Source organism: Electrona antarctica, assembly GCF_951216825.1.
Source record: "Electrona antarctica genome assembly, chromosome: 12".
Taxonomy (NCBI): Eukaryota; Metazoa; Chordata; class Actinopteri; order Myctophiformes; family Myctophidae; genus Electrona; species Electrona antarctica.
Genome location: NC_136793.1, coordinates 22,600,303 through 22,708,306, shown reverse-complemented (window position 1 = coordinate 22,708,306; position 108,004 = coordinate 22,600,303). Strand labels below are relative to the sequence as shown.

Here is a 108,004-nt window from a genome sequence, read left to right as displayed (position 1 = left end):
AGCTGGGGCTGCTGCTGGGGGGGTCTAACATCAGCTCACGTAGACCAGGAAGAGTGCAGTGTCAACAATGCATGGAGTGTTGCTGTCACATCATCTAGAACAGATGTGAACAAAAAACAAAAAACAATTGCGCGATTGAATAGGAGTTCTAGCGTTAGACCCCTCCAGCCCCAGCTTCATCTCCAGCTGCAGCCCCAGCTCCCCTATATCTTAATTTTTTTTATATATATTTTTTTGGTCAATATACATAATCAACTTACTTTTGTAAAAAAAGGTTTAGGGAGAAATTCCCCTTTAAGATCATACTACAGTATCACACAAACATAAAAAGTAGATCCACAAGCTCAAAACGTGTAAATTAGAATTCTGAAAAGTAACAGTATACAGTACAGAGATGATATGTATTAAACACGCACGCATGCACTTGCAAGCATATGCACAGGTACACACACATGCACGCATGCACGCATGCACGCACGCACGTGCGCACGCGCACACACACACACACACACACACACACACACACACACACACACACACACACACACACACACACACACACACACACACAAACACACACACACACACACACACACACACAGAGAACACACATACACAGAAGAACACACGCACACGCGCACGCACACACACACACACTGACACACACACAGACACAGAACACATACTGGTACACATGCACACCTGCGATTGAGCAAAACATTTGTTTTTCTTTGTATTTTTTGCACAGCGAAACAAAACAAAGCTCCAAATTCAACTCATATCAGGAGCCAGGTTTCCTTGGTAACTCCAGCTTCCTTTGCAGCAGATCGAGGTTAAGATGAGCGCTATGTTCCACAGTCGCCTCACATGTTCTATCCTAGGGCTCTGATCACACAGCGCTGTTTCATTCAATTCAATAATAATAATAACGAAGATTTGTATTTATCCCCAAGGGGGAAATCAGCCAGTAATGTGAAAGATGAAACAAAAGCCATGCTCTCTGCCTGTCCTTATTCAGCCACTGCATCACTCCAATGGCCGCAAATAACACGTTGTCATTGGCTGCTACAGTTTATAGTTAGGTTGCATTATTCATGATCATAGAGAAACAAACTCATGTACGCACGCATGCACACACACAGTCGCGCACACACACACACACACACACACACACACACACACACACACACACACACACACACACACACACACACACACACACACACACACACACACACACACGCACACGCACAAACTGTGTTTTAATGAGAAGGCTCAACACTGGTGCTAGGAACTCTAATCCTTTATTCATGACTAACCCCATTACACAAGCAGATGTGTCCTAATGTGAAATATCTGTTGTTGCTTCATTATCAGCATCGAATATGGCATCCTGGCAGTGAGGTATCGGCGCGCCGTGGAGCAGGGAGTGTGTTTTTGCCACGACACTTGTTGCTCTGAGATTTACAGCAGTGGTTCCCAAACTTTTTTCTTTTTCAAGGACCACCAAAACGATACTCATTAGCCTGCGGACCCCCCATTTGAAAATACATGCCAAGGACCCCCATAAGAGAAGGTTTTTACGGCTCTATAGGGCCCCCGGTTTGACCTGGATTAGGCTACGGCCCCCTATTTAATGGCATTTATATCTCTGGGACCCCAATACATATTGTAAAATTAAACTTAATTTAACTCTGAGAGTGTACAAATGGAACCAAATGGAACCACTGATTTACAGTACTCTCCAATGTAAACAACGTAAGTGCCTTCACCCATAATAACAAAGGGTATTGTTATTCTTTCATTCCTAGACATAACACACCAAAATAAATCCTGCACATAAAAACGCAGCAAGTATAGCTGGCATAAAGCGGAGGGGCGGAAAATTGGCAATGACAATAGAGCCGTGATTTAAGAAGATGTCATCGAGTTGGCCCAGCAAAGCGAGCAGCTTCCCCCTAGAGCCAAACAGCTGCATGGCCCAGAATTCAATCTCTATTAACCACCTGTACATTATAAATGAATCTGTGATGGCTTCTGGTGACCTATTTACAGCGAGAACAACCATGGGAGAGATATAGCAGAGCAACTACATCAGGCTATTATCTCCTCATGATTCCAAATAGGCATCACCTCCCATCCAATGCATCTACCGCTGTCTCACAGCATGTGAGGAACTTGTCCCTCACAGCCAATCAAATTGTCAATGCATGCTGAAGTCATTCTGATACAACAGTGCAATAATACAGTAAGTCACACACACACACACACACACACACACACACACACACACACACACACACACACACACACAGTCACACACACACACACACAGCACACACACAGCACACACAGCACACACACACAGCACACACACACAGCACATGTACAAGCTCTCTCTCTCTCTCTGCGCACGCACGCACGCACGCACGCACGCACGCACGCACGCACGCACGCACGCACGCACGCACGCACGCACGCACGCACGCACGCACGCACGCACGCATAAACTATAGTTTCTGCGGGCTTAATCTCAGGTGTCCAACTCTTACTCATTACGCCCAGTGTTTCATAGAAGAAAGCAGAGCCTTGATTGAATTAGCATAAACCATTAATTACCTGCTGTCAGCGTGTGTACTATGTGTGTGTTCTTGTGTTCTTGTGTGCGCGTGCGTGTGTGTGTGTGTGTGTGTGTGTGTGTGTGTGTGTGTGTGTGTGTGTGTGTGTGTGTGTGTGTGTGTGTTGAAGTAATCTAATCAGTTCTGATTAATGATGATATAGAGGCTGGTGGTGGGTTCATGGGACTGTGTGTGTGTGTGTGTGTGTGTGTGTGTGTGTGTGTGTGTGTGTGTGTGTGTGTGTGTGTGTGTGTGTGTGTGTGTGTGTGTGTGTGTGTGTGTGTGTGTGTGTGTGTGTGAGTCAGTCTGTGAGGTGCAGTTCTGATTTATCTCGATGGCCGAGTGGCCAACGTGCTGTGCTCGATAAGCATAGCGGTTTGGCAGGTGTTTTTAAAGGGTGCCAATGGGCTGTCTCTATTGAGCCAGGCCTCCTACACTCTGAGGTGAGTGACTGCTGCTCTCGCCCACTCATCAGTAGCCACAGGGCTACTAAACACACACACACACACACACACACACACACACACACACACACACACACACACACACGATTTGTGGCATAAGACTGATCTGCATGGAGCTCTATACAAGTGCGCAGATGTGTGCATTTGTGTTTGTGTGCGTGCATTTGTGTTTGTGTGTGCGTGCGTGCGTGCGTGCGTGCGTGCGTGCGTGCGTGCGTGCGTGCGTGCGTGTGTGTGTGCGCATGCGCATGTAACAGCTTTCCAAAGCAGAATGCTGGTTGCGTGTGTAGCGGTGTCATCGCCAAGGAGACAAGAGCAAGCTGCCAGAAAGCAGGAAGAGTGTGCATACTGCAGAGTTACTCAAAGTGGGGTTTGGGGACCCCCAGGGGTCATTAGGGAGTTCCAGCCGGTCTCCAGCCAAAATAGATAACATATCATCAAAATCAGCTCAACCACTTTAACCCTACTGCATCATACACATCGATCTATAAGCTCATAGTTGTATTTCACTCTGCATATATTTAGCCCCGACCACTGCGTGTTTTCAGAGCGAGCTCTTATTATGAAGACCGAAAACTCTCAGGCCGTGAACTGGAAGTAAAAACGGATGTAAAGTAAGCCGCAATCCTATTTTTCTTTTTTTTACAATTTCTTTATCCCACGATTTTGTAACCCATTTTTCACCCCCTGTGTCAATTATCTAATGTGATGGCTGGCCAGGGGGAGGCAGTTTAGAGACCACAATTACTGCATGTTTTTGTGAGGGTACCTACCCTAGGGGACACAGGGAGAACATGCAAACTCCACACAGAAAGGCCCTTTTGCCAACCCCACCTCGGGTATGGGCACTGATGACGCAGAGGAGATGACGCCCCCAGCACCCACAGCGTCCCCAGTGGGAATCGAACCCAGGACCTTCTAGCTGTGAGGTGACAGCACTACCAACTGTGCCACCGTGCCCCCGCAATCCTATTTTAACAACAAAAATCTTGTATGGGGAGCCCTGGCACAATATTTTCAGACAGGGTTCTGTGGTCAAATACGTACATTAATTTGGGGGTCCTTGACATACAAAGGTTTGAGAACCATTGGCATCCTGCAGTGGTTCTCAAACTGTGGGTCGGGACACCCAGGGTCAAACATTGGCCAAATTGTCAAATAATATAAGAAAGGGCTCGGGCTGCCCTAGCGGTCCGGGGACCTAGGATGCTAAACAGACACCATGTCGCAGGTTCAACTCCCGATCCCGACGACCTTTGCTGTGTGTCACTCATCTCTCTCCCCCCATTTCCTGTCAACTTAGTGTACACTAAATATCTTTAAAAAAAAAAAAAAAAAAAAATGTAATGCCTCAACTTCTACAATTCCAAATGCTTGTCAGGGTGAGGAGTCCCGGGTCCCAAGTTCAAATATGATGACTTTGGGGGGTCACTCATGGCCTGAAAAGCTGCAGTGTGGCATACTGTACCTCTGCTTTCAGTCTCTCAATCTCTGTGTCCTGGTCCTCTAGCTGCGTGCGGAGCTGATTGGCTGCCACCTTCTCTGTCTCCACTATCTGGACGAGGTGGATGTACTTCTGCATCAACACCTCGCGCTCAATGATGATGTCAGAATAACTGAAGAAATAAATAGAGAAGAGTACCCAAAGAATTTAACTACAAAAGAATACCATCGCAAAATCAATATACAGTACGTGGTTTGTTCTTGTCCTGAGTACAAATACCTTGTAGTAGTGAACTAGCTGTGAGCTATACAGTTAGATTAATAGACTAGCTCTAGTCCATTCTCAGAGTTTCTGCCTTAAATTACCACTCTGGATTAGACTGTGTGTCCAGGACTGGAAGACCCTTTTTGTTTGCTCAATCAACAATTACTTTACTACTTTACTGTGTCATCTTGGTTAATGTTATGTTATGTTTCTTAGATTAGATTTTTCTCTACCACAAATATTAAGAATGTGATTCAGATTGCATTTAGACAGATGCTAGGTTCATTGTTACCTGGTATCCAAGCTTCTTTGTGGTACTACTGTGTGTGTGTGTGTGTGTGTGTGTGTGTGTGTGTGTGTGTGTGTGTGTGTGTGTGTGTGTGTGTGTGTGTGTGTGTGTGTGTGTGTGTGTGTGTGTGTGTGTGTGTGTGTCTCCGGCACCGGTCGATGCCAAATTGTCCACACACACTCCCTGGATGCCAATGATTGACCTCTGCCCCAACTTTTCCAGAACGGCCTGTTATAGCACCACCAGGAGGCCGACTTTTGAAAAACACAGATATTACTCCTCCAGATTCTGTCCAAAAATCCTGCAAATCGTTACACACTATCTCTATAGTCATGTGTTCAAGACGGATCTGTCCGATATTTCATATTCCATCCTAATTGGCTAAGATTGGCTTTCAAAGTTTGCAGGATTGGCCCGTTTTGAACAAAAAGCCTCAAATCATGAACGCAGCGTGCAATTTACGTGAAATCCTTCACAGACTTTCCTACTAGCCTGAGGAATATATCCCACCCTTTTCACATTGACCTGTTATAGAGCCACCAACAGGTGGATTTTTGCAAAACACATTTTTGGAACAAAATGCCTCAAATTTCCATCCAAGGAGTAAGAAGAACTGGCACTTGTACTGTAAATCACTAGTCTGTATACATTTTAAATTGTACTTGTAACAAAGCTTGATTTGATTCATTTAGATGTCATGTTTAAAAGAAAAGCACAAAAAAAAAAACTTCAAGGAGGAAACACAATAAAAGTCAAAGATGTATTTCTATTATGGTCCTTGGTCTTGGCCAAACAAAACATCAAAACACAACAGGCAAGCTGAAGTATACCTGGCCTGCTGTATAGCCTCCACCCATTCATCACACTCGTTCTCCTCCTCTGTCCGTAGCTCCAGAGGCTTCTGCCCGTCATGCCCGAACACGATGAGGAAGTAGTGCTGCAGAAGAAACAAAATGGAGTTGACAAAACTGTCTTTCTTAATCAATATTTACTCAGGATTATTGTTGCAACCATGCAGCTGAGCTTAGTATAAGCCACTCTCAGTCAGTCCGTCCGTCCGTCCATCCGTCCGTCCATCCAAAATCAAGCTACACTGGATGTAGGGTAAGTGATTTTCATTAGTTAAAATATGTGTTCAATATTAATTTCTGATAGTATTCATTGTTGAGTGTTTGTGCAGTAACAGTAACAAATAAAGATTTGGGGAGACATGGAGACCCATGTCTCCCCAAATCTTTATTAAACAGAAAATGCATTTTCAGATCGGGATACCAATTTTATCCAATCAGGATAGAGAACTCAGATACAGATTAAACAAGTGAAATTGGAAGTTATGACGCACACAAATAAATGAGCAAACAAAATTGGAACTAGAACAGTGTAGAAGCCATTTAACTGTTTTTTCTATGTAATTATTAGGATTTCTGTTTATTATTTAGTCTATTCGGTTTTGATATAATTATTTAGATAATTGAATTTAATTGATTAGTTCACTGAATTATTGGCTGATTGACACCAAGGGCACCAGGCCTATTGACAGAGCAGAGAGAGCATATCAAGGCTGGGGTGATTGGGAATGGTTATGCACCTGGGTGGAAATACAGCTTTTACCAGGCCAGCCAGGAGAATGCCACAGAGAGAAGCTGTTTGTTCTGTAACGCACTTTAATGGCGAAGTAAATATGCAAACAAACAACATTCAACTTGTGGACAATGGTTTCTTCTTGCCTGCGTAGTGCGTACAGCCCAAGTCTGGGTGCATCAGTGAGTTTTGTCTGTTTGTTTGAAAACTGACAGAGCCACTACAAAAGTAAAAGCCTATTCCATTGAACTTGAAACAAGAGGCCAGGAACTGGACATTCTGGTGAAACAAGAAGAAAAATAATTGGAAAAGGCCAAAGGATGGAGAATTGGAATCTGCAAGGAATGCAACGACAAGACGACAAACTAAACTGAACAACAATTGGACGTGCAGCACGAAGACAGCAACAGCACAAAGCCTCAGCAATAGGAGTCAGCTGGTATGTAGCAAACAAACATCGAATTTAAAAGGCTGTACAGGAAAACGGCAATAACTATTGTCACTGCTACCTTTTTTTTGTTTGGTGACACGTTTGATGGCAATTTCTGCACTGCCGTCCATTGTTTTATTATTGATGTGTTTGTCACTGCTGGACTTTTATTTGTGACACACTTGTTTTCGCACTGCCTTTATTATTTTGGGCATTTTCAATATTGCACCTGAACCAGACGCTGAACTATCAACAGCGCGGCTGCGCTTCTTTGAAGTTTATGTATGCACTGCACTTTATCGTGTGATAAAAGGGACATTGCAAATATGTTTGACAAAGACATGCAGCAGGATGACTTTCGCCAACTTTCATGGTGGGATCTGGATGATGAACTTGAACGTAAGCTACAATCTAAAGAAAGGAGCCAGTGGTGGGACAGTGATGAACTTCTTGAGCTCAGTCAGAAGGACCGAGCACTTGCTTCCTCAAATGGTGGTGCAGCTCCAAGCCAGATAAAGGGTCTGAAGGAGCACAGAGAAATTACTTTTGTCCCAAATGATGATGTGAAGGAAGGAAAGGCAACATCAGAATGGATGGAGAGGGATGCACACTCTTCCCCTCCCCCTACTGGATGGAGAGGGATGCACACTCTTCCCCTCCCCCTACTGGATGGAGAGGGATGCACACTCCTCCCCTCCCCCTACTGGATGGAGAGGGATGCACACTCTTCCCCTCCCCCTACTGGATGGAGAGGGATGTACACTCCTCCCCTCCCCCTACTGGATGGAGAGGGATGCACACTCCTCCCCTCCCCCTACTGGATGGAGAGGGATGCACACTCCTCCCCTCCCCCTACTGGATGGAGAGGGATGCACACTCCTCCCCTCCCCCTACTGGATGGAGAGGGATGCACACTCCTCCCCTCCCCCTACTGGATGGAGAGGGATGCACACTCCTCCCCTCCCCCTACTGGATGGAGAGGGATGCACACTCCTCCCCTCCCCCTACTGGATGGAGAGGGATGCACACTCCTCCCCTCCCCCGACTCACCAAGTGTGTTTGTGCTGCAACAGGAGCAGTCACTTATTGGAAAAGTGCACACAGTTTGAAGAAACATTGAATGAGGAAAAGATTGACTTCATAAAGGAGAAGGTCATCTGTGTAGGCTGCCTTAGGGGGGGACACATCAAGAGCTGTCAGGAGCAGAACAGTTACAATGTGTGTGGCCAAAATCACCCAGCAGTTCTTCACATGGAACACCAGGATACAGGAACATCCTCAGAACAAATGACATCATGTGGTCATATTGGGGCCGGTAGTGACTCTGAGGACAATTGTGTGATTGTACCAGTCCAGGTTAGTATGTCCAAAAAAGATGACAAAATATTACAAGCTCATGTATCTTTGTATCCTGCTGGTAGTTCTGGTACAGTCTGCACAGATGGGCCCCATGCAATGAGAACCAGTGAGGGGTGGGTTCTTAGTGGGCCACCTCAAGGTGGAACTGACGACAGGAGCAAGAGGGGCTGTTCCACCATTACCACCAAGCAGCACGACTTCATGGAGGAGACTTCAGAGGAGCAAGCTGACATGTTGAAACAACGTGTCACCCTGAAGAGACAGTTTAAAAAAGAATACACATCTTTTCTCCAGAAGACCAGTACACTGGAAGGGCCTGTCAGTCAACAAGCTCCATAATTTGCTATTGAGGGCACCAGAGAGAACAGACTCTCTGGTGAACAAACAGGCTGTTTGTTCTGTAACGCACTTTAATGGCGAAGTAAATATGCAAACAAAAAATAATTCAACTTGTGGACAATGGTTTATTCTTGCCTGCGTACAGCCCAAGTCTGGGTGCATCAGTGAGTTTTGTCTGTTTGTTTGAAAACTGACAGAGCCACTACAAACAGTATAAAAACGAAGCTGATTAATGGGTGCTCTCTCCTGAAATGTTGTCACCTACTGTACCTACTGTAGTGTCGTGATCCCCCCCCCCCTCCCCCTAAAACATAATCATCAGGTACTATGATTATACTAGGAGGAAGACATTTCAGGAAGAAAACAAAAATACACAGGGAAGACATTATTTGGATATTCTAACCACACCTGGGGGTCTATTAACTCCATAGACACATAAAACAGAAACACACACACACACACACACACACACACACACACACACACACACACACACACACACACACACACACACACACACACACACACACACACACAGCTATTTTATGTGTTTATGTGTCTTGCTTGTCAATCCCTTCCTCCATTATTAATACCATCAATTAAACCCTCTTCCTAGTCCCCCCTCCCTGATCCCCCCCTCCCTGATCCCCCCTCCATGACCCCCCCCCCCCCCCTCTCACATTAATTTCTTCTTCATCTCTCCTATTATTCTGACGAGTATCTGCCTTTAACCTACTTCCCCAGAGCCGACACAGACACATCCAGTGCACGCATGCCACGCACGCACGCACGCACGCACGCACGCACGCACGCACGCACGCACGCACGCACGCACGCACGCACGCACGCACGCACGCACGCACGCACGCAGGCAGGCATTATGTGAAAACGATAGAGGCTTTGCCTTTTATTCAAGCGGTCATGTCCTGGGGCGCTGGGTTACCAGAAGAGCTCCTATTCTTAGTGAGAGAAGGGAGAGCAGAACTGCACTGTACATGGACTCCCCCCCCCGCTCCTCCTCTTCATCCACCCACCGCTTTCCTCCTCTCTCCCTCCCTCTCTCTTTTTTCACTTCACCTCTCCGCCCACTCTTCTGCCCCTGTTCTCCCCGAGCCATCCTCACTTATCTTCTCGTCAAACCTCCTTTCTCCAGCTTCCCTCGTCCCTTCATACTGTATGTTCATTTCTGTCCACCCATCCACCCCCCTGAGATGCTCACCACCACCACCACAACTACTGTACCTCCAGAGTAATGGTAAGGATTCAGTTGACCGAACTCTAGATCTGCTATGTTCGCTGCAAAACACAGCGCACAACCAAGTATAAATCAGGCATAACTGAACCCAGAGGAGGCATTTCCCCTAGGAGTGGGGATGGGCTGCAGAGACCACCACACGATCACCAAGGTTACAGAACCACCCCCACCCCATACAGTTACACACACACACACACACACACACACACACACACACACACACACACACACACACACACACACTATGCTGGCTCCAACCTCATCCCTCACTGCAGCTTTGTGTGCGCCTTGTCGTTTTGATTCACTGAAGGGCCACATTTCATTACGTCCACAATAATCTAGCACTCATTGACACATAGAGAGAGAGAGAGAGAGAGAGATAAAAGAGAGAGAGAGAGAGAGAGAGAGAGAGAGATAAAAGAGAGCAGGAGAGAGAAATAAATTATTGTGAGAGAGGGAGATGTTACATAACATTTCTTAACGGAGTACATATTTCGAAACCATGTCACCACCTAACAAGATAATATTTCCATGGCAACACACTATCAGGTTCCTGTGCCACTGATTTTCTATTTAAGCCTTGATTGATTTATCCTGCCATTCCACGCATCACAAGGCGTATATAGGCCTACAGTACATAGAGGAGGAGGAGGATTTGGGGAATGCATAGAAATATTTAAAATTACATTGCATGGCACTGATGGGCATTCCATGCAATACATGGTAAATGGTGCATTTATACAGCACCTTTATCCATCCATGTAATGATGACAGCATTATAACACAGCAGTCCACCAACCGCCATCATGGTTTGTTGGGTGTCTAGTTTTGCCGCTGAGAACAAATGTATTAAGAGCTCTACACTGTTCCAGAGTGCTACTTCAATGTTCTCTCTCTCTCTGTGTAAACATGTTACCTCCCCTAGAACACAGCACCATTCAGCACTGCTGTCTCGCTCACTCTTCAAATGAGCTCGACTGTCCTCTATGTCCCCCAGGGCCCTTCAGTCTAGTGTAAGAAATTTCATTTAGAGTGTCGAGAGAGTGAAGAAAGACAGACACACACACACACACACACACGCACACATGCATGCAGTCGCACACGCGCGCACACGCAGTTTATAGTGTGAGTGTCCATCTGTTACCAGCTAATCTCCGGCACCGTTAACCCGGTCGATGCCAAATTTTGCACACACACTCCCTGGATGCCAACGATGAACCTCTGCCCCAAATTTTCCAGAACGGCCTGTTATAGCTCCACCAGGAGGCCGACTTTTGAAAAACACATTTTTGGATATTACATATTCTGTCCAAAAATCCCGCAAATCGTTATACAGTATCTCTATAGTCATGTGTTCAAGACGGATCTGTCCGATATTTCATATTCCATCCAGAACAACATTGGTTTTCAAAGTTTGCAGGATTGGCCCGTTTTGAACAAAAAGCCTCAAATCATGAAGGCAGTGTGCAATTTACGTGAAATCTTTCACAGACTTTCCTACTAGGCTGAGGAATATATCCCACCCTTTTCACATTGGCCTGTTAAAGCGCCACCAACAGGTGGATTTTTGCAATACACATTTTTGGCACAAAATGCCTTAAGCCATCCAATTGCCATCCAAGGTGTAAGAAGAAATGGCACCCTTTTCACATTGGCTTATTATAGCGCCACCCGGAGGCAACAACCTGACCTGCCCTGGTGGAGACCTGTGCCCCGAGGGGCACTTTTTCTAGTTCTAGTTTATTTTGCTAGCTTTAGTTATAATAATCATTTATTCTCCTGTTTTCTACATGAATATAACCATATTATAACAATATAAAATTAAATGGGAGTTAAATGCTGCAAACGTCGTTGAAGTGGGACTCATAAAATGTCCCTGGGACTCATCTAAAAGACCATCCCTGCATGCATACCAGGACTCATTACATTGAAAACCTATTTACATCACTGCACACACACACACACACACACACACACACACACACACACACACACACAGACAGACAGACAGACAGACAGACAGACAGACAGACAGACAGACAGACAGACAGACAGACAGACAGACAGACAGACAGACAGACAGACAGACAGACAGACAGACAGTTATAAGAACTCTTCGTCTCTGGTGGATGCGTGCACGCGACCTCGCCCTCAGGGCGTCTGTACACTCCTGATGAAGCTATAGTCAAAGTCTATTATACTGCCTCTACTATGATGTTGGATCACTGTTTTGTAGCAGAGATTAACGGGGCCATAGTCGCATCTGCACATTTCAGTAATAAGATAGGCCTATTGAAAATATAAACCCCCACCACCACTATCAATATAAACAGAGAGTTTATTGAATTACGGTGTGGGGCCACTAATATAAATGGAACTGGAATAGCTAAGCCAGTCACAGTCTGTCAGGAATAGTGGCATTGTAGTGTTTTGAACCTGTGCTGTAATTATGCAATTTCAGGAGCCAGGGTGAAAATCATGTCATCCAACAGATTCATCGGGTCTATGAGCATCTAATCTGTAGGAAGGAGAGATAATGAAACCAGTCCAACACTCCCCACTGACAGGTGCCGCCCCAGCTCGCCTGCTTCCCTCCCCTGAACATGAACACGGGACAATTGTGTTCGCACAGACGCCCGACAAAGCCATATGCACCACGGTGGATTCGAACCCACAACCTCTGTGGTGGTGGGCAGGAACTTTACTACTGCGTCACCCGAGTGCTAGCTGTGTAGTACCTTTTGTGTTGAGCAAAGAAACTTGACTGATACAGAGCACAAGCTGGAGTGATAAACGTAATATATAATATGCCAATCAGGCAGAGATAAAGAACAATGGGCTGTCCACACCAAAGCATGATGACTATTAGTATAAATACAATTAACTATCTGCAGAGATAGAAACTGAAGTGATACAAGTGACAGTTGAGATACTTTACATAATAACCAGTGCACTCTGTTAATGGTACATCAGCTAATGTGGCAATCAACAGCCCACACCCGGTTGTCTTTTCCATTGCTCTCCATGCTGTTCGCTTCCTCCTAAAAACACACACACACACACACACACACACACACACACACACACACACACACACACACACAAACTGTGGGACCGCCACATACACGCTCATAAGCACACAAACAAACCCATTAATGCAGGCCATAAACACACATACAGTAAGATATGCAAAAACACATATTTACATGTGATTATTGCGACTGTAGGTCGCAGATTACAATGAAAACCTGCAGAACCTGTCAGTCAGTCCGTCCAACATGCCACCATACAGTATATGGCTGTCAGCCTGTCACGCCTCGTGTCTCCATATATGAAGATCACGACACTGACCTCTTTAATTGTCTCCATATATGAAGATCACAACACTGACCTCATCAAACCCTGGATAGCCATACATGGAGAAGACTGGATCATCACCTAGATCTGCATATATAGAGCCAGCCAGCAACACTACATCTGACCTCAAACTTCAAACCCTTAGATCTCTTATGTAGCTGACCTTGTCTGACATTCCATATGTTGATCTTACCACACCCGTCCTTCCTCTTCGATGTCTCCCTTTTGACTGATACCTGTTGTGACGGCCCTGCCCCCTCTGCCTCTGCTCAGTAGGCTATCTGGCAGCCTGGGTGATTAGGGCAGAGTGGAGCAGGCCGTCAGGCCAACTGTGTACACCTGAGTGGGGTGTGGTTTGGGATAGTATAAGGAGGCCTCTCCTTCCATGCTCTCAACACACTCCATACATCCATACATGACTGATTACTGACATTGTCACATCTAATACCAGTTTATTTGATTATTGCCTAACTTATTTTAATTTAGAATAATAAATATATAATATAAAAGGTTTGCCTTGTGTGTGGACTCCCTTTTTGTCATGTATTGCCCTAGAATGCATGACAAATGGGGGCTCGTCCGTAAGGTCAGTTTGTTTGATTGTAAAACAAAATTAGTTTTTTGATTGAAATTGGTTAGTACTTGTCACACACAAGTTGGTTTTGAATTCCTCTTAGGAGCTGGAATCAGAGCAGCCTTTTGGCCCCAGAGGTAAGTGTTGGGACTTGCGCGTTACAGGGGTAGGTTGGGGTATGGTTTTTGTGAACAAACCCCTAAGAGACTGGTGCCGGTAGGGTATCCGTTTTTTGTTCTGTTCTTTATTTTACCCTTAGTGTGGTTTTTGTGTGGCGGCGGATTCTGAGGGTCACAATTTGTGGCTGGAGGGGAGAAATCCTCATGCTCAGTGGCCGACCGTAGGATTAAGTTACGTAGGTAGTATATAGGATCATTAGGTAGATTAGGGTGGAGGTTTTTTTTTGTTGCTTAAACTGCCTTACTGCCCCACACTTGCCTTGTACCTCATAGCCCCAACACTATATTTTTGGTAATCTGCATAATAATACAAATTACTGCCATTGTACAAAGGGTTAAGTCACCGTCTGTTGAAACGAGATTTTATTCAGTACCCAAGCATGTGTAGAGAATGAAGAGTATCATACAGGCTAACCTGGAGGATTCTGGGGGTGCTGGTGAATGGGGGAATAAGAGTGGTGCAAGCTTTATGACTGGGTTGTGTATTTTGAACATGGCTATGCAATTTGAAGTGTCTGAAAAACGTCTTCCATAGGTTTAAAACCAGACTGGTGAGCATTTGGGGAATTCGGGGAGTTGGGAACATATGAATAAAATGTTCAATGACAAAATGGCCCAAACAATGCTTTTCAGGTTGCATGTGTTGTGGGTGACCCAGGCGGTGCTTTTCAGGTTGCATGTGTTGTGGGTGACTCAGGTGGTGCTTTTCAGGTTGCATGCGCTGTGGGTTGGTTCAGTTTGTCATTTGGCTGTTGTGTGTTGCCTTGGATTGGCAAAAAGCACACTTTGTTGGTGTGTGCCTCCTTTGATGTCCTGTTGAGGGCAAGGAGGGCAAGGAGGTCCACGGACTAAGCCTGGCATAAGGCTTAAGTCCAAATTCATTTGGATGTTCCATGAATTATTTGGGTCCTAGATCCTGAATTCGAGATACATGGTGGCTTGCCTATTGGATTTAAGTTGCTTCAGTCACTGAAAATGTCAAACCCAGTCATGGAAACCACTTGCACTGACTCTTACACTCATTTTTCAGTAGTATACTGACATGTTTTGTGATCTCTTCAACACCTAATCAGAGGCCGATGCAATGGTTTTTTTGTAGCTACAATTTGGATGTTCAACATATTAAAGGTTACCCTAGAATTATGTGTTAACCTGTTTCGCTTACATACTGTATCCAGGTTGCTGAGGCTGGGGGCAGGATGGTGTGGCAAATTGGGGAGGCAGGTATTTATGGTTATAGCATACATGGTGCATATTTGTTTGGTAAGCCTTGTTGCACAATGTACATATTAAAACAGGAAAAATATAAGGGTCTATGCAAAGGCTAGTGGCCTACATGTCCAAACATGTGCAGGTGTTGGACTGTACATTTAAAGATTTAGACCATTTTTTACCAAATAAAATTTGGTGGAAATGTAAGGGGGAGCCAAGAATGGCTTTATACATGAAAATATACCAATGATGCAGCCTGCAAGATGTCAATGAGAACCTACCAACTGCAGCATACAACCATATGTTGATCTGACCTCATCAAACCCTGTACACTCAAGACACGCTCCATATATGGCCAGTACATAATTCATTCCATATGTTGATCTGACCCCCCCATGCCAAAGCGGCAGTGCTCGCCCAGCAGTCTGCCGTCACCCAGGCGGATATGTTGATCTGACACCCCCATTCCAAAGCACCAGCCTAGGCGGATGCGTGCTTCTCGGTGGATGCACGATTCTCGCCATCAGGGCGTCTTACTGGTATATATGTAAACAGTTACAGGCAGTGCTCTGTGACAGCACAACACAGTGATCCGGGATTACCTTACAGTGGGAGGATAGAGGCTCCCCTCCTCCACTCTTTACTAAAGGTGGGATGTTTTCTTGTATACATTAAAACGCACGCACGCACGCACGCACGCAGTTGGCATTATAGCTATGGACCAGAGCTAGTAAAGAGTATAGTGGGAAGTTACCCTCTCAAGGAACCCTGATCTATTCTACACAATACTACATGGTAAAGTAAGAAATGGTGACATTAGTGCAGGCAGGCCTTAAGCAGATATCTGCACAAAATGTTGCAATGAATATTGTATTGAACTTAAATATGTGTAGTGCATCTCATGTCTCTGTAGGTTAAGAATATAATTCATCAATATTTAAAAAGTACTGGAACTGTTTGTTAAACCTCACAAAAACTATGCCTAAACCTAACCTTAACCTAACCCTAACCTCACAAAAACTATGCCTAAACCTAACCTTAACCTAACCCTAACCTCACAAAAGCTATGCCTAAACCGAACCTTAACCCAGCCCTAATCTAAAAAATCACACCCGTGTGAACTGAGTGGTGTAAGGTCTTATATAGACTGATCAGCTGTGGTCTGACGTAATGTCTGACGTAATGAAATCACACCGTGTGAACTGGGTGACCATAGCAACCATGCTCATTTTTTGGTACGAACAGACAGACAGACAGACAGACAGACAGACAGGCAGACACGTAAACTAACAAAGCCAGTTGTAGGAGTGGTTTACACCACTCAAAAAAACTACAGAATTTTCCAGGTAGTTGGAAAAATAATGGTAGCAGCTGGATTTTAATCAGTCAAAGTCGAGGGAGTAGACCACTAGAAGCAAGGCAGCTGGCACAATTGTGTTTTGTTTGTATTAGAAGGTGAATACCATCCGCCCGAGCGGGTGGTACCTGCATAAATAAATGGCTTTTACCTGAATAAATAAATGCCTTGATACTCTTAATGGATACATATGCGGCTTAATAATATACATCCATGATCCTTGATCCTTGCGCGCAGCGCCTACATCGTCTTTTGCAGTCAAATGAAGTTTGTCCTTTTGCAGTTGCCGTTGAAAATGCCGGCCCAGCGATGCTCGGAACATGAGTCATGAAGTGGCTCATGAATTATTCATAGATTTGGAAATGGTCGCCTACGAATACAATATTCGCAGCCGGGTGAGTGTCTAAACGGAAGTACTTGAATTTGACAGAAGTGCCACCCAAGAAAGTTACATTGAGGCTTTACATAACTGTTTATATTCCCTGTGCATGAAACCTGTATGGTACATACAACATACAACGGAGATGTCCCTCTCCATAGACACGCTCTGCATTACAGTAGGTCACAACCTGCAGGCATTTCTCCTCAGAGATAAGACAAGGTTGGGAACAAGGCTACCGTTTACCTTGAATGTCTTCATCATCATGTAAAGGAGAATGATTTAGTGAAATGAGGGCATCAATTTGTCAGCCTCACCATGAGGCTGACAAATTGATGCTGTGGCAGTGGCACAAGTGAATGTGTCACACACCATGCAACATGGAGCATGACACAGGCACAATGGAGGGGATGCACAGCACACTCAAAATTAGTTACAGTATTAGAAAATCCCTTGCGTCATGTGTTTTGGGTCACGGTTTTGGTTCAGTTTCTTTTCCCATCATCTGCCTCGTCATCCTTTTTTCAAATGAAAAACAAATCTTAAGTCACTGACCACTGAGGAGAAGGCACTGTCACAAAAAAGCATCACTTTACAGCTATAAAACTCAGGTTAATTTTGTTTGTTTTCATGTAATGCACAACAATTTTAGTTGAATTGTTGTACAAATAATTGCGATGAATAATTTAATTGTGTTTTTTGAGATTCAAAATTCAAATGATGACATATGACAAATACTGTACTTAAAATATACAAAGACATTACTGATATTAACTGGTACCAAAAATCTAAATAATGAGGGATTGTTGGGGAAGCCCTGCAACCGTGAGCTTCAGGAGGGCATAAGTTGTATAATGGCAACAACAGCACAAGCATAGCGCCAGTACTCCAGGGCAGTTGTTGTTAAAGTAATGTCTCTCTAAGCATGATGATGTCAGTGGTCCATCTGAGATGAACCCGACCCCTATTTATTTTGGGGACCCCATGGCCTTTCCTCTAGTGCCACCCTTAGGCCAAAATATAAGATGTCAAAACTCAAAACATTACGCTACATTAGCAGTATTGATACTTTTACTTAAGTAAGAAATGTGAGTACCTTTTCCAAAAGTAATATGCATATACACATATCTACAGTATTCTTGTCAATGCACCTGTTTCCCAATCCCTATCCATGGTTTTGTTATGAAATGTCTTCCTGAAATGTGTGTGTGTGTGTGTGTGTGTGTGTGTGTGTGTGTGTGTGTGTGTGTGTGTGTGTGTGTGTGTGTGTGTGTGTGTATGTGTGTGTGTGTGTGTGTGTGTGTGTGTGTGTGTGCGCAATCTGTGTATGCACAAGTGTGTCATATTAAATGCATTACCGTTCCATATCAGTACCTGTGGGTCATGCCGGGGGGGGGGGGGGGTCATCTCTATGATAAATAACAACATCTAAGAAGGTGGATGGCCCCAGAGCTTCTGTCAATGAAGGGCCTCCCCTAAAACACCAGCGAGGGCAGAATGCGATGTTCGATATATTGATTGGTGTGTTTGTATGTGTGTGTGTGTGTGTGTGCGTGCATGAGCTTAATGCATTATTCTGACCCCAGGCACTACCCAACCTGAGGCGGTACTGTGTGGACTCAGAGCACCAAGTGTTACAAGTAGGAAGGATTTTTAAATTGGTTTAAAGTTTTCTGCTGTGTACGAAATAAACCAAAAGCACAGTGTAACCTTCTCCCATGATGTGCTCATATCACCAACTCTCATTTGAAGAATCGCCCCTCGAGAAATCATTTCAACATTAGAGCCATAATTGCCTTAAGATTTGATTCAACTGTTGACAAGAAATGGATCCCTGAAGGTGATGCATCCCTTTTAAAGTTGCACTTCATCTTATGTAGCATCGAGGCAGAGAGATACTGTAGATGCATGGACACTCCATGGCATCACTGCAAATGGTGCGAATTTTCTGATCTGACATTATTACATTTCATAATGATCATGACACTTTGCATAAACAATGGGGGGAAATGGAAAGCAGCCCAGGGTGTAATGAATTAGTCCCTGATGTTCACTATTACTGAGGGCGACGTGTAAATGCAACATTCTGAGGAACTACTGGAACTTCCAAATGAAAGCTAATTTCTAATTATGACACACACTTGCATGTGCAGTTGTGCACAATGCACATTCAAAGGTTGCGCTAGGATTTTAAACCAGCAGCCATAAAAAGGCCATATCCATTTTCAAAGCATGAACGACAAGCAGGTGCAGAAATGTAGCCTAACAGTTACGGATTGTTTTTGATCGAAAACTATTTGAACAAAAAGGGAGAGACGGCGAGATCCGGTCCCTTCCTGCAAAAAGAAGTAATATAAAGAATAGACTAACAAGATGAAGCTATCTTGCACAAGCGTATTAATAACATTAAATTGGTGCATTTTGTGTGCTTGGCTGTGTGTCTGCTGTGTGTGTGTGTGTGTGTGTGTGTGTGTGTGTGTGTGTGTGTGTGTGTGTGTGTGTGTGTGTGTGTGTGTGTGTGTGATTTCTTAGAACGCATTGTCTTCAAAACGGGCAATCAAATGGTACTCAGTGACAACACAACCTTGCAGTGTGGCTAGAGATGGGACACTGTTATGTAGTGTCTTTAGGCATCTCTATTTGCTGTTTCATCTTCAAATGTGTCCATCGTTATTGATTTGTGGTAGGACAACTTGACATTGCACAAATTGCATTTGACCTCGTTTTCATTACATTTTTCATAGCAGTTCCCCATGGTACTTCTCATATGTGCCAATCTCCATCTAGCTGTGTATTGCCCTCTCCTGTGAAAGTGCCTGTGTTAGTGTGTGTGTGTGTGTGTGTGTGTGTGTGTGTGTGTGTGTGTGTGTGTGTGTGTGTGTGTGTGAGTGAGTGAGTGAGTGAGTGAGTGAGTGAGAGAGAGAGAGAGAGAGAGAGAGAGAGAGAGAGAGAGAGAGAGAGAGAGAGAGAGAGAGAGAGAGAGAGAGAGAGAGAGAGATACAGGTATACCGGTATTTGAAATGTGTCTCATTTGCAGTAGTAATAATTAATTGTCGTGGTTCCTTTTTTTTTTACCTGCCTTGGCTTCCATAGGGAATTATATTTTCTGTCTTTTGCCATAAAAAACTAAAAAGAAAGTGCCAATTACCGGCCAAACGTGATCGCTGGTGCACATGCATATACACATTCACCAGGAAGTCAGATCTGACACGCAAAACTTGTTCTTGCAGTGGCTGCAACCAGGAAGGAGAATGCTTCCCTGTCTACAATCAAGCATACTTTATCAACCAGAAGATTCAACCCATAAGCCCAATTTATATTTAGTTGTACGATGGAGTCCCATGCGTCAGGTCTCTCTGGGGAAAAATGTATATATTTCCTTTTAATACATAACATAACTACATCCACTGAAACTGGTGGGCTCTTTGCACAACGGGTGATCCAGGCTGTGAACACCTTTGAACATTGTTTGTGGTTCATGGCCTTTGCAGAATTATGCCATTTATAGGCTACTTGGATTAATGATGGACACTTCAGGGGAGGGAGGGGTTGTGCCTGATAACCATACACAGATAAATATGTAGGCCTTTTACATACATACATACATACATACATACATATACATACATACATACATACATACATACATACATACATACATACATACATACATACATACATACATACATACATACATACATACATACATAGTATCAATTGTATGTATGAAACAATTCAGACCAATGTAAAGGCTCTCCATGTTATTTGAAGGGTTTTGTGTATTTTTATTGAGTACAAGAGTGTGAGAGAAACAGAAAGACACACACACACACACACACACACACACACACACACACACACGCACGCACGCACGCACGCACACACACACACACACACACACACAAAGTGTGAGAGAGTGAGAGAAAAAAGCAGTGCTCAGTGTTGTGTGTGGGTGCACTGTGGATCAACGTGGGGGTGTGATACTGCAGGTTGTCAGCAGACTCAATCTACTGCATAAAGCAATGCCGAAGAGCAGGAGCTAGACTGAGGGAGAGTGTTTATTTAGCCCCATGAACCCTAGTGTCCATGTTCTGGGAATGCCATAATAGGCAAACATTCAGCGAAAATATGCAAACAATCAGCTAACATTGTAGCAGAACTTCAAGCTCACAAGGCAAAGATTGGCTAATTTTGGCAAAGGCATTTGGTGCAGAGGAGAAAAAAAGGAGAGGACAGAGTACAGACCACTGTTGAACCCCGGTTAACTAAGGATATAAGGATTACGTAGTTGACTCCGAGTGTAGACGTTTGGTTACATTTTTCTACACTCTGAATTAAATATAGATACATAATACACTTCTCGTCTCCTCTCTCCTACACACTTGCCACTCATCTATCTGCACAGGGAATTGAACCAGGAGCTAGCAGGCGCTCTGGAATTCTCCTTGATTCATTTTTTATTGCAGTCTCACATGCACGCACACATTTCCACACAAGGCCTCAACGAGCAACCCCAAGTGTTGTTGCATTGCATTGTGGTTAATCTTCCAGACCGTATGGCCATCCAAGTTACACGGTTACATGGTAAAAACACAAGCTTTTAGCTGAGAGCGGATTAAAAATAACCCCTAATTAAACAGCACAGCTGGAAAGAGAGAGAGAGAGAGAGAGAGAGAGAGAGAGAGAGAGAGAGAGAGAGAGCGCGAGAGAGAGAGAGAGAGAGAGAAGGAGAGGAAAACAAAGGGATTCGCCTTCCATTCATATCATCATGCTTAATGCATAATTCAAAAGGCTTTACATGTCAGAAAACCTACAAGTGATGGAGCCCATAGACCACTGGATTCAGATGAATGAACAGGAATGGTTAATGAGTAAGAGTTACCCAACCTTTGGTGAGACTGAAAAAGAACAGACTGAGAACTACATGCCAAAATATGACTCGTATTTATGCTAGTGGTGCAGAGTAATATCTTCCACAAAGTCTATATGGGCTCAGTGGACCATACGTTCACTAGTGGTCCACAGATCACCTCCCAAAACCCACAAGAAGTTCATTTATGGTCTCCTGAAGGTTCTGCTCCATTGTTTCTGCATGGATGATATCCACCCATGTTACTCCTTCTTCCTTCCATACCATTAACTTGTAGATTATAATTCTTCTCAACACATAGTTGTCTACATGATAATGTTAAGACTTTATGGTTGATGATACACTTACACTAAGCAAGCAATTTGTGAGCAAAGTTCTCACACAGACATCAAAGTGAAACACATGCATGGTCAGAAATGTAGACCTAATGTTTCCATGGCAACACAATACACCATATAGGCTACTACAACTGCACCTCTCTGACCCTTTTCTCTCCAAATGAATCTTCTTTACACACTCAAACATCAATATAGCCTACAAACTAGACTATTAGACTTTTTAATCTAATCCATAATTATGCCATTGCATTTGTGATAAAAGGGGACAGCTGTGCACATATTCAACAGGTCTGTACTTGCAAGGCCCATTATGATGAATTGAAAATGGTGGACCCTCTTGTAAACAAGTGTAATACTTTATGGTCTCGTCCACTCACAGTTGACAGTTTTTGTATTGAGTTGTACTTGAAATGTACTGTAATACTGCAAACTGTTATAATCAATCAATTCTGATTCAATAAATAAATAATTAATAAATACAGCTTTGAATATGAACAAGTGTGACATTGTCAGGAAATCGCTGGGATAGGAGAAGAGGGAGTGTTATAAAGACTAAGAGCATGGGTGGGGGTTCTCTGCTGAACTGTTAACAACATCGTGGACTTTATTTTAAAAGTCCTGTTTATATGGAAGCGCTCCCTCGCCAGCCAGCCAGCCAGCCATTTATTCTCACCTGTTTATCCAGCGGTTCCTTCCCCGCAGTGGACATCTTGGGCGCAGGGACGCGCTCGCAGGTGCATCCCTCCAACAGGTAAATCCCGGCGGGGCGCGCACTCTGTTCGTTCTCGAAGTAGAACAGCACATTCTGGTACAGTGCGAAAAACTTGTCGTGCCAGCGGCTGTTCTCCGCAGTCTTCTTGCTCAGGTACCCGCGCTTGGTCCCCTCTTTACGCGCAACTACCGACAGGAACAGCGCGTGTCCTTCATTGTATCGCACACTCTTCTGCATGTTTGCTGGTTTATTTATTTTCTTTTATCTCGTTTTCTAATTCTCTTTAAGAACGGAGATGTTCTCGTTTGGTAGTTTTCACATGAAGCTCATGCTTATCGCCGGGATGCGTGCAAACTTTTCCCTTTGAATGTTCAGCAGCAAAGTGGAGATGCGATGCGGGCGGCGCACGGAAAAGTTGCCCCGCCGATGGAAGCAGCACTCCTCCGGGGAAACTCATTCTAAAAAATGCCCGTCTGCCTGTCCATCGAGGACTATAAAATCCATGTTCTCTGCGTTTCTATTATGAATAAATAAATATGTAGATTGAGAAAGAGAGGTAGGATAATCACCGTATTTTGCTGTGAGGCGAGAACTCTCAACCGAGCAGACAGTGAGCGAATCCCAGTCAGAGATAAACTGTGCCTGTGTAATCTGCTTTGACACTGGTTAACTCTCTCTGCGGAGATGCTCGGTGGCTGGCTGGGCAGGGCAGCGCTGGAGTTGGCGGAATTAAAGGCGGAGCGTGAGTTTAGAGTTGAGGGAGTGTGTGTGTGTGTGTGTGTGTGTGTGTGTGTGTGTGTGTGTGTGTGTGCGCGCGCGCGCGCACAGACAGAGAAAGAGGCAGAAGGGAGAAAGAGTCAGATAAGTGGGCCTGAGAATTTACTTGATAAATTGTATTTGTTAAATTTAAATACAATACATGGATAGTAGGCCTGCCTACAGATTACTGCCTAATCCAGTAGTTTTCAACCCTTTTCATATCAAGGCCAATTATTTATTTGGCATTTTAGCGACAGACCACCATTTGATGAGATTTAGCCTTGCATAACCAAAACTAAATAATATCTTGTTATCGTTGGATAAGATTTTGTCCACATTCCATGCTGTATTGATGTGGTACAGTAGTGGTACCAACTTTCCATAATTTAGCTGGGAACCACCTGGAACCCTCTCAAGGACCACTGGTGGTCCCCGGACCACTAGTTGAGAACCACTGGCCTAATCTATCAGGATATCACAATAAAGCCACAACAAATTATTTCCATTGCCTTCCTGTAGACTTGGTTGGAAGGCATGGAGTATGAGACACTGAGAGACACCCCCCCCCCCCCCCCCTAACTATTAAGGCCAATTCAAAATCGTATTCCATCCTAGGCCTACTTTAACCTGCTTCTTAATTGGGGAATTTCAGGTTGTAACTGCTAGGCAACACATTAGCCCTCATATTTAGCTATGTTATTAAAGTTTTTATAAAATTAAAATGACCAGAAAAAGAATTTGGGCAAAAATCATGCAAATTCTTATAAACCAAGGTATATAGAACATATCGTCTCTATCGGGTGGAAACAGAACTGTTACATTTCAGGAGTCAAATTCAAAAGTAGCAATACTAGGAGATCTACATTTATCTACGCGTTTCAAGCTTGCGCCCTCTGCTGCTTGTAATGCTTTGGTGTGATGCTGTAGTATGTTAGAATATGGAGATAGGAGGTTTCTGCCCGACAACAATAGAGGGTATGTGCGTGACATCATCATCATACCTGGATGTTCTGCGGGAACACCTACTGAGTGGCAAAAAACTACTTTCTGGCCTTGAAAGCACATAGATCCAAACAGAAAAGTCCTATTTGTTGCATTAAATTATGTTAAACAATGTTAAACTCACTTTGCCACTCGGTTCACTTGCACTATGCATGCGCATACCCAGATTTTACGTACTGTCACATAACCAACCACTTACATTTTGGAGCTCCTTGGCGAATAATTATTTTCTAAGTACTTTCCTGACATTAATAGGGCTGAATCTTCCTAGTTTGTTTAATAGGGACTGCATTATTAATAAGCTTGCATCAACCATACATAATAGTCTAATGAATGGATACAAAATACTACAACATTTAAAGGGGAATTTCTCCCTAAACCTTTTTTTTACAAAAGTAAGTTGATAATTATGTATATTGACCAAAAACAAATATTAAAAAATAAATAAAGATTTAGGGGAGCTGGGGCTGCAGCTAGAGATGAAGCTGGGGCTGGAGGGGTCTAACGCTAGAACTCCTATTCAATCACGCAATTGTTTTTTGTTCTTCCTGGTCTACGTGAGCTGATGTTAGACCCCCCCAGCAGCAGCCCCAGCTCCAGCCCCAGCCCTCCTATATCTTTATTTAGTTTTTGGTCAATATACATAATTATCAACTTACTTTTGTAAAAAAAGATTTAGGGAGAAATTCCCCTTTAAGGTGAACTAAAACCTTGCATATAAGACTGGTGATGAAACAATGACCATCAAAGAGGACAAGAAAGGGAATCTAATTGGTATTTTTTTAATTAAATTATTACTCTGTCGAACATGCACAGATAAGACTGGTAGACAAAATCCTGATAAGATGGCATAAAAAACTGTTGGCAATGAAACTACACACACACACACACACACACACACACACACACACACACACACACACACACACACACACACACACACACACACACACACACACACACACACACACACACACACACACACACACACACACACACACACACACACACACACACACACACACACACACACACACACACACACACACACACACCAATACCAACGCTTCTGTAATAGTCGTTTTCCTTCGGACTGCATCATTCTTGTGAGAGTGTCATTTTTGGACGGGTGTGTGAGTTTGACTGTATCCAGTTCATCAGTGACTTTCTGTCATTGATGTTCCATAGATCAGATAGGGCAGTTTTAATCTTCCTAGAGAGAGAGAGAGAGAGAGAGAGCAAGAGAGAGAGAGAGAGAGAGAGAGAGAGAGAGAGAGAGAGACACACACACACACGATATGTGAGAAACAGTCCATCTGGTGACAGAGACAGATTTCCCAGTAAATGTACCGGTATTGGACCAAAGCAAGTTGCAAGCCCAAATATATTGAAAGAAGTTCTGTGAGATTTCTCTGAGATAACGGCATTTTCAATGTTCCACCAGCAGCCCAGCTCTACTGTGTGACCACAGAACGGACTCTCTCCAACACAAGACAAACATTTCATATGGGAAGGATTACACGGATTGACAGGAAAGAGGTGAATGTGCGTGTGTACACATGCACTGACAGACATTTCATATGAGGAGGATTATTTAGAGAGAGAGATAGAGAGAGAGAGAGAGAAAAGAGTGCACTCAGCTTCCAACAGGCTGTCTGGAATAGAGTAAGATACGGCACACAATAAAAGAGAACTGTCTTTAGAGCGTATCTCATGCTAAAATGCAAATAGACTAAGATGAGTTATGTTTTCACTTGTTCAGTCTTAAGTCAAAACAGCTTGGTTTATTGTTCATCCCACGTACAGAGGTAGATAGAACAGTTTATCAATCAGGCTGAACAGAGTAACAGTCTTTGTCATCGTCGGTTCCATGAATACTAACCAATTTGGTGGGTTATAAAATTGGACGAAGAATTTAATGTTGGTTATACTCAGCACCGGAGGGCTTTAGGACAAAAGTATCATACAAGTCAGATGCTATTCTAGAGTAATATAAATTCAAATCGAGGTGACACATTTTCTTAAATGTGAAATTTGAACTTCTGGCGACGTGCAGCAGTTGTGTACTTAATGAGCCTGCCTGATACTAACTCTCTCCCTACGCCTACGTAATCCTCATCAAATAAAATGCCTGTTGATGTGCATGCATGCACACACTTCGATTGTAAACGAACAAAATGTACTTTCATCCATTAACCATACAGCTACAAATACTTGTAAGTCTACAAGCTTGACGAAGTATATAGGGCTTAAGTGAATAAAGGGGTAGAAACAGAAGGCACTGTTATGCAAGTTATGTATCCTGGAATTGTGTTATTTTATAACGGTAGCTCTGGGCTTGACCAACATGCTGAAGCTCATTATAATTAAGAAGACCTGCTGCAGGAAGGTGGAAATGACACAGGCCATGTCAGTCAATGGAGAAAGAAAAAAAGGGAAGATGCAGATGCCATCTCAGAGCAAGCTGTTTACATGAGAAATGGTTCATTCATGTATTCATCAAAAATGAAGGAAGAATTGGACAGTGACAACTATTGTAGGGCTGCATGTAATTAAATTGTAAGAACTGTGATTTTAACATACACAATAGACTTTTGGTTGTTTAGCTGTGGAGTGTCGCTGAAAGGCCGACCAGACAAACGCTGCCACCAATGAGACCAGAGTTCAGCACCACGGCCAGCACCTGATCGAAGGGAGGTACAGAACAGTATGCATGTCCCTCCGTGATGGATCTGATAGGCAAGTGCTGACAGCTGCCTTGGGCTATGAATACTACTGCTGTGGTCTAACTCAGTCTCTGCTGGCTCAGTCTCTATGGTCGACAACGCATTGCTGGGCGGTAATCGATAAACACCAATTGGTTATGAAATTTCATTACTGGACAACACCCCAGGACGGGAAGAACCTTTGCATGTGAATGCCTTTCCACCTCCCCACTACTGTACAATTTCCCTTAATAAATTGACTTTTGGCAGCTTGAACTCTTCGCTTGTTGTTGGTATCGATCAGTCCTCACATAACAAAGAAACAAACGTTTACACTCAACATTTATCTTTTTGCAATTCAAATCCTATAATTTGATATTAATCACAATATTTTCAATGCAAGATTTTCCCCTTTCTATCCATATCCATATGCATCCATCCATATGCATGCATCCATCCATATCCCCTTGTGGGAGTAGTTGCCATTTACAAATTAATTGGACATTAAAACATTGAGATATGGGCCAGGTTAGATAAATGGAAAGCATATTGATCACATGGTCATGGCATCCCTGGTTCTATTCTGATCTGTGTTTCATAACCCCCCCCCCCCCCCCCCCCCCCCTCCAGCTATTCTATGAAGCGAGACATTACTAAAAAGATCACACCCGTGTGAAGTAAGTGGTGCAACTCCGTGTGGCGGTTCCCGGGGGGTCCCCGGAACTCCAGACCCACAGGAACGTGCCCAGGGTGCCAGCCCGGTTCCGGCGAGCGCCCCGCGTCCGAAACGGTCGAGAAATGACAGAGTTACCGTGTGGGGGTCCCGGGGGTCCGAGGTACATCCAGACGCCCAGGGGGGCGGGCAGGTTCCGGCGAGCCGCCCCACGTCCAAAAAGGTTGAGAAATGACAGAGTTACCGTGTGGGGGTCCCCAGGGGGTCCCTCTATTGTACTGTACTGTCACACCCACAATCATCATATATACAGTTAATATGTGTGTGTGTGTGTGTGTTAGGCTGCGCAACAGTGACACTTGGTTGTGAAAACAAACCAAACGCTATTTTCGTGCTCGGACCCAGCCAGGGACACAGCCAGGGACAGACACACATAGCTCCTTAATGAAGTGGTTGCACCACTTAAAAAGAAGAATGGCATACTATTTCAAACCAACACATACTGTAAAATAGAATCTTACTACTAGTCGAATGTGTCCTAATAAAGGAGACACCTCAATAGTCAGAGTGAAAACAGGGCACTTGTATCTCTGATAGTACTGTATAACATAATTAGAAATGAGTAATGACTAATTAGGCTATAAATATGCCCTAAGACAAGGGATTACAACAGCATTACAATAATACACTAATATGATGTGTGAAGTTGTCTAGGTGATGGCATTTGTGTATATTCTCAGAAGCTGTGTGGTCCTAAAACATGCACAAACATTGCATCTTAACAGGGGTAGAACCCTGCTTCAATAATATGTCGTATTGTTAATTTACTGTGTGTTCCCTTTTATTAGATCAGTCAGATGCAGCGTGCTTTAACCCATTTAGACCTGAGGACGATTCTACAAATGTCTTCTAAAATCCTGAAAACATGTTTCTATGTCAGTGGTTCTCAAAGTTTTTCATGTCAAGGACCCCAAAAACTATATGTAATTGGCCGCCGGCCCGACCCCATCTGAAAATATGTTGTTCCAGGGCCCCCCCAAAAGCAAAGATTTGAGTTGATTTCGCTCTGAAAGAATATATATTCAAAGATTTGCGCCACATTTTCACGATTTTTCAAAAATAGCAGACCTACAAGCTCAGACCTGAGCTTGTAGATCTGCTATTTTTCAATAGCTAAAGTTTAAAGTAATGATTAAAACACCAAAAGGGGTTCCCGCCCAGAATGGGTTAATAATCAAGTCCCACTCCTATATCATTCCTAGTATATTGATCTAGGTTTGTGGTTATTAACAAGTCTCTCTCAACGCCAGAAGACCATAGTTCTTTCATGTGTTAAGTCATCAATAGACAAATATTTGGTGGCTCAACTGACTTTTTACCCAGTTGGTTATCTGGGGATATTGGTACATTTTCTGTCTCAGAAGTGTTGGCCTGAAGTTCATTGGACTGAGCCACTACATGTTGTGTCTTTGTGACATTACATAAATGAGACTGCTGAGTGTGGTGTGATGTGGTGTAAAAACTGAGGTGTACATTGTTAAAAATACAAACAGATCAAAGCCACTGAAATTCATTAAAAGAGTTCGAGTTCAGCATACACTCTCAGGGTTTCCGTTAGCCGGTAAATATCGACTATTGACCGATTACAATTTGAATTGGCCAATGAATAAAATATTCACAGGCCACGTTGGCCGGCTGCCTTGCTCCAATGCTCCACAGTGTAGGCTCCACTGTTATGGTTTGTCATGCTTTCAAGTTTGGTCTGGTTTGAATAGATGAGATCTTAGCAACACTGAAAGCACTAACTCTCATTGGTCGTGTCATGAGTAAATGAGCCAATGAGCTGGTGAGTGCATTCTCAGACACCAGGTTCGCACAGCAGCTCACAGCCACAGGCAGTATCACAGCAACGAGAGTAGAGAGCAGAGTGGGAGGAGTAGTACAGCAGAATTAGCTCAATGTCTCAAATAAATCACAACGTCATTATTATTTATTCCCCAACCTTAAAATACGGAACAAAGTGTGTCCCGTATCAGTTCATTATGAGCCGTGTTTCCAAATACGGGGCGATTCCATATTTTACGGGACGGGTGGACACTGGTAACCTAGTCTGTGCTACAATGGTTGGGTGGTGTGTATGTGGGTATTGTGTGTGTGCGTTTGTTGGCTTATACTAACCTCCTGGCATCCACTATATTCTCCAGCTCTCGGGACTTGCGTGCGGCAGTGTATAGTACATTGTTGGGAATATCAGCCAGTCGTGCGACATTCAGGCCATAACTCCGTCCTGCTGCTCCCTCAGTTAGCTGGTAGAGGAAGGTGATGAACTCAGGTTCAACGTCACCGTCTGATGGACACATGGACACTTCAGAACACACACAGAACCACAGTAGCACAGTGGTTCTCCCTTAAGGGTCCATTTGGTTCCATTTGTACACCCTCAGGCCCCACTCACACATAGACGTGAAGCATACGACCGCCCCACACACACACACATTCATTTCCCCGCTCCCCTGCAGCATGTTGCACGCTTCAAAACCACGTGACTTCCATAGAAAATTCTTTGAAACGGCGCGTTGTTTCACGTCTATGTGTGAGTGGGGCCTCAGAGTTACACACCCGTGAGGGGCCATTTGGAACGCCCTCAAGAAACCATCCCTGGACACCAATTTTCCAATGAGCTAACATGGACCCCAAGTCACTGACTATGTACCAAAATGGAACAGAGCATCATTGGTAACACCTGAGAAGGAAGTAAGGAAGATGCCCGATTTATTTCCGATATGGCCGCTGTGCATAGAGCCTATTGCTCTAACAGTGAACTAACAGTTCAGCACTATCTGAAATGCATACTGTGCATTCTCTTGTACGGTGTTTTCCTTGAACTGCACTATGCAAGCACTGTTGAGGTTGTATATTTTGTCAATTATTGATGGTGTTGCATGTAAAGGCTTTTACCCTTTTGAGTACTTTTTCTTGCCCTGTAAGCTATCTTAACTGCTGTGCTGCGTTTGGTAACTGCATTTCCCAACAGGATAAATATAGGTATTATCTTCTGGTAAGACCACAATGACCAACCCAATTATCCTGATGTGCCTCGTTTTAACCTGATGCCATGGCAGAAAATTGAATCAAAGTAATGACGCTCATGAATTGAGCTGACATTTACCGACACAGAGGATGTAATGTAAAAAAGAAAGAAGCGGGTGGGCTTAAGAGAAGTCATTGATGTTACCAAGTCAGAGCCACAACCACTCAAATCTGTCATTGAAATGAAATAATCTTTGCTATATAATGTATATATTTTTCTTATTTCATGAAAAACAAAACATATATATAAAGTTTCTAAAGTGATTTTCATGCAAGATGAGACAGACAAATTGATCACATAGTTTCAATAAAGACAATAGATATCTACTTGTGTATGCATGCACAAATCCTTTCACACACACACACTACCTTCAGTGTCCGTGGCGATGCTAGGTTCATTGAGTAGGAAGGCCATGTGATAGTTGCCCACGTTTTCTGGATACATGCGCTCCAATTCACATAGTGGTGGGTAATGTGTTACAAACAGGGTCAGAGACTTGACCTGGGGAAAAAGTGAGACTTTTTAAATCTAGTCCAGGCATTTTATGCAAAGATTTACACATCATCTGGCAATCAAAAGATACAATCTTAAAAAGATGAAGAGGAACGTTCAATAAGAAAAAGATAACGAAGATAAATGAAAAGACAAATACCAACTGTGTGGCGTACAGTTGGAGGCCATCGATATTGTCCTTTTCTTTTTGCTGAGGTTTGCGTGATCTGCGCAAAACCCCTTTTGGTGTTTTAAACATTATGTTATAATTTAGCTATTGAAAAATAGCAGATCTACAAGCTCATAGCGCGCCACCGAGTGGCGCGCTACGAGCTTGTAGGTCTGCTATTTTTGAAAAATCGTGAAAATATTTATTTCAGAAAACTGGAGGATTTAGAAGGATTTTTGAAAAATGTTGAGGTCAGGCCTAAATTGGTCAAATAATAAGGGACAATATCGGTGGCACCCAACTGTATGTGATTACAATGTTTTGGTGTTGTACAGTAGGCGTGTATGAAATGGCATATAGCAATGGGGGAAAGGCTTTGATAAAGGATGAAAGATGCTGATCAGTGATCAATGCCTTGTATCACTTATGTATGTTTGTTGTACAGGTTCAGAATGGGAAATCTGTCTGGGAATGTAAATGACAGCGAACCGACAAATGTCCAAATTTACATAATAAATAGCAACCAGCTGATCAGTCAGTTTAAGAAAGTAGTACTGTATAAAGTAAAGAATTTCAAGAAATTGCAAAGTGTGGTTGCAGGACCTTAGGAATGCATGGGGTGAAACTTTCATAATTTCTGGTGCCGCCTACGCACAGCCGTGATAGTGGATAGGACAATGCGTTGATGATAGGGTGATAGCGTTGTCCCGATCCGATCACTTGGAAATGATGTGATCGGCCCCGATCACGTCATTTCAAAATTATCAGAATAAGATCGGGAGCAAAAGAAACATCCCTAGTGTCAATATTAAATTAATATCATGATATTAGACTGGCTATTATCTGTGATTTTGGATATTGTACTATTGTGATCAGGACACCCTAGTTCATGATAGGTGTTTTTTGTTTTTGTTTTGTGGCTCCATTATGGATCTCGGACTTAATGTGGCCAGAGTGGGACATCAGTAGTCTATGACGTATGACTCAATGATAACATGAACATCTCAATGATAACAACTCAATGAAAACACCTCAATGAACATGGACACCTCAATGATAAGATCGCAAATACAGTTGTAACATAGGTCCGTTTCACTAAGAATCGAGGATTTAAGTGGTTAAGAAGTGCTGTCATTGTACCTGGTAAATGTTTTTAACAAATGATTAATCAGTGTTCTGTACAGGTTTGTAGGCTACAAGCTGGCAACTATTTAGGCCCATTTTATTTTTCAGCTATTCGTAAATGTCCGCAGCTAAATAACAATTTTGGGGTCCTTGACATTAAATATTTTGAAAAATCACTAATTTAACAGACAACAGTTCCTGCTAGTCAATAAAATTACCCTAACCACTGAGAGTGAGAGCACACCCAGAGTCTGCTAGTTTCTTTAGTATTTCCTTGCCATTGTCAAAATAGTTTGTTTGGGGGGAAATATTGGGACTACATATCAAGTGTCTTTAATCTTGACTTCTTGAGCCAACTTGTGATTTGGCACTATAATAAAACTATATTACTAATTCACACACACACACACACACACACACACACACACACACACACACACACACACACACACACACACACACACACACACACACACACACACACACACACACACACACACACACACACACACACACACACACACACAGTGAAGGGAGGCTAACTGCCTCCTAGCTAATAGTCTGATTAGCTGCTAATGGTTGTTAATGGCCATAACCCCCCAGGGCTCTAGTCTATTCCACTGTACGAGACCCATGGACAGCGCCGCTACCAATGAACCTGGCTGTAATGAAACAAATCCAGTGTCAGACATTGGCCAGGTTCAGTGGCCAGCCTAGTGCCCAAGCTAAAGACCCGGACATCCAGACACATCCAGCGAAGAAAGCCACCTCCCAGGGTTTTGTATCATCCTTTTTTCACTAGCTATTATTGTCATTACTATTATTATTATTATTATTATGATCATTATTACTACAATTTTTATTATTATTACCACCACTATATATATGGCATATATATGCCATTGGAGCAGTGGACACCAGACAACCTGCCCAGCATGGAAAACACACGGTCAGTGGCCAAACACGCATACACTCGGATTGCACTGCGACACACGCGTGGCACGGAGAAACAACAACAGGACCACGTGGCTTTAGTCTCGAAAATTCTAGTAAAATAGAAAACGTTTCCAGATGAGCTACAAGGGAAGCCTCTCCTGTGTGATCAGCTGATAAAGCACACGACATCATATAGACTTTTCTCAAAAACACGGGTGGTGCATTGCTAAAGTGCCTGCCGAGTGCCGACCACTGACCACCGTGGAGGTTATAGGTTCAAATCCACCGTTCAGATCCATCGTGGTGCATCCGGCTTTGTCAGGCATCTACACAAACACAATTGGCTCGTGTTCAGGGGAGGGAAGGTGATAATTGTTACTGCGTGTAATCCTGTGGGCGGCACCTGTCAGCAGGGACTCAGGGAGTGTTGGGTGGGAGAAGTAGGACGAAAAAAGGCGGTGCGCATTGTTTTTAAAATGGACAGTGTGAACATGAGCAATTTCAGGATGTCTGCATAGGTTCAGATAACGTATGATGAATGAAATTAATAATAATAATTAACAGATGAATCGGTTATGAAAATAAGCATTAGTGGCTGCCATAAATGTATACATGGAGCATCCTGCAGGGGAGGTTAGTGGAACAGAAGAAGAAGATGAGAAACTAGAAAAAGTGCCCCTCGGGCCACCAGGCCAGGTCAGGTTGTGGCCTCCTGGTGGCGCTATAATAGGCCAATGTGAAAAGGGTGCCATTTCTTATTACGCCTTTGATGGCAATTGGATGATTTGAGGCATTTTGTTCCAAAAATGTGTTTTGCAAAAATCCACCTGTTGGTGGCGCTATAACAGGACAATGTGAAAAGGGTGGGTATATATTCTTCAGCCTAGTAGGAAAGTGTGTGAAAGATTGCACATAAATTGCCCACTGCGTTCATGATTAAAGGCTTTTTGTTCAAAACGGGCCAATCCTGCAAACTTTGAAAGCCAATGTTAGCCAATTACGATGGAATATGAAATATCGGACAGATCCGTCTTAAACACATGACTATAGAGATACTGTGTAACGATTTGTGGGATTTTCTGACAAAATCTGGAAGAGTAATAACAAAAAATGTGTTTTACAAAAGTTGGCCTCCTGGTGGCGCTAGAAAAGGCAGAAGTAAAAATGCAGGTCAAAGGTTTGTCCTTGGCCTCTAGGGAGTGTGCATGCAACGTTTCACGCAGATCGGTGCAGTTATAGATAGAAATTGTGAAAAGCTGCCTCATGGTGGTGCTATAACAACAATACATTTGGGGCAGAGGTTCATCGTTAGCATCTAGGGAGTGTGTGTTTGGCATCGACTGGGTTAACGGTGCCGGAGATTAGCTGTTAACGGACGGACGGACGGACACACACACGGATGGAGGGCAAAACATACTCTCTCCCCATGCCTTCGGCCTGGTGGAGACAACCAGGCAGGGACTCATGGAGACATAATATCACTCAACCCTCTTTAACCAGGAGTCTATAAATACATGACGACACAAGTATGCATGCATGCGCGCACACACACCCCAACAGGATGAAATGAGCAGCGCTCCTCTCCAAAACTTTAACTATGCATACCGAGCACACAACCCAGTTTATCCGTCAGAATGCTTTCTCCGTAGAGTCGTGTTCCTAAAATAAGTGATCTACAAGCTAACAACACTTCACATTGCAAGGCATTGTTGGCTTGTACATCTGTTCATTTTCGGCACGTGATTCCCTCCAAGCATACGATTACGACAGTACCCCAGCTCTCCCCATTATTTCCACTGAAAACGCTTAATCTTTCACATGATTTAGTACACTTGCCGACTGTTTCACAATGCACTCGTTTCAGGACTCTCCCGGTGAGATCACTTGAATGTATGTTTGATTGGTCCTGTAATTGCATGCTACAAAAGGACACAAACGCACACTCACACAGGCTTGCGCACACAGGCTGCACCACTTGATATAAATCTTAGCGCTTTAGGCAGAATCTTTTATGAAATTTTTTAAAAAATCCTCCTAATTTGTTTACATGCCAAGTGGCTGGTTAAGGTACTACATTACTACACGAGAACAACTGAAGTGGGTTTGGAAAGGAGAGCTCCATTATTTCATAATGCCACGGAACACTTCTGCGTTCAGGAAGCCAGACCCTGCCCACCACGGTTCACACGGTTGGTGTTGCCCTTTCTAGCGATAGGTTGTGTTTATGGATGATCACTGGAGGAGAAGGTGGCTCATGTCTCTTTAACTACCACTGCGCTTCACTGAAGCTATGTGGAACGTCTGACCAAATAGTTCAGGTAGTCACAACATCTCGAAGGCATATAGAACACCCACATTTAGTTCTTTGAACTCGCCCACCCAAACCTCTGAATGATATCATATTGTAGTTTTGGACAAGCCTAAATGAACACATTTAGTCTGTTCTGGTGTAGTATGCAATGGCTTGAGTTTCATCATATACCAGCCAAAGAGGAAATCTACATGCCATTGGCGGTTGGCGGATGTTAAAATTGTTCCCGGCTGTTGTAGTCCATTTGAAAAGCATGCCAGACCACCGGCATGGCCCTATAATACATACATACAATACTACAGCCTGGCCCTGACTAAAACAAAGTCTTCTTCCTCTCATTGCCTACAGAAGCTTATTCAACTACTCTCTGATGTTTTTCGTTTCAGCCTCCCTTTCTCTCTCTGCATCCCATGCTGTCAAGGCTGCCTGGCCATTGAATTCACTGAGTGGTTTATGAAACTCATCTAGGTGAGTGTTGAGTATAGGGAAAGGATCTGTTACTATAACAACTGAGTCAAAGGAAGGGTAGGGATTTCTGCATTTTGACACAAACAGGTGAGGATGATGATGATGATGGTGATAATGTGAGGTAGGGGTTGATAGGAGGAGCATAATTCCAGCAGGCATTTCTGTATGGAGGGCAGTCATTGACCGCAAAGCACAACTTCTCCCACCCAGCTCTTTGGAGCTCCGTTTCCTTCAATATGCAAGGCTTCTCGAGGCACTCTGACAAATCAATGCAGTTATACAACAGGTGGTTAGCGGGCCTCCGCCTCCTGCCAAGTGCCAACTACAGTTCCCAGTTGTATTAGCTGTTACTGAGCTGCTTACATTGTCCAAGGAAAATTACATAAGCATGCAATACTCTTTGATATGGAACTGGCAAATCATGAAAGGTGGGAAGTGTTTTTTCAAACACAAAATGTTTATTCTTCTATATTTGGACTGGTAGTAACTGAGAGCCGTTTTGATTATGTAAAGTTTTCACAAATTACTTGTACAGATCAAGCAAATACCACAATCTAAAGGATGTTGCATGTATGCTGTAATTGTACGTACGGGATAATATAGACGGTAGCTGTGCTGGTCATTATTGTCTCCACCAGGCCGAAGGCATGGGGAGAGAGTATGTTTTGCACTCCGTCCGTCCGTCCGTCCGTCCGCGTGTCCGTCCGTCCGGCTGTGACCAGCTAATCTCCGGCACCGTTAACCCGGTCGATGCCAAATTTTGCACACACACTCCCTGGATGCCAACGATGAACCTCTGCCCCAAAATGTCCAGAACGGCCTGTTATAGCGCCACCAGGAGGCCGCTTTGTGCAAAACAAGTTTTTGGACAGTACACCTACAGATTTTGTCCAAACATCACGCAAATTGGTACACAGTCTCTCTAGGGCAAGGGTTTTCAACTGATTATGAACCAGGGACCACCACCCTGACTGAGAATCAACCTGGGGACCACCACCCTGACTGAGAATCAACCTGGGGACCACTACCCTGACTGAGAATTAACCTGGGGACCATTGTTGTGTTGGGAGGGGGGATATGGGTGTGGTGTGGGGGAAAGAAATTAACCTTCCATATTAAACTCATGTTGCTGTTCATTGTAACTTACTCTATGAGTAAGCAGACACTTGCGATTGATTATGGGCACATTTCCTTATAATGGTGACTCAACCAGGCAAACCGGTACGGTTTTCCTTGAGATTCTAACTCACCTTTCTGTGGAAGTTCTTGACATCCGACTTCCCAGTAACTGACAACATCGACGCGTCATCGTTTGTCACCAGATCATTTACTGCATTGTTTCTTAACTTGTGGTCAATGCAATAAATCTTCACTTTCCTACATTACTAAATGCATGGTCAGGGACCACATGCAACACCTTCACGGACCACCAGTGGTCCATGGACCACCTGTTGAAAACCCATGCTCTAGAGCCATTCAACGAAAGGGGTCTTTCAGATTTCTCGGACTCCATCCTGATTGGCTAAGATTGGCTTCCAAAGTTCGCAGGAGTGCTCAGTTTCAAACAAAATGCTGCAAATCATGAACACATTGTGTGATTTCCGTGAAATTGTGCACGCACATTCCCACTAGGCAGAGGAAGAAATGCCACATGAACATTTTCAACTCAGCCTCATGGTGGCGCTATAACTGGCTGAAAAGTGTTTTTACCTCTAACTGCACGGCTCTGTGGATAACTTTGTATGCCAACTCCCTAGAGGCCAAGGAAAAACCTTTTCCTGGAATTTTTCACATCCGCTCTTTATAGCGCCACCAGGAGGCCGACATATGTCAAACACATTTTCTAATATTACTCCTTCAGATTTTATCCAAATTTCACGCAAATCGGTACACATGCTCTCCATAGTCATGTGATCAAGACGGGTTTGTTTGATTTCTCATAATCCACCCTCATTGGCTACGATTGGCTTCTAAACTTTTCAGGAGTAGCCCGCTTTGTACCCATTTTGTACAAATCGCCACAACTACTCAACGCAGCGTCCAATTGTGGTGAAACTGTGCATGCATATTCCCACTAGGCTTTGGAAGAAATGCCACTTGACCGTTTTCAAATCAGCCTCATGGTGGCGCTACAACAGGCCAAGCCGCGACACACACACACACACACACACACACACACACACACACACACACACACACACACACACACACACACACACACACACACACACACACACACACACACACACACACACACACACACACACACACACACACACACACACACACACACACACACACACACGTCACCTGGTGGAGACCTGTGCCCAGAAGGGCACTTTTTCTAGTTGGAAAATAAATCCCTACTGGGAGAAGCAGGACTGATTACAGCTGAGCAAATTACAACTTATGGCCCGACCCAACAATTTCGGGCCAAGAGAGATGCATACACGCACTACACTACTGACTACTGATTTCCACACCTCACCTGTTTGCTCCTGATTTATCCGTTTGATTCCTTATTTTTGATTATTTAATAAATTATATTTCCTGCGTCTCCCCTGTTTTTGTTTTGTTGTTGTGTCTTTGGCAACCCTAGGCCAAGGTCAACTCATAACAACCCTAGGCCAAGGTCAGAACTCATAACAACCCTAGGCCAAGGTCATACCTCATAACAACCCTAGGCCAAGGTCAGAACTCATAACAACCCTAGGCCAAGGTCATAACGCATAACAACCATGAATATGTTGTAAAGTCCCCCGGGATCATTGTGGACAATGTAACCGGTCACAGATCTCTAACCTCTCTCTTTCTCACACACTCCTGGTGCCAGTGATCTGTTCTGGCACAAAGGGACATGCAACACAGTGCAACACCCGCAGGACCCCTGCAAGCTCACGTACTCCCAGTGGTGGAACACACACACACACCCACCCACACACACACACAAAGGGAGTGCTGTGCACTCAGCTCGAGTGCACAAAGAAATCTCCAAACCTGTCTGCTCCCTTAACCACTTAAACACTATACTTCATTGACCGGGGTCCCCCAGTGTGGTCTACACTTGGTCCCGGTCATTTTTGTCCTCTACACCAAATGTCCGAAAATAGATGTAAAAGCTCACATCTGGCTTTTCGCCAGATGTTCGCCTGTTACGCCCAGAATAGGCACTCTACGGTTCATGTGGTTAAAACCTCTTCTTTAGAGAGGATGTTATGCCTATCCTGCCTGCAGGCTCCATTTGGATACCTCTGCCTTCCACCAGCCGTTTGAAATCACAGTTCAGGAGGATTAGCAGGGAGGGAGCTTGTCACCATGACATGGTCTACAGTACAGACTCGTACAACCCGCTTACGGCCATCACCAAGGTTCAAGTGCCATAACCTACATTATCACTGGCCTTGATAACTGGTATTTATTCTGTCCAATACCCACGGAGGTGAGAGTACCCCCCCCCTTCCCTTTCCAGCATTTATACTGTAACTAGCAGCTGCAGCAGCATATTACCATTATATATCAAGTCTCTCCAATTAAGCTCTGGCTTCCACAGCCCTTGTGCTGCCAGGGTGTCTCTGGAGTCCTTTCTCTGCAAAACAAGCCATCGCTGCAACTCGCATACCGTACATGCATACACAAGTGCGCGAACACACACACTGTACACACTCATAATTGAGGGCCCTAACGTGGCGGTTTATTGGGCTGGCGTGGAGCTCCTACAGTGCTTGTGAATTCACAAGATGCGTGTGGGAGAAAATAAGAGGTGGGGAAGAAGAGACTATGTGACTTGTGAGCATGTGTGTAGGTGTGTGCCCAGCAGCACGCACATAAATACAACAAACACACACTTAAGAGAGTTGCAGTACCATCCACTGTGTCACTGTGTTTTGTCATTTCTCATATTCCCTATTTAATATCGAATGGGTCCCGACTCCTGATGTGTCATAAATCAACATATTTGATTCATCTTGTATTGAGTCAGTTCTTGCCTTTGTGTTTATCTGTTGGTTCAGATGAATAACAGGTTAAAGGAGAATGGTGTGGTCTAGGATGTGTTTTTCATACTTTCACAGACCCCAATTACTCTGAGAGTGTACAAATGGAACCAAATGGACCCATAATGGAAAATGTTGTTACACTTGCACACTCTCAGCTACAGACCTTTAAGGTTCCATTTGGTTCCTTTAGCGAAAAGCCCCTGGAACCCCCTCAGGGAAGCCTTGGGTTGCCTAGACCCCACTTTGAGAATGACTGGTCTAGGATCAATGGCTGTGATCTGAATGACCGTGGTCATGTTAAGAGAGGAGTGTCACAAGGATTTTGTTTGGGATATTCTTTAGGACCCTCTACTACATCCTCTTAACTTTCCTCTCTGGGTGTACCTTACTTGTAACCAGGGGGGTTTCTAAAAGTGTTATCTTTGATAGTTGTAATAGAGTGATTGAATGTTTGTTGTCTCCACCAGGCCGAAGGCATGGGGACATTGGGGAGAGAGTTTCACACTATCTCTATAATCATGTGTTCAAGACGGATCTGTCCGATATTTCATATTCCATCTGAATTGGCTAACATTGGCTTTCAAAGTGTGCAGGATTGGCCCGTTTTTAACAAAAACCCTCAAATCATGAATGCAGCGTGCAATTTACGTGAAATCTTTCACAGACTTTCCTACTAGGCTAAGGAATATATCCCACCCTTTTCACATTGGCCTATTATAGCGCCACGAACAGGTGGATTTCTGTCTTTCTCTTAATGTATTGGCCTTGCAAACACACTTACATGTCTGACGAAGTGCTCCAGGGTGGCGTAGGCGATGGCGATCCCGTCGTGGGTGCTTGTGCCACGGCCTAGTTCATCCAGGATGACCAGTGAGCGCTCTGTGGCCTGGGCGATGATCTCTGAGGCCTCTGTTAGCTCCTCCATGAAGGTGCTTCGTCCCTTGTATATGTTGTCCGACGCCCCCATCCTGATCGCCGGGCCATGCGCATTGGGAGATAGGAGGGAGATTGGAGGAAGTGAATATCATATGAGACTAGATAATACTGGACTAGATATACACCCTTTGTGTGGCCAGAAATAGGGCCAACACAATATTGTTGTCAATTAACAACACTTGGGCCTAGGAGGTGGCAGAACTATCACATAGCCAAGAAAATGTAAAATAAATTGCTCTAAACAAACCATAGACCATAGACTTGGCTTCCATCCATGCTGTAATTTCAAAAGCCAGCCGTTGGAGGGGTTACAGCCCCTCAAAAACCAGGAGAGGATATGGAGTGTGTTGTCTAACCTCAACTGACTCCATGACGACGTCATCGAGTCAGCTCCATATATGGACACAAAAGGGCGGCATAGTGTCTGAGCAAATAGGCATAGGTTCTATTTTACGTCATGATGATGTATGATGATAAGAGCGCCCCTCACTTCACACGGGAGTGATCTTTTTGTTAAATAACAGATAACAGATTTGGCACAGCAGATTTTTTTGAGGGGCGCTCTTATCATCATACATCATTCATCATACATCAGCCAATCAAAATAATCACATTCCGTGCTACAAACACACACACAAAGCTGTGCATAGGAGGGGTTAGCGCCCCTCAAACAAATCTGCTGTGGAAATGGATCAAGTGAAAGTGATGTCTAGATTCTATTTTTATATTGTGATATAATTAAATCAGGGGATGCAGGGGCAGGGGAAACAGGTGGACCTCCCACAGTGGCTGTGCTGCTGGTCAAAGGTCATGGAGACATCTGTGCCCTTTCTCTCCCTCTCTCTCTCTCTGTCCTCACCGGTCTCCAAACGTCCAAAGATGCACAAGAGACATTCTTATTGTTCATAACACATTCACATGTCCTGCTGTTGTGTTGTATTTGGATAGATTCTGATTACATGCAGTGTGCGTGCATTACAAGCCTGCCTACTGTATATACTATATAGGCAAGGGACTCTCTAAATAGTAAGGAAATACCATGCACTGCACCTGTACTACCTTAGGCAGGGTCTGCTCTGCTAAAACCCAGAGTAATGACAGGGGCCATCACTGCATGGTATAGAACTAGCCATTCACAGGACGTGCAAGTTCTACAGGAGGTGACACATGAACGTAACACATGAGAGCAAAAAGGATTATGAAAGACAGGCAACACATTGGAGATTAACGGTTTGTGACAATGCAGACCGGCAAGCGTTTGGGGTGTGTCAATGCCCCGCCCCCAGGGCTCAAGGCTCAGCAAGAGCTTTTCCCCAGTGGCACTCAGAGCCATAAATATGGACATGGACAATATGAAAAAAAGAGGGATAACAAAATAAAAAATGTCTTCAAAAAAATACAAATTAAAAAACAAAATAAGGTCCGGGACCGCAATCTACACTGTAAAATCCTTAGTGTTAATTTAACTCAAGGCCTTGTTTCCTAACAATTTAGCGGGGGACGCAGCTAAATGGATCCCACCAAGGACCCTCTGGGGTCCCAGGACTGCAGGTTGAGAACCAGCGTATTACCTTAAGGATATAATAAAAAACTGCACACAATCTGGTATCTCTATGTACGGTGGTGGATGTCTGTGTTTGTGTCATCACCCAGGAATTGCACTTTCTTTCCCCTCATTAATTAAAAACAGATTTAACACATTTGCTTGGCACTGTAAAGTCTGAGTCTGTCTTGCACTGAGAAATTCTAGTGACATGTACTGACCTGACGTCAAAAGAAGTTAACAGCATATTTTCATGTCTCTCCCCTGGCTCCTGGATGCATCCAATTCCAAACCTACTGACCAAGCTTGGCATCCATCTTTCTACAGCTTATGGGACCAGCCCTACACCTAGGGCTCCTAACCACATGAACCCTATTGTTCCTATAAAAGGAAGGGGGCCTACTGTAGTACTGAGTACAGAGCCCTCGGGGACTCCAGTTAATGAAGTCAAGTTTAAGTGATTAACTAACCTTTTCCACTATCCTCCCATTATCGTTCAGAAACACAATCTAAGCCTTCCTGAGATGGCAGTCTCAAAGTTAAAAGCTTTCTTTTTCCAAAATATCCCCTAGGGTTAAAATCATTCAAAGTGATCTTTAAAACAAATCAAATAAACCATACAATTGATGTAGATGATCATTATACGAGGTAGGGCTTTAAGCAACTAGTAGACTAGAAAATCCACTAGTTGACCTCGTTGGTACTAGTTGACTAGTTGATAAGAAAAAAAAGAAAGAAAGAAGCTTCTTTTTTTTTTTTTTTCCGTTTTTGTAGGCCTCAAGATCAGTTTTTAAATGTACAAATATTATTATTAAAAAAAAAGGAAAAACCTTTTTTTTTTTTTTTACACAATAGGTAGGCCTAGTTAAACAACTAGTCTAGTAAACTAGGCAACTAGTCAACTAGTAAAAATCACTAGAAGTGAAAGCCCTAATACGAGTTGATACTGTCTGTGTGTGTGTCACGCTGTAACACCACCCGTCCGCCATCAGAGGGCAAACGATTGGGAGCAAACCAATACGAACTGAAATTGGAAGATACAGGTCTCTCTGTGTGTGTGCTTCGTTCGCTTCCCGCGTTTACGCGTCTTACTTGTATCACACAATGTGATTGGTTGATAATTTGCACATCACACCACAGCTAAGAACTAGAAACGTGCGTTTCTCCGATCACCAGGCTGGGTAGCCTACCCACTACCCAGGGCTGTCAGTCGTTGTGGTTGAGTGAGAAAGCTGCAGAAGGAAATAGAGTACAACAGATGGGTGTTTCTGTTGCCCCTTTGGGCAGAAGTGAAAGCGTTTTGGAGGTGTGCTCTATATATTGCATGTTGCGTTGAAGATATAATATATTGCACTACTCATTGTACAAAAACATATAATATATGTTGTTTAAGTTGTTTAACGCACAAGGCCCCCCTCTCTTTTTCTAAATAAACAATCTACTTGGACTGGCCACCGGCGCCATTCATCGTTTTTTACATTCTTCCCAAAACTATCTTTATTGGTCATATGAGGACGGGAGGGCCTTTAAGTTAGAAGCGGTGTAGGCACTGTATAGGGCGGCACTAGGGTCGGCCTACACCGCTTCCCTCTCACTGCGATCAGCAAATACAGGTCAACTACCCACCCTTTCAATGCATTAGGCCACCTTAGACTCTTCACCCTCCTGCCTCCCAAGCTCTGGAATTACTTCTGACATCCCCCGCTGGTTGGCAAACACCCTCCTTAACCCTAGTTGAGATTGCGTGAATCTCGTTTGTGTCCGAGCATAGGCATAACTACGGCATGGTAACGCCCCGCCTGCCTGTGATTGGCCTACCGACACTGCCCGTCTTGACTGTCCTCCGAGACGCGAGGTTACTCCGTGGTGAGATTGAGAAATAAATAATAATAACAAGAGAATGACAGCTTGGCACGCGCGACAGAATGCAGCCTTGTAACTAACTTGTAAGTTTTATTTTTGTAGAAGAGGCACTCCGTAATATGATTTGGGTGTGTTCTAAATAAAGTGTTAGTGTTGATTATCGTGTATTAATCTAATTATAGTTAACTATTACTATTACACTAAAAAAGATAAAGATGAAGGGAAAATAGACCTTTTTATAGTACAATAATGTTTCAAGTTACACATACAAACAAATTACACAATAATCAACACAAACACTTTATTTTACAATACACCCAAATCAAATCATATTACGGAGTGCATGTTCAATCAATTATTCCATCAAAGCAAACGGTATAAACAATATTAGTTTGCCTCTTCTACAAAAAAATAGTTTGTTTGTTTGTCATGTTTGTTTGTCTTGTATCATACCGTATTTACCACCACGGAGAGTAACCTCGCATCTGACTATCCAGCATTATATCCACCTCGGAGGACAGTCAAGACGGGCAGTGTCGGTAGGCCAATCACAGGCAGGCGGGGCGTTACCATGCCTATGCTCGGACACAAACGGAATTCACGCGTTGCGATACCATTCTACCATTCCTAACCTCTTGCAGTTACTACCTGGTCTGCACTTCCTGTTGGTTGACAGATGCTGGGCATGTTTCTTAAGCGTCCTTCCCAAATACTTCTTAACATACCCTTTTGTTCCCCTAGCACTCTAATTCCTTGAACACCTACTATTATACAGTATTGTATTGTAATATTCGTGGCAATTATTCTGCCCACATACTGTACTTTGTTAGTTGCTCTAGAAAACAGCCAGTGCTGTCGCCTCACAGCATCCCGCTGGGGATGCTGTGGGCGCTGGGGGCGTGCCCATACCCGAGGCGGGGTTGGCGAAAGGTCCTTTCTGTGTGGAGTTTTCTCCCCGTGTCCCCTAGGGTAGATACCCTCACAAAAACATGCAGTAATCCTGGTCTCTAAACTACCTCCCCCTGGCCAGCCGGGACGCCTGATGGAGAGGAAAGGAACTGGTCGGAATAACGTGTTCCTTCCACGCGCTACGTCCAGCCGGTGAAATTCCCCCGCCAGGTGAAAAGAAGCAGCTTGGACTCCTCATGCATAGAAGGAAGCATGAAGTCAGTCCGCTGCCCCCCCCAGGTTGGCAGAGGAAGTGTAGCTAGCACCCAGGATTACGTACATTAGATAATTGACACTGGGTGAAAAAATGGGTTGCAAAATCGTGTGATAAACAATAAAAAAAGAAAATGGAAAACAGCCTCTGCTACACATCTACATTGTAAATAGGAAGAAATAAGTTGCACTTTGGTTGATCTTACGCCAAAATCGCAAATCAATTTGACATTTTAAAAATTATTTTATAATTATTATATATCGTCGGGGCATTATGTTATTTGTGACCTAAGTCTATGCACCCACATACAGTATGCCTAAATCACACCTATTGTGATGTCACCATTATATAAAAAAACGAATGAGTTGTTGACTGAAACAGGGTAAATATAATTCAGTGTAAATATGATTTAAGAAAAGCCAGGCAGGTAGATTGTAGACATAGTATTGTGGTTTGCATCTTTTAAAAGGAGAATTCCGGATTAGCCGTTTTGTTTAACAAGCCTGAGTCCCAGCGTGCATGATTTGAGCTGCGCTCCACTCTGCATGTTATTGTTCTTTCACCTCTTCTACCACTGTTTGTTGGATATAATAAACTCAGATTACGGTAAGAAAGGCACTGGTCTGGAATTCTCCTTTATTATGTTGTGAGGTGGATTCCCTGTAAATAAGTTATGTCTGTACTCTGTAATTATGCACACAGTAAATTGCTGTTGCAAGCTTTTATTTCTATTTCATTTGCAACTTACTGAATAAATGGTTTCACAATCACATGCATGCCATTTTATAGAATATACTTGACACACTGCAGGCGTGCCGACAGCGAGTGCCTGCGCGGAGCAGCCGATGGCCTTGCACGTCAACAGCTTTTGAGTTGGCAAGCCATGGTGGAGCTTCATAGATACAACGAAGTATAAATAAGGCTTTACATGTCTGAAGGATTGCTCTCTCTATTGTGGGTGTCAGTGTGCTTATTTGCCTCATCCAAATTGCCTGGGGGCTTTTGGACTATTCAAATTGCATCGGGTGAGGGACTATTCATATTCCCTAGAGATTATGAATAGCACCTCATTATAATGCACGCACACACACGCACACACAGAGTATAAAGAACAGTCTATATGTAATCAGATGTAATAAAGAAAATGTCTAATAATATCGAAGACCGAATTGACTCTGATTGATTAGCCTATAAAAGTCAATTTAATTTATAAAGCATATTCTACAGTTTGATATTTGACACTGCAAGTTCTAATATATAAATCAAGTAAATTGGCAGAAAACAGTCAAGCTTTGAAAGCAGAGATTATTGCTCTGGCATATACTCATTTAGTCTAATGGTTTGTTTTCCCAAAGGTGCCCAAAAGTTTAATTAGTGACCTTTTCCTACACTATGTGCTCTTAATAAACCTCTATTATTTAACTCTCTGTTGTGCTCACTCTCACTCTCACTCTGCATTTTAGCATTAGTGAAAATGTGTCCGACTGTCTGTCTACTGTATATGCAATTGTACCGAAGAAGGCAAGTTGAAAATGAGCTTTATTCGTCCGTAATACATTCATCAAAAAGTCAGATCTGATTAATTTTAGATTAAGTTCTTCCAGTTCACCAATTCTGCCTCAAAAACAGAACAGAGATCACAAATAAGTTTCACTAGACATACTGTACATTCCCGGCCGACCCTAAGTCCAGGATCAAGCTGAACTACGCTCAAGTTTTCCCCTAATATATTATATATACCCACAGGCAAAAAAGTCACTTGTCTGGTGCACGAGCACACACAAAAACTGTAAGTTGGTTTTGGTGAATACATGTTTGAATATATATGAATATGGAGAGAATGTCGTCCGTGTGCAGCTCTGCCCCAAATCTTTTAAATTGGCCTGGTATAGTGCCACCATGAGGCCGATGTTTACAAAAAGAATATTTTGCTACAACTCAAATGGCTTTTGTCCAAACCTCACGCAAAACGGTACACATCTCTGTAGTCATCATCAAGTCATCAAATCATGCAGCGTCTGATTGCCATGAGACTGCACGCACACTAACAAAGGTAATAGAGCATGCACATCCACTCTAGCCCAGGTGCTGGACAAATGGCAGTACAAGAGAAAAGAGTCTGCAACACTGGTAAGGAATAACTCAGCTCCACTGGTTTATTAATTCAACGTTTCGAAGATCCCAGTGATCGAAACGTTGAATTAATAAACCTGTGGAGCTGAGTTATTCCTTACCACTGCATGCACACTCCCTCTCTAGGCCAAGGAGGAACTGCCACCCCAAATGTTTCAAATCGGCCTCATTGTGGCACTACAACAGGTCTATGACACAGCCCTGGGTCACAGTCTGTGAGCCAAACCGTGGCTCATGGCTCATTGCCCCTATAGTATCCATCTAGTACAGAGCTATGGGCCATGGCTTGGCTGACGCAGTATACATTAGGTTTTAGTGAGTAGAGGCCATCAAGGTCACTGGTTCGCTCAACGGTTCACCGGTGTCGAAGTTAATTAATAAAGTTCCACTTTTAAAAACATACATACTCACGCACACACAAGACACGTGCACACATTACCCTTGTCACAACCGTGAGACAAGGTCGACTTACAAGAGTCTTTACACCAAGAAAAGATAAAACAGACAAAACTCTGAACTCAAACTCTGCACACTGAAGCTCCATCAACTAGTCTGTCTTTTGCTGTCTTACTTGACCTTCACCATGATTGTCAAACGGCCAACCACGGGTGCTGCTGGTTACCATGGCTGCAGCACACGCCAAATAGAAGAGGGGCGTGACTGCTGTGGCAGACATGCCATCGCATTTCATCAGACAATTTGTATAATGTGTGTGTGTGTGTGTGTGTGTGTGTGTGTGTGTGTGTGTGTGAGAGAGAGAATCAAGCTCTGGGGACATGATGTCAATCAGGTATATATGCAAGACAGCTCCCATGAGGCGGACATACAGTACAGGCAGCTCTGGGTCACACTGTATCTGCTGTGTGCACTGATGAGAAGTGTTGCAGAGAAAGCACAACCAGCCAAGCCAACCAAGGCAGCTACTGTCACCGAGTCCCTCCTCCTGTCAAACAAGACACTGGAAATAGACGCAGTCTTGTCGTCACCTCGCATTCTCACCACCTTCCTCTTCCGTAAGTTCATGTTTATCAAAATCGCACACATTGTGGCGAAGAAGCCCTACTCCGACATTGACACGAGTTGATTGTGGGAATTTAAATGATCCATCCCCTCTTTTGACTTCTGATGGTGCTGCGATTTATTTATTTTTTGATTGCCTTATTAGTATTAGTCCAATGGGCTCCACTCAGCTGATGCCTGCTCAGATGGCTATGATGAGAGCTCAGGGAGGTTAAGGAAATGATAGCCTGTCGCTGCATCAGAGCTGAATAATGTAGACCAGCGGTTCTCAAACCTTTCTGGCTCAGGTCACACCTGGAAGTGGAAATAACTTTTTCATCCACAGCACCCCTGAATTACACGGTTACTTTATAGCACCTTACATTTATGTCATATTACGGTATATGTAATATGTCACGCTTTCCCCCAAAGATGAATGAATGAATGAAGTATGTCACAAGGAAAACTCAGTTTCCATTAAGACAGATTGAACATAACTTTATACTTGACATTTAAGCAATTGAAATCCCAGCATCACTATTCTGGGGGGGAACATTCACTGATCTACAAGCTCAGATCGGCTATTTTTGGCAAAGAGGTTTGATGTACTGTAGATTTAAAAAGAACGCAAGTACAGTGCAACTACTGTGAGAATCGCTGAGGTAGAAAGCTCAGCTATAGCTCTAATCTTCACTCCCATCTACAGACCCATACAAGAGAAAGCATAACAAGCAAGCACATAACGTCTGCGGCTCTCCTGGAAGTTTCCAACTTTACACACGTTTAAGTAATGTATAAAATGTGTACGTCTGAAAATAGCAGATCTACAAACTCACAACGTAGACTTGTAGAACGTCTATTTCTAAATAGACAAAGTTTATATAGGACTGAAGTTGTTAATGTGTGAAGTTTTGAAAATTGGAAATACTCAAAATTGTACTTAAGTACAGTACTTGAGTACATGTACTTAGTTACTTTCCACCACTGATTCCTTTATGCTTGTGGATTCGCTCCACACTTGCTGATTAAAGGCATGTGCCGTGGAACGCCAAGAGTCTAAGCGGCACCACATGGCATGGGCATCTGACTCAATCCCCAGTGGCACAAACAAAACATGGCACAGACACACTTACGCTCTAACCGTTGTCACTGCTTGCAAGGAGCTGAACGAGCAGGTTGGATACACGCATTCCCCACTCGCTTAGCATCAGAATCAACTTTATTGTCACATCACAGTTTTACAAGTATAAAAATGTAAATTAAATTAAATTTGTTTTTGTGCATAGTTCCCATCGTGTTATTTTTTCCAAGAAACAAAGAAAGGGAGGAGGGGTGGTGGGTGGGGTGGGGTAGGAGATCAAGGCAAGAAAAAGAAAAAAGGGAATTTCGACACACACACACACACACACACACACACACACACACACACACACACACACACACACACACACACACACACACACACACACACACACACACACACACACACACACACACACACACACACACACACACACACACACACACACACACACACACACACACACACACACACACGACTCCTTACAAAAGATGTACTATGGGGCCGGTCAGCCTTGTTACCCTCACAGTACCCACATAGGAGTTTGTTACTTACATTGAAAAACACGCTATTGGCAACGGTACGATCCTCACTTCTCGCATTTCTGGGCATTATCCACTCCCTCCCAAAATACATCCCAGCTTTAAGAATAGCTTAAAGCTTTAAGAAGAGCTTAACGCTTTAAGCAGAGCTTAAAGCCGTAAAGCACAGCATAATCACTGCTAAGAGACCACCGTCCATTAAAACAGTGGTTCTCAAAGGCCCCTTTTCCACCACCGTTGAACCGGTTAGGTTATTTTTTCCCACCTAATATTGAACCAGTTAAGAGTGTTTCCACTGAAGATGAATTGGTTCACAAACCTAAAAGTAGTTTAAAATGGGGGTCTGGTCCATGGCCAAATACATATTCATTTGGGGGTCCGGTCCATGGCCAAATACATATTCATTTGGGGGTCCGGTCCATGGCCAAATACATATTCATTTGGGGGTCCTAATGGGAGTCCGGTCCATGGCCAAATACATATTCATTTGGGGGTCCGGTCCATGGCCAAATACATATTCATTTGGGGGTCCGGTCCATGGCCAAATACATATTCATTTGGGGGTCCTAATGGGGGTCCGGTCCATGGCCAAATACATATTCATTTGGGGGTCCTAATGGGGGTCCGGTCCATGGCCAAATACATATTCATTTGGGGGTCCGGTCCATGGCCAAATACATATTCATTTGGGGGTCCTTGACATGAAGAAGTTTGAGAACCACTGTTGTCAAGCACAAGCATAATCACTGTCCATTGTCCATTAAAGGGCCTTTTCAATACATAATTTTACATTCTACTTCCTTTTGCTGTTTCCATAACAACCGTGAAGAGATGGGAGAATGTGCTCTATAACCTTCAGGACTCCATACCAATAGGAACCCACATGAATGCCTTCTGTCTCACATGCGCGCGTACAGTACAAGTATGCGCGCATGTGAAAGTTCAAGGAGGACCAGATTACAACAAAAATAAAAGCCCTGTCATAGAGACAACACAACACACACGCTCTCACAACTATGAACAGTGGGCAGAACGAACAGTCACAAAACATCTTTATGAGGGTTTAAATTTACCCACTTTCTGTTTGCTTCATTCCATGCTCACCGATCAATCAATCACATGGATCAAATCAGGCAGGAGATCCTATTGGACACCTACGCAGTGTCTCTCTATCCTGGATGTCTCATTACCGTCCTCACTGGTGATGCTCGCTCCCAGGACCACTCTAGCCTGATTTATGCTACTTATACACACATTGAAAATAGCAGATGTACAAGCTCCCAATGTGTTGCTCTGCGACCTGTTGTGAGCTTGTACATTAGGGGCTATATCTTGCGCCACCCCTTAACCCTTATCCCTAAACCCATTTGCCATTTTTTACTATTTTAAAAAACCTTTTAAAATAGCTCAAATAGCCGATCTACAAGCTCACAATGTCTCGATGTAGATCAGCTAGTTGAACTATTTTAAAAGGTTTTTCAAAATAGTAAAAAATGGCAAATACTGTAAGTTTAGGGATAAGAGATAAGGGTGGCGCAAGATGGAGCCCTATGTATTTTCAGTGTGAGACACCGGCCCGCACCTACGTATAAATCAGGCATCTCTCTATCTCTATCTCACAGTCGCACACACGCTCTAACACAGAAAATGAAGCCATGTTGTTCATATTATACTAGAGAGTAGAGGTGGCATGGATGGATCATCAGTTCAGTTCATCATGTTGAAAAGTCGTAGTTTATATCTCCTGGTTTGGTGGATGGAATTCACGAGAAAAGACACAGAGTGTGTGTGTGTCTGTGTTTCACGCTTTACATAGATTGTGCATTACATAATGTATGTAATGCATAGACCAAGTACAGTTGCAAGAGGGTTTTAGTAATTCATTGCCCAGCCATTCACACACCTTTCCTTTACAGAGACGGCAACATTTCTTCACCATTGTGAATTTATTGCCTTTGATTTGAGCACTATCGTCATGAACAGGAAATACAGAAAGATGGATGGACGAACACAGATGAGACAGTAGCGTCAATAAGGAGTGGGTTTACTTATCCAAGACTAATAACAGTAAGATTGATGCTGGCCTATAAATTGTCTTGCATGTACAGCATGGGGGTGTAGAGAGGACAGACCACAGCCATTAAAATGGAATGCCTAATGTTATGTATTCATTCTCTGCCAAAACACCTGGCCAAGCCAAACTCAGGTCTGAACCTACAGTACATTACCTCTAGTTACAGTATATACCATGCAAATTCCCCCAAAACACGCACAAATTCCCCCAAGACACGCACAAATTCCCCCAAAGGACAGAGACAGAGCAGATACACACATGCATACAAACACACAGATCCTCTAGTCCAAACAACAAACATTGAACGCGCACACACACGCACGCGCACGCACGCACGCACACGCGCGCGCACACGCACGCACACGCACACGCACACACACACACACACACACACACACACACACACACACACACACACACACACACACACACACACAGTACTTTCCCCAATGTATTCACACGTAAGACCATGCTTAAATCTGCAAAACAGACAATTACACACATCTGCAAGTCATTAGGCCTAATTACATAGAGTAGTAAAGGCCGAATAACGGAGATCGTATACTGGCCTATGTTTCCACAGTAACATGCAGTCAGCACTGGAAAGTCAGCACATACGTGCTTCATGCTGAGACCACGCGCTAATAATGTAGTGAACAATCATCATCAAAAAGAAATGAACGTTCGCTCCGACAACAGCATTTTTCCCCCCTTGGAGGCTCCCCGGAACTATGGCGGTATGTCCAGTGGCACAGCAGAGCGCTCTCTCCATCAAATAAAGCCAGAGACATGTGATGTTATGTTATATGTGTTGTGCAGTGTGCGTGCACTAGCAGATATAGAAGCTCACAATACGTCACACACACTGCTTGTGAGCTTGTAGTCCGTGAGTGACTGTGTGACACTGGTACGCAACCAAACCAGCTGTTACTCTGGTTCACAGCAGTCCCCCGCGCACATTATCCACCTGTCTGGGGAATCGGGATGAAGGGGCATTATGGGATTAGGAGGGGATTCAAGTGTAGTTTATACTAGCCTCGCGTAGCGATACGGTACCAATATCACTGTGTGGATATTAGTCTCGTCCCTCTCAGCATTAGATTGTTTTCCCGCAATGTCCCGCCCCATATTTGCATACTGGGCCCTGGTTGGTTATAGCCCGGTTCCAGAGGAATCTAGTTGGCTCGTCACCACTTCGGCCGTGAAGTCCTCCCACAATTGAGAGGGGCCAGACTTAAAGGGACACTTTTACAAAAACACCCTTTTTGCAAAAAAATATATGTTAATTACGTTTAGAAGATTTAGAACACTTTCCTGTTCCCATAATGCTTTGGTGCACTGCTCCTCCTTGTGGATAGGGGGAGGGCTGTCTTACTGAGACAACATGTAGTCCAGGAAGTAAGTGATCCCAGTGTCCATGACATCAGAGACCCTGGGCTCACTGCTAAAATCTAAAATATTACACACATGTAAAGACCCCCAGGAAAGTGTTCTAAATCTTCTAAACGTCATTAACATATGCAAAAAGGGTGAAGTTTCCCTTTAATCTGCCTGGGGCAAATTAATATGCATTGCAAAGGCAGATGAAGGCTGGCTACACGAGACTATGTTTATACTCCATCGCGTCGCTTGCCGAAAATAACTGATCAACAAGTTAACAACGCATCGTGAAGCGACAGAGCACTACAGAGTATAAAGGTTTAAGCCTGTCTGAATGCTCCCAAAAATTAAAGCGCCCATATGCACACATTTAAAAGCAGAGGAAAAAGCCTGAGACTTCTCCGTCACCTGTGTTTATGTGTGTGCGTTTCAGTGAGTGCTGTATACAATTAGCATCCGTTTACAACATGTACACTCATTTTACATGTGGATGTATGTAAATGTGTGTGTTCATACCTGGTGTAGATGCCATCCAGGATGCCCAGCTGAGCCTCAGTCGCCGGCACGTACGAGCCCATCTGGGCCATGACACAGATCATGGCTACCTGCCGAATGTAGGAGCTCTTGCCCCCCATGTTGGGCCCTGTTACTATCATAGTCCTCCTACCTTCACCCTGCAAAGGACAGGACAGGACAGGACAGGACAGGACAGGACAGGACAGGACAGGACAGGACAGGACAGGTTCACATGCGTCAGCTGAGGAGGTGGGTGGACTGAGCACTTGGCTCCTCTTCCTCTTCTTGGCTTGTGCTCCAATTGCAAGATTAACCTAGCCTATGCGCCCACTCCACCAGTGAGTGAGCATGTGTGTATGAGGAGCGTGCGTGTCTGTGGTCCCAACTTTGTTTTGGAATTTCTCTGAGTGAGTAAGCGAGTGAACGTCTGTGCTCTGTCACTGTGTGTGCATGTAGGTTTTGTTTGTGTACACATGCTCAACTCAAACCACTCAAACCCCATATACTTAGTTGACCAGAGCTCCCCGGGACTCTCTATAGTAGGCCTGTTCCCTTTTTCTCTCTACAGTCTACACTAATATCTTTGCCGAAAATAGATCAGCTTGTAGATATGCAATTTTTGCCAAATTTCACCCCAGAATAGGGATGCTAGCGTAAGTGCCAAGTGGTTAACTCAACTTTATTGTCACATCACAGGTTAACACGTGTAAAAGCCGGTGAAAAACTCCATCATTTACGGGAAAAAAATAATAGAGGAAAGAAGAAATATACTGTGCCATGCATGAGTACCTGTAGTTCAGTGTTGTTGGGAACATATTGATGTTGTTCTCCCATGAGCTGGTCTATGACAGGATGCCTGCCGTCCCGGATCACAATCTGATGGCGGTTCTCATACACCTCAGGCCTAAAGGCAAAAATCACACACCGTCAGGTGCACACACAAACGCAAAACACATACTCAAAGGTCCTTGCAGACTGGTGCGTTTTTCGGATTTCACGAGGCATTTTTCCACTGTTTTTTCAGAAAGCACACCCAGTCTGTAAGGACCTTTAGACGTAGAACATCAACAGAGTAAATTCCTGAGTTTTAATTTATCCATTTGTAAGTCTTAGTCAAGCGTTTACAAATGTAACCAAATGGACCCTTACAGGTCCATTTCGTTACATTTGTACACTCAGGAGATAAATGAAGAACCCAAGACACAAGGCATTGTATAAGATTTTTTATCAATGTCTGGCAACAGAGGCATGAAATACAGGAAAATACGGGAATGAAGTTGAGAAGTGGTAGAGGGACGTATGGAGGGATGCTTCAGAGCTGCTGAAGGTGAGGATTGGGTACAGAGATGGAGTGTTGTCGACAGGGAGGGGGTGGAAGGCCTGTTGCCGTTCTGCCATGCCCAGTACACACTCCCCCACACAGTCTGTCTGAGACTATGGGACACGACACAGGACACCCACACGCCGCACACAAACACACACATACTCGTGAGCCAGGCATGGTTGCACGAACACAAAAAAGCTCATACACACGCCTGACTAAATAGTTATGGTCATCATATGAGGCCATCACCTGCAATAGTCACCCTGTTTGGCCACTTCAGCCAATGAGAAGAGACAGTCCATGGTTGCTAGGTGACTAATAGCGCGTTTCATGGTGTGATAGTGCTCCCCAAAATGACTAGAGAGAGAGAGAGAGAGAGAGAGAGGGAGAGGGACGGAGAGAGAGGGTAAATTAAGCTATCTTTTGTTCTGCTCAGCCGACACTGAGACAGTAGCACTCAACTACAAATAGGCATAGAAACAAGCTTGTAGCTACTGCACATACAGTAATAATAACCAATGATCAGTGGATTATGTGTGTGACTGTGTGCGTGTGTTGCAGTTCAATACTCTAGAAAGTTGGTCCACTCTTTCTGGCAGTCCAACAGCAGCTGCTCTCGGAGCTGCAGCAGCTTCCTGTAGCGTTCCACAAGGAAGGGAGAGTGATAACGACTCACTGTCTTGGTACTGGAGAAGAGAAGAGATCAGTGTTAATTCTTTGAGAGGGGGAGAGAGAGCCTATTTCACCTACACAATTACCCGGCCAATGTTGGTTACTGGAATTTGAACACGTGATCAATTTGTCGCTTCACGAGGTGACGAGGGGCAAGCTGGAAAAATGCGACACGCAACTGCACACATCAGTGAAAGCGAGAAATTTAATTGATTTGGTGTCAGTTCTCGGTTAGGGCAGAAAGAAGTGCAGACTTTGTCGGGTTGGGAACGGGACAGGCTAGATTCTCCCGGCGGATCTGCCTATGCCATAGAAAGCATAGGTGCACCCCAGGCTACTTATTAGATAGATGCTGGTATGATGTCTACTTGCTGTCCTACACTGTAGTAGCTTTGTATGTTACGTAGCACACGCTTGTTTTCTCAGTAATCCCCCGACCACTTAGCCTGTTGTTGGTTGACTCGGGTTAACTTACTCCAACTTTGCACTCTGTAAGTTTCTCTCAGCTAAAAGCCTATATATTTTCATAATCTTTTCCTGCGATGATAGGTCTAAAAAAAATACGGCTTTACTACGATGCTTTTAGTGTCAGAATGTCTCTTCATGGCCCGGACGGTTAGCTCAACCATCTGAGCACCTAGGCTGCTGAGCCAGCCGGACGGCGTGCCGCGCGTTCGACTCCCGATCCCAATGGCCTTTGCCACATGTCTTCCCCCCACCCATCTCTCTCCCCATTTCCTGTCAGTATGTACTTTCAACTATCAATAAAAAGGCGGAAAAAGCCAAAAACATATTTAAAAACAAAAAGAATGTCTCTTCATCTACCTTACAAGACAGACATACAAGACATAAGGTCAAACCTGAGTTGCGGGCGCACGCTCGCGCTTGTGTGTGTGTGTGTGTGTTATTTGTGCCTGTGTGGACACCAAACGAGAAACTCACCTGCTGATTTTGACCCAGTCCGATGGCACAACAGAAGACATGGAGTTCTTCACCTCTATCAGAAACTACACACAGCGGGGAAGAGGTGGGGGGTTGAGGATAGGAAAGATGTGTTGATGAAGAAGGATAACACACAGTCAGAGGATGTGTTGAAACCCACCGCCCACAGGAATACCAATCGTCAGCAACACAGAAAAATGAATGTTATTCGTTTGCGCACACGCGCACACACACACACACACACACACACACACACACACCCACACACCCCCCCCCCCCCCACACACACACCTCTTGCCCAGAGACAGTGATGTAGTCCAGTTTGGGAGCCCGGAGAGTAATTCTGGCATCTTTGCGGTGATCTTGGATCTCACTGAGGACCGTCTGAATCTGCTCCCTCCTCTCCTTCAACAATGGGAAGCCGCTGAGGTCTGCGAACAGCTCCTTCTTATCACCAGACCTGCACCAAGCACCACAACATGAGACATACAACCTGCACCACAACATCCCCCTCCATAAGACACAACAGAGCTCACCATTCTAGGCCTGTATTACAATATCTTTTGACCAAATACCCCAACATTGATATTGTGATGATAATAGTATATATATATTTTTTCAACATCACAACATTATGCTGAAAGGTACATGTAACAGACTATATGGCTCAAGAATCCACCACTCCTGAATAAAGCGTCTGGTGCTGGGACTCTGGTGCAACGCATAGGTCCTGGGCCTGGTGAGAGCAGGAGTGGACCTGGTGAGATATAGGAGGGGCCCGGACAGGAGTCAGCCCACAGAGCCTAGTCCTTCCACGCGCTAGAAGCGTACCTCCCAGCCCCGGTAGAGTAGTTCCAACGGATTGTGTGGCTTTGGTCTTTCCCTGATGGGACTGATCAAGGGTAGCTACTGGGACGTAAGTCGGGACTTGATCACCCCGGCTGGGCCTGAGTGAGGGGTATGATGTTCGACAGACCCGAAACCCCGATGACCGTGGGATACATCACTGAGAATACGTCCCATGCAATGTTTTTTAGTTGTGGATAATCTGACCGATTCATTGAGGTGGTGAGATAGTTGTAGGTTACCTGAAGTAATGCCATTTAGCTTACCACTACCAGCTAGCGTTAGCGAATAGCGATACATAATCATCTCCATTCATAATAAAACGGTCACTGATGTGACTGAGGGTGAATGAGGCCGACTGCATCGCACATGTCCTTCTGATGCTATTTTTATTGGCTGGAGGTCATTGATAAAAATCACTCTGGAACTGATCCAAACAATCACTATAGTTGGTGTGTGGACTCCACTTCAGTTAGAAGAACGAGTTTAAAACAACATACTGTATTTATAGCTATTGTGCTTGGTGTGAATGGCTCTTTATTTTATTTTCCATTTATTTTTTATAGAATTTTTCTTGTGTTTTCATGGACACTAAAGCAGAAAAAGTGAATGTTCCTTTAACATTGCCTGCCATTATTTCTCTTACACAATTCCACTATTTTCTTATCTTATCTTCTTTTCAATACAGTAGCAAATGACAAACTATTTTTTGTTAATCAATTCTCTTATAAAGGTCCTGCATTTAGTTTTTTCAAATTGCGATTTAATCACGATTTAAATTGTCTCTAAATTGAATCTGTTTTAATCGACTTACGAATCAATATATCGTTACATGCTTAACGATTACATAATAATAGAGCTTTAATGCTTTAACTCCTTAGACGCCCGTTCCCATAGGGGGCGGTAGGTAGCCAATGCCAGTGAAATGTGCAACACTAGCAGCAGAGAAGAAGAGAAGAGCTCTTGTTATGGTTGAAACCGAAAGTACCAGAGTGGTCTACTGAGGCTCACAGAGGCCTACTAGCGAGCCGATCATTGTTTTGTTTGGCAGGAGCTCGAATTAATGTTTTATTAGGCTCCGATCATAGTAGACACTATAGACAGCGTGCACGCACGGAGGATTGGGGATTTTGGCTGTTTCTGACATGGATGCTAGCGGCGGCTAGCGACCAAAGCTAAATCAAGGTGAACATTTTTTTTTAAAACTCTAGATTAAGCCTAATTTATCATACCTAACTCGGCTAATCTTCTGTGGCATCCAAACTGCGCTTTAATAATAAATAAATAAATAAAAACTTACGGCACAATTACAAACCTCTTACGTTTCATTTCACACTGAGCCTCTCCTTCCACACACAAATAAACTCACTTGGCAGCCTTTTCGTTGAGCACCTTGAGGAAGCTGTGGGCGGGAGCCAGCAGCTCGGGAGAGTCCAATAGGAGGGTTCGGAGCAGAGAGGAGCGAAGCTGTGATTGGATGGCTGGCAGCAGGGCGTGTAGCTCCAAGCCCAGGCGGGAAAGACTACTGCTGATGAGGTAGAACTCCTGAGTGGAGCACTGAAAACACACACGCGCGCGTACACAAATGGTAAATGGTAAATGGTGCATTTATATAGCGCCTTTATCCAAGGCGCTTTACATAGATTGTGCATTACATTCACCCATTCACACACACATTCATACACCGATTGCAGCGGAAGCCATGCAAGGTACCAACCAGCACATCGGGAGCAATTTGGGGTTCAGTGTCTTGCCCAAGGACACTTCGACATGTAGACAGGAGGAGCCGGGATTCGAACCGCCGACCCATGGATCATTGGACGACCTGCTCTACCTCCTGAGCCACAGCATGCACACACATGCACGCACGCACGCACACGATTGTATAACTACTAGAGCAGATGGCTGTTATAAAGCATTATAATTCCTGTATTTTACAAAGTGTACGGGCAGCAGCAACTCATCATAGCAAAAGTATTCGTTATAAACCAGCAGTAACAAATATATCCTCCAGTGCAGTGCAAATAACTGTGTCTGTCTGTCTATCTGTGCGTGCGTGCGTGCGTGCGTGCGTGCGTGCGTGCGTGCTGTCATCCTGGTATTGGGGAATTCTGTAAGCCAGGGAGATTAGTTCAGTGAATCTCATCTGTGCAGGATATGACAGCCAGGCTTAGAGAAGGACCATCTATTACAGAGAGACACACAGCCTGGGGACAGGACAACAAAGACATTAAACACTGGACAACAACATCCAGTCCCTGAACATCCACAAACAGCCGCTGCTCTACACTACAGAGCACCTCTGAAAGAAAACACAATCACACGTTTACCAAGCATGTTTTCAAATTCATTTGTCATTTCCTTCATGAATGCTCAATTAAATGCTGCCATTGTTGTATAGTCTATTGTGTATAGGGCACGGCCCTTTAATGAAGGCTTGGCTGTCGACATTTAAAAAGGGTTGGTGTAAATTTATGATGGCTATTACCTGTCCAGATGATCTATGTGATGACTCTGAATATCTATGTGTATGTAATTTATTGTCAAAGTATCATCATCGGTCAATTAAGATAATATCATTTTAGTTTTTTTATTGACTGCACTAAAAGGGTCATAGGGAGGCAATATTGAAGACTATACTGCGTTCATATTGGCTTTAACAGCATTACTACACAGGATTCGATCACTAAGGGTTAATGGGTGTTACACTTTTAATGGTAGAAACCATCACGTGGTGCACTTTATATAGTCCCTCATGTCACCCTGTGTGTCGCTCTATTTTATGGCTCTGAGTGCACAAGGACCTGAGAGCATAACCCATTCCGTCCGTGTCATTATGGAAATGGAGCCATAGAGGTGACACACCATTACACACAACACAACCTCATTTCCCTACAGAGAGGAAGTGACAATTAATGCTTCTCTGTGCATGTGTGGCTGTGCGTGCATGCACATGTGTTTTGAAACTTTCTCTAGGATTTACATGGAACCTAATATTCCAATTCTAATCATTTTAAAACCCAAACAGAATGAAAATGCTCCATAGAAACACCTCATAATAAACATGCCCAAACAACCGGTTGAAATTTTAATCTGTCACGGTCTCACGGAGGGGTGGGTTTAAACCTTTTCACAAACGGATCACAAGTAAAATTGTTCCATGTAAACGACTTAAGCTAATTACTATGTGCTGCGTTATTTCTGCTCATTCTCCCTGTCACACACACACACACACACACACACACACACACACACACACACACACACACACACACACACACACACACACACACACACACACACTGAGGTGGAACACATCACTGTAGGCTGAATGCTGACATCATTGGTATATTTTCATTTATAAAGCTATTCTTAGTGATCTTCCTCCCTAAATGTCCTCCAAATTCAAATGCCTGGCTACGGTGTGTAGTACCAGCATTTACATCTGAGGGGGGTAAAACATGTCTTGCTTTCTTTGGCCTCTGGTCGTGGAACGACCTGCAGACCAGACTCAAATTGGCCTTGAAAGTTCCACTGAGAAGTTTCAAAAGGATCATCTCAGACGTGTATAGGCCTACATATTTATTATTTCTGTACATATTGTACATTGTGTATTTTCTCTATGCACAACTTCTTTGTGGTATGAGTGATTATTGTAAAGTTTTAGCCCTGTTAGCATACTGTAGTAGCAGGCTCTTAGGCCTCACTCAGACCTTTAATGCATTGCTGCATGCTTGCTGTATGAATGCTGTGAGTGTCATGGCCGCCCCAATGCATTTCCAATGGAAGTCACATGGTTTGAGGACTACATTTTGGACTACAAGCTGTTGCATGTATGTATGTATGTTATATCGGCTGTGTTTCGACTGCGCCCCTCCCCCTCATACAACACAAGTGTTGTGTCAGACCATGTGACTCCCATTGGAAATGCATTGGGGCGGCAAGCTGTGTCACACCCTTTGTATACAGCAAGCACAGAGCAATCTGCAGCGACCGTGTGAGTGAGGCCTAAGCATGTCAGTGGTGGTCAGTCTGTGTCTGTTCAACAGTTTGGTCCCAAATATGATATCTTGAAAACTACAGGCTGGAATTTTCCAGCACCTTTATGGTCTACATAAAGGATGAAACCTACTATATTGACCCCATGGACTTTCCTCTAGCACCACCCTTAGGACAGAACTTTATTTTTGCGCCAGGAATGATTGGGTGTTGTCCTCCCTTTGCCTAAACTGGCAGGTTTTTTTTTAAGAAGAAAAAAACCCACTATAGAAGAGTGTACCTTTTTGTGGTATATGCTACAGATGCCTCTTTCCAGGTCAGGGAGATGGGACAGCAGAGATTTGACGGACGTTAGGGTGGCAGAGTCTGACTCCAGGATCTCACACACTGCCTCCTGCCTGTCTGAAATGCCCCTGGACATGAGAGAGAGAGAGAAAGAGAGAGAAAGAAAATGTGTTACTGTTATGTAAACACAGGGCAAGCTATGCATACTGTACATACTATGCCTTTTAGATACAGACATTTAAAACATTGCAATCATGCCCAACCAGGAATTCATGCTGTATTGTGTGTGCATCTGTGCACGTGTGTCTGCGTGTGTGCATGAATGCATCTGTCTTGGAACTAATGTGTTTGGATGTAATCTGGATTTATTGATGTTGAAAAGCTGTAGACGTCGGGTTATCTCTATAATCTGAGAGCTAGGCACAAATATAATCCTGGATTGGTGGTTGGGAGAGACACTCACCACTCCAAAAAAGAGTTTTCAAATCAATGCATACTTTCAACTGCAATAATGGGATGATAACATAACATTGACCAAAAATAATGGCAAATTAAAGTTTACCTTGTTGTATTACTATCTATCTCAAACAAGTTTCAAGTCTATGCACGTTAATGGCTTCTTGGAAGGTTTAACACACACACACACACACACACACACACACACACACACACACACACACACACACACACACACACACACACACACACACACACACACACACACACACACACACACACACACACACAATATTGGGATTCTAGGGTGCATGCGCTTAAGACCTTCCTAAACACTAATTAAAAATCACACCCGTGTGAACTGAGTGGTGCAAGGTCTTATATAGTCTGATCAGCTATGTCAGTGACGTCACACACTAACCATAGCAACCATGCTCACCTTTGCACGGACACGTAGGGACACAGGTACACAAACATACAGACAAAGCTGGTTGTTGGAGTGGTTTGTACCACTCAAAAATGCTTGATGAGAAATCAGAGAAAATCTTCAGCAAAGATGGTCAGATGGCTCCAGTACTCACTGTAGATGTGTGAGAGGCTGGCTCACCCACTGTCTCATTAGTCTCCTCCCAAACGGAGTGCGTGTGTGATCCAATACCCACAGCAGACTGCCCTTCACACCCCCGTCTGTCTACAAGACCAGGAATATACACAAGGCTTAAACCTTTTATTAAGCACATAAACCCACTTCATTGACCACGAGGATTCCGTAGGGATATGTACTTGGTCCCCTCCTTTTTTACATCTACATCAAATCTCTGAGACGAAAATAGCCGATTTGCAATTTAGCTCGGGTGTTCACCTGTTATGACATGCCCAGAAAAGTGGCACCATGTGGTTAAACATCCGGTAAATAAAAGCAGGCTTCAAAGTCAGTGGGCTTGAACTTGTGATTAATGAGATACAGTATAGACGCAACAGTCTGCCATACTTGAAAGATGTCAAATGTTGGTACCGTCATCCAAGTGAGGTTCAGTAGTCATTGATCATCTAGCTGTGTGCAGTCAAAGTCGAGGAATTTAGTTCAAAAGTTAACTCTCATAGTGTATGATTATAGTGTAATGAACAGGACAGTATATGTCGAAAACGAAATGTTGCATGTCAAGGGGCTTATCCTCCAAATCAATTTCAAATAAATATGCAAAGGAAGCTGCAGTTTGATCTGTCGATTGAGTGACACAGTGTTAGTGCAGTTATGCGTCTCATCCAACCCATGATCAAACAAGCCAAGTCCCTCCTCTCTCTCGGTCTGATTCCCAAAAACATTTTTCAGCACCATAGATGAAGAAGAGAAAGTTCTGTGTTTTTTTAAGGCAGAGGGAATTCACACAGATTCAGAACATTATTTACTTAATCATTTGAAGTTCAACATACAGAATGGCTGTTAATGTACATGGGCATTGGGCACATATGTATGGCATTTTGCTGTTACGTAATACTCAGCGGGTGGATAATTCCAAGAACATATTTGTATGTAGTAATAAACATATTTAATAAACCAGTAAGACGCCTGAGGGCGAGAAGCATGCACTGTCCATATATGGAGCATGTCTTGAGTGTACAGGGTTTGATGAGGTCAGATCAACATATGAAATGTCAGAACAGGCCAGCTCCATATATGGAGATCTAAGGGTGGCAACAGGGGCAGTGTCTTGAGTGTACAGGGTTTGATGAGGGCCCAGGTAGGGCCGGGCCTTAATTTTCGAGCCTATTCCGTGACAAAACACAAAGAACCACACATTGTTCAAATATATGCTCCTGGTGTGTGTTTAGTGTTTACATTGGGATGTTTGGCTGTGCAGTGCACATCCATACATCTGAGCTTGCTAGCACTGGCTGATGACTATGAGACAATGTGATGGGAGTGGATGGTGTTCTGGCTCTAGAAACAGTAGAACCAGAATGACTAATGACAATTAAATAGTCCTTTAACCCATTAAAACCGGGAAAGCATCCGTGTCATTTTAGATTTGAGCTATTTGTTTGGTCCAAAATATATATAGTGTTTGTTGTCATGATTTGTCACGACTCGAGTTGGCTTCGTATGACGCTTAAAAGGTCTTTAAATACTTTTTTAAATGTCTATGGGGAAAATGCGTGATTTCTTTCTACGTACGCTTTAAGACATAGACCCGCCCTTGGTGACGCCCCGCGCGGCCCGCCTGCCTCTCTTATTGGCTAGCTATGCTGCTGCTGTCAGAAGAAGAGTAGAGGAAGTAGGGAGAGAAGTAGGGAGATGCTTAGCGCATTAGGATTCATTTCCTGGGCCTGGCGTCGTCATGAAAGGGGCGGGACTGCGACGCTCTATAGAGGGGGTGCGGTGCTCTCTCCCGCAGCAGTTCAATAGATACCCAGGCCTTACAGGCGAGCCGCTGTAGAGTGTCCTGGGGTCTTAACCTCACCATAACATCTATCTTAACCGACCAGCCTCCCAGCCACTTACGGGGACCTCCCGTATCGTGGTGGAGACAATCAAGGAACAAGGGGTGCACAGAGAATTCAACTCATCTCACAGTTCCGCTGTAAAACTCCAAGACAGGAGGAGTGGCAGAACAACTTGAATCCCATATATATGGAGGTCCGATTTATCTGAAAGGCTCAACCTGTCAACATATAATATGTTATATATAACATAGGTTTATAACAGTGGTACTCAAAAAATAGCATATATACAAGCACACAGCGCGCCACTTAGTGCCGAGCACGAGCTTGTACATTTGCTATTTTTGAAAAATCTTTGAATAATGAATAATTTTGAATTTCTTAACACAAATCTTCTCTTCTGGGGGTCCCTGGCAGAAACCATTTTCAGATGGGGGTCCACGGCCAAAACAATAAGTTTGAGTACTACTGATTTAGAAGGCATTTCTAGAATGGGCCTAATGGGTTAAAGCACAATATACCACAGGTCGTTTCGAGGAAGCAATCGGATTGGTTGAAACAGCCTAAGCCTTCTAGCCGTGGGTTAAACCAGCACCATTCACCACCTAATCAAAACAAAGAATTCAGCTGCTCTGTTCTCCCAGAGCGCTAGCAAACTCGGTGGCTAGGCTAGCTAGTTTCTTGGGACATTTGTGGTCGTAGTGACTACATCTGTCATTAAAAAAATATTTTTTTTCAGCGATTTTCTTAGTTTTAAGGGTAACTGTTGTATAATTGCAATATTACACTCGAGGGTGTGGTTTAACGCGATTATTGCCACTTCAGTGATGCTTGCGGAACTCGACTTTGTCTCGTTCCTCACCGCATCACTGTCGTGGCAATAATCACGTTAACCAACACCCTCTCGTGTAATATTGCTTAAATGACACTTGTGTAGTTACGGTGACTGGATGAAACCTTTAGCACACGCAAACAAACAGATTCTGCCAATAATATTAACATTACAAAACCCAACACTGCATGTTTTTTTTAGTTATTATTTTTTTATATCAACTTGATTTTACTGTTTGAAGATTCTGAACAGGATTGATGGATCCAGTCCCGATTTTCTTCCAAATTAAAATTCTGTTAACTATTGGTAGAATTTGTTTGTGTGTTAAAGGGGAGGCGTCCAAAGGCGTCCCGTGGCATGGAATGAGTTAATAAAGTGACATGGAGACATGTTTCACTGTGCAATGCTAGTCAATGAGGAGACAATTTGGGAATATCAATTTCTAATCAACGGAGAAACTATTGAAGACATTTTGCCAATATTAGTTACATCATGGCAAGGGAACTACACCGTCCCTACCCACACCTACACCAGTTTGTACAGGCAAAATGGCTTCGTATCAATATGTTGAATGGACTTTCTGATGTGTGCGTACCTGGTTGGTGAGGATCTCCAGGTTCCTCAGGGAGGTGGCGCTGAGGACCATGCCCTTTGACTCACTGGACAAATGGCGTAAGGAGCTACAAGGGAAGCAGCATGTTCACTTGTTGTAAGTGGTTTTGAAATGCTGTGATAACGCTTGCCGTGTGTGTGTGTGTGTGTGTGTGAGTACCTGTCACTCAGTAAAACTCGCTCCAAGCTAAATTCTCGGAGGTACTGGATGAGCGGTCCCAGGCAACAGATCACTGGCATCTCCAATGACACTACACTGGACAGGGAACGAGAGCCTAGGGGGGCATTGAGTAACACATGGCGCACGCACGCACGCACGCACGCACACGCACACGCACACGCACACACACACACACACACACACACACACAGTGAGTCACAAGCCCTTAAACCCCGAACCGTAATAGTCGAATGGCTTTATTGACCATCTGCCCCCAGTGTTCAAAACAAATAAATATGACCGTAACCCCTGTCTACCCACGCACAGAGAGTCCAGAAGGAAATGCGTTTCCAGGACAATCACACACCTCTGTGGGAGACAGCCATGTCTGCTGATCAACCATGGTGTCACACCCACACTAGTCTCTCGAGACAGACTGTTGATTCCGTCAAGGGTGCTGTTTTTCCTTTATTTTTGGACGATGGGTTCTCAGATTGCACCCACACAAACACACACTCACATGCAGTACCTGTGTCCTGGGTGCACACGCAAGAACGCACGCACGCACAGTATCTGTGTCATGGGCATATACACAGACAGAAACACAAACAGATCGGAATCGTGGGCACACAAACAGAAACAGAAACTCACAAAGAGAAACACACACTAACATGCAGTACCTGTGTCCGAGGTGTTGCAGTAGAACTCAGTAATGGTGTTCATGGCAGAAACAAATTCAAATTGTGTGCTGTCCCTCCTCTCTATGCGCACGCGGTCATCAGCCTGGTCACTTGGGGGGGACGGGGCACATACAAAGGAGAGACATAATTGCATTAACAATTAAACCCATTAAACAATAATAGTATTGTTCTAGGGACTATGGAGTGTAAGATATTGTTTTCCCTAGGATGGTTGGTGTCGACTCGGCTGAGGCTGGGGCTGAGATGAGATGGGGGAAGAGAGCGCTCATTTTTATTCACGTGTTTAACGATTCCGTCCACCATGGTTTGTCAACTCGGACGGCGCACTCAGCCATCAGCTGCTTGCTGTGGCCACATGCTTACCTTGCAGCTCGCTCAAACCCATACTGTTGGCTCGCCTGCCTTGCTGAGGTAACAAAAACAACTGCTCCTATCCACCCACCATCCTTGGGAAAATATAGTGCACCCTGCCTCCTCCTCTCATATTCACCACTTGTTGGATGCGTTCATTTATGTCGGTCATTCTAGAAGTAAACCAGGAAAATGATGTGCGACTAGTCGACTGGACTTGAATCCTCTTTACTAATCTACTACTGAAAGAAGGATCAAGGATTATTTGTCATCCTAGACATGTAGGAAGATGAAAATAGATGAAAGGGATAAAATGTGGTACTCAGGTCCTGGTGCATAAAATGAAATGGATGAAAGGGATAAAATGGGGGGATGAAAGGGATAAAATGGGGTACTCAGGTCCTGGTGCATAAAATGAAATGGATGAAAGGGATAAAATGGGGTGATGAAAGGGATAAAATGGGGTACTCAGGTCCTGGGGCATAAAATGAAATACAAATTGTTAGGGTTGCACAACATAATCGGTAGCATAATCGGAATGGGCCATAAAAATGCCATATCGATATCTGATCGGTTTTCACCAGCAAAATACATGAAAAATGTACAATGTAATCAATGAGTTCAATATAAATATAAATTGATTTGATAATAGAGCACCGAAGTCCTGACGTCACTGTCAGTAGAGGGCGTCAATCCACAGGTTCGTCTACTTTTTATTTGCATTGTAATCTCCATAGGGGGATTTTAGATCGCCTCATATAAGAACTGTGTTTGAAAAATGAACCGATCACCCCGGCCTTTTCACTCATATGGATATGAAGCATCGACTGAAGGTGGAAATGTACAAATATACCGAAAGAGTAACAAAAAAAGCGTTAGAAACGAGTGAAACAACCCAGAGACTACATTTCCGGTATAGGCGGGTGGCTGCATCTGCCCGTCGCACAACAGAAACTGAATGTTAATTACGTTTATTTTTATTTTTATTTTATTGATATTTAATGTCTCGTGGTTAGTACGAGTTGAGTCACCACCAGCTGCGCTTACGTCAACGAGGAATCTCAGGAACGCAATGTGTTGACAGCTGGGCATGATGTAGTTTCAAGGCTTTTGCGGCCACATTAATTCGATTTTCTCCAGAAACTGGCTGTATCAAATATGAATGGACATCATTAACGACGCACAGCCACTCCCCTGACAGAAAGGCCGGGGTGGTCGGTTTATTTTTCAAACACAGTTCTTATATGAAGCAACCTAAAATCGCCCTATGGGGATCTCAATGCAACTAAAAAAATACATGAACCTGTGTATTGGCGCCCTCTACTGAAAGTGACGTCAGACTTCGGTGCTCTATACCTCTAGTTTAGAACCAAATCAAATAGGAGTAGTAGTTTTTTTTCACCTGCTTCATGAAAAATATACATCTTTGCATATCTACAAAGATGCCTCAGTCATACTTTTATATAAGAATCAAGAACAAACAGATTTCATGAATAGGCACACCGCCCAGTGTCATACAGTAAACACACACACGTTGCATGCACAAACATGAACACACACACACACACACACACACAGCAGCCTGTTGCTCCATTCAGTCGTTCAGCACTGATGAATTCAAGGACACTCTCGCTTTGTCCGCTGTGTTGTTGCCAGGGCAACCTAGGCAAACACGTGCCTCCGGATGGAGTGTTAAAGCATTCTTTCTTCCGTTTCCCTGACACACACACACACACACACACACACACACACACACACACACACACACACACACACACACACACACACACACACACACACACACACACACACACACACACACACACACACACACACACACACACACACACACACACACACACACACACACACACACACAAGTGATTTTTCATTCATCCACTATAGCCACTTGCACGACTGGAAAGGTACAGGTCATAAAAATGATCAATACAGCGCATATTTGAGGCAATTACACATCTGAGGCAATCAATCGTTCAACACGTCAATTCAGCTGCATTCTGGCACAGAACGGTGCAATGCAGCAGCATGATATCAACACAAGGACAAGGCAATGAAAGTCGTTTTCTGACAAAACGACTGTTATTAGTAACTAAGCTAAGCCAACCGTACACTTAGAAATGAACTCAGAAACTTAAAACAGGACGTAGCTCATGCTAAGTGAAAATAATGCAATACCAGTTATAACAATAATATATATAATACTAGATAAAGTGCCCCTCGGGGCACAGGTCTCCACCAGGGCAGGTCAGGTTGTGGCCTCCTGGTGGCGCTATAATAGGCCAATGTGAAAAGGGTGGCATTTCTTCTTACGCCTTGGATGGCAATTGATGATATTCACACGGCTGCCATCTTGCCAGCAAGGTGATACCTAGGTGACACTTCCCATAGAGAGCCCATTCACCCAAACAGAAAGATCCTCTTTAATTATATTAAACACTGTCAAAATCACCAACATTGCAGCTGTAGGGAAAGCTTGAATAATCTGTAAAGTTTTTGTTTAATAAAAATCCACCGTAGACATTTTATGAGCTACTTCCTGTCAAGAAATTCCTTGCAGATGATTATTTTCTAAGTATCAGAGTATGGAAGCGCTCGTTATCAGTAAAGCAACCTCCTGCTGCCTCCTGCATTATGTGCAAATTCAAAACAGGTGGTATGCATGGGCCGTTGAGTGATAGTCAACGAGCACTTCCAAACTCCAGCACTTTTTTTTCTTGACAGGAAGTAGCTCATAAAATGTCTACGGTGGATTTTTATGAAACAAACACTTTACAGATTGAAAGAGGATAATTCAAGCTTTCCCTACAGCTGCAATGTTGGTGATTTTTATGTTTAATAGAGGACCTTTCTGTTTGGATGAATGGGCTGTCTATGGGAAGTGTGACCTAGGTATCACCTTGCTGGCAAGATGGCTGCGGTCTGAATAAAGAGAATTGGATGATTTGAGGCATTTTGTTCCAAAAAATTGTTTTGCAAAAAATACACCTTGGTGAAAAGGGTGGGATATATTCCTCAGGAAAGAACACACACACACACACACACACACACACACACACACACACACACACACACACACACACACACACACACACACACACACACACACACACACACACACACACACACACACACACACACACACACACACACACACACACACACACACACACACACACACACACACACACACACAGAGAGTTTATGGTTCCACAGCAGTTTAGCTTACATGTTGAGAAGATGAATCACAGTGGCCAGAGCACTGTCTGTCACTGATAAGCTACTTACTAGTAATCATGCCTTTGTAGCATGCCATTTGCAATGGCTAAATTGAAGACGTACTGTGTCTCAAAAATGTTTACAGAGACAGCTGTTTGGGGTGCTACTGTACTAAACCCATGACTCCTAAATAAAACAAGGAAAATAGACTACAACATCTCTTCCCAGAAATCCCGGAAGCACTTAGACAGCATCCTGCCCCAGCCCAGACACACTTTGGTCTAGGTTTACATTTTCAAGCATGAGTAAAGTTTAATATAATCTCTCCTGTCAGCACTACTGCCTTACACATGTAATGGTGTTGTTAGTATGAATAAACAGTAAACACACAATCACGCAGGAAGTGGACTAATAAAGGGGAGGAGCCAAGTTCCTGTTTAACACAAAAAAGGAGGTTGTGCCATAAGAGGCTAAAAATAAAATAAAATATTCAATTAAACAATCACGCAGGAAGTGGACTAATAAAGGGGAGGAGCCAAGTTCCTGTTTAACACAAAAAAGGAGGTTGTGCCATAAGAGGCTAAAAATAAAATTAAATATTTTTTTACCGAATGGGTTCCCAGATTGAGTTTAATATACCTTCTAGTACTTGTAGCTGTGGTCAGTGGGAACCACAGCTGTGCAATAGTGAGTTTTTCAATATGATTGATATGATTTAATGATCAATATGAGAGAGAAATGTAATGTTGAGATATTTAATACATTTCATTTATGTAACCTGCCCTACATCAACATACATATTGAAAGCACCTCCCATGACATGGGAAATGGGGGGGGGGGGGGGGGAGGGACATAGTGTTGGAGAAGATCAGATTGGGTCACTGTGTGGCTTGTTAGCGGGATTTTGTATTGGATTCTTTGTTTGACAGGGAGCCAGTGTAGGGTGTGGAGGACTGGGGTGCGCGCGCGCGTGCGCACGCACACACACACACACACACACACACACACACACACACACACACACACACACACACGCACGCACGCACGCACACGCATACACTCTCTCTCTCTCTCTGGGAGGTGCAGTTCAACACATTGGCATTAAACTAAAGGATCTTTGTGCATGTACACGCCTGTGTGCACAATGTTGTTCAGCACTATGAGAATCAGCCTTGTACATGCATTTTTATCTTGCAATATATTCAACACAAAGTGTCTGTTATTGACCTTTTCGGATGTTCTGATCAGAACTTCTGAATCCTTCCTAGTGCTGCAGTCCTGGCTCATGATTCTGGCATTTCACCTAGCTGCTGCTACCATTCACCTAGCTGCTGCTACCATTCACCTAGGGACTCATTACCTGCCACTCCACATACACACATACTGTATATTCCCTGTTGCCAAGGAGCCCGCCTCACAAACCTGCCCTGGAGACAAGTAGAAGCTGTCACGATAATGTTTATTTCGTCACCAATAGTCACTGCTCTCAACCTTCACCATGGTGTATTTCATACAAAAGCTGGCGCAGTCACATTCTAAACAATCACCAGGAAGAGAGAAGGCCTCTTAAATCCTGGCAAATTGCTGATGAAGAGGCTCAACAGATCACCTACAGTACCTGATGGCTAGTATTCACTATTCAGTGTTGTTTACTTTCACATTTCTTCCATTCACTATCCCTTGCACCCACATGTGAACACGTTACAAATCTTCTGTCTAAAAGTCAACAGACAAGCCTGGCCCGTGTCTGCATGAGACTGGCTGCAAATTAACAGGAGTCTTGTCTCAGCTGAGCACAATGCTAGAGAGCAGCACTGTTCAAACGGGATAATTGGGCTGGCCTTTACAGGCCCATCTACACCATAACGACTAAACACGACAGCTGAAAAGAGGAGAGGCAACTGGAAATGAGAGAGGTACATTAATTGGAGGGAGGGGGGGGGGGGGATTAAAGAAAAGGTGAGTGACGCAAAATGCAGCAAAGAGAGAAAGACAGGGACGACAAAAGATTCATCCATCTAACTCCTTCTAATTGAATCCATTACACTCCTGCCCTCCCCCTCATTTCATTTTCAGACGGTAATGCAATCAAACTCCAGTGGAACCCTTTCCTGTCACTGCAATAGAGTCAGATCCATATATCCATATCATATTTTGCAGCCAGTGATTTTAACCACTTCAACATGGCATCCCTATTTTGGGCATGTAATTATAGGCAAAGGTTTCACACATTTTCAAAAATAGGCTATCTATCTATCAAAAAGTTATGTGTTTTTTTTGTTTGCTTATGAGTTCAATGTTGCAAGAATTGATCATTGATACTGAATAAGCCCTGGCTTGCACCCAGAGTGACAAAATTTATCTGTCAGCCTGCATAAATTAGATGTATCGTCTACTTTTTGAGTGGTTACAGGCAAAACAGCAGTCTGGGGAAATCAAAACTCAATCCATCAGACTGTTATGGCGGTAAATGAGTGAAAACTGCCCCCTAGTGGAGAGGAAAGGCACAACAACGCATTAAACCGGTGTCATAATATCATGGATACTGAATGTCTCAGTAACATCTAACGTCCTTAATTAAACAACTCAACAATATTGTAAATGTATATTTACAAAGATTTTCCACTGGAGGACAGTGATTGCCTCAGAAACTGTAATTTTCTTTTAAATGATATTCTGACATTTCCATGCTCTCACTATTAGTTGTGGTCAAGTTAAAGGGGCAGTTGGTGATTTGGGTAAAATCTTCCCTTACAATCTCCATTCACAGAAAATCAAAGAAAATTATGCATCTGGGATTATAGTGGGATGATAGGAAACAAATAACATTTTAAGAGGTCTATTAAACCCACAGCCGTCTCAGCCCTCAAGAAGACAATGTGATATGTTGTGAGCTTGTAGTTCTCTCTCTCATTCATATATATATATATATATATATGTATATGTGTGTGTGTGTGTGTGTGTGTGTGTGTGTGTGTGTGTGTGTGTGTGTGTGTGTGTGTGTGTGTGTGTGTGTATTGTATATTGTTGAGGTTCACTGCTGGGCAAGGAGGAAGAGGAAGTTGGTTACCCTATTGTCTCGTTTTATTACAAGGTAAGGTAAGGTTAGGTTACCAGTAGTCAGACAACTATTCCACAATCTCCGAATACTATATAGATGTATGATGAAGCGTTTGGAATCGTGGAGGCAACAGTCTGGTAACGCAAGACTAGGTTACCATTCACTTCCTTTCCTTTCCTTTCCTCTCTCTCTCATTTCTCTCTCTCATTTCTCACATATGGTTTGTATTCCTTAAGGTGCTTGTATTCCATTTGACATCCTTCTCCTGTCACAGCAGCTCACAAATCTCGCTGCTGTGTTTGCACATTGTTGTACCATATCTGTTGTACACCCAACAGATATGGGAGTTTTTTGTCATTAGTCATGTTTTCAAACTCTCTTTGGGTGATTGTAATCCGTGGAAAGTATATGTCTCTGATGTCTTGGTACAGTGGACAGACGGTTAGGAAGTGTAGCTCAGTCTCTACCTCGTTTTGTGTGCAGTGGGTGCACAGTCTGTCTTCTCTTGGGAGCCAGGTCTGCCTATGGCGGCCTTTCTCAATCGCAAGACTGTGTTCACTGAGTCTATATCGAGTTAATGTTTTCCTTAGTTTTGGGTCAGTTACTGTGCTCAAGTATTCTGCTACTGTGTATTCTCTGTTTAGAGCTAAATAGCATTCCATTTTGCTCTGGTCTCTCTCTCTCTCTCTGAATATTTAATTAACTTATCAATTATGTTGTTATAATCAGTAAAAATTGATTATTTCAATGAACTGTTCCGCCCCTAGTGTACATCTTGGATGGTAATGTCTCAATGGAACCTTCATACAGTAGATTACAGGGCTTCATGTTTACTGTTTATTATAACTATTTAGCAATGTAATGTGTGTATTTATATTTTTTCCTTTTCTTAATTTACTGATAGACTTCTGACAGGTTAAAGGGAAGCAACAATGATACCATTTTAGTGAGTTATTACTATCATACTGAAGACCTTGGTACCAAGACTGCCCTAAAATATCAATGATGAATTCTTCATTGTTCATTTAAGCAATACAACACAAGAGGGTGTGCTTTACCGTCATTAATGGCACACCTGCGTTGCTGCAGAAACGAGCTGATAGGCTTGTAACCTTGTTCCGTAGGCAGCGCAAAAACTCAATTTAATTATAACTAAGATAAGAATTTACTATATCTGTAAATTGGTACTACATCTGTATCAGTGTGCACAAAACTTCTAACTTGAGTCTACTACAAATGTAATCTTTTTTTCCCCATAAATCATAATTTTATTTTATTAGGTCCATTGAAGCGCATGTGTGTCCAGGTAGCTCAGTCGGTAGAGCACTCGCCTTTCGACTGCAAGGTCATGGGTTCGATCCCTCAGTCATGCGGTAAGTACTGGGAGCTGATGGGAGGTGTTGCACTCCACCTCAGCAATCCATCTTCCAGAGGTCTAGCGCATTGACTCCCGCACCCTGGCTGATACCGACAATAAGCCTCTCTGACTTACTTACTGAAACGCATGTAATTTTTTCACCATTTCCTAAAAAGTAACGATTGTGGGACATAAAGGTTTCCATCCGACAGCGAGGATATCGGAGAGCCGCTGTCAGACACTCACCTGGCATTGGTAATGCTGTGCAGCAGTCTATGGGTGTGTTCTGAGAGGTCAGAAGGTACCAGGATCTCCACAGGGTTGACCTTTAGGATGCGTCCCTCCAGCTCAGACCGGGACGGGCCGTCTGTGAAGCAGTCCATCAGTATGTCTCCTGTGCTGGGCTGGACCGCCTGCACACAGCATGAAAGGTCATTTACTTACATCAAACGCATCACACAAACCTAAAGACGAATGTCTTCCCTTTGAGTGAAATCCAGAGTGAGTGTTCATTTAAAGTCATACTCTATCTATAGCATATATAGTCTTCTTGTCTGTCAGTGGTGTGTTCGAAGTGCGATTCCCAGAATTCCGTTTGAAACAACACCACAGAACTACAGCTCCAAAATGAATGCTGCAGGGATACGATTTGGACACTTTAAAGGACCACTTCACCACTTTTCAACCTATGTTCATATAATTGGTCCTCACTAATGTTCATGATAAAATAGCACAATTTTTAAATAAATCTGCCTAACGATGATGTCACTGGTGGATGGGTTTCTGAACTGCCCACAGCCCTGAGTCCTATGAGACACAGACCAAGTAGAAATTATATGAAGATAGGTTGAAAAGTGTGCTTTCCTGATTCCCATCAATATTCTATTCTATGATCCCACTTACCACAAGGCCAATGGTGACCTGCTTCCCTGGTTTGTCCCAGTTCTCACTGACACACAGCAGGTAACTGTCAGAGGGGTCCAACACCAGGTCATCACAAGCCCCCTCCTCCGTGTCTCCCAGACGACACACCGGGTTCACATCTCAGGCAAACATTAAAGAAATCACGCATTTTATTTCATTCAAATGTGTACTGCTCGTCAGATAGAGCACAGAAAACGGATCTGTTAACGCCTCATTTCTGCTGTGCTCTGTGCGATTCCTACGGGAACCTCTGTGATCTTTGATGTGCTTCAGTTTTTATTGAAATGCATTGTGTGCACAAGACAGTATTTCATTCAATTCAGGTGATTGACTGTGTTTAATAACATTTGATTTAATCTGTAAAATGAATGCATTTCATTGCGTTGAACACTAGAAGGAATATTGCGTATATTCATTCCAGACATCACACAGAGTTCAGTGGAAATGAGGCATCAAGGACCATACAAGCCTGGCATGTCTATCCCAAATTACAACTCACAGCATACTTGACATTACTGCTGAATTATGCCAACCATTTATTTTATGTTATCGTTGCCCACATGAAAGAGAGACAAAAGGATCAGACCAAGTATAGAGCCGTGAGGACCCCAGTCAACTGAGTATGTAGAGTAAGCATTCAAATGTATATTATTTAAAGCATTTTAAAGTGTGAACTGATTTGAACATTCAAGCTGAAAATAGTCTGAAGAAAATACAGATTTACGAACTAAATTAAATGTTACACATTTATGATGTTATAGTCCTTCACACACACACACACACACACACACACACACACACACACACACACACACACACACACACACACACACACACACACACACACACACACACACACACACACACACACACACACACACACACACACACACACACACACACACACACACACACACACACACACACACACACACACACACACACACACACACACACACACTCTAAGGATACCCTCTCCCACCAGAGTGGACTTGGTGTAGAGAGCGCTGAGTTGACGAGTAAACAGAGTGTTCTTGTTGGCTCCTGAGGCTTTGATTGCTGATGTCTCTGTCTGCTTAACTACTCCGACCTACACATTAAACAATGACAGCAGTTCACTGAACCAAGTTGAGAAGTGGCACTTCTGAGGATTCATATTTTAATATTCATATTAACTTTAGACTTAGGAGCTCCTAAGACATTTGTATTCAACTCAGAACATTAAGTACCTGGAAACTAAGCCTGAATAACTATTTATTATTCTATTAAACTGCGTATTGTTATACGATGGATCAGCACATCATTCGATTAATGAATTATTAAATAAAAATTAAGCACTACAGTCAACAGTATGATTGTTTTCACCACTTGAATCCTAGACTGGGATCAACTTGTTTTGCAGTTTTCTGATACGGTCTAAAGCAGGTATAATTTTGCGTCATCAGGCGGGCAGAAACCAACCATGGGGCAAACAGAGACTGCTCCTCAAATGATTCTCCTCGACCAGAGGCGTTATGATTTGTTTTGCAAAATCGTTTTGTTTCATTTTGTATAATAATCATTTGCTATATCAATTTTTTTTATTCAAACTCATAGCGCGACTAGCAAGACTAAACTACTTGATTTGGCATTATTTGGGGGAACAAAAAACAATTCAGCGCACACCGGAAACTATGTTCTAGAAGTAGGCGTGGCATAGGCCAGATCACACTGTTCTGTTTGGAATGAAAACTAGGCTTCCCTGTGGAAAGGCTGATAACGCGAGGTTACTATGTTGAACCCAGAGTAATGTAGTAAGAGAGTGGTGACACGCTTTGATCTCGCCGCAAAGCGGGTGCCTATGGGCGATAGTTCCAAACATTGCTCCTATGGCTGGAACTATTCCATTGAGATAGAATGAGCACTTCCGCATTCCATTGTTACAATGAGAGTCAACGGGAGTGTCATTACTCTCTTTTATACTACTCTGGTTGAACCCATCCCTATTCTGGGATAGCAGATCTATGTGACACGTTATGAGCTTACAGGTCTGTAGTTTTTGGTAAAGAGTTTGTGTAGAGGAGGAAAAAGCAGACCAAGTACTATACAGAGCCGACCCCAATCAGCTACATATTAGTGTACTAAGTATAGAGGGTTTATGTGGTTAAAGTAGGCTAACATAATTAGAGAACTTTATAGAATGGCTATAAGACATGAGAATAAATTATGTCAAAGTTATGTTATTGTTGCCTTACCCACGGATAAAAGCTCTGAAAATTCATCATGAATATTTCACATCATACAGGTTTATGCTTTTATTTGTGGCAAAAAATCAACCTCATTTTGAGAAATAATTGCATGGCTTTCTCGTACTCAGTACTCATGGCACAACTCATTACTCAGTACTCAGATGAGTGGTAGGGAAATCAGAGTGAAAACTCACTTAGATTGGTTTGCCCTGCTCTCCTACCTTGTGTCCGTGGGAGACCAGCCGTCGCACGTGAACAAACAGGCGGTGTGTGGGGATGCTGCAGGTCATGAAGTTGTGGTCCAGATGACAGAAGATGTTGAGGTCTTTCGCAGCGATCTGCTCCCACATACAAAGACAGATACACAAGTGGTTCTAATGCGATCGTTAACACATCAAAGCCCCAGGGCCCTATTTTACACTGCAATCTGAGCTTGTAGATCTATTATTGGTTATCGCTATAGTGATGGAACATTTTGGAACATTTCCAAACAAAATAGGATATAAAATAGGATAATAACTGAACAAAATAGGGTTGACAGGTTTAAAGTGTTTACACACCACAACCTCAGCTCTGCTGACACACTAAGTTCAAACTTAGCCTAGTTATAGCTTAAATTGCTTGACCTAAAAGCCATTTAAGCTATAACTAGGCTACGTTTGAACTTCGTGTGAGGTGGTGCAACTGGCTCCAAGGGCGCATTGGCTACTCCTACTCTACTGGGTGAAACATTCATTGAATTGCAGCCCTAGTATTAACCTATTGAAACCGGAAAAGCATCTGTGTCATTTTGAAAATGATCGATTATGAAAACAGTAATTAGTTGCAGGCTTGCAGCCTGGTACAGAACACACACTTTTGTTGGGAATGACACCAGTTCAACAGCACAAACCTCTGCATCCTCTCCAAAGAACCTGTACTTGTATCCACACTCCACGGCCAGTAATGCATCCCCATGCTGCTCCTTTATCTGGATGAACTGCTGTTCCAGGGGCGTGTAAACAGTCTTAGTAGAGCGTTTGCAGGGCTGGTCAGAAGGAGAACTCCGCTCTGCACTCATTCCTCCTCCTGGCTTGACAAACTTGGTCATGCTGAACCCCTGGAGATGGACCAAACAAACCTATATTTTAACCAGTTGAAATTCACTACAAACAACAGTTCATCGACCAGGTTTTTTCACTGACAAACTAAATAAATATTCAATAAAAACTAAGCTACGATGACTAAAACTATGACTAAATATACTGACAATTTCGTCAACAAATAAAGACTAAAATGTTAGGGAGGGACTAGTGGAGAAGAGATCAAATAGCTCAGTCATTTTATGCTTGGTTGTGTGCAAATATCACACTCCGAAAATAGACGATCTGAGCTTATAGATCTGCTATTTTGGCACACAGCTGAGGCATTTCAATGCCAACACGGCCAGTCAATATACGTTATAGTAGACTAAGTCAACTGTAGATTTAGTCGTATTTCATCGACTAAAACATTTCAAATGACTAAAATATAATACCCTGAAGAAGGCATTTTGTACCGAAAAGTTGGTCATCTTAAAATAAGTTTTTTTGCATCGTGACTACGAGTTGTGCGACCTCTCCTTCTGTTTAAAGTTGATCTCCCGTGGTCAGCACCTCCCCATTATTGGTGTGCGCTCCTACTTCTTTGTTTGTTCAGATGACTAAAATATGACAAACTAAATGGAATTTTATTCAAAAGACTTAAACTAAATAAAAATGTGCTGTCAAAATCAACACTGACAAACAGACACACGCAGTGTTGGGGGGGGTAAACCCACAGTACAGCCTTGAGCTGTCCCACCTGAAGTGCATCACCGACTCCCTTCTGAACCCCTACAGCTTACCTATTAGAACAAAACGTACAGTACAGTAGCCAACTACTATACATTTAATACAGTAGTTGGCTGTCCAAAAATGACTGGGTGCTACTTTATTTTCATCATTATTTAGCTGTAACTTTGTTCAGCAGAATTGAATTTGTGTGTTCTAAAATGAGCGGAAAGGGGACTCTTTTTGGGGACTTGAGTTTGTTTTTTGGGGACTTGGAGTTTGTTTTTTCGTTTTTTGTTACCAGAAACGTACTACCGGTAGTTTATGTCCAGCACGTTTAAGTCAAACGATTTGACATGTTGGCAGTTTAAAGCCCTGTCTAGGCTAGGGCATCTCAGATGCATTTTGTACTAAAAGAGTGCAAAATGTTTTTATTTAAAAGAACAATAATCATGTGAGAGTCTTGATCTCAGTTCTTGAGGGGTTATTCACACATTTAGTACATTCTATCTAATTCTGCTTACTTTTTATTGTTGCTTATCTTTATTTTGAGCAAATAGTTGTAAATAGTTCATTTCAATCGTATCACACCATTGTTTCGATGGAATGTGCCATCCTCAATGAGACAAATTCCTTGTATGTGCAATAATAAAAATAAACCTGACGTGTTGATGCCTTTCACAGCATCCGTGAAGATAATAGTTCTTACCTGCTTTTCACATGCTTTCACATTCTTTTGGAGTCTGTCATTATTGTGGCACTTCTCACTGACATCACAAGGGGGCGTAGTTGTCTTTCCTGGGTCACAGCTTGCACCAGTGGTGGCACCAGTGGTGTCACCAGGCCCCTTCACTTCCCCCTCAATCATGGCATGGGGCTCAGTTAAGCAGGCAAAACCTTTCAGCCGTGCCATGGTGTATGAGGAGAGGCCGGCTGCTACACGACGCGATGGTGTTTTGGTCTCTGAAGAAAGAGGAACTACAATAATGGAAACATTATGTATTACTGTGTATACGCCCTGTATGGTATACGCATAGTTTCATTATATAGTATTCCACTGTTAGGTTCTTAGCTTCCGTATGATTCTTGATTACTTTATGTATTTGATGTATTACCATGTTTTGTTCTGCTTACTGTAAATCGTTCTGGATTAAGAGAATCTGCTAAATGCCTAAATTGACATTACTGACAGTACAGGGGACTAGTTGCTCCTACTCAGAATTAAGTGCTTGGTGTCTATTATTTGTAATATGCTGGGTTCATTCAGATTTCTCTTCAGTCAAAGTAATCAGATTAGATGTTTATGGAGCAACGCTTGTGCACTGACACTGACACTGACACACACACACACACACACACACACACACACACACACACACACACACACCATAAAATCACCCTTTTTTGCTTCTTGTGAGGAGTAGGACCAGGAAAATGTAGCCTTGCCTTGGATCAAGACGACAGTCATATTGTCATGACATATGACAGATCAGATGTAATGACAGATGTCATATGTCATTACGTCTGGAATCAAGGGCACAACGTCCATCTGACCATCTCTCACATTCTACTATACGTGGGGACATTTGGTCCTCGTAACGTAAGAATAGTCAGTACACACACCTTCTTTGACGCTCTGGTCGGATACATCCTCACAGTCCACATCCTCCACCTGGTGACCATTGTGGGACCGTTTAGCTCGTTTGCCTGGCAACCCGAAGCCATCATCAGAGCCAGAGGAGACGTGCTTCTTCTGCAAGAGTCAGCAAGACACAAGTAAACATCTCTCGAACTGTCGAACATACTGACTGTACAAGCTATGGTGGATAATACACTGCACATTGATTGGTGTTGGTGACATGACATCAGTTAAAGTATAATGAAGTGTAATAGGACTACTTCTCACCTTGCCTCTAGAAAACTGGTGGTGCTGCTCAGCGGGCTTTTGATTATGGTTATTCCCTGATTTGGTGTTAGAATGAGACCCACTCTTGCCGCTCGAACCCCCGAAATACTTGCTAATGGAGGTCTGGACGCCGGTGCAGGACTTCTTGAGTGATTTAGGCATGCTTGCGATTCCTTCCTAACAACACAACCGGGCGGTTATGCGTCACGAATTAATGCATGATTAATTTGCCAGTACAAAAACTATATCATAAAAGACAACCCCTGGTTATTTCAAAACATTGTGGTACTGTCGCATGTGCTGAGATCACACCGGCGCGTAAATGACGTGGGACATAGACTGTAGCGTCACGGCGTGGGACTCTATGCGTGGGACATAGGGTCAGCATAGGGTGCGGAATAGCGAGCAACGCAGGAGCGACCCCCCGTGGCAGACTTTTTTTTATTCTAGCATTAATCTCTCAGCACCACTTCCATTGTTATTGTTGTGGGATGATGAAGGGAGTAAACCATAGGAGTAAACGCAGAAGCACCCGGGAGGAAGTGGAGGGAGGAGCCAGACTGAGTTCCAGTTTAAGGGGTTAACGAAATCCACAGGAAATGTAAATATATTTTAATGAACACTAGCCTATTTAAGACTACCAATGTTTGCTTTTATTTATAAATGCTTATTATGCTTCTATGCTTTGAAAACAGATTATTTGTCTCCATCTACTGGCAGCAGTACAAGGTTTCAAGTATGCAAGGTTTCAAGTATGCAAGTATGCATGCACCTCCTGGTACCACAGCACCATAAGGCCCTTAAAACAAGGCTCCAGACTTCCCAAAACAAACTAGCTACTACTTGGCCTCACTCCCCGAACCAACCTCACCCCTGCCCACTTTGACAGGCTGGAATGGCTTAGGGTTGACGACAGAGTACAGCTGTATATATTTCTTTTCACTGTATATATTTCTTTTCCCTTTTTACCTCCTTTTTGATGAATTCCTGTTCTGTCTATAGAAGTGTCTATTTGTACGTCTCTAAATGTTTTGATGATTTGAACATGGTGGACCCTGTTGGAAACAAGTGTAATGCTTAATTGGGTCGTCCACTCACAGTTAACAGCCTTTGTATTGAGTTTGTGCTTGAAATGTACTGTAATTCTGCAAACTGTTAATAAATTCTTCAATCAATCAATCAATCATCTTGCAATGGGTCTGGTCCACAAGATTCGCTACTCCACCATGAGATACCCATGTACCTGTCTAAATACTTCCTTAATGTCAACGAAGTCCACACCCACAACACCAGAGGGAGTTCAACAAACCATGTACAACCCAGATTCGGCACAAACAAGGGACTAAATTAATTTCGCTCCTATGCCACCAAAATATGGAACGCCCTACCAACAGTCATTAAGACATGCACATCCCTTTACTCCTTCAAAACTGCTCTCAAAGGGCACCTACGGACGGCTGCAATTCGAAACTGTAAAATCTGAATCCCCCAACCACCCCTTTCCCCCCTCACTGTATGTTTCTTTCCCCTTTTTACCTCCTCTATGATGATTTCTTGTTTTGACTATATAGTTGTGTATATTCGTACATCTCTTAATGTTTTGAGGAATTGAAAATGGTGGACCCTATTGTAAACAAGTGTAATGCTTTATGGTGTCGTCCACTCAGTTAACAGTTTTTGTATTGAGTTGTACTTGAAATGTACTGTAATTCTGCAAACTGTTAATAAATCAATCAATCAAAAAGCAGCACTGAGAACAAGGGAATACATGTTCAAAATTAAGGGGGAGTTGATGGGGAGTTGGTTAAAATGGCAGAACACCTGCTCTGTGTATTCCATACCATTGTACTTACCGTTACTGTATCTTAGATTCTTGACTGAACCAGGATCTTGACACTGATGTCAAGGTCATGATCTAGCCCAAGATTTAGACTCTCGTAGACGTATTTATCGATTCTGACGTCATCACTCTCCGACGTCAGAATCGATAAATAAGTCTACGCTAGTCATGATCATTACTTGTACAGTAAGCGTCATGCTCTATGACCACAACAAACCGATGACTACCGTTTGGCGCATATTCACATGCATTGGCAAAGCATGCTGTGTCCAAAGTTATAAGATTCATAAATATCAACAGAAGGGAATGAATAACATAAAGCCACCGGAACACGTGAACGACAACAAGTGCACGAATGATGGCTAATTTCTATTTAATGTTGGGAGGCATGAAGTAAAAGTGCTTTACAAAGAAGTGAAAGGTCATGTAGGCAACCAGAACCTTTTTCACTTAGGCTGGTAGAAGGACAAGGTCATTTTGGCTAATGTTATTCAGGTCACTTGTAAAGAGCCTTTGTTAAGAAATGCAAATGCTGAAAAACAAGCCAGTTCAAAGAGGTTGGACCCACAATCCACTTCTTCTTTTAAAGCCTATTACTCTATTTGTACATCACCCCTTGCACGATGAAGCTGTGTGGAACCGTTGCAGTTCTTTTTATGACTATATCTACAGGTAAGAACCCGGTATACTCATTAAAAGTTAAAATCAGTATAAGTGGTTGTCTTATTGCTGCAATTTGTTTACAGATGTTTTCCACGTTGATGAATAACATAGTAGAATAATGAGGCCTTTTCTAGCTCAATTTGTAACAGTAATGTCTCCCTAGTTCATGGATTAAGATGCTTCACATGTACTGCAACTGAACCCCATTCGTGCACAGACACCAAATCATGTCCCATCGTCTTCAACCGCTGTTTCTCCTTACAATTTGAGGGTAAGATGGCACACCACACGTGTATGAAGTATAGTTCATATTTAGGTATTTATACATGGGAGAGATGTCATATATCAAACAGGTTGCAAGTTTGTGTAATCAAGTAACCAGTAGCCTAAACTTGTACCAACCAATTGATGCTATTTTTTTTAGGTCAGTGTTTCATTTCTTCCATTTTCTTCTGTTAGCAGGTTATAACATGGTCACCAAGGGCTGTCAGAGCAGCATAGCATGTGGAGGTGCAATGGCTTGCTGTGAGGGAGACTTGTGTAACAGCACCAAGCACACTGGTCCTAACATCATTCTGCTGCTGTTGTCCTCAGCTGTTATTCTCCTCAATTTGAAGATCTGAAAAAAGTAACTTAATTCTTGAGTGAAATGGGTTGCTTTGTTCTCTCCTTGCACCAATTCCTGTCTTTGTTTGGTTCAATGGGAGGAAAATCACATCTGTTAAAGTCTCTTGTCTTCCTGGTACACTAATAAACAGAACAATAATTCAATCTAATAATTGGTCACCACAAAACTGTTACTTTTTATTGACCACTATCAGTACAGTGTTCACATTTCCAGTTAACAATAGGTTGGTTACAAAAACCTATTTTGAAAGGACAGGGATAAAACGACACAAAAACAGTTTGAGGACTGGTGTATCAATGTGACATGCACAGTCAAATCTGAAGTGTTAATTTAACTTTGAACGCGTAATTAGCACTACATATTTTACTGCATAGCTTCTTGGTTAATTTACACATTCAACGCAAACAGGATAACAAATGAGAAGGCCACAATTTGCCCCCCAAAAAAAGTATTTAACTTCTAAGACTCTCCGATCTACTGAAAAACTGGAACAAGAAATAAAAGCGTAGCATCTTTTCCACAAAAACTAGGAAATCAGGCAATGTGGTTTATCTATGGCACACTGGGTAGTAGTCCTCAAATAGTCTTAATGAGGCAGAAAAGTTAACATTTATTGGGAGACTGGAATAAGAAAATCTACACCCTACTAGAAAAGCATTAAAGAGTTTAAGAGTGACATACTAATGAGTGAAAAATAAATTATGCAATGTTTAATTGTTTCGGCTGGAGAAGTGACACATTCATAGTATCTTCCGTTTAAGTTGCAGCAAATACAGTGTACAGTACACTATGAAAAACCACAACCACATATTGCTGTAGTCTTTGGCAGTCCACCTAAATAATGCAAGAATATTCATCCATGGCTTTTTTAGGCTCTCCCATGGTAATGAGCCCATGGCTCATTGTCATTATCTCATTATCATGTCATTATCAAAGCACAGAGTTGTGTATTGCTAATGAAGAGATGGATTTTGTCCAAAACTGACAACCTAAAGCAGATGAATAGTTTAATACACACTTTGTTTATGTAATCCCTTATTATATCCCTATCAAGAAAGCAATCCAAGATAATAGTAATACATTCAACAATATTACATAAAAATAATAGATCACATAGTGGACACAAATAAATTAAGCCAGTCATTTCAAAGCATTTCCTTGCAATATATTACTATGACACCTGTTGACATTGAGCAAATCTCAAGGTGCAAATAATTATGATCATAGGCAGTTGGATAAAAGATTGAAATTTCAATCATATTATTTCAAGCTTTCATTGCCATCAGGTAGGAAATTGAAGGCCATATATAGGCATGAATTATAATGCAGCAGGCAAGAGCCGAGTTTTTTTTTTTTTTTTACCCAACCTGGCTGGCTGTTATATGGTTATGATATCTTAACTGAGCTGATAAGGCAAAGGAACAAGGCGGGAGCATGTTGCTGAAAGACATGGACGGGATCTTTGAGGACAATCCCTGTTTAGCAAGGCAAATGAAACGCAAATATTCAAACAAATGCTACAATGTCCTTCATATGAGTTAACTGCACACTTTTGAGTATATAAATAAAATAAACTTATGGGCTCTTTAATGTCTTCCCTGAGCTGTGATTGTATTAACCAGTCTGAGTGAAAAATGCACAATACAGTAGCTGTTGGCACTCAAATGGTGAACAGTTAACACCACAGATCAAGGAATGTTGACATAAACATTGTCAGTGTGCCGAGTGACAGGCCTAAGCATGTTCTACATAACAAAACACCAGTCTGTACAGATGCTCCAATCCTATCCAAAAGCTAAAAAGGAAAAACTAAGCTAAGAGAAAGTGCTTTGGGTGACTACTGTGCACACAATTGGCCTGAGAATGCAAATGGTTGTAATATGCTTAGAGTTTTGTTCATTTTAGCTCAACTGGTGGGAACAGCAGCACCCTTTAGGCTTTCCTATAAAAGCCAATTCCATGTTGACATCAGGTCAGGAAACATCAGGTAAACTTGGAATGTCCTCTGAGTCGGGGTGCAATGTCCAACTCAGAGTGCATTATTTGTTGCACTTCAGGACCCCAACAGTGTCAAACTACAAACTAAAATACACATTGCTTATATAATACCAGTGCATCTTTTACTCTCACACACACAGCCACACGGTAATATGGGACTTGGGGCTCCATTTTCGTCACCGCTAAACCCCTTATCCCTAAACTTCTTTTTAACTATTTTGAAAAACATTTTTGAATAGTTCAATTAGCCAATCTACATTGACACGTTGTGAGCTTGTAGACTGGCCATTATAACTATTCAAAAATGTTTTGCAAAATAGTAAAAAAAGGCAAAGAAGTTTAGGGATAAGGGGTTTAGCGGCGACGAAAATGGAGCCCTTGGTCTTGCATACCTAGTTTAAAAACAGGTGGGTTGCGCACATCCAGTCCATTGCTGGTGCTGGACAATAGGTAGATACAGTTTAAAAGAGAGAAGTCCACACACAGCTCTGCTCCAGTGCTTAATATATTTTAAAAATCACACCCGTGTGAACTGAGTGGTGTAAGGTCTTATATAGACTGATCAGCTGTGGTCTGACGTAATGTCTGACGTAATGAATCACACCTGTGTGAACTGGGTGACCATAGCAACCATGCTCATTTTTTTGGTACGGACGGACAGACAGACAGACAGACAGACAGACAGACACGTAAACTAACAAAGCCAGTTGTAGGAGTGGTTTACACCACTCAAAAACACTGGCATTAATCAGACAACATTTTGACCATGGATGGCCTTCATCAGGTGACAAAGTTAATGACAATGACAGCCTCCCTTATATGGTATGTGGGTCACGTGACTTCATGTGACAGTTTTTAAATAAATTAAGCACTGTGGAGCAGAACTGTGTGCAGAGTTCTCTCTTTTAAACTTAGTCTTGCGTACATATGATCAGAGATCAGCTTAAACCAGGTGTAAACAATTAGGAAATGTTAAAATAAAAGCATCGCAGAACCAATGCAAAGACTTTAGGGCGGTCCTTCATATTGGGACGGTATCGAGATGGGTTTTCAAAGTAGTAGGCTAGGTTTGTTGGCACTGGTTTTCCCCGCGATTCAAGCCCATTCAATAAGACGTATCATTGATCTTTGATTGCCTGGATACGCGAGACTAAATTAGACTATTCCTACTGCCATTTGATCAAATTCCCTGAAATAAAGTTCAAAAGATGGCACAGAGATGGGGCGCTCAGGTAGCTCACCTGTGGAGCGTGTCCCATATGAAGGCCAAGTCCTTCTCGCGGTGGCCTGGGTTCAAATCCCACCCGAGGCCCTTTGCTGCTTGGCATCCCTTTTCTGTATTGCTTGGCACTATCACAGAATACTAGACAAAATATCATTAGAAACATGGCACAGAAACACGGCGATAGTTGGCGTAAGTTGATCTGAAACCACAACAACCATTCAAGTCTAGGTGCTGTAGTTACGTAGACCAGTCTTGAATCTAACATCCGTAAAATGGAAGACTGTGTGATCTGATCACGATACAATCTCAGGTCAGTTTGACTATTAGCTTTGGAAGGCACACATGAGGATGGAACAGCTGAAAGATGAGAATCAAAGGATTAGAAAGTGGGGCGCTACTATGATCTAGCTGTGGGCAGAGAGCAGGGTCAGTGGAGATGTGGGCTTAATCGTTATTTAGAGTTTGCTGTCCGCTTTTGAAGGTTTCGTCATGGCCAGTTCTCCATGAAAAAAAAGCATCCTGCTCTCCCTTGACTTGTGTGCTCACTAAAATCTGTGTGGTTGTGTTTAAGCCATTCAACTTGTGTGCTCACTAGAATCAGTGTGTGTGTGTGTGTGTGTGTGTGTGTGTGTGTGTGTGTGTGTGTGTGTGTGTGTGTGTGTGTGTGTGTGTGTGTGGATTTGGTTGTGATCTGTCATTCAGTGCACCCATGTAAAGTAAGCTATTTCGTCAAGGTCCACAGGGTAGTCTGTGAGATACATGGGGCCCTTATCGAAGTGCTCTCCCTTGTAGCTCTTCCACCGTCCTGCCGGCAGGTAGATGTCTCTCTCCTGCTTACCGGGCTCCAGCACAGGAGCCACCATTAGGTCATCCCCTATCAAGAACTGGGAGTCGATCTTATAGGCTGCCTCATCGTCGTTGGCGATCCACCAGAGGGGGCGTACAATCGGGTCTCCTGTATGCAGCACTTCACTGGCCAGTTCTAGAACCCTCGGGGCCACCAAGGTCTCATGAAGCTGAGTGAACTTCTGCGCTATCTCCACAACCTTTGGATAACGGCATAAACATGTTAGCATGACAGGGTAACCGAGACCTTGAATGACCATCAGCTTAACCTCTTGATGGCAAGTTGGCACATTGGTTAGGGAGTTGGGACACTGCCTTGTAGCAAGGGCTGCTGCCTTAGGTGTATTTATATAGGCAAGTGCATTTACCTGCTTACCCATGAACCAGGGTTTAACATTATAAATGGTCTGGTGGCCCAGAAGAACGATTTAAAACGTCTGGACCAGTAGAGCACACCTCCTACTTCCCTGCTCGGGCTACTAAAATAATGTTTTGTAAAAAAGAATTTAAAAAATCACACCTGTGTGAAGTGAGGGGCGCTCTTATCATCATACATCATCATGACGTAACATGTCGATTTGCTCAGACACATATGACGTACGTTCTTCAATGTCAATGGGAATTTAACAAAAATATTTGCTCGTCTACAATTCATATGACAAATTTCTCCATTCATTGTCAATGGCATTTAATGTTTGTGTTAGGACAAAAATATCGACTTTCTCAGACACATGACGTAATTTCTCCATTCATTGTCAAAGGGAAATTAACAAAAATACCGATTTGCTAGTCTACATATGACGTAAATTCTCCATTCATTGTCAATGGCATTTAATGTTTGTGTTATAATAAAAAAAATACAGATTTGCTCAAACACATATGACGTAATTTCCAAATGTATTGTCAATGGCATTTAATGTTTGTGTTAGGACAAAAATCTACACTATAGCTGCGCCCCTCAAAAAAGCTCTGAATGCTGCAGTAGGTCAATGCTTGCCCCGGCGAGACACGTGAGAAGTGTTTATTTCATCCTTTCATCTTTGTGGTACAATTATTTAAAGCCAGTGACAAAGAAAAGAAAGTCACCGGAAGGGAGAATGAGAGTACAAGACGAAAAGAAAACATTTCAGCCAGCCACACTCTCACTCACGTGAGATGTGCATGTGTTCATGAGTTATGAGTGTTATGAGGGAGTTATGTGTATATTCCAGCATAATCCCAGTTTAGGGATAAGAGTAGCCAATACCTAAACATTATATTCTAATTCCTGACAATGACAGACAAGCAGAAAGTACATTATAAAAATAATACTCATAGCAAATATTTTACCCTTGTGCAATCAAAATGAGGTATTTTGACCATAATCATGATACAATAATGAACAATTTCTCTATAGAAATGTATAGTATCTACCATAGTTATAGTAGTTTATATTTACTTATTTGCACATGATATTATATGGAATCAATTTTTAATTCTTGATACATTTTCCTGGGCTAGTGGTTACAATGGTGGGGCCAGTGATATTGAAAAGCCACTGGCCCGGAGAAAATTTCCCTTGTCGTCTACCCTGCTCCTAACCATCATAATCCATTCTCCAGCACCCGGACACCAGCTCCAGCTCAAAGGCCAGGCCTTTTTGGTCAAGGGCACTGGTATGAGATGAGAATGTACCTAGCATGGATGTCATTTGGTGTGACTAAACCCACGTGAACAGTACAGAGAAAATGCTAACTCTACAAAGAAAGCCCAAAAGCGTCCTGTTGTGAGGCAACAGTGCCCCTGTAGCCACCCACAGGTTTCCAAGGACAGTAACTTATAATAATTATGACTGTGATCATTATCAACTGGTTAGCTTTGCTCACCTCTTTGTCATAGGCCCAGGGTGGTATAGAGAACTGCATGGCAGGCATGAAGGCAGACAGCTCTAACCATCGAATGTAGAGCTCCTTATCCGGCAGACCATCTTTACCATCTGAACCACCTGAAACACAACACAATAGTGACAATACTCAAGAAGACTACCCTGGATTATAAAACCACATCAAAACAAGTCATCCAACTTCAACGCATGTTCTGTGGGTGTTACGTACGTGTGGTGCGGTTGGGGTACGCGTTGCCTCCTATCATGTCAGGCAGGACGAACTGGTAACCCAGTATGCTTATAGTCAGCACAGTGGGGATGATGGACTTGAGGCCCAGCTCATAGCCCCACACAGAGTCCCTGTCAATGATCCTGAAAAAGCAGGAGATGTTCTGACTCTGGTATCCCACCCTTAACTCAGCACGTTCGCTGAATGGCATGGCCATCTCTGTGTAGCGGCGGGTGAAGGTGGAAGGGTCAGCGAGGGGCACCAGGGTGCTGAATTGGCGTGGGAGGTAGCTAGTCTCCCCGGCATCAAACTTGAAGGAGACCACATCGTAGCGCTCCTTGAGCTCGAGGAGTTGCGCTGAGTACCACTCGCGGGTATCAGGGTTGGTGAAGTCCAAGATCCCGCCGATGCCATTCCACCACCGGACGAGGGCAGGCAGCTCGCCACTTGGCTCACGCACGAACAGCCCTCGCTCCACACCGACACCAAAGTTAAAGGAGTCATAGTTGATGAACGGATGTGTCCACAGCGTCACCCGGAAGCCATCCTCGCGGAGTTTGTCAAACATGTCGCTGGCGTTGGGGAACTTCTGCGGGTCGAACTCAAACTCCCCATAGTCAGCGGTGTAGCGATCATCAAGCTCCAGGTGGGAGCAGTTGAAGCCATGCTTGGTGATGTCAGAGGCATAGCTCAGCAGCTTCTCCTGGGTAACGGCTGTCTTGTGGAGGGCCCAGGTGGACCACACCGGGTGTTTGAACACGTCAGGGGCAGGGACCTTGATCGGCTTCGGGAAATACCTCCGAACCTATACAAAACGTGCACACGCAACACACAAGGATTTTGGCAAAATGTGTATAGATTACAAAGAAATACATTTTTTTACGTCATACATGCATAAACATTAGTAACATTTTGGACAGGTACTAAATTATAGCTCTTGAAATCAAAACAAGGTAAGAACATATGGCATATTTTGGAAACTCACCATGTATTTGTGAATGGAGGTGACGTCAGACCCCACGCACACCCTGTAGCTGAGTTCAGGCAGGGCCTTTTGTCCTTCCGGTGGTCTGTATGGCGAGTCCTGGTAGCGCGCCTGGAACCTCATAGTCCTGTCCCGCTCCGACCAGCCCAAGTGAAAGGGAACAGAGTCGTTAATCTTGATGGCCGTGGCGTTCGACGACAGCCAGTAGCGTTCCAGGATCCCCCCAAAAGCATTACGGTTGGAATAAACGTCGCTAGTGATGAAAGGGCGTGGTTCCTCTTCACCCTGCATGCTGATCGGCCAGTGCTGCGTCGCAGTCTCCGCCCCTCCGTACCAGTGGGAATCATTATAGGACATGGCGTGTTCCACCAAGCGATCATGCTCCAGCTCCTCCCAACGAACACGGTAGCACATGACCGTGTCCTTGTGTCCATCCACTGTCTGGATGAAGAAGTTGATCCTCCCAGAGTCTGATTGGCTGCAAGCCAGAGTGTTACTTTCTTTTGAGCATGAGTCGAGGTCCAGAGTCCCAGACCTGAGGAGAAGAGGAAGTGAGAACATGTGGGGGTTGTGCACAGCACGTATAATTTTAACATCTAATCAAGCTTTTGTGAGCATCTCGGACAGTTTTTAAGTTGGTTGATTCAGTATTTAGATATTTGATATTCTTTTTGATCAGAAACGCCCCCTTCCTATTCTGAGTAGAGTTAAAATTACCTCAAACATGTTTGAAAGTGAAATATCCTTTAAGCTGCATATACATCATTGTACAGCGAAAACAGGCGATCAACAAGCGCACAACGTGTCACGACTCACAATGCAATGCGTTGTGACCTTGTAGACCAGCTATTTATGCTATTTTTGTGACCATTTCAAACAATATCTGCCTGAATTAGTTCACAAGCTATGCATAATTTATATTAGATAAATTGCACAGTACAATCTGAAGTGTTCAGTGTTCAGTGTGGGATAAAAATTATAGTAAAAAAGAAAAGTTACAATTGAATGAATTAACAGACATTTTTACTGTGTAATATCATTAGACCTCCTAACTTTGTGTTATTCACACACCTTCTCTCCTATGTAAATGCAGGACATTGTTTTGCGTCTGCCTAGTGTCCAGCTTCTCATTGTCCATCCACACAGCACACACACAGGCTGTTATAGCTCGGAGTCGGCACCCAGCAGGGAGCACTATTCTCATTATGATCGTGTGCATTGTATTGATTGATGATGTTGCACAGTCTTGCGGACCATGCCACACCAATGAGTGAGTGACAAATAAACCCCTCTTGATTCAAACAAACATTGACACAAAACTACATTTCTGAATGAGACTTGTGCCAGAAAACGTAGCCCAAATACAGAGATGCAATGCAATGTGCCGAAAGTATGATGAGGCTGATTTCACTTCATACATAAACACATGCATTTAGTCCAGCAAGAGAAAAGAGAATGGGGAGAGAGAGAGGGACGTCTAAATAGGGAGAATAAGAGAGGGGAATCCACCTGAAGGCCATAGTGAAGATGACAGCCCCCGCCTGGCTGCGGATGACAAAGCCGTCCTTGTTGAGGTCGAGAAGCTCGGCCTTCAGTAGCTGAGCCTTACGCAGTGAAGCGGAGTAGTAGCACCAGGAGACCACAGCGGCCAGCACCAGCACACATCCCAACAACGCCGCCAGCACCAGGGGGCGTCCTTCGCGGCCCAGCTTCTTCTTCATTGGGGAGCCACCCCGCCCGCCGCCCATGATCTGGTCCCCAGGACCTCCAGGACCTCCGGGGACGATCTGGTACATAGTGCTGCTGCTGTCCTGCTGAGAAGTATTTCTAAATCGCTGCTGGTTTGTGCATCCCTGGAATAGTGAGATTAAACATACAGGTTCGTTAAGGTATATTGTAGATCAACAGATCTAAAAGGTGTTAAGGTTTCATCTATGAATAAGTAAGTAGCCTTGGGAACCGTTGGTGCCCAAGCCATGTGACCGAAATGTCAAGAGCCTATCTCCCGTTTCCTTAGCAATGCATGAGGCAGCTTGATGGATGTTGGTGTTGTCCTGGACAGTCAGCTCTCATTCAAAGCACACATTGAATACAGCTGTCACTCGATCCTGTAGGTTTACACTAGTATATTATAGTCTAATATAGTTACAATAATAGAACATTCGACGAGTTAGACCTTCCTCACCCAGGAGTCTGGGCTGACTCCTGGGTGAGGAAGGTCTAACTCGTCGAATCCAGACATCAGTCATATCAAAACCTGACTATTGTAACTCCCTCCTCACTGGCCTACCGGCATGCGCACTTAAGCCTCTCCAATTGATCCAAAATGCCGCAGCTCGCTTGGTCCTCAACCAGCCAAAGTTCTCACATGTCTTCCCCCTTCCCCGCTCCCTCCATTGGCTCCCGGTCACCGCCCGCACAGTACAAAACTCTGATGCTAGCCTTCAAAGCAACCAAAGGTATGGCACCCCCATATCTTGCAAGTCTGATTGGACCCTACAAACCCTTCCGCGCACTCAGATCAGCCGACGCAGGGAGGCTGGAAGTACCTTCGCTAAAAACGCTCAATGCTCCACACGTCCCAAACCCTTCTGGCTCCAAAAACTATGGAATGCACTTCCCATTGCAATCATTCAGAACTGCAGACTCACTCCCAATCTTCCGCCATAGTCTGAAAACCCTCCTCTTCAGACTCCATTTTAGCCTGTTGCAACTGCCGTAGCACTTGCCCTAGCCTCGACGACCTTACAGGCATATGCATAGGCTCAACTTATGTAACTTAGATAGCATTTTATGTAGACATAGCACTCTATAGTGTATACGCATAGTTTCATTATAAAGATATTCCACCGTTAGGTTCTTAGCTTACGTATGATTCATGATTCATTGATGAGGTCAGATCAACATATGGAATGTCAGAACAGGTCAGCTCCATATATGGAGATCTTAAAGGGTGGCAGCGGTGGCAGTGTCTTGAGTTATATCTGAGGATTTAGGTCTACATTCCTTGTGCTTGTCTGCAGCAGAGTACAGCAGCTGCCTGCAGCAGCATCAGTTCAACTGAGAGCAGGGTGGAAATCAGCTGGTGTGTGGCAGTACTGGCAGCATGCCAATCCCTGGAGGTAAAGGCACCAGATACACTACAAAACACCCTCTTAGATTCTACAATGTTAACCTGCAGACACCCTGTCAGCACGTTTCAATTACATATTTATGAGATTAGGGCATCTTGGAAATCTGTAAACACTATTTATCTGGCATAGCCCTCAAATAACTGTACTGCTACAGTTCAGGTGTGGAAAGCCTATATTTCCACAACCACAATGTGGGCCAAACATCCACAGCAGAGCTGCTCAACTACACATTCAGTTCTATTCCAGCTCAGCTAGCTTTATTGAAATATTAAGTTTTCATATTTATCTATATGTATAAGCTCACTAGTCCCGATGTAACACGACTATTTTCACATGACACCGCTGTATGTAATAAAGTATGAAATAGACTACTTTAGTCAGTTATAAAAAATAATCATTTTTTAATATATAAACAATGTAATTATCAAAATAGAATCTGGCCCAGGTTGTGGTTCAGGTAATCTGAGATCCCAGAAGTTCTGGCATAAAAACGGGAGAGGCGAGAACAAGTTTGTAATGCCCCAATAAACCGTTGTGGTATTGATAGGAAGCCTGCAAGCTAATTTTGTTTAAAAAAGTGTTCCTGAGTACAAAAATAAAGTGAAAAATAAAACCTTATTAATTCAAAATTTGTTCCAGCAATTATGAAATATTATGATAATCACATAATCATTTAAAATGCTTTAGAATGTGTTATGATTATTGTCATAAAGTCTTATGATTATTTATGAGTTCTTATTATAACTATTATTATACAGTATGTTTATAATGCATTATAGACATGTGATGCAGCAAGTGTTACCCATTTTTCTATCACAAAAAGAAAACTGTTTCTGGGTGGATTGTGACGGGTCTTTTTGTATTTTAATTTGGTACTAGTTAAGTTTACTGGTTTAAATTAGATTTAGATCCATAAGGAATATGAAGATTTCCACATTTTCAAACACAACATTTATAAATCACTGTATAGGTAAACGCAATCATTACTGGACAAATTCAACTTTGTTGTTATTGTGATTTATTTTGGGCTATTTTGTTGCATCTGTGCAAAAATGGTTTACATAGCCTAAATTTGTGTATTAACCTGGTATTAACTTATAGTACATGGCTTGACATTAACTTTTTGAGGCACTTGTCCTTTGGACAAGGAAATAGCAGACTGACCTTGTCGGCATTTAAACTTGTATCACTGCATGTGCACTCACCCAATAATTAATTCCTAAGGATTGGATTCGTATTGGGGACTAGTTTCATATTCATTTGAAAGTTCTGGTAGAAAACTTATATTTAGTAAAATATCATACTTTTCCACGAGCTGCACATGGACGTCATTCTCTCCGGTGAGTGCAGCACTGAACATATCAAAACCTTCCTTTAGGAAGCACAAATGTATGGGCCATATAAAAATAGTTGGTGTGATCAATTACCACCTATCAATTGTGTGCCCCATACGTTAGTGCTTCCCAAACATCAACTGTTCCCAAAGGAAGTTTCATATTTTCAGTCCAGGTTTTTCTCGTGTAAAAGTGGCGATATTTTACTTTATATGAAACTAGAGCACAATATCTGACTTCTATAGTCATAGGAATTCATTACTGGGTGGGTACAAGCGCACTAGTACAAACACAGTGCTACAAGTTTAAATGCCGACATGATCAGTCTGCTAACCGTGCGTGGATAGGACCAATCGATTGCTGTGTATTTGGAAATATATGAAATGTATATAAGATCACAGACATTCTAGGGCTATTACCAATATTGGAAAGGTGATTATTTGGAAAGCCAGACAATAATACCAGACAATATTGTTGGCTGCTAGGAGCGTCACAGAAAAAGTGAAAGCAAGAGTCACTTGTCCAACGGACAAGTAAAGTTTTGAGGCACTTGTCCGGAAAGATTTATTACTTGTCCCGGACAAGCAGACAAGCCTTAATGTCAAGCCCTGTAGTAGCATGTCAATCTCGCTCTCATGACTGTTTACATGAATTATAGCATGTCAATGGTCCTCTCGCTCTCATGACTGTTTACATGAATTATATTGCCAAAACATTATTTTTATTATTACACACTAACTGCAACACTAAAAAACACTACTAATTCATTAACATTTTTAAATAAGAAGATAGTAGTCTACAATAGTAGAAAATATAGTTAAGTGTTTCTCTGTTTCTCTGTCATGATTTAAAAGGTCTAACGCTGTTTAATAGCCATTGATTCCTCAACACCATTGTTTCTTTCTTGTTGTTGGTAGACAACTGCTACATTGTGGCTGCTGGTCCAGCTCATGCGTAGACGTAGTCTTTGCACTTGAATTATTCTACCCGAGGTAGAGGTCACATACTTCTACAAAAGGACTGTAGGGCCATAGGTGAATATTATTCTACCACCCACTACTACTACTACAGTATGCCTTCGACTAGCTCCTTTCGGAACCCTACGTTAAAGTTTCTGACATTTTGATGACTTTATGTAGGGTTCCTTCTCACCGGATTCAAGCGACATGGGATGCCATCTGATTTCCCCTGACTTAGCCCTGTGCTGCGGTGTGGGTGTCACGCTGACATATTCCAAACGAAGCATATGAACGCTATAGGAGACAACGAACCATCTGACCCCCCCCGCGAACGGCTCAGAAGCCGTTAAGTATTTTTAATGTTTGTACGACCGTTTTGCCAGCTCTGAAATTCTCTCTTGTTGACATCCCATTGTACCGCCTCTCGGCATCTCGGTTGGCTAGCAGCGCCTCCCTACGCGCCTCGTAGGCGCAGCTAGCCAACCGAGATGTCAACAAGGAGGGACCGAAGAGAGAATTTCAGAGCTGGCAAAACGGTCGTACAAACATTAAAAATACTTAACGGCTTCTGAGCCGTTCGCGGGGGGGGTCAGATGGTTCGTTGTCTCCTATAGCGTTCATATGCTTCGTTTGGAATATGTCAGCGTGACACCCACACCGCAGCACAGGGCTAAGTCAGGGGAAATCAGATGGCATCCCATGTCGCTTGAATCCGGTGAGACCGGACCCTACGTGGTAGGTCCAAAGGAGCTCAACCCGGGGGGTCCGGAGACGGGCTAGCCTTCGACAGCCGTGGAAAAACTCATCGATATTCTCGCTGCATCATTCTCTGGGCAAGTTGCTCCACATTTGTTCCATTGATTGATTTGAAGTATTTGAAATACATTGAAGTATTTATTAACAGTTTGCAGGTACATGGGTACATTTCACACGAAAGCACAACTCAATACAAAGACTGTTACTGTGGACGACACACTTATAAAGCTGATTTACAACAGGGTCCACCATTTTCAATTCATCAGAACATTAATAGAGACGTACAAATATACACTGACTTCTAAATAAAAAACAGGAAGTCCATGGCCGTTTACTAACGCTACATTTGAATAAACAGTTCATTTTAATGAGCAACAAACGTCTATAATTTTAGTCCAATATGCAAGTTAACTCACCTTTCCCCCCCGACTCCTCTGTGTGTATCTGGGGTATCTAGTACTGAGTACTGACGAACACTGCGCATTTGCAAAACAAGTTTTCGAGATGTGACCGGATGTGGACCGAAAACAAACGAACTTGCGTCATGGGCTTCTGGGAAATGTAGTGCCGTTGTGCCGTTACACCTACTGGTAAGATTCTTCCTTTTAAGAATCTACCCAAAACTAGAGCAAATGGAATGCCATTTAAACAGAGAATACACCCAAAGTTTCATACAAAGTGAATGCAAAACATTGAAATACAAATTACTGCTGTCATTTGTTTCTATGTGGATTTATAGACTTATAGCTTGTTACGTAGATAGCTCTAGAATTGCACTTTATGTAGTCATAGCACTTTATAGTACACATGTATAATATATTATATAGTATTTATATAGTATAGTATGTATAGTTTACATAGATACTCCACTGTTACGTTCTTAGTTTACGCATGATTCATGATAACTACTTTTTATATATGTGATGTATGCCATGCTTTTGTTATTGCTTAATGTAAATCGCTCTGGATTAAGAGCGTCTGCTAAATGCCTAAATTGTAAATTGTAAATTATAATAATTATGATGATCTTGTAAGATAGTTTTCTCTAAGTTGCAATGCAATAACTCTGTTTACACTTTTCTGTATGCCTATTTAAATGTAGCCTACATAGGTCTACATTGTTTTGTTTTGATTGGTTTGTAAATTGTAAACGTGTTGAATTGACAGGCTTTCTACCACTAGAGGGCAGCACTAGATAACATCACATCAGAAGCTGGACGATTTATTTCCAATTTAGGTCCCATTATTTAGAAGGTTATTTAGTGGTGACGACAGCAATTTGTCTTAAATTGCAGGGAAAATTAAATCTCCATTGACATTCTTACTTATGTTAGTCAAACTTGAAACTGTGTTCATATATATATATATATATATATATATATATATATATATATGTATGACTCCCTTTCTTTATGGTACACACACACACACACACACACACACACACACACACACACACACACACACACACACACACAAGCATTGACTTCATGCAGTGTATACGTAAAGGAAGATAAATGCTTGTACGTGAATTCTTTGCTGTTTAGTAACCTGCCTCTTTGAGCATCGACATCACAGGTTTCCACTATACTTTTTGTTTGTGAGACTATTTCTGCCAGGACTGTGCACCCTATACACATTGAACTGAGTGCTGGCGCGTGCATGCGTGCGTGTGTGTGTGCGTGCTTGCGTGTGTGTGTGTGTGTGTGTGTGTGGCTGGCCGTTGTGGGGTTGTCATTTCTGTCTGTTTGGTGTGTGTGATTGGTGTGTAGGCCTACACTACATTCTACAATGTTCAGAACATCCTGTCACGAGTGTGTGAATGTGAGTTCCCATATCTGCTCTGATGCTGGTCTGATTCTGGCTCCTGGCTGCCATGTGCAGGCTAAGAAAAACATTAGTCTAGTAATCCTGATCAAATCCCCTCCCTCTATCTCTATCCCTATCTCCATCTCCTGTCTCTCCCTCTCCCTTTCTTTATCTCCCCCTCCCTCTCCCTTTCTTTACTCCCCCTCCCTCTCCCTTTCTTTATCTCCCCCTCCTTCCCCTACTCTTCTCTCTCCCTTGCAGAGTTCCATGTGTAGGCAGAGGAGAGGGGTCAGGCTGTGTTGGACTGTTTCCTCCATCAGCATAGTCTGGTGTTGGAGTGACCACCGTAGATAGATATCTTTATTGTCATTCAGCAGATACATAAAGATTCTGTCTCAGCTCACAACAAAAAGAATGAAAGACTAGAAAAAGTGCCCCTCGGGGCACAGGTCTCCACCAGGGCAGGTCAGGTTGTGGCCTCCTGGTGGCGCTATAACAGGCCAATGTGAAAAGGTGGGATATATTCCTCAGCCTAGTAGGAACGTCTGTGAAAGATTTCACGTAAATTGCACGCTGCGTTCATGATTTGAGGCTTTTTGTTCAAATCGGGCCAATCCTGCAAATTTTGAAAGTCACTGTTAGCCAATCAGGATGGAATATGCAATATCGGACTGATCTGACTTGATCACATGACTATAGAGATACTGTGTAACGATTTGCGGGATTTTTGGACAAAATATGGAGGAGTAATATCCAAAAATGTGTTTTACAAAAGTCGGCCTCCTGGTGGCGCTATAACAGGCCGTTCTGGAAAATGTGGGGCAGAGGTTCATCGTTGGCATCCAGGGAGTGTGTGTGCAAAGTTTGGCATGGATCGGGCCAACGGTGCCGGAGATTAGCTGGTAACAGACGGACGGAAGGACGGACACACACACAGACACACACACGGACGGAGTGCAAAACATACTCTCTCCCCATGCCTTCGGCCTGGTGGAGACAAAAATGTGATTTTGACTAAAGCTGACACTAGCTGAATGACTATGAATGAATATGGCATTTACTCCCCCACACTTTCTCCATCATTCGTGGCTTCCAAGTGAACCTGACCAAGAGTGTTTAAAGCGCTGGTTTTGAGGCGTGGTGCTGAATCAGCTGTGTGTGAACGGACGAATACTGGACAACTCACCCCGGTGAGTTGTCTTCACTTTCTGACATGTCGGGGTGAGTTGTCTGTACTTTCCGCTGGGGCGAGTTGGGCGAGAAAGTTACGGACAGCTCACCCCGAAAGTCCAGACAACTCACCCCGGTGAGTTGTCTTCACTTTCTGACATTGCGGGGTGAGTTGTCTGTACTTTCCGTGGCACCCATTACAGTAGGCCTAATGCAATTTCGGATCTAATTATCGGTTCCTACAGACGTGCGCAGTCACGGCTAATTATTTATTTAACAGTAAAATCCGGTGAAACACTTGTAAGTAAGGAGTAGAGCGTCTCTCTCTCTCTCACTCTCTATGCAGCATTGAGGGGGGGGGGTTCGTTTGTGGATAATGTTTGCGCTTCAAAGGCAGAGTCTCACGGCTGTACAAAGTTGCTAATTAGACTGCACTCCCAACGGACTGGCTACTGCTAGTTATACATTAGCATGTGAGAAATTACAAGTGACCTTATATAACCATTCAGCCATCTGGAGTAACCAAATTAGGATAAATATATTTACATCTGTAGCCTATATTGTGATTGTGCTATCATGCCTTGACTTAATTATACTTTAAAATAGACTACTTCAATATCCAATAGGAACTATGTCACCATTAGTTCAGTAAAGTATATAAAAGAGCTCAAAGGCTACATATTCAGTCAGACAACTCACCCCGAAAGTGAAGACATCTCACCCCCGAAAGTGAAGACATCTCACCCCTGGTGAGTTGTCCGGACGTTCGGGGTGAGTTGTCCTGACAACTCACCAAAAGTGGCAAAAGGGGTGAGTTGTCTTGTTACCGAACGGACAGGGGCTGCTCGCTGCATGCTCGCTGCAGGACCAAAGTGGAAACAACTTCCCCTGAGTCACCTTCCAGCTCAACCAAAGACGATAGAATGTAAACAAATGCCATGTCACCAGCTGAGGCAAAAGGCCTCCTCTTGGTAGTCTGATGCTTGATTTATAGTTTGCGATAAAACAAAGTATAATTTGGGTTTAAAGTAGCAACTGCGCTTCTCCACTCAGTTCTGGTGAACGGCAGTACTGCTGCTGGTTTTTAGTCAAGCCATCTCATAACCTCAACCTTTCCTACACATCCCCCATCCAGCCTCCCGACTGCCACTTGTTGCCTGCCTGCCTTACATGATCTTTCTAATCAAGTCAACTGTCACGTAACTTTTTGTTTTCCATTTCCTATCTTTATTTATTTATTTATTCTTATCCTCTGCCCAACCACACTTCCAAGCCTCTCGTAATTCTGCCCTCCCTGACCACTGTATACAAGCCCTCACCTTTTCATGCCTCTATAACACCTACTGCAGTCTGTCTCCATTGTGGTCACCGCCCTGTGTCTGGCAGGCAGCGTGGCCCTAGCTCCCCCCTAAAGAGCTGAGACGGTGAGTGAGTGCAGCTGAGAAGCGACTAGTAGGAAGGAAGTATATTGAAGTGAAGACGAGAGAGATGATACAACACAGAAGCCAGACAGTATGTAAGATAAGATAAGATAAGATTAGCTATTTAATATCTTGATTGAGGTGGAATGCATGAATATTTGTACTGGTTCAGTTCTGGTTCATTGGTTTTCAGTCTGCACTTTGGCATTCTGAACAGCCTCTTCAGAATGAGGGGGAGGTGGGGGCACACAGTTTTCAGGTAAACCGCAAAGGGTACTTTTTCTAGTATACCTTATGTTTTTTTTTTTTTTACCTCACTCCTTATTATTTGTTATTCTTATATGATTTATTCAGATATTGTTGTTGTTGCTATAATGTTGAGGAATCAAAACCAACGTTTCTCCTTACACAACAGCTGCTGTCTAATTAGTAGTACCCAATGAGTCATGGCATGAGTTAGCTTTATATCAAATATTCAAATTGGAAAACCTTATTCCTAGTACAGAAAATATAGTTATGAGACACCACACACACACACACACACACACACACACACACACACACACACACACACACACACACACACACACACACACACACACATTTGTAAGCCCCTTAAACTGCTTGGCTTAACACACCATCAACAGCCTGTTGGCAAGAACACATCAGTAAGCTGACCCTGGCAGGGACACGTTTTACCCTGAACACAAGAATGGTGGCAGCCACGTGGGAGAGTGGATGAGGGGAACAAGGGAAGGGATGTGGTAAATCTCCCACAATACAGTATTTTTATCCGCAGAGATTAATATTCCCAGGCACCCAATGAGTCCCAGATAATCCCCCAGTGGGAGGGGTGAGAGGAGTGAGAGGCACAGCACCTGTTTTCATATTTATTTATTGTCTCCACCAGGCCGAAGGCTTGGGGGAGAGTATGCACTCCGTCTGTCCGTGTGTCCGTCCTTCTGGGTACGCACACGCGTGCACGCGTGTGCGCGCATGTGTGTGTGCGTGCGTGCGTGTGTACTCTACATATATAAGCTCACAATCACGTGTATGTACCCCTATTGCACATGTATGTACAGTATTGAGGTCATTCGAGCCCGGGTGACACGCATAAACGCAGACATTGTACCATATTGAGCTATAACAGGCGACAGATTTGGGAAGGAGGATTACTTGTCAACCAGCATTGGACATACATGACAATGTATGTGAAGAACAGGGAGATCATACATCATCGTCAAGTAGAGAGCTACTCAAGCCTACACTGTTTCTTCAGGAACACTATTTTCTTTTCTTTTTTAAATTTTACTATTTTTTAGTAGTATATAATTATATAATTCTTTTTTTGTTTCTTTCCCCCTCTGCTTGATCAATCATAGCAAATCTCTTGTACACTATCAGTAAGAAAAGGAAGTAACTCCCTGCATTTTGTTCCACACATTATTCTTTTTTTTTGAGGGGCGCCTCCTACAGCTTTTTGTCCTTAACTCGTGTCACAAGTTCTCAAAGGAGAATTTACGTCATATGTATCTGAACAAATCTGCTTTTTGTGGCAACACAAACGTTAAATGCCATTGACAATGAAAGGAGAATTTACGTCATTTACCATTATCGAGACGGATCTGTCCGATATTCCATCCTAATTGGCGTCATTGTCAAGCACATTACAACCTTCTACAGAAACCTAGGTGTTTGTAAAGACGATTTTAAACTAGTTATGGTAACAACTGATGAGGTAATTAAGAAACTGAGTGCCCTCCAACCCCACAAGGCCACAGGCCATGACAACATTCCCTCCAAATTTCTCAGAGACTCAGCCATCTCTATAGCTCCAATCATCACCCACATAGTAAACCTCTCCATCAAACAGGGACAGGTCCCCCAAGATTTCAAACTGGCCAAAGTAACCCCCTTGCACAAGAAAGGGAGTAAATTAGACCCCGGCAACTACCGCCCTATTTCTATTCTTAGTTCCATCTCGAAAGTGATGGAAAAAATAGTCTATGAACAGGTTGAAAAGTATCTTGCCACAAATAAATTATTGTACGAGTTCCAATCTGGCTTCAGAACATCCCACTCCACTGACACATGCCTTCTCTATTTGAGCGACCACATCAAACAAGAGGTGGACGCTGGCAAATACTGCGGCATGGTCATGCTGGACCTCCAAAAGGCTTTTGACACCGTGAACCACTCCATACTGGTTAACAAGCTAAAAGCAATTGGTTTCGATAGCACATCAGTGAGCTGGATGCAATCCTACCTGGAGGGGAGAGAACAGATGGTGGAAGTGAACGGAACACTGTCCCCCCCCCTCCCAGTGAGCTGTGGCGTTCCACAAGGAAGCATACTAGGGCCTCTACTGTTCCTAATATATGTAAACGACATGACTTCAGCAAAATGTGGAACGCCCTACCAACTGTCATTAAGACATGCGAATCCCTTGACTCCTTCAAAACCGCTCTCAAAGGGCACCTACGGATGGCTGCAATTCGAAACTGGCCCCCGTAAAATCTGAATCCCCCCCCCGCCCCCCCCTTTTTTCCCCTCACTGTATATATTTCTTTTCCCTTTTTACCTCCTTTATGATGAATTCCTGTTCTGTCTATAGAAGTGTCTATTTGTACGTCTCTAAATGTTTTGATGATTTGAACATGGTGGACCCTATTGGAAACAAGTGTAATGCTTAATTGGGTCGTCCACTCACAGTTAACAGCCTTTGTATTGAGTTTGTGCTTGAAATGTACTGTAATTCTGCAAACTGTTAATAAATTCTTCAATCAATCAATCAATCTTCCAAAAGTTGCAGGATTGGCCCGTTTTGAACAAAAAGCCTCAAATCATGAACGCATTGTGCAATTGACGTGAAATTCTTCACACACTTTCCTACTTGGATGAGGATATAAATCCCACCCTTTTCACAATGGCCTGTTATAGCGCCACCAACAGGTGGATTTTTGCTAAACACATTTTTGGAACAAAATGCCTCAAATCATGAATTTGAACGTCCAATCACCATCAAAGGAGTAAGAAGAAATGGCACCATCTTCTCAGTCATATAGTGAATACCATATTCACTGGAGTGTTGTCAATTAAAAATGCCATTTGATTAGAAATTCAGACAGTAGTCATTCAGGACCACAATATGTTCACCAATGTCAGCAGCCACCACTGAGTCCTGAGAAGAATAATAGTTACAGAGTGAAGGAGATATTCACCAAGTAGATAAAGGGGTTCACCAACAATTACATATATTTTCTTTACAATATAGCATTTATAATGATGTTTACTTTTGCTGAATTTGTGTATTTATGTATACAGTACATCAGGGTTCCCCAATAGGCGGCCCGCGGGCCATTTGCGGCCCGCAGATCGCCCCCTTGCGGCCCGCGGAAGGGGGTCCCAGATATAAATGGCATTAAATGGGGGTCAGTAGCCTATGCATGTCAAACTGGGCATCCTTTTCAAATGGGGTCTTGCCCTGAAAATGAATTTTCAGGGCAAGACCTCGACCTCACGCGTGCGGACTCGGCCCCCAGCCTGGTATCCTAGTCAAAATATGGCCCTTGAGGAAAATTAATTGGGGAACCCTGCAGTACATGAAGCAGGCTTCAACCTGTTAAAGGTAAACAACCCCTTGTCAATGTGGCAGGTAAATGGCGGGCCAATAATCATGTGTGCTGCAATCTCCAGTGAGGGTGTTCTTCTCCACATTCCGGCAATTTGTAAAGAACATATAACAATACTATAAATGAACATTCAGTGGTGTGCAAATCTCCGCCAGGAGGCAAGGCCCTCCCTCAATCCATTGCTGTCTGTCTGCACGTGTGTTAAATCATAGCAATGTTTTGCCGTTGTATGAAAGGAGTAAGGACAATGGCGGGAAAGGCTATAATAAAGGATGCTGATTGTTAATGCCCTGTGTCAGATATGTTTGTACAGGTCCAGACTGGGAATACAAATCAATCAGGACAGGAATGTAAATAACAGCGGCCCCCATGTCTGTCCAAATAGACCAGGAGGCATGGTCCTACCACCC

The 108,004-nt window shown here is 43.3% G+C and overlaps 3 protein-coding genes across 5 annotated transcripts in view; all 3 read right to left on the bottom strand.

Moving 5' to 3' along the window:
- rasgrf2b (Ras protein-specific guanine nucleotide-releasing factor 2b) overlaps positions 1–23,258 on the bottom strand; it is a gene marked incomplete at its 5' end in the record, with an annotated part of 63,411 nt that extends 40,153 nt beyond the window's left edge. The window contains 3 exons of the mRNA XM_079515753.1: positions 4,551–4,698; positions 5,910–6,016; positions 22,983–23,258. Coding sequence (XP_079371879.1) covers positions 4,551–4,698; positions 5,910–6,016; positions 22,983–23,258 — 531 coding nt within the window. The remainder of the gene's footprint in view (positions 1–4,550; positions 4,699–5,909; positions 6,017–22,982) is intronic.
- A 2,315-nt stretch (positions 23,259–25,573) lies between these two features.
- msh3 (mutS homolog 3 (E. coli)) lies at positions 25,574–83,484 on the bottom strand. Of its 3 annotated transcripts, none has more exons than XM_079515696.1 (24): positions 83,102–83,483; positions 82,819–82,948; positions 81,905–82,173; positions 80,298–80,504; positions 79,627–79,743; positions 78,150–78,267; positions 77,157–77,296; positions 76,500–76,666; positions 68,227–68,336; positions 67,547–67,661; positions 67,370–67,454; positions 64,082–64,191; positions 63,040–63,172; positions 60,130–60,317; positions 58,206–58,374; positions 57,915–57,979; positions 56,870–56,986; positions 56,550–56,657; positions 55,766–55,880; positions 54,977–55,134; positions 41,529–41,715; positions 31,620–31,752; positions 30,339–30,507; positions 25,575–25,995 (listed from the first exon to the last, which is right to left on the bottom strand). In XM_079515696.1, the coding sequence occupies exons 1-24, from the start codon at positions 83,261–83,263 to the stop codon at positions 25,881–25,883; spliced, it is 3,387 nt and encodes a 1,128-aa protein (XP_079371822.1). In that variant the 5' UTR covers positions 83,264–83,483; the 3' UTR covers positions 25,575–25,880. The 3 variants fall into 3 exon arrangements, with proteins under 3 accessions (XP_079371824.1, XP_079371822.1, XP_079371823.1); XM_079515697.1 differs by having other exon boundaries at positions 81,905–82,158; XM_079515698.1 differs by lacking the exon at positions 56,550–56,657 and having other exon boundaries at positions 25,574–25,995; positions 83,102–83,484.
- Positions 83,485–86,387: 2,903 nt separating this feature from the next.
- Positions 86,388–100,126, bottom strand: LOC306934009 (myogenesis-regulating glycosidase-like). Its single transcript, XM_079516414.1, has 6 exons — positions 99,979–100,126; positions 94,889–95,232; positions 93,380–93,914; positions 92,395–93,199; positions 92,167–92,285; positions 86,388–90,501 (listed from the first exon to the last, which is right to left on the bottom strand). The coding sequence occupies exons 2-6, from the start codon at positions 95,173–95,175 to the stop codon at positions 90,154–90,156; spliced, it is 2,094 nt and encodes a 697-aa protein (XP_079372540.1). The 5' UTR covers positions 95,176–95,232; positions 99,979–100,126; the 3' UTR covers positions 86,388–90,153.
- Between the last annotated feature and the right edge of the window lie 7,878 nt (positions 100,127–108,004).

Bases quoted from the DNA above. Each gene is read 5' to 3' on its own strand.
- msh3 (XM_079515696.1), bottom strand. From the start codon at position 83,263: ATGCCTAAATCACTCAAGAAGTCCTGCACCGGCGTCCAGACCTCCATT. The intron at 82,949-83,101 runs GTGAGAAGTAGT...TGACTCTTGCAG, and splicing joins ACCAGTTTTCTAGAGGCAAG to AAGAAGCACGTCTCCTCTGG. The intron at 56,658-56,869 runs GTATTGAACTGC...CTCTCTCTCTAG, and splicing joins GAGTGGACCAACTTTCTAGA to TCATTTTGGGGAGCACTATC.
- LOC306934009 (XM_079516414.1), bottom strand. From the start codon at position 95,175: ATGTACCAGATCGTCCCCGGAGGTCCTGGAGGTCCTGGGGACCAGATC. The intron at 93,915-94,888 runs GTGGATTCCCCT...TCTTCTCCTCAG, and splicing joins ATCTTCACTATGGCCTTCAG to GTCTGGGACTCTGGACCTCG. The intron at 92,286-92,394 runs GTACGTAACACC...GTTGTGTTTCAG, and splicing joins GTACCCCAACCGCACCACAC to GTGGTTCAGATGGTAAAGAT.